This window comes from Pseudorasbora parva, chromosome 25, assembly GCF_024679245.1.
Source record: "Pseudorasbora parva isolate DD20220531a chromosome 25, ASM2467924v1, whole genome shotgun sequence".
Classification (NCBI taxonomy): domain Eukaryota; kingdom Metazoa; phylum Chordata; class Actinopteri; order Cypriniformes; family Gobionidae; genus Pseudorasbora; species Pseudorasbora parva.
The window spans coordinates 28,430,489-28,551,470 of NC_090196.1; the positions used below are offsets into that span (position 1 = coordinate 28,430,489).

Sequence of the window (120,982 nt, forward strand, 5' to 3'; positions counted from 1 at the left end):
CGGCTTTAAATCTACCAACGGTTCCTCTTTTCTCCTTTCTTTCCACTTCAACTCAAACGAGCTTGATGTGAGCGAGGGGGGGAAAACTCCAAAAATCACCTCCTTTCCCTTCTGTCACCCTCACAGAGCACCTCTCACCTTTACTTTCGGATTGTGGCTTTAACTCACGGCTTCACTGGGCACAAACGACACGAGATTCTCTTCTGCAACTTTAACGCACAGCAGGGACAAAATCACCGACAGGGAAAACTTGATTTTTTTATTTTTTTTCTGGCACAAAGAAGCGTTAAAGTTACACAATGAGTCTGAAGTCAGATTCAGAGACGAACACCAGTGTTTCATTAGAAGAGGAGGTAAGAGAAATAAACTCTTTTAGTAAACATAAACTTCATTTGGTGAAGTTTAAGCGTCTGCCGGCGGATGACATGTTTGTAAAAGTAGTTTTACCCGTGTTTTAAGGCGTTTGTTGCGGTTTGAGGAGACTCGTTTGCTGAGGAAAAGCTCGAGAGAGGGAGAGTTTGAGAGGAATGTGGAGCCTGTTGATGATTAATCTTAAAGTTGGCGTTGAAATATGAGACTCACCTGATGAGACACACTCTCTAGTGTGACTGGATAAAGTTAATGCCAGACTTTACAAGCATACACACTCCAGTGGGTGTTATTGAAGTTTCTGTCCTTTATTTTTCTCCCATGGTTTCATGAGTATCGCAAACCGTGACGTAGCTAACGTTACTAGACGTGGGTCTGCGTGATACAATTTTTCTTTTTAAAATGCTCTTGCTTTTAATGTAATTAAGTTTTGTTGTTGTGAAAATATATAAACTTATTGATTTACGAAGATAAAATAAATATTTTATTAAACATTCTCTAAACCGTCACTAATGGCCTTTTTGTGGCGTTTTTTTCAGTTGGAGGCTTTTTTTATATATACTTCCATTTGAAGTCTTAAGCTGGGTGTTAGATATTGAGATGTATAGGCTACATCATCTGAAAGCTGTATAGGCTTTCTGTTGATGTATGGCTTATGTTGGGACTATTTGACTATAACAATTCGGAAATCTGGAATCTGAGTGTGCACAAAAAAGTGTAGGGTGAAGTCAAAGTGATTGGTACAGTTTTTGGCATTGAGATGACTTGGGGAAAGTGTCCCTATCATCCTGAAATCACCCTATATTACTAATACACTTATATATTTGCGGTAGGAAATTTACAAAAGATCTTTATGGAACATGATCTTTATTTAATGTCCTAATGATTGTTGGCATAAAAGAAAAAGATAATTTTGACCAATACAATGTTTGCTATTGCCACAAATATACCTGTGTGACTTATGACATGGTTTTGTTGTCCAGCGTCACATTATTATATTATAGCATGATGCTTTTAATTTGGCCTTTAAACTACTCCAAGTAGTTCTATACATACTTTAAATAGTGAAATCTGCATAAATAAATAAATTATTACTTTCTGTATTTGTTTCCAGTCCATTTCTACTTAATTTATGCCTTTTATTTTTGCGTTGCGGCTTGTCTTTAATTTTGCTTTTATATTTTAAATGATTGCCCCACTTGCAGTAAATTGAGAGATGAACAACTCTCTATAGAAGCCTTATGTACATGGCAGGCATATTTTTAGTGACATTTTAAGCTATTTTCTACACTCTTGAGTATTTGGATCTGGTCTAGATGTCACCCCTGACCTCTTGTAGAGGCATTTCCTGAGGTTTGGTGTATTTCATTACACAAGACATTACAATGCTGTTTGCGAACACTCCCTCTCAAAACGTATTAGACTTCAGTACTTTTTATAGTGAGGAGTGTTGTGTAAATGGTCCTGTAGTTTAAGCTGGACCCTGGTTCAGGGTTTGGGGTGGGAGCTGTGTCCTGTCATTGTTACTGGGTCAGTGCGTTTGTGGCGTGTTCAGATTGTTCATTGTGTTCAAGTCTGAACCTGCAATAATTAGGACCGGGGTTTCCTCCTTCTGTGCTTCGACCCAGCCGCTCACATCCCCCATATATCCCCTTTGTTTCTCTCCTGCAAATCCCATTTTTTTGACCGCCAACAAAAACAAAAAAAGGTTTATTTGATTTATTAAGTGGCCTATTGTCCATTATTTGTGTTTATGGAGTGTTTATTCTTTTTTGATTAAATTCCTGTTTATTTACCCTCTCAGCTGTTGGCAGCGCTCGAGCGCTGATGCTCATGTTTCAGGAACATTGAGGATAATCAAAGTTTATGCTGAGGGGTTTTGAACTGACATCAGTCCTGACTCTGAGACCGCTCTCGCCTGCAGCCGTTCCGCCGCTCGCTCCTCTGAGCCGGTTCGGAAATGTCTTTCCAGTGGTTTCCATGTATTGGTGGAAATGTGTAGAGGAATCTGAACGATGGACATTAGTCCAATTATACATTCGGATGCTTTGCTGTTCTAGCACTTAAACGATCGGACACTGTTTTTAGGTTTTATTGGTTGTGCCATGTATTAGGCTACGTACCATGGTGATCAATCGGTACCATATTTGTGTACTGTGGCATTTATATGGTCCTTCAAATAATACCATGTTTCTGTCATACTAAATGTCCATCACATCATGGTATTGTCATGGTGCTTGTTGTCATGGGCTTTTTTTTAATGTATAGTATAAAGGATGAATTGCCTAACCATGTCTTGGTCATATAAATTTAACTTTTTAATATAAATATTTTGCCTAATGGTCGTTCAGATTAGACATTTACTTTTTTTAGTTGTTTTTTTTAATAATAATAATAATACAAAAACTAATTTAATTCTGTGAATTCAGTCATTTGTCTGTTCATTATTATTATTATTATTATTATTATTATTATTATTATTATTATTATTGTGTTTTTTAATAATAATAATACAAAAACTAATTCAATTCTGTGAATTCAGTCATTTGTCTGTTCATTATTATTATTATTATTATTGTGTTTTAATAATATAGAGAAATGCTGACAATTCACAGAATTTCTAAAGGAGATAAAATAATTTATTATTAATGCACTGAGAATAGAAGACATTACATTATTTATTATTAATTGCATTATTTTAATACTATAGGAAAATACTGGCCATAATTTATTAATTAATTTTTTGTATTGTTTATTATTATTATCTATTATCATTATTAGCTGCTCTTTCAACATAGGACAAATTACTGACAGTGAGAATATGACTTGCAAAAACAAGGATTATTGTTAGTATTTCTATTGTTGTTAAATATACAATGTTATGTAATAATAAATGTAATGTATGTTATATAATATAACATTATTTATATAGAGAGATGGATAAATATAATATATGATGGGAATTATAAATCGCAGAACTGACGTGGGGCAATTGTTTTAACGCCACAATGAAGAAAATCTTGATCAACTTTTTTTGGTTTTAACATTAAAACAATCTCTTAGTAAAATGTGACATGGCCATGTTTTTGTGAGACAGTGTCTTTCAGATTTTGGCTGTTCAGCTCTGAAGCGTTTGGAGAATGTGATGGGTCAGCCTGAACCAAAGTTCTCCCTCTCCTCTTTTTTTCCGTAAAAGGTCATAGCACACGGTGTCCTTCATCCAAATTTTCTGTCCTGCCCTCGAGATCTGTATAGAGTTGCTACATCTGTTTTTAAATGCTTGCTGCTTTTGAGTAACTCTAGAATCTGTGATACTTGGTTTTCATTTGTTGGATAAAATGTGTTCTAGGTATTGAGGTCTCGTTTTTTATTTTTTTGGATTGCCCTTTGCTCTCTCTCTCTGTTCACTGTAATATCATTTGATCCATCCTGTTAATTTGCTGAGTTAAATTCGATTTTCTACCTTCCACTCGCATTGGAGCAATAATGCTGTCCAGAAAGTCTCTGCATCCATGCTTAGGGTCTCACACACACTTGATCACCACGCACACACTTCTGCTCACTAAACTAACACAATCTCATGATTTTGAACACATTCAGTCTCCGATAGCAAATTCTGCAGACAAACGGGGAGACTCTGACACAATAGGAAGGGAGAGAGACAATCAAAGGTAGTTCTAAACAATTCCTACTTTTATTCCTTTTCAGGTGCACATTTCTAAGGCCATACGTTGCACTCATAGCTCAGGTCACGGCATTCTTGGTATCTGTCGGTCATTTGTGTGCTGATGTCATTTAGGCATTTCCCTCTTCTAGGTACGAACACTCTTTGTCAGCGGGCTTCCTGTCGACATCAAACCACGTGAGCTTTACCTGCTGTTCAGACCCTTCAAGGTAAGAGACGTCAGCCTGAGGAGCTGGAAAGCTGGACTTTTTATTAGTCCTTTCTGGCTTTATTTCTTTTAAGAAAATCTAAGTTTTCAGATTAATTCTGAATTTGTCATTTTTATCAAACAGGGATATGAAGGATCTCTCATAAAACTGACCTCAAAACAGGTAAAGTTGAAACTTTTATTTCTCTCTGAGGCGTAAATTTAATAATTATTATTAAAATGCAAAAATGCTCTAATGCAAAATTTATTCTCAATTTAAAAATCATATAGATGGATAATTAACAATGTCATATTCCTCTCCCAATAAATCTGACCTGGAAATGTAAACACCAAAATCACAAATTTAAACAGATATTTACATTATAAATGATAAAGGTTACACTTTAGAATAATGGTCATTAGTTAACATTAATGTATTCACTATGAACTAACCATGAGCATTTCATTTGTTATTGTATTTGTTCATCATTGTTAACGTTAGTTAATAATTCATGCTAATTCAGTGCATTAACTAATGTTAACAAGATTTTAATAATGCGTTAGTAAATGTTGAAATCAACATTAACAAAGATTAATAAATGCTTTATAAGAGCAGTTCATTATTAATCCTAACTAATAACCATTATTCTAAAGTGTAACCAAAAATAAATACATAATTTATGGTACATTTCGCTTCTTCAAAGTGTTTTCTGAATGAAATGATTGGTTTCACGTTACTGTATTGGTGTAATGTATTTGCTAGTTGCAAATCTCAATCATTAAATGCATTATCAGCAAAAAGTTGCCAGTTATGTCACACAAAAACTGCTGCTTAACACAAGTGCTACAGTTTAAGCACCTCAATTATTTAAGTGTTTGTCATATGTACAGTTATTTATTTTAAGAGACTTCAAAGCGTTGTATTTTTTGCCGATATGTAAAATTCTGAGCACTGTCAGTAAGAACAATATTTTATCTTTAAACAGCTCTTTGCTAGTTCAGAGTATATAATGCTCCTGTCCATTTGGATGTAAACATGCTCTTTAAATGTATAGGCTGTGGCATTCACCATTTCAATTACAAAAACACTGTTGACTATAACCGTAACATAGTTGACAGGTAACCATTTTGACTGATAATTTCAATGGGAGGCTTTGTCTGGCCAACCAAATGTTATTTCTTGTTCAGGTTGACCTCCCATCTTCTTTGAAATAACATAAAATTGCAAACCATTACAATGTGCCCAACATAATTATACTCCTTGATTGTAGGTCAGTGAAAAGAAAATATAGAACAATTAAAACTATATTTACCATAATGTGTTCAAAATGGCAGAAGTGTGGCAATGTGATGCTCGGCACGGTTTGGGATAAACCTTTTTTTTTTTTTATCGGGGTGTTTTGTTGGTAACACAGTCAACATTAATAAAGTGAAATATTTTCTCAACTTTCTAAACAACCTATTATGGGATTTCGATTGTAGAAATTTTAATAGACAATCTTGACTATTTTATACATTATTTTAAACTCAAGACCAACTCTGACACTCAAACTGTAAGGGACAGACAATTTCAAACAAAATGAGAAATTATAGTATACATTTTCTTAATGGGTTGTATTTCTGAAGCAAATAGTTGTAAAAAATATATAATATAATCTATCTCTCAATCAATGGAAAGTACCATCTGTAATTTGAATTTTAAGTGATATAATTGCAGAGAATGCTTAATTCCCTTGTAAATTATTGGTCCTAAAATTGTTTAATGTGTATTTTAAAATGTAAATATATATAATTGTATAATTCAAATATAATAAATGGAAAAATACTGGTTATAAACCATTTGTCCTTTTTGATTTGTGGTGCATACAATAAAATATGATTGTACATTTTCAAATAATTTAATGAGATTTGTTCTTGTTTGATTGGTGAGTCTAATTTTGTCTCTTAGCTCTGTCTGTGTGTCTGTCCATCTGATGTTTCTTTCCTTTCTCTAGCCTGTGGGGTTTGTCACGTTTGACAGCCGGTCTGGGGCTGAAGCGGCCAAGAATGCGTTGAATGTAAGTAGTCGTTGGTCCGTCAGTAAGCTGAAGTGATGGCAACTTTTAATTATTTATTAGACACTGCTTTATGTCCTCCAAACTTGGCTTTTAAAAGTCTGACTCAGATGCTGCATTCCTCTTTACGGGGGGGATGAAAGGCTCTGGGAATCAGTGCACTCTTGCCGTGGAGGGACACCTGATGTTCTGTTATCTCGGGATGTCCAAACTCGGCCCAGTTTAGCTTCAACTTAAGTTTCCTAGTATGCGTTGTCAGACCTTAATTAGCTGGTTCAAGTGTTTTAATTCAGGTTGGCGCTGAACTCCCCAGGACAGTGGCCCTCCAGGAGCAGGATTGGACTCCCCTGTGTTACTGATTTGTGCGGGAACTAATTATATCTGTTCTCAGGGCATCCGCTTTGACCCAGAGAGTCCTCAAACGCTGCGTCTGGAGTTTGCAAAAGCCAACACAAAGATGGCGAAGAGTAAACTGATGGCCACGCCAAACCCGTCCAACCTGCACCCGGCTCTAGGTGCGCACTTCATCGCCCGAGACCCATGTGAGTGAACCACAGCGCTTATTCCCTGCTGTTGATTCATTAGCAAATGTCTGAATCGGAAATCTCTGCTCTGGTTTCCGTATGTGACTGTTGAATGTGATTTTTCTGTAGATGACCTGACGGGGGCAGCACTGATCCCTGCGTCTCCTGAAGCGTGGGCTCCGTATCCTCTCTATACCACTGAACTGACCCCAGGCCTGCCTCACGCTGCCTTCACCTACCCCGCCGCTGCTGCCGCCGCTGCTGCCCTGCATGCCCAGGTGAGCGACCAACCGGTGTGTTTCCCCTTTTCTTTGACCATCACTGCTTTCGTGTGTTTTTCTGTCCAATGTGACATTGCCAACACTTGTTGAAAAATGACTTCCATTAGCTTGCTGCAAATCATCTGCTTTGTACTTCGAAAACGCAAACCGGGATTCAGGTCTGCAGTGACAGTGCTTTTTTTTTTGTAGGCAAGTTTTTATATATAATTTCATACACCATGGTAATTCAAAGTGCTTTACACACATTTACACACAATCTAGAGTGGAAGAAAATTGAGTACATTTTAGCAATTTTACTTTATACGTCGGAGCAGGTCACCTTGTGCTGGAGGGACATTTTAGGAAGGTTTTAGCCCATTTTTTTTTTTAATTGTCAATTGGAAAATTCCCATCAACACTTTGTTGTCCTTCAGAGCGGATATAAACGGCTGCTCCTCGCGCTGGAGGGATTGCTAGTTAAAAATATTTGTCAGGTAATTGTTTAAACGTTACCCTTGCGCACAAATCTTCCTGGACTGACTCTAGTGCTAACTCTAAAAAAGTGAATACTTTGTAATTCTGTTTATAAAGTTAGTGACTACACCAGTATTCGGAAATAAACACAAACTCTGAACAACTTCTGCAGATCAATTCTCTTCGTGTAAAGGATTGTTGGAAGGGGCCATGTTTTAAGGGTGTACAAATGCATATTTTGTATAGTCTATGAATCGAGGGCTGTATCCGAAATCACACACTTCCCTACTATATAGTAGGCGATAAACAGTATGTGACGAGTGTCTGAATTCACAGCACTCATTAGAGTAGACAAGTAATCGATTGAATGATTTCTGAAGTGTACGATGTACACTTTGCTATCCCATGAGGCCACAGAAGAGGATTTGTGGATTTAAGTGGCGCGATGTAACTGACGCCGGTGGGTCACATATGGGCAACATGGCGAATGTAGAACGTCCAGATCACATTCATACTATATAGAAAGTACTTTTTAGTTTGTTTTTAGCTGGTGTGAGGTAATTTAGTCTAAATGAGTACTTGAGTACTCCAAGTCTATGAATCAATTGGATCACAATTGGATGACGCTAAATACAGGTTTACTGGGTTTAAATTGTTGAGTTTGTCCACTTTTGACCACTTCCAGAGGTAGACAAAATCATTAGACCGGATTGCTTTCATAGTGCAGACGCTCATGTGGTCGAATGCGTTCAAACGGGTGAAAAAAGACCCTCAGCTCTCCTCCTACTGACCTAATGCGGAAACATTATGGGAAGCGCTCTAGCCAGATGGGTTTCAACCTTTGTGCTTGGTATGTTTTGTCTTAACCAAACTTGGGTCTCCAGACGACAATGTTCTCTCTCCATTCCTGGTTTCTCACTCACAGCGTTCGGCTGGTCTTGTCTGTCAGAGCCGAAATTAAAGTTGATACACTCCATGTTTTTCGATCGTCTCTGGTTAATTTGCGTCTATTAGGCCGCATTTACACATGGTTCAAGTGACCCAATTCCGATTTTTTTTTTCTTTTTTTTCTTTTTTTTTTTTCTCTCTCGTCACAGATTGGATGTCATGTGAACGTGTAAGCAGGGAAAAAAATATTTCAGATATCCTCCGATCGGATTCAGCCCTCACTCATATATGGTAATAAATCCGATGTGATTGATACGTGCGTTTGTGTCTGCCATGTAAGCGGTCCAATCATATATTCCCAGTTAATGATTTGCAAGTTATTGAAAAAGGGACTGAGGCGACTGACGTCAACTCGGGTGGACACGAACTGCGAAGGGCTCTCCTCTTTTTTTCTTTTTCTCTTTTCTTCGCAGTACAAGAGATGTTTTTCTGACCTTTTAAAGATGTGTGCAAAAGTACGGAAAGTGAAACGCTAATTAATCATTTTGTCTGCGTCCATTGCGTATCGTGCCGATTTACTTCCTTTTCTGGTTAAGAACATCTTGGGCTCTTTTGCCAGTGTACAGTCTAACTACAAATATTGGATATGGGGCGCTTTTGAAAGATGATTTAAACGGGCCGTTAAAAAAAATAGGATAGTCACCAAATCGGGATTGTGCATCAAGACCTGCAGTGTAATGCACACTTAGATGGAAAGACCTGAAGAAACCCATACGTTTACCCGCACACTGACCCTCCCCTTGACGAAATCGGGACAAGTGGCTGAAAGTGGACGAGACTGATTAAAACACCAGTTGTAAATGGTGCATATTCACACGCGATTATTCCAGTATGACCTCTAATAAGTTGTAGTAGTAGAGGTTGTCCATGATCTTAACCCCGTGTAAATCGACACTGTCTAAAATTTGTAAAGTGTAAATTCCCCTGCAAAATTACCTACCAAATTTCGCAGAATATTACAAACACACAACCTGCAAATGTTCATGTAATTACCGAGGTCCTGCAATATTAGTCCCGTAGGAATCGGCATCTGTGATTTGGCCGGTTGTGTATAAATTTTGCATGGTTGCAAGAAAAAGCAAAGTATGCAAGACACTGCAAGTCTTATCTACTCATCATCGCTATCATATCCTCATTTAAATTTGTGACTCTGTTTGCCTTAGATTTGTAATCAAATTTTGCCAATGTCCTTTATTCCATTGAATCAGGAAAAATCGCTGATGCTAAAAATGAAGGAATGAGCATTGGAAAATTTTGGGTAGTAGCATGTACTTAAGAAACCGTTAGCTGCCTGTTCACTGCAGTGTAGTTCAGTCTGCTAACCTTTCCCAAAATGCCCCAGACTCGCGCTCCAGTGGAAACTGACCCTGGGTCACATGACTCAGCCAAACCAGGGCTGGTGTCAGAGGTCCACTCTGAACATGACAAGTCTGATTACCCAGAATCCCTCAGAACAGCATTCCTTGGCCTGCTAGTGTTGCTAAGAGATGACATCAGAGAAAAGCTGTTTTTAATTGCATCTCAGGTTGGATTATGACTTGGTTGTTGAGTGAATCTGTGCCCAGAGAGGTGCCGATTAAAGTTTAGCCAAAAAACATTGTGCGAGAACGCTTTTATGATCCATTAAAAGGAGCACATGTGAACAATTCTCCCACAAATGCTTTGCCTTTAAGTGCTCTTGTAGTTCATGCGTTTTTACACTGGTAATAAATGAATATTACAGTGTTTTGCTCCTCGGGCACTGTCACGGTTTATTGTAAATCTTGCTTTGTTGGCTTGTTTTAATGTGGCCTTGTTTTTGAAGACTGAGCTTGACAGATCAAGTTTATTGATTAGATGGCTAGACTTTGGTTGTCATGGCAACAACCCAATGAGCGCTAAAGGTCGTGGATGAAGGTTTTACTTGAAGTCTTTTAAGCCTTACTGTATGTTAACAAGTTCTGCACAGTGTAAATTGAGCTTGTTAGCAAGTTTAATTGTCTAATTTTTAGTGTTTAGGTTCCGATCCCAACCAAATGTTTTACACTGCACCAACAGCCTTAGCCAAACACCACTGTATGCTGTCAGGATCTCAACGGGGTTGTAAAAGGCTTCATCCTTTGAGTGAGAAGGGGAGCGAATGTGCTAATGGATCCACGCTGTAACACATTCTCTGCCCTGTGTCGCTCTGAGGGCCTTTAGAGAGTCAAATCTGTTTTCCTAAGAAAAAGAAACGAAAGACATTTTTTGGGGTTATTTCTGTTATTTTGATATTTTTATACCAATGACCAAATAAATAAATATAAATATATACATTTATTTGGGGCAAGTTATATGGTTTCTAAAGTGCTGCATTATAAATATAAAATTGCTGTGCAAAACGTTACATTAACAAGTGAGAACCTGCAACTGTTCATGTAATGATAGAAATGATAATAGAAATTATTATACAATATATTTTTTAAATGCAAATAAACTAAATTGTTAAATATTTAAGTAATTTAAATACTTTATATAAATGTTAACTTGTGCAAAACATTAGCAAACAATAAAAGCTGCAAATGTTCATGTAATGGAAATGATCAATTAAATATAGTAAATACAAATAAAATTTGTTAAATAGTTAGTTTTATATAAATATAAAATGTATATAAATATAAAATTGTGCAACTAAATGATAAATATTTGTTTTATATGAATGTAAAATTGTGCAAATAATTACATGTACGTTTGCAGGTGTTTTTATTAATGGTTTAATAATGAAAAATATAAAATCTTTTAGTTTTATTTAACTATAAATTTGTGCTAAACGGTTGCATTAATAAATGGAAAGGGACCACTATTGTAGAATGACTTGATTTCCTGCGTTCTTTAGCTCAGGGAAAATTGAAATGGAATTTCTCTGGCACGTTTGCGTGTAGCCAGGATGACGCAACTAGAAGTCTGCAGTTAAACTGCTGGAAGAAAAGCGCACTTGGCTTTCTCTTCCTCAACCCGGCTCCAGACCTTTCCAACACACACCTGCGGGAGGGAGATTACAGCTCTAACTGTGCTGCTGGTCAAACCGCCTGACGCCTAGTGAAGAATGTGGGAAGTGGAGAAGTCAACGAAGGGCTGAAACGGACGTGCCAGGCTGATTGTCGTCGTATTCCTGCCCTTGGCTGGGGAAGTGGCTGTTTTGGCGTGGTTTGGGAAGGCAGGACGGGAAAGGAGTTAATGTAATCTTGCTGAAAGATGTTTATAGATGCTCTGATAAGAGTTTCCTGCTTGGTTCGTGTTCATTACCAAAGCTAAAATAGCTTGACTGGAGCATGTTGTTGTAGAAATTGCACTTTCTGGGGTTTTTCCGTTAGCTTAATTTTGGGAAATTAATAATGCACCAACTGTAGCATCCCATTCATTGACAGCCATGCATAGGTGTTGTCTAGGCAACCGGCTGGTTCTGGAATTGGTCATACAAGTTTTTTGGCGTATATAATACAATATGCTTTAAATGGTTGTTCTTGTATGCAAATATGCACTACTTTAGTGACAAGGCATGGTGCCATTGATATGTCTCACAAAAGCCATCGCCGCAGCAATCGCTCTCCCCCTCCACAACGCTTAAAGTTTATTACCCACCCAACTCAGGAACTTAACTCTGAATAAAAAATGATCCCGGAGCTTCCCCGTGGTAAATGCAACCTGAGGATGTTCATGTCCAGTTTTCAAGTAGGAAGCTGGTATACTTCCGATAGCACGTGACGACGGCAGTTCTACTGATACTGAGCTGCATCTTTTAGTAGGGTTTTTTTGTGTGTATTAAATGGTGCATAAATCTATTGACATAATTTTTTTTTTTTCATCATTTACTTTAAATGTATAGTTTGGTTTGTTTTCAAAGAACGTATTTGTGTAATTGTACAATTTAAACATTACCATTCTTAAATGGCTTAAATGTATAAAACTGAACAAATTACTACACTTACAAGTTTAAACTTGTATGTTATCCTATATTGTCATTTTATCATTAATGTTAATATTGATATTAAAATTTAAACTTGTTTATAAAATGTTCAACTTATTTACTATTTAAACTTCATTTAAATGATTTTAAATTAGAAACATTATATTGGATAATTTAAGTGTTTTTAAATTTACATTATATTAGTACACTTATGTACCACTATATACACATGCATAAATATGGAAAAATATCAAATACAAAAACAGATGTTAAACTTTAAATGGTGGTTTTTAAATATTATAATACATATTTTACTTTATATTGCGCTTTTCTGGGTACTCAAATCGCTTCACACGGAAGGGGGGAATCTCCTCAACCACCACCAATGTGCATCATCACCTGGATGATGCGACGGCAGCCATATTGCGCCAGAAGGCCCGCCACACTCCAGATTATGGTGGAGAGGAGACTGTGATGAAGCCAATCAGTATATGGGGATTATTAGGAGGCCCAGGAGCAAATTTACCCAAGACGCTGTGATTACGCCCCTACTTTTTTCAAAGAACATCCTGGGGTTCAGTCAGGACCTCAGTTTTACGTCTCATCTGAAGGATGGTGCTCTGACAGTATAGTGTCCCCATTACTATGGGGTGTTAGGACCCACACAGACAGGATGAGCGCCCCCTGCTGGCCTCACTAACACCTACCAGCAGCAACCTGGTTTTCCCAGTTGGTCTCCCATCCAGGTACTGACCAGGCTCAGCCCTGCTTAGCTTCAATGGGAAACCAGTCTTGGGCTACAGGGTGATATGGCTGCTGAAAATTATGTAGCTTTATTACGGCACTTGTACATTATTATTAAACTTATATTTATACTTTATTCTTGAAACCATTTCAATATGATAATTTAAGCTCATTTGAATGTGTAGTTTACATTTTTTATATTACTGCATTTATATACACATGCGCAAAGTGCAACTATACAAATGACTACACTTGTGTGTTCTGTAAACTCTTCTGAAAACAAACATTTTTATTAACTTATCAAATAAGTGTCTGTTTATGCACAATTATATACACATAGTTTAAAATCAATGATCTTATTCTGTAACGGACCACAAATTGAGACTTCTTTCCTGTAATAGAAAATGTATTGTTGTGGTCCAGAAGAAACATTTGTAATATCAAAGATCTCATTGTTGTTTTTCTTGTTCCTCTTGCCTGTAGATGCGCTGGTACCCGTCTCCCTCTGAAAGTTCTCAACCGGGGTGGAAGTCTCGCCAGTTCTGTTAAATAATCCGTGAGTATCCTTCACGTCACCACCACGCTTGTCTGTATGACCGTAGATGACTGATGCTCTGTCCTTGTCTCCACAGGTGCCGTCCCGTACCAGACGTGTAGTTATTCCTTCTCCCTCCTGTTTGAATGAAGGACATCTGGGCTCAGTGTTTAATTTAATCAGGTTTATTTAATGGACAATCTAAGCATGAAGGATTATTTTCCTGGAGGAAATCTTCTCTAAAGCACTCTGAGGACTCTGACGAACCTCACGGTACTTGACAAGCCAATCACACGCAGACGTTCAACATTTCTAGCTGCTCCTGTAGATGTTTTTTGGGGGGGGGGGCGTGGGGGGTGGTATCGTCATCCTGGGGGTGGGGTGGGGGGTGGTATCGTCATCCTGCATGCGATTTAAACATGCGTTTTAGAATGCAAACCTTTTCGTCTGTTCCTTTGCGCTCCCAGCTTAACCCTATGTTTTCAGCCTCTTGCTCTTGCATTGTGAAAAGGTGAAAACCTGAGTTAGAATTATTTTTTTATTTTAAGCAATCCAGTCTTGTGTACTTTTGTTTCCTAATTTGAAATAACTGATGACGCATGCACTGGATGTTTGTTTGTGACGCTGACGGGAACCGAGCGGATCCGTTCCGAGTTCTCTTCTCCATCTTCCTCTGCCCTAAATTCACCAAACCTCTGCTATCTGTGTCTGCTTGGAGAATATTTGAACAAAAAAAGAGATGTACAAGTATTTTTGTACACTTGTGTAATGAATATTTATGCATTATTTTTGTTTTGTGCAATTAAAGAAGTATATATGTATGAGCAGTTTAGTGTTCCCGTTATCTTTGGTGTTTTCATTGGTTGTTAATTCAGTCTATAACCTGTTTGAAGTAAGTGCAATTGATTTCTTTTTTGCTCTGTGTTACATACTGAAGTTTCCTGTGGCAGTACTGCGAGTGTAAACGGGCTGCCAACATGAGATTGCTGTATTATAATATATAAAAAAAATGCTGATTTTGTTTTATTTCAGAATGTGAAACTGGAGAATAAAAGGAAATCTAAGGATCTTGTTTCGAGTCTCCATTTAATAGCTTCTCCTTGTACGGGGTTTCTGTAAGCTCGTGCTATCTGCAGCAGTAATATGGTTATTTTAGAGTGCATATCTGGTCCATGTTTCTCCTTTTAAAGGCATCGGACCCTAACAGGCTGAAGAACAGCTTCATCTAATCACGACACAACTGCGGCTCTGGCTTGTGGAAAGCTTCTGTTTATTTGAACGGGGCTTGTGTTTTCAAACCACGTCTGGACGGCTAATCAAAGACTATCAGTGGGTGATTAAATTTATTTGAGAGGTGCTTTCATGATGCGTCAATCTACTTTACAAAAAATAGTGCCTTAGCTCACAAGTGAGCAAGGGAAAACCGGTAGATGAGGAAGCAAGACCCCTTAAAGGTGCACTATGTAGTATTTTTGCATTAAAATATCCAAGAACCACCAGGCCAGTGTTATATTGAGTTCTTGCATCCCAACTGTTTCCAACTATTTGTAAATTGTGAGAAAATTGTCCCAAGATTCTGAGCTCAAACTTGGTGTCATCAAACTCAAGGGAGTAATCTAGCGCTCGGAAAGCGTTCCACCCATAGGGGCGGCCATTGCTAACCAAGCCGCTGTTAGCATCCCATTGACTCCCATTCATTTTTGCATCACTTTGACAGTGAATAACTTTACATCTGAGGCGTTTAAAGACTCCATTTGTCCATTGTTTATTTCTAAAGAAACACGACAATGCATAAAAGGCTCCATTACCTTGTATCTTACACTATCGCCCCGTAGAAGCTGTTTTTGTAAAAATAGCCTAACGATTGCGTCATAACGCGATTCTGTCGCACAGTTGAGAAATTACCGTATAGACTGGAGGAGACGCTCGCAGGCAATCCTTTACAGTCTGAGACAGTCGGGGGGACGTGGAGACATAATGTCTTATAAAGTCAAGGGAGAAGAATGGGGAGAAGCCCATAGTGAGCCAAAAGCAATGGAAGAAAATATTTAAACAACGGGATTCAGATTTCATTTTCCACAACTACTAGAAGACCTACAGCTGTCAGACAGGTTGCTTGCGTCACATCTACGTGGTCAGTCTGAGCCTGCGCAGTTCGCTCAGCCATCAGGAAGTGAGTGCTCCTTTACTGACATCACTTAACACCGTAGAAGTCAATGGGATAGCTCTGTCCATTTCTTTTACTGTCTATGATCAAACTATGCCTTTTTGAATAGCGCCCTCCAGCGGACAGAAAAGTCACATAGTGTAGCTTTAAAGGGTTGATAAGTTTCTGCCAGACTCATGTTAATATTGTGTATTTATAAAGTAGTTGATCCTTCATATCTCTAAAAAGAGTCTTTAGTTTGATTATATTAATAGATAATAGAGATGCTATACCGATTCTTTGACAACAGCCGAGCTTGTGGAGGTGTACAGTGGGCGGAGCTAAGTCATGCGCACACAAACACTATATCATGGCTACTTTCAATTCACTGTGTGTTGTTTACATTATATGCAGATGGCCAACAAAGCAGACATTTGATGCTGTTTCGACTAATGACGGAAAAAAACACATTTGCAGAACTCTGTTGCTGTGCTGGAAAAACAAATTGCATCCACTGTTTCCCTAATGCTGGGTTTTTTGTGAAGCTGAACAAGGTTATCATTCCCTCACACAGAAAGGCACTTCTTTAGTGACTTTGATTTCATCATCTAAACACTGAATGACAGTGCTGCCGACGGCTCCTGTAACCCGAGCGTGACCACCTCGTTGCTGGACGCGCTCTTGCTCTGGTCGATGTACACAGAAGTGCCCATACAAGGAAATTCAGCCCTTGATGTCTTACAGGCCCTCGAAAATAGTTATTGTGACGAAAATAGTTATTGTGTATACAAAAATCTAAATAACGACCATTGACGTGAACTCGACGCATGCGTGAGAATATGACGCAGCTCTACCGTTCAATACCTGACCCGGACGAGGAGGAGCGCCGCTATCACGTGAGTTCCAGGTGAATTCACGTCGGAGACCTACACGGAAGACAACTTGGTGAATAAAGTCATTGTTTAGAATTTTTTTGCATACAAAATCTATTCTCGTCGCATTGTAAAATTATTGTACAGCCACTGTAATAAGATGGACTTTGTAATGACGTCTTTAGTGCCTTTATTGGTCTTGTGAGTGGGTCAGTGGAAATATACTGAATGCCAATGGAGGCCTTTCTGAAGCCTTTCTCAGCCATCAGCTTTCAACAAAAATATCTTCATTTGTGTTCCGAAGATGAACGAAGGTGTTACGGGTGTCCAACGACATGAGGGTAAGTAATTAATGAAATCATTTTCATTTTTGGGTGAACTTACCCTTTAAGGAAAACCCTTATCTGGCACATAAATGTAGCCCCGCCCCCTCTCAGCACTGCACTCCTGTTCATTTTTCTGGTTTGTATTTCCACAGCATGAAGGTAAGATCTTACGGAGTTATGAATGGCTGCTTGTTTTAAAATCTTCCCAGTTTGAATGACATATTCAAACTTTACAATGCTCATGAAAACTTTCATTAACTCTACAATAAGTAAATCCACCTCAACAGCTAACTGCTGTTCAACAGTGATGCCATATAAATATTGTGAAATAGAATAGTGAAAAGAACAAAAAACTTTAAAAGGATAGTTCGCCCAAAAATGGGGGATGGGGAGTTTTTGGGCATCAAATCATCATATGAGAATGATTTCTGAAGGATCATGTGACACTGAAGACTAGTGGAATGATGCTGAAAATTCAGCTTTATTACAGAAATAAATTACGTATTAAAATCCAAGGAGAAAACTTATTAAATTGTAATTGTATTTTTTATTAAATAAATGCAGCCTTGGTGAGCAGAAGAGACTTCTTTCAAAAACATCTGTTTAGAAAAGAAGATTCCTAATTGTGACGCATATCAAGGGAAGGCTTCTTCGACAACAACAAATGTAGGACGGGACTTGATTTTGTCCATCTGGAATTGATTGGATGGTTGTGGTTTGCTATTGGTCAATCTTGTGTGAGTGACAGGTTGCCCCGCCCTCGTCCTAGTAACACATCAGGAAAGGGAGGAGAAATACCAACCACCCAGCGCAGTTTTCTTTGCTATAGTGGACATTTTGGCAACTGTGTTGTCATCAAACAAAATATTTCTATATTTCAGAAAGTATATTTGCAGTATGCAGTAGGCTACGCTGTTCTGACTTCTGGCTATAGCAGGGGTGGCGAACTCCGGTCTTGGAGAGCCTCAGTCCTGCGAAGTTCAGCTCCAACCCTGAAAAAACTCACCTGCCTGCAGCTTTCTATTAAACCTTCAGACCTTGATTAGCTTGCTCAGGTGTGTTTGATAAGGGTTGAAGCTAAACTCTGCAGGACTGAGGCTCTCCAGGACCGGAGTTCGCCACCCCTGGGCTATAGCTAAAGTGTAAATAATCCAGAACCTCTAGTACTGGTGTGTAGCAGCCGTTTCTGACATGAAAGATCATTTGCATGTTGACAGAGAAAGAAAAAAAAACAACCTTTGTCAGCCTCCCACTTCAGATGAATTTCCTGATTCTGAGAAAAGAGCTTAAGTGATCCCACTTCTGTATCTGACAGAAGAAATAGACTTTTAAATAGATAGATTATCTATCTATCTATCTATCTATCTATCTATCTATCTATCTATCTATCTATCTATCTATCTATCTATCTATCTATCTATCTATCTATCTATCTATCTATCTATCTATCTATCTATCTATCTATCTATCTATCTATCTATCTATCTATCTATCTGTCTGTCTGTCTGTCTGTCTGTCTGTCTGTCTGTCTGTCTGTTTACAGCCTCTTAATTCTCATTCTCAATTATATGAATGAACATAGAACATGATTGTGCTGATTCAGACAAGCTGATGTCAACTTTTGGAAACTTTTCAACCTTTGTTTTTTCTTCTTCTAACTTTTCAGCCCAAATCACCTACAGGACAGACTCTCACTTTAATATATATATATATATATATATATATATATATATATATATATATATATATATATATATATATATATATATATATATATATATATATATATATATATATATATATATATATATATATATATATATATATATATATATATATATTTGACGTTCTTTGTAGAATTGTGTAATTTTGCTATGTTCAGCCTTTGTCTCATCATTACATATTAATTGAAATTGTAGACAATTAAATATTGTGTAAAATTATATTTAATGCCATAAATAAGTGCAGTGTGACAGTCTAGGTCATGTGACCGTGTGACCAAACCTCTCCCAGCAGAGCAGCGCTAGTGATGGAGCGCTGCCGCCACCTGGTGGTTACAAAACAAACCTTACGATATAAAACAAAAAACACCCACACTACTAGGCTACTGCTAAGAAATACACTTTAGTATTTTATAATGTGTTGTAAAGTCAGTCAACAAGCCGCGTTACCAGCGATTTCCAGTTTTATTTTGTAGAAACCATGGAAACACCAAATACGCGTTAGTGTAGCATATTATGTATTTTAGACAGGTGAGCAACTGTTTTGGAGACATTCATTAACAGAAAAAGAATCACTGTCATAGCTTTAACACAATCTTCTCGTTTCTTGGTTTATTGCGAGTCCCATATTTCACCATGCCTAATATTGATCTAGCTCACTGCAGTGTGAACAAGTGTCTCACAGTAATCGCCGATCAAACGCACAGAGTAGCATTATAACAACTTTCAATGCTTTCAACACGCTCAAATGTGTCTAATATGATAAAACAGCGATGCTACGCCTTAAATGAATAAGCGACCACTAGCGAATTTTTTTTCCTATTGTGGCTTTCAATTAAATTAAATTCTGTCATGTGTTTTGAATACCCCATTCCGAAATTAAGGACGTAAAAATTAGATGAAATAAAGTATGCTATTTTATACCTTTAGTTCCTAGAGAAATACCTTAATCTTTCTCACTTAAAAAAATGAGATGCTAGATGATATAATTTTTCTGTCGTTTGTAAATAAAATTAAATGTTTTCATCGCAGCTTGGGACAGATGAACAAAGATGAATGTAGAGGTGCTCGCGCACGCATGCGCGCGCCCCCGGCCCTGTCCGCTTCAGCACCGCGTAACGAGTCACGTGACTCAGTCTCCGCTCTCCGCCGCTCCGCATCATCAGCAGCAGAGATGTCGGCGAGCTCCGCGTTCAGCGATGAGAAAGGAGGCTCCTCCAGCGAGCCCGAGTACGGCCACGACCCAGCCAGCGGAGGCATCTTCTCCTCCGACTACAAGAGGTAAGACACACCGGGTCTGTGCGCGCGGTGAACGCTCGCCCCCGGGAGCGGCCCACCGGAGCGTTTAACGTACAGAAAATCTCAGACAGGGCGAGGTGCGCATGCGCGGATGAACGAATGAATCCGGTGGAAAAACAGAGATGATAAACACGATAAAGTGTGCGATGAATTCGCGTAAATGGAATGTGTGTGTAGATGTGTGTGTGTGTGTGTGCGTGTGTGTGTGTGTGTGCTATTCGTGTGGTTTGTGTTTCAGCACCGGTGTGTGGACAGCGCTCAGGTCCTATATGATGACTTCTGTGCTGTTTTACACTTCAGTAGGACTTTTTGTTTTCGTCGTTTATCTGTTGAACTGATTGGTTTGTGTAGGTAATATTTGTATGGCCATGATTTGTCGTTGTTTGTCCAGGTTAAAGACAGCCCTGTCATCTCATTCGCTCGCTCTCCTTCACTCTTAACGTTGCTAGCATCATGTTCACTAGCACAGCTAGCCTACCTCTTCATCTTCATCTGTTTATATTGGTATTTCACACGCTAACCCTGGGTTAACATTTCCACTGAACGCTTTTTTTAGAGCCAAATGTTCTCCGGTCGTTTTACAGACCGTTGCATTGATTTATTTAATTTTTTTATGTAATAAGGCAAGGCAAGTTTATTTATATAGCGCATTTCATACACAGTGGCAATTCAAAGTATTTTACACAGAAATGGAATTAAAATATTTATAAGAGAAGAATACAAATAAACATATATAATATAACCTGAATCTTCTGAAGAAAATGGAGAGTTAGGTTTACGATTTTACTATTTATATTTTTCAGGTTACTCCATTTAGACAGTTTAATAGCCCAAAATAACCCGTTTAGACTGTTTAATAACCCAAATAGAACCTATACAGATTGTTCTCTAATGGTATTTTTAGGATTTGCTTTTGTAACCTCAAACAAACTTTCCTAGAACATTTTAGTTCGTGCACACTGTTATATTTTACCTGGGTTTCTCACTGTTTACCTTTAGCATCACAATTGAAAATTTGGGGTTAAAATTGGCCTTAACCCAGGATTAAACATTCAAGCTGGCATCTACATCATCCTCTTCCTCCATTCTACCGCTGTCTCTTGTAAAGATGTGAAGATAATGAAGTCTAGATCTTTAACAGAGATTGCTAATGTGGAGAATATCAAGGTCCTGGGGCCTGTGTATACTAGTATATGAAACATGATTTGCAAGATGTTAAGCCTATTTTAATACAATTCAAAAGACAACAATCAAAACGTGATTTTGTACGAATTGTAATCAGGCTCTGAACAGATTACCCATGAAATGTTCTTCCAGCCAATAGAATCGCTTTGGGGTCCTAAGGGGACACTATTTCACTGGGGGCTGCTTCATGGTTCAGGCCCCGGGTCTGTTTCCGCTGAGTTCATGTGACACACTCTTCCTGTAGCTGATGGGTTGGTTCTGTTTTATTGTATATCTGATGTGTTTTTGATGCTTGGATCCAGTGTTGTTATCATTAACTAAAACTAAAATGAAATCGATTAAAAATAATTTTCGGTTGTATAATTGCATTTCAATTATTATTTAAAAAATAATTGAAATAAAATGAAATAAAGCTCACGGTTAAAACTAAAATTTAAATATTTTTTTTAAACTAAACAAAATATATAATATAAAAACAGGAAAAATGACAAAAAGTACTTAAAAATATTACTAAAACTTATAGTAAAATGAAGATATATAAATAAAAGCTAATTCAATTTATATATATATATATATATATATATATATATATATATATATATATATATATATATATATATATATATATATATATATATATATATATATATAAAATACTGTAGTACAGTAAATAATGATTGTAATGCTTGGATGAATGTGGCCTTTCATTTAGATGTCATTGTGTCATTTCTCTCTCTCGGACAGTAGAGGGAGCCAGATGCACATCATTAGTTTTATGTCAGTCTGTTTGAATGTAGACAGAACTGACTTTACTACTGCATAAAAAAATAGTGTTTTAATTGATTCAGGTAAACACTACTGAAAAGTTTGATACGTTTTTGAAAGAAGAGTTATGCTCACAAATGCTGCATTTATGATCAAAATGGTCTAATAATGTAACTGATTAGTCAAAACAGCACTATTATGAGTAAGTGTTCTATCATAGCTATCAAAATCCAGTGTTCGGCACTTTGCGTACGTGAGTTTTTGTTGTAGATGTCTGTCTTTAAAAAAAAAAAAAAAAATTGTTGTGTATTGTGCTAATTAATTGAGATTTCTTACAGCTCTTACAGGTTTTTGGCCTTGTCTGTTCCGTTGCTTCTATTACTCTCCCCTTTTTTGTAAGTCGCTTTGGATAAAAGCATCTGCTAAATGATTAAATGTAAATGTAAATCTGAATATTTTTTAAAATGTAATTTATTCCTGTGATCAAAGCTGAATTTCCAGCATCATTATTGCAGTCTCCAGTGTCACTTGATCCTTCAGAAATCATAATAATATGAGGATTTATTATCAATGTTGTAAAAAGTTTAAAGGTGCACTATGTAGTATTTTTTCAGTAAAATATTCAAAAACCACTAGGCCAGTGTTATATATTTTGTTCAGCTGAGTTCTTACAATATCTCAAATGTTTCCAACTATTTGTAAATTGTGAGAAAATTTATATTTTAACCAAGAAGCCGGGACGTCTGAGCATAGCGTCTGAGTGAGTCGCCTGTCGATGACGCCATAACTGCGTTACCCTCAGTTTCCGGTTTTATTTGGCAGAAGCGCTTTACTCTCACTGAAGTGTGAACAAATGTCACAGCAGCCGCTGAGAGAACGCACAGAGTAACGTCATAACATCATTTTAAACACATTTAAATGTATCTAATATGATAAACAGAGATGCGTTACCACATACTCATGAACGGAAAAGCCGAAATGGAGCCGGCAACTGTGACCCTTCATAATAAAAGTCCCGCTGCTCCAGCGGAGGGAAAAGTTACATAGTGCAGTTTTAATATCTCTGTGGAAACTCTGAGACATTTTGGTTGTGTCCAAATCGACCCATATCCTTAAATATTGCATTATTTGAAATATGAAATATGATTTTTGAGGTTGTGAATTGCAACCGGTCACCGCTCACCCCTCCCTTTCGGGGCACATAGAGGAGCTACAGCTGCAAGTCTGAATTAGGCCTATGGTCTTTTTACAACTGGTCCCTTCATTCGTTTTCTCTGACCAGAAATCAATCTAATTGTGAAAAGACCAGGAATAAATGCCTTCCGAAATTCTTTCGAGACGGGTTTAAATCCGGTCACTCAAACAAACCAATTCAGAAGGTGGTCTGCGATGCATTTCAGGAGAAACTCCACAGGTGTGTATGCATCTGGTTGTTTAAACCACATATGTACATATTACTCCTGGCAAATTGTTAAAAAATAAACGTAAAGGCATGTTTTTTATTTTTTTATTTTTTTTATTAGTTTAGATTGTATAGCCTGTTTTGTTTGCGAGCACCATTGCGAGCAGCATCAGCCTGCCTCAGCTTGTCAAAAAGGCCTTTTTACAGTGGTAATGGTGGTGATATTAAACGTTTAAACTAACATTGTGATGCTTGAAGTGTTTTATATCTATGGATTAGGGAGGATAAAAAAATTTTTTTTAAAAACACGGGCTCCAGTTAGACTCGGGACAAGAATTTTGATAAGCTGTCGGACACTGGCCGGGCTAGGGCCTAGTTTAGAGACCCGTGCAGGGCTCTACTCTAGAGAAGTTTGTCCTTTTAGGTCTACTGTAGAAACATGGTGGCGCAAAATGGCGACTTCACTGCAAGGAGACCTGCAGTGTATGGAAATAGAAACAGCTCCTTCAAAGGTAATGGTTCATTATGTACGGTCTTTATACACCACTAAAAAACACAGTTATGTGTATATAATGCATTCTGTCAATATATATTTGTCAATACCAAAACTGGTACAACAGGCTGTTAATGGATGCGGTTATTAACGTTACTGTAGTATGAAGCAGAGCAGGACCAAGTGTTGTGGAGCCGAGCAAGGCCGCTGGCGATTGTTACGCAAACACAAGGCTCGCGAGCAACGGGACTTTTATTATGAAGGGACACCGTCGCTGGGCACTATTTTCGCTTTTCCAGTCATGAGTATGAGGTAACACAGCTCTGTTTATCATAGTAGATACATTTAAGTATGTTTAAAATGATGTTATGACATTATTCTGTGTGTTCGCACAGCAGATGCTGTAACACTTGTTCACACCAGGGGCGAGGCTACATAAGGGCCAGGGTGGCACTGGCCCACTCAGATTGACGGCTGGCCCACCCAATCAGAACAGACAAAAAAAAAATGGGATAGCAGAAATGAATATGCCTATGTGACAACACAAATCACTTAAACACGTACAAAAAGTTTCATTAAAAAATAGGGCTGTCATATATGTTAATAACCCGTTAATTCAAATTCATTTTAACAGCACTATATTTATTAACGCAGCGCGCATTTTCTGTTTGATCTGTGGCATAGCCCGTAGTTGGAGATGTGAGAGCAGTCAGACGCAATTGGGATGCAGCACCAAACATTAATAGGGAAAGAAAAGGGTTGACATTAACATTAATATTCTAAACCAAAAGTGCAGTTATTGCCTACATAAGCTACCACATAAGCTACCACATTTTCTGTTTAACTTTTATTAGACTTCAGAAAGAAAAGTGCGTTTTTTTCACTGAGCACATTCTCTGCAGTCTGAGCGCGATGCACTGCAGCTCACTCTCGCTCATGTCTGAGGTAAATCATTAACACCATCACCACTTACAGTACATGTGTTTTATTGAACTAAATACATTACAATCGGCTAAAACGAATGCACAGGTTACTTTCCTGAACAAGCGCGCTCCCGAGTGCATGTTCTTCACACTGTCCACTTGAATCGCGGCCCAGTTCGGCGCGCACATGCATGAATACGAATACCGGCAGTTCATATAGGGAATGCGGATCTCTTAAAGGGGCCACACTATATTCCTACTCGTGGAATATGGACCTCCTCCAGGTATGGTGTGGTTCTGGTGCGCTCACTGGTACACATTAACAATTTTTCATACGAACTGTGCCCTGCTCTGAATTAAACTGCCAGTGTAAAAACTCCCTTTATATTCTTAAAATGAGAGAAATCACTATACTTACTCTTAATTTTTTAGTTTAGGCTTAAGAGACATGAACAATTTCTTAGATAAACATCTATGACCTTTGATACGTCTAATCTTCATGCTGTATTGGTTATTATTGAATAAGTATGGTTTCACTAATAATAAATGTACATTTGCATAAAGCATGCATATTTGTCCATACTCATGTTGATTAGAGTATTAAAAACGTAATTTTAGATTTACAATTGCTAAAAATGTGCGATTAAATTGCGAGTTAACTCATGACAATCATGCGATTAATAGCGATTAAACATTTTAATCGATTGACAGCCCTATTAAAAAATAATTACTGTAGAGCGAAAACATTTTCATATAACTGACTTATTGCAACAGTCAATCAATAAGCTTAGTAGTAATGTTTAGCCAATCGCGTATTGTTGAGGGGATGGGAAGATGAGTTTACGTCTGCTAGTGAAATAAACTTTTAACACGGGCCACGGTGCATAACACGAGACGAAATTCTCACAGGTTAAGCTGCAAATACATGTTTGACAACAGTTATACTGAGTTGCATCAGTTGACAAGAACTGGTTATTTCATTTTAAAATTAACCCAATTACTGAACACTGATGTCTTGTTACAGTGGTCATATAGCAGCACAATATCTATATTTGTCTTCCTTGCAATAGGCTTTGTAGCTGGTTGTTATAAATTAATTTTGTATATATGAATTATATGAATTTGTTGGCAAAAAATAAATCATATATAGCTTATATTTACTGTCAAGTGATTTTTTCCCATATTGTTACATTTTTTTAATTTGAGAGTAGTCATTGAGGTCCACCCTATTCCACCAAGGTCCACTCAGTTAAAAATTTCTGGCCTCGCCACTGGTTCACACTGCTAAGAGTAAAGCGTTTCTGCAGAATAAAACCGGAAACTGAGTGTAAAGCCAACAGGCAACTCACTCAGATGCTATGCTCAGACGTCCCGGCTCCTTGGGTAAAATAGCAATTTTGTCGCAATTTACAAATAGTTGGAAACATTTGGGATATTGTAAGTACTCAACTGAACAAATATATATGACACTGGCTTAGTGGTTTTTGGTAGCCTGACTAGTCAGTCTGAAACTGCTCCATTGGGCTGTGATTATGGGGCGTGTTTCAACCGAACCAGGAAAGACCTCAACTGGATAGACCAACAACCAATCAGAGCAACGGAGCGACGCATTGTCAAATGTCAACAGAGCTCAACTGCACTGTGTTGCCAAGTCCGCGTTTTTTTTCCACGGGTTGTTTTCTATGTCCGCGGGTTTAAGCGACTATTATGTGATATATAGACCCATGAGTGCGAATTTTAGCAGGCAACCTTGCAAAATGGCAGGTTTTGTTGTGAAAACTTGGCAACCCTGTCTGCACGCACGCTGGAATAAACGATCTTTGCTGGTGTTGTAAAAAAATAAATGATACACAGAGTACTTACCCAACATGATCATCATTTCAGAGAGAAATTGTGAATGTGAATGCAGATACAAACAAGCTCTCCGTTTAGGATTCAAACAAATATAATTCAAGCGCCTTTGATGACGTGATGATTACGTTACTGTTGATAATCTGTCCGTCATCGTCTAAAGCCCGCCCTGATGATTTCATTGTTCAGAAAAGTTTCTGTTCGGGGATAATTACTCCTCTATGGAGCAAGGCCAGACCGAACTGCCCGACCTAAAAATGTTGTGGGCGGGGCTAAGTTCAGCCGGCATCCAGGCTAGGTTTTTGGGTTTTACTGCAAAAATTCTATTGTGAACCTTTAATTGTCATTACTGAATAAATCTTTAGAAAACAAAAATAACAAAAAACAAAAAAAAGTATTTTTGCTAAAACAAAAAACAAAATCTTATCAATCTATCTCCGAGGGTTCACAGAACAGCTTTGACCTTTCCAAAATGACGGGTTGCTTTCCGAATAGTGGCCGATAGAAACATCTAATAATTAGGTATATATGTATAGGCTATATATGTGCCCTCAACGGGTAGAGAATACCCATAATGCACTGAATTGTTTATGCATGTTTATGCATAAGCGCATGTTATTATAAAGAAAAATTGTTAAAAGGACTAATACATTTCTTCACTTCTGAAACAACTTTCCTGTTCTGATGATGTCATCAAGGACATACTATTAACCAGTAATATAATATAATTCTAAAAAAAATTTGAAACCCACTCCTAATAGTTAACAGTATGTACATGAAATACACAATCGTAATTGTGTCTAAATTGTATTGTTAACTCTGCATAATCATCACTTTCTGATTTCTGCTCTGCTATCTCAGAGCTCTGACACTGTTGCGCTAAAGGTTCGCCTGTGTGTGTGTGTGTGTGTGTGTGTGTGTGTGTGTGTGTGTGTGTGTGTGTGTGTGTGTGATGTCAGTTCGACTGGTTCCACGGTAAACATGAAGACGAGCGATCCTTGCATGCTGTTGCCTTGGCAACACGCCCCTATGATGTGCTACTGTACAGCTCCCCATCTCTGTTCCGTTAACAGCTGAATTAACAGAGAAGCAGAGACGCTAATCTATAGAGAATCGCGCTGAAATATTTATGAGATTGCTGGGGAACAGACAGACAGACTCGGTGTTTGAGTTTAGTGAGATTTGGGGTTTCTGATGCAGTGGAATGTCTCTTTTAGAGGTCAGTGGCTTTTAGCACTGCAGTGTGAATTCTGTGTCCGTCTGTGAATTTGGCTGTTCCCCTCTCCATGAAGGGCTCAGAAACGCCACGTTAGATGCTGAAAATAAGAATCTGACTAATGCAAATGAATGGAGAGAATGACCGTGAATCAATTTGAACATGATGTGTCAAGCAGAAGGAAAGTGATTCAACCTGAATCAGATTGATTCAAAGGAATCAAACTGTATTGGACAGAATGACAGTGAATCGATTTGATCTAACGATCAGACAGAATGAAAGTGATTTGAACTGAATCAGACTGATTCAAATTCATCAAATGTCATACAGAATGAAACTGAATCATTTAATCAAACTGAATTGGACAGAATCAAACTGAATGGAATTGAATCATACAGATTCAAATGTAATCAAACTATATTGGACCCAGTTTGACTTCAAATGGATTCAAATGAGTCTAACTGTACCGAACAGAATGAAACTGAATCAAACTAAAGGCGGGTACCCTATGCGATTTTCAAATGTAACTGTATGGGCCCCCAAAATGACAGTGAATCAAACTGAATCATGCTGATTCAAATTAATCAAATTGTATCAGACAGAATGAAATCAAAAGATTTTTAATCAAGCTGAATTGGACAGAATAAAACTAAATCCAACTGAATCAGATGAATTCAAATGAGTCAAACTGTCCTGAACAGAATGAAAGTAAATCAAAGTAAATCAAAGTAAATCAGAACGATTTACATTAACTTGCCTTGAATTGAATTACCTGTATGGGACAGGATATTAGTGAATCAAGCAAAATCATACCGATCAAACTGTATCAGACAGATTGAGACAGAATCATTTTAATTAAACTGAGCTGAACTGGACAGAATTAAACTGAATCGAACACAAGCAGAATTATTCAAATAAAACTGTATTAAAAGGAATTTCAGTGAATGGAACTGATTCTGATTCAAGTGAATCAAACTGCACCAGACAAACCTGAATGAACTGGACTGAACGAATCAACTTTAAATGAATCAAATTGTATCATACAGAATCAGAATGAAAGTGAATAAAATACGCAAATCAGTCTGATTTAGTTTAATGAACTCAGAATCGGTTTTTAAACCAATTTGAGCTAGACAGACGGTATTTTTGGTAGACAGTTCTAGCATATTGCTTACGAATTAGTAGTAAATACCACATGCAGCCTACTGAAAAGGTATATATTATGCAACTGTAAATAATAGTGTCCAGCATTGTTGTCACATGATCTCATCTTGTGCCTCTTTTACATTTAGCATCCTTCATTAATCATTGATATTTCAAATTTTAAAAGTAAACAAAAAATTACATTTAGCAAATGGATAGTTATCATAGTGTCACACTCACACACACACTCAAGACAATGTGTGAATGTCAGTGTTGTTGGTTTATTTGGCATTCAAAGCAAATAATAATACATTGGTTGTGTGTGTTTCAACATCCCAAGGAGGGGGTTTTCCTGAGAAAAGCCTTTCCTCAGAGCAGCATTTCTAGCTGAGTCATTTCACAGGGAGAGGCAGTCGGCCGTTGCAGAAAATACGATGGAAAAGAGGACGAGGGACAGAAAAATGTGCCAGAGAGCTGGGAAAGAGTGATGGTGTGAATGAAACGAGAGAGAGAGAGCAAGAGGGGAGGGGTTAGGTGTTGGTGGGCGCGGTTTAGCTCTGCTCAGCGATCAGAGCAGTGTGTGCAGCATCAGTCGCTCTAAGCAGGATGAGAACAGCTTTTGCTGTCGCCTCCCTTCTCGTCTCCTCGCCGCTCAGGGTTGTCTCACGCCACAGACGGAAAAGACGCAGAGCACTTTGAAGCCTCCATATCTGCACTGAGTTGATGGAAACAGCTGGCAGCTGAAGACCAGACCTGAGGATTCAGCACAACAGGCTGTTACGTGCTTGTACTTGGGAGTTTTTTTGGGGTCTAGTGTTGCTTTTTGAGACGGATTCTACAGGTGTTTTTACGTGTCTCGGAGGATCTTAACAGGTGCAAAAGTTTTCGGACTACCTTGACAATGACTACCATGCAGAAGTTGCTCCAGCTGCCGGTGAACGCCGTGAACATGGTGAAGAGTGTGCAAGGGGGCGGTCAAGGTGAGGAGGAAGCTCTCAGTCCGGTGCTGACGCCCGACAGTGGCCCGCAAAACTGGTACAACGCCGTCCAGCCCGAAGAACTCCGACACCTAAAATCCGGGGGGACGGGAGGGGGGGAGTGGTCTGAGGAGCGATCCACACCGGAGGAGGGGCTTACCAGCGTTCAAACACAACCCTTACGGTATGATAGCACACACGTGAAGTGATGAACAACTGTGTGAAGGATGCTTTTTCAAATCTTCATTTTAGCCACTTTGTCTCTAATGTTTTTGGATATTGGATGAGTTGGATGAGTTGATGTCGGTACAAGATATACATTTGGTTTAAAATTTACATGTAAAATAAGAAAATTAGTGTAGCTCATATAATTTGGTCTTGGAAGAATTTGATGACAATTTTAATTTAAACATTTTGTAAACTTTAATTGTAATTTGAAAATTATATATCTATGTAAATGTAAAATAAAAAAACATTTTTTTATCACTTATAATAAATAATGAACCATTAATTATACACTAAAAATGGTGTGTAATTTAATCTGATATTCTAGTAAATTTTAGGAATGACAAAAAAACAGCAAGTAACAAAATATTGAAGTAGAAAGACAGAAATTTTATTTTTCTTGTCAAAATTGCTCTAATAATCTTTGTTTTATTTATAGTTTTGAAAAATAATTTAAATTTACAATATAATAATAATAATTATATATATATATATATATATATATATATATATATATATATATATATAAATTAGTGTAAAATTAAAATGAATATAGCTTATATCATTTGGACTTCTGTGGTGGACAGTATGCATATAAGTAAATAATTAAAATGATAAATATAGATCATCATGTGTACTTCCTGAGCAGAGGGTTTAGCTGTAGTTGTTGTAAGAGTCTCTTAAGCAGCCGCTCGTACTGCTACACCCAAATGTGAGAAGACTCTTCATCTAGTCCAGAACTGTTAGCAGAGACTCCAAAACGAATCAGAGATTGTGTCCAGATATCTCTTCAACAGGCTGTAAAAGAGAGAGAAACCCTGTGGAGTGTTAAATTATGAACACCCTTTAATAATATGGAGCTCAAAGTGTCTCATGCATGAAGAAGGAGATGAGATATATATTGCAAATCAGATTCTCTGCAGAGATCTTATATTCCATTATATATGGTCATTACATGCTAAACATGGCTTTACATTTACATTAGTTAAATGTTCCTCTTGTTCAAAAGGCAGATGTGAATGTTGGGACAATGCATTTCTAGTGTGTTGAACATATTAACACATGTTCTTGTGTTGTAACTGTGACTGTAACGTGCTGTAGGGGAGGCTTGAGTTTCCTTCAAGTGTCTGTACATTAAACCAGATGTTTTATTATTCAAATAACTTTAAACATCAACAGCAACAATTTTTTTAATGATCCTAAATATTAACTTTAGCTTTAAGCATCAAGCTAACATATATAGAACAGAAGTAGACCAGTAAAAGCTGTGTGTGTAAACCTCACTCCTCTGACTTCAAGAGCCGCTAGCGACTGAAGCTAGCTGCGATTTTAGCATCCTTGTTAGCACGTCCGCCTCCTGTGCCACAGACCCTGGTTCGAATCCTGCTCCAAACAGGTCGAGGAGTACCGCAATCTTACATTTGGTGCCGTGACCCGGATGGAAGGGAGGTTTTGGGGGATAAATGTTAGCGGCTGCTGTCTTTATCATCTTGTTAGCGCGGGTCTCCCACGGCGAAGACCTCGGTTCAAATCCCGCTTGAAGCGAGTTGAGTGGGACTGGTTACATTTGGTGCCGTGTCTTGAATGGGAGTGAGGTGTAGGTTGGAGCCTCCGGTTCAAATCCCACTTGGAACAGGTTTAGCAGGACTGGTTACATTTGGTGCCGTGATCTGGATGGGAGTGAGGTTTAGGGGGGTGGGTGTTAACAACTGCTGTCTTTAGCGTTCTTGTTAGCTCACCCGCCTCTTACACCGGAGACCCCAGTTCAAATCCCGCTCGGAGACGGGTAGAGTAGGACCAGTTGCATTTGGTGCCGTGACCCGGATGGGAATGAGGCTTAGGGGTAAGTGTAACAGTATGCCAGTAAGAGCTGTGTGTGTAAACTTCACTCCCCTAATCTTAAGAGACAGTCGCTCGTCGACTGATGCTAGCAGCTGCGTTCTTTAGTGTCCTTGTTAGCGCCTGTTCCCACGTCGTAAACCCCGGTTCAAATCCCACTCGGAGTGGGTTGAGCATAACTTAATTTTAAGTTTGTTTGTTTACAACTTTTAATGTTAGTTATACAAGCTTTATGCATTTTCAAAAATTATATATATAGTAACATTGAAACATTCTGTAATGTAAATTATTTTTGTCTGTATACGTGTTTGTGTGCCTGCGTGTGTGTCTGTGAGTTTGTGTGTGTGTTTACAAAAAAAAGGTATTTCTTTTTAAAATGTGAGATTTGTTTTGGGCTTTTCCAGTAGTATAAATATATCCCCAATTGTTGTAAATATACCCAGTGTCAGCTCTATCGTCAGGACTAATTAATTTGCTAAAAGCTTCAGTATGTAAATCAAAGCATTCATGCTCAGGCACTGCAGGTCAGGAGGGAAAGTGATTACAGGTTTATATTCCCTGCATGTACCAGTTCATACTGTGACTATGAGACTTCCTGTAGCTCTTCTGTGATTTACAACACTGTTGATTCCCTACATTTATTATCCAAAATAAAAAACAGTGCATTCAGTTTGTGCAAAATGCTCTGCAATATGACATATGATAATCTGGTGTAATGAAGAGATGATGCATTTGATTGTAGCATGTCTGCTGAATCACCAAGCCCATGTTCATCCTCTTACGCCGCTCTGATCACGACACGCCGTATGTGTGTGTGCAGGATCCGAAGCTGACAGGGTGGATCTACACACACACACACTGATGCGTGGAAGGAAATACCACCCACACCTTCAAACACACACTGATACACACTAATATTTGACAGTGTCTATACGGCGTGAATCTCTGCAGACCCTTCCAGCTAATGAAAGCCACCGAGGGAATCTTTATTTAAGAAAGAGAGCGATGGATAGTTGTGTTGGGTGGGAGACTCTGGCATAAAATCTATTCACTGGAGTTTATTGCTCTCTTTGTTGCTGTGGAAACCAGAGAGCGGGACCTGAGTGTGTTGCGAGATATCATAGCCGTTTAATTCCGGCGACGGTGGCGTGACAGACATCGGGGGAATGTTTTTAATTAGTGAATTGTGTTATCTCGGCCAGCTCATAATGTTTTCATGCCACAGCTTTAGTGGGAACACACTCGCTCTGATTGGTTCTTTCTGAACCCGCTGCGACATGATTAGGCGTGTCATAATGCTTGACATGTTTTTATTTATCAGGGTATTGATCTATGTTTATGATCAGTGGAAATCCAGTGTTGCATCACAAGATACAATACAGTATAATGTACAATACATTTTCTACATGAATGTATGTTAAAAAGTAGTTTATTCCTGTGATCAAAGCTGAATTTATCATCATTACTCCAGTTTTCAGTCTCATATGATTGTCAAGGATCAGGAAGTGGAGGACCCAGATGCAGAGTGAACAAAAGGACAGTTTATTAAAAAGACAGATCAACAAGACACAAGAGGGTAGTGGATGAGTGACAGTCCAAACACCAGGGCAGGGGACAGACACCACGACGACAGGCAGGGGAGGATGACCACTGAGACCAGTCCAGGCAGCCAATGAACTTGACGACAGCTCGTGAGGCAACACCAGGCAGGGCGATGGTGGACCAATCCAGGCAGGAACCAGGGGCTTGAGGGTCTCACAGAATCAGCTCCCTTCTTGGCTGAGAGGCAGTGGAGACAGCGGCCAGGGAAAAACTTAGGACAGAAAACACAGGACACACACACACACACAAGACACTAGACAAGACAACAAGAAACAACAGACAAACTAAGAACTATGACTAAATTAAACAAAAACTAAAATAATAACTGGAGCTAGAAAACAAGGAAAAATAAAACAAAACCAATCTCTATAAAAAGACTGAACTGAGAAATAAAAGTGGAAAACAGGAAAAATAAAAATGTAAGCTATCGAAACCAAGAAAACTAAACAAGGCTTAAAGAGAAATGCCAAAATAAAACCTGGAGAAGAATGAGCAAAATAAAGACAGAAACTACACTAGACTAAAAAACTCAGGAACAAAGAAAAAACTGAAAATAAATGCAAAGCTAGAAAAACAGGAGACACAAACTAGAAAAGGCTAGACTAGGCTAGACAAGGAGCTAGAGACATGTACGCACAAGCAAACGCTCACAAACATACACAACGAACCAGCAAAGACATGAGGGAAGGTAGCACAATATAAAGGGACCAGAGCACATGAGGAACAGGTGAGCACAATTAGTGAAACGAGGACTAGACCAGACTAAACAAGGGGGCGTGGTGACAGCAAACAAGGAGGTAGGACAAGAGGAACACATGACAAACACAGAGAGAGACAGATCCATGCACTAAGACACAACACAAACATAGAAACATTAAACAAAGACAAAACAGACAGAGCTGCCAGGGCAGAACCCTGACAATGATCCTTCAGAAATCATTCTAACATGATGATTTGCTGCTCATGAAATATTTCTGTCATGCTATTTTTGAGGGGAAACTGATACATTTTTCAGGATTTTTCAAAAAAGTTCAAAAGAAAAACATTTATTTATAATAGAAATCTTTTGTAATGTTATGTTATAATTATGTTACAAATATCAAATTAATTTAATTTATTTCTTAAAAATAAATAATAAAATAAACATTTAAATTGTATTAATACAATAAAATAATACAATAAAATAAAATAAAATAGAAAAAAGTTAAACTATTAAAACCTACCAAAACCTAAAAGCAACATAATTTAAATGTGTAAGTAATGCAGGGCCCAGTTGGGCTAGTGGGTAAATTTTTTACTTGCCCCACCACAAAAAAAGTAGGCCTATTTTTTATTTATTTATTTTTTTGACCCATAATCTTAATAAATAAAGGTTGTAACACCAAAAACTACTAGCCTAACTCATATAAATTTCAAATATTGTAAACTGTCAGTATTAAAATAAGAACAACTAATCAAATTATGAGTAATAGCGCAATTACAATAGAACAATATTCAAATAAAATAAACACTGATTTTCATGTTTTTCTGATGTGTCATTTACAATCCTTATTAAAGTTACAAAAATTATTCAGTCAAGAGCACTTTTGTTGTTTGATTAACACTATAACAAAGACAGTAGTATGAATATTAGACTGCTGTCCCTTTAAGAGCTGCATGGATCCAAACTATTGTTACACATGTATTTTATTTCTCAGCTGTTTATGATCACTTCGTAAGATATAACAGACTATGTTTACTAGGATGTTTGACGAGACCGGCATTTATTGGCACAATTTTGTGTGAATATGTCGGTTCAAGTGAATTCAGTATTCACATGCTGTCTGAGAAGCGGCTTTCTGGGTGCGCGCTTCGGATGTGTACGTAATTCGGATGTGAGTTCTCTTTCGCCTCTTCTTGTGCTTGAATATTTAAATTGGCAAGGCTTAAAACATGTGCCAATGATAAACTTTCTTGATGCAGCACTGACCCGATGTAAAAGTTGCACTACTGTCCCGAGCGCCCTGGGCCCTTATTGTCGAGCCCTGTGGTGGCTTTATATTCAATGTAAAAAAAAAATATGTTAAATTTGACAGCTATATATTGCTGTGTTTATGAATATTATGAATATTTATTTATTTATTTGATTGGGACAGTGCATGTTAATGAACACAACATTGAATACATGCATGTAAACATGCCGGATTGTAGCCAAGGGCTAATTTCCATCCGTAGTCCCACGAGCTAAGGTCACATAGCTCACAAAATGTCCTATAAACTATATTTACATAAGAATCAAAGATTAATTCGTCATCAGAAATACATCCATATGCACGTGACGAAATGCAAAAGTTAAAATAAGACACAACATACTCACTAATGTGTGCAACTTTGGTTTGCCCTTAACCATTTTTTTAATTGGACTTTGAACAAACTACAAAATCTACAAAAATGTAGAGTTTATGATAATAAGTTCATTATCAAGAATAACAAGCAACAATTATTAATTTAATTTTAAACACATTCAGTTCTCTTTGAATCTGAGCATATTTGAGCCAAGGCTATACTAGATGTGTTCATTCATTTGGTTTGTGTGTGAATGTGTCTATATGTGTGAACAGATGTCCGACTGTTGATTTAAACCCAGCCAATGTGATTAATGGAGAGAGAGAGAGAGAGAGAGGGGGGGGGGGGGGGGAGAGAGAGAGAGAGAGAGAGAGAGAGAGAGAGATAGAGAGACGTTTAAAATTCTTTACTCAATCAACAATTACAATTTACACACTTAACAATACAAACAATTTTTCACCAATTTTAGGCATTCACCAAGCAAAATTTAACATCTCACCTTCGCAAACCACCAACAAACCCCTATTTACACACCATTTACACATAAATTCAGCCATATGAAAGAGAGAGAGAGAGAGAGAGATAGAGAGAGAGAGAGAGAGAGAGAGAGAGAGAGATAGAGAGAGAGAGAGAGAGAGAGAGAGAGAGAAGAGAGAGAGAGAGAGAGATAGAGAGAGAGAGAGAGAGAGAGAGAGAGAGAGAGAGAGAGAGAGAGAGAGAGAGAGAGAGAGAGAGAGAGAGAGAGAAAGAGAGAGAGAGAGAGAGAGAGAGAGACACGTTCATCCCAGATCTATGAACATTCAGATGTAAATTAATTTAAAAAGAGTGAAAGACAGCTGTCAGGTCAGCATCTCTTGCTATAGTAACATGTATCTTTGGACAGAGGGTTATGAGCTTATACTTGTTGCACACAGGATGTCAGACGGTCTCATCTGTGTTGTTGGATTGATGAGTTGACTGATCCAGGATCAGATGTGAGTCTTAGTGTCACTGCTAAACTTTGGCCGATCAGAATGAGTTTGGCTCATAATGTGACTGGGTGATCTTTCCTGACCCCTCTTGAGTCTTTACTCAGTGTGGTAGAAATAGAAGATCTCTTACATTTTGTTACACGCAGAGAGTGTTCAGTATTTATATATTTGCTCATTTGAGTGAATATTAATAGGTTCTCCCAGATGTCTGGAGGATCACTGGCTTTATTAATTATTGGGGCTCTGTGCTCATTTGGAGTCACAGACATTAGTTAATGAGAACATGAAGTCTGTTTATATTAACAAATACTTAAATCCAATTCCAATCTTTAAAGGTCCCTTGTTTAAAAAACCTTGTTTATGTTTCGATGTACTGAAGGCACAGCCTGGCAAAATGACACTTGACTGGAAGGAAAATGTTTGAGTTCATACTGAGATCTCTTTGTAGAGGATACTTTTTTTCTCAGGAGAGCAATTGAGAAAGATTAGCATATATATATATATATATATATATATATATATATATATATATATATATATATATATATATATATATAAGCAAAATAATATTTAATTTGTGGCTAAATATCGGCTATAGAAGTCAATTCATGCTGTTGAGGGTATTTTTGTGTGTGTTTGTCTATTCTGGTTCTCAAATTTGTGTGAATCCTTTGAAGGACGTCTTAATTTTATTTTCTCTGGTTCATTCTTCTGAACTCGTGAATGTCCGCAGGGCTCTTAATCTCTCTGAATGAGTTCCTCTTGTAATGGACACCTTTCAGAGATTTTTAAAAGATGGAGAACAAGAACAGTTTATAAAACTTCTGTCTTTTTTGTTTTCCATCTTCAGGCATGATGACCTGAAGGAGATGCTGGACAGTAATAAAGACTCCCTGAAGCTGGAGGCCATGAAACGCATCGTAGCGGTGAGTAAAAAAAGCATACTTACTTTTACTTGCGATCATTTTGCAGATGCTTTTAACCAAAGCAGTTTACAAGTGAGGAATATATCATGTGATTTATCATGAAGAAGCACAAGAAGTGCTCAAAATACAGGTTCAGACATTGCTTAGAGTAGCATAGGCTAGAATAAAGAGGGATTGAAGGATTTTTTTTTTTATGATGAGGTTAAGTGCTTAAAGAAGAGAGTTTTTAGATGTCTTTTGAATGTTGTCAGGGATTCTGCCTTGAACTTGAATGCGAGCCGTGAATGGTATAGTGCAGAGAGATGAAGAGAGCTGTGACGTGGGCCCTTTTGTTCTGAATCATTATTTTGTAGAGGTTTGATTGCACGTGATGGAAATCCAGCCAGAAGAGCATTGCAGTAGTCAAGCCTGGAAAGGACCAGGGCCTGGATGAGAAGTTGAGTTGCTTGTTCAGTTAGGAAAGGCCAGATCTTCCTGATGTTGTGTAGTGCAAACCTTCATGACCGAGCTGTCTTTGCCATGTGGTCTTCTTTACACCGTAATTACTCAGAACAATTTGTCCTATGAACTATTTTCCTTGGAACTTTTTTTCCCTAGACCTGTTGCTGTATGCGTTTCCATCATGGCCTAAAGTACAGAGAAGATTAGGCAAATTAGTCAGGTGACGTAGGACCGGTTTCCAGTTCCAAAATGTCGTCCTCAGCAAACAGTACAATAAAGCCTGAACCATCGGTCGTATTTTTTAAACTCAATTGTTGATTCAAATAGCAAAAAACTCTTACTGCACACACCACAACAGACTTGGTTGTTGAATTAAAATGCTGCGTGGAGTCAACCATTCAGCATGTTCAGCACCCAAGTTCCACCCCCCCAAAAGTTCCTGAACTTTAAAAAGTACTACCTCATGAGCAGAGATTTTATGAAGGGAACATTTTTAGCCGTACAAAACCATAATTTGTACCAGGCTGTAAACTTGTTTTTTTCTGCTGTAAAGTTGGGTATTTTAACATGGGGCTCAATGAGATTCTGCTCCCTTCTGGAGCCTGTCCCTAGTGGCCGGTCGAGGAATTGCAAATTAAGTCACTTCCGTATTCACTTCAACAGAAACTTGGGGAGGTTGCCACTTGAATACCACCCCAAAGTCCCTAGACTAGTTTCTGCAGTGAAGCTTTTGAAGGACAGCTGGTCTTCAAAGATTACTCCAAGATTTCTGGCTGACCTTGATGGTGTAATTGATTATGTATATAGCTGGATGGTGAAATCATGCTGTAGAATGAGATTGGCAGGGAAGACGAGAAGCTCAGGCTTCGCCAGGTTGAGCAGGCGGTGATGTTCTTTCATCCATGCTGAGATGTCCGCCAGGCAGCTTGAGATTTGTGCAGGTGCTGTGGGATCATGTGGATGAAATGAAAGGTAGAGATGTGTGTCCTCAGTATAGCAATGGTAGGAGAAACCATGTGCCTGTATGGGTCCCAGTGATGTAGTGTAAATGGAGAAGAGGAGAGGTCCAATGACCAAACCCTGGGGAACCCCAGTGAGCACTTATTGGGCTCTGGAAACCTTCTCCAGGGTTGAAAGATCTAGGTCTTCAGTGACTGACAGCAATGTCGTCTCAGTTGAATGGCCGTTCTCAAAACCAGATTGGTTAACGTCCAGCTGGTTATTCTGTGAGAAAAGATGATACCTGGTTGAAAACAACTCATCTTGTCTTGTTTTTCAGTATGCAAATACCTAAACATTCTCAATCAAGATACATTTATTTAAGAGAAAAAAAGATGACTTTTTAATTGAAATTAACTGAGTTTTGCTTAAAAAAACAAACAAATATTTGCCAGTAGGGTGAGAAAATAAACTTGTGTAAATAATCTGTCTGTCCGTCCGTCCGTCCATTGTTCTACGATGTTGTGTGATTCATATCTGGACTGAGAAATTTGTTTTTCATGGATAACTGCCAACAAAGCCCCAGCTGCCCTTCCGAGACATCAGGATTAGTTTTTTTTTATCTGTAATGTCAGGCCACCTTTATTTATATAGCACTTTTTACAAGATCAATTTTGTCAAAGCAGCTTCACAGTGCTAACCGGAAGATAATGCAACAGATTTTGATTCGGCTGTATAGCCGCTCTGGTGAAAACTTATTTCAATTATCATTTAGTGTCAATGCGGCAGATCAGTAATATAGTTGAAATGTAGGTGTCCCCAACTGAGCAAGCCAAGCCAAAGGCAACGGTGGCAAGGAACAAAAACTACTTCAGGCCCAGAATGGAGAAAAAAACCTTGTGAGAAACCAGGCTCAGTCGGGGTGCCAGTTCTCCTCTGTCCGACGAACAGACAGTGTATGATTATAATTCTGGCAACATTGCAGGTCTTAAGTCATATTAGGTACATAGATATTCTTGATGATATAACAGATGAAGAGAACCAGAAAATGATCATATACTCTACATGTAAAACCAGGTCCTGATAAAATACCTGATTGTTTAGCGTTTAAGAAAGAGATATTTGGATTCATGTCGATGATTATATGACTGTATGAGGCTGTAATCGAGGTCAGTAAATGCCACTGTGGCTGTGTGTTTCGTGAAGTCTTGACTTGCGCTCATTTGTAACTGTTGCGTCAGGTCTGGTTCTGAAATGCGTTTAATATTCATGAGCGGTTTTAGTGTCTCTGTATTGTGTAGGATTAGATCAGGACTGAAATATTTATCACTCAGAGCTCCGGAGCCACAAACCGCCACCTGATACTGTTTCCATTGACAGAGCACAGGTGTCAGCGGCAGCAGGTAGATGATGCTTTCAGGACCGCTCAAATAATTCAAATTGGACCCTATTTCGTTTTTACGTCTCTATTTCTATCTATCTATCTATCTATCTATCTATCTATCTATCTATCTATCTATCTATCTATCTATCTATCTATCTATCTATCTATCTATCTATCTATCTATCTATCTATCTATCTATCTATCTATCTATCTATCTATCTATCTATCTATCTATCTATCTATCTATCTATCTGTCTGTCTGTCTGTCTGTCTGTCTGTCAATGTGTGCATCCATCCATCCATCCATCCATCCATCCATCCATCCATCCATCCATCCATCCATCCATCCATCCATCCATCCATCCATCCATCCATCCATTGATTTATTTAAGAAACACACAAATTAAAGTAAGTTTAAATTGTGACTTAAAGGCACAGTTCACCCAAAAATGATAAATCTGTCATCATTTGTTATTTAGACAGAATTACATTTTTTAGTTGAAATGTCGCTTTCAGCGTCCAAAGGGTTTTTAGGTCACAGTATAATTGAATCCAACCATATCAATATCTAAATATTGCCCTGTTTGTGTGTGCTGTCCCATAGATGATCGCCCGGGGGAAGAACGCGTCGGATCTCTTCCCTGCAGTGGTGAAGAATGTGGCATGTAAGAACATCGAGGTGAGCGAGACAGGAAGCGGCTCAGAGCTTACAGGATGTCAGCTTTTCTGGGTGTTATTAAAATTTAATCTTGTGTTAATATGCCATGGCAACGTGGTTCTGCTCATGAGTCACTGTGAGCTCAAGTGCTGAGTCATAAAAACACATCACCACGTCAGTGCTCTGTTCACCTGTTCTGTGTATATGTGTGTTTTTTCTCTCAGGTGAAGAAGCTGGTGTATGTGTATCTCGTTCGCTATGCTGAAGAACAGCAGGATCTCGCTCTGTTGTCCATTTCCACCTTCCAGAGAGGACTGAAGGTCCTAAAACACACACAAACACATTATTCAGGGTATCAGACATACTGTTTCATCCTGACAAAACCCCATCATCTTCTGATCTCTTTCACAATATCAACAACATAAGTCTGCACTCCAGTTAAAAGTGCATACTGTTCCTTTTAGTATTTATTAAATCTGCTGACTAGTTAGTTAATGCTGCTGTTTATCACCACATTTTCAATTCAGTAATGTAAGAATATAAAAGAATACAAAAAGTATATATATATATATATATATATATATATATATATATATATATATATATATATATATATATATATATATGTACATACATGTATATATTTTAAATTTTTATTAGTACCGCATTAACCGCATCTAATATAAAAGTTTTTGTTTACATAATATATTTGTGTATATATGTGCGTGTGTGTGTGTGTGTGTGTGTGTGTGTGTGTGTGTGTATATTATACACAGATGTATATAATGTAAAAAAAGGCTTTTATGTTAAAAGCGATTAATCAGTTTGATTTTGATTCATCAATTTAATCAATTTACTCATTTTTATATATTAAAACCTTTATATTTATGTTTGTTAATACGTTTTTCAAGACAATTTCTTGCCAAATAAACCCTGAGATCAAGTTTGTACCAGTGTTATTTTAGTGTTATATATTTACTATTATAGTTTTCATTAATATTTAAAATGAGCTTTTATTTTTATATTTTCAGTTTTCATTTTAATTTTAGTTACATTTTTTGTCATTTGTTTAATTTTTATCAAACCTACTATTTCGATTGTATTTGTTTTGACTTCAGTATTAGTTTCTCTTTATGTCCAGTTAATTAAGTGCTTCATCTTCAATTGCCAAGGCAATATTTCAAATTTTCTAGAAATCTTTTATCTAGTGTTTATATTTTATTTTATTTCAGCTTTATTTAATTTGTCAAGCATGCTACATACTCATGTTTTGAGTATTTGATATTACATCATAAAGTTATATATATTTTCTACTCTATTTATATACATAATTTATACACAGTACACCCAGATCGATTATATGTACCTGTTCCGTAGTGCAAAGGTTTTGTGAACTAATAAACCCAAAAGTCAGTTACATATACCTATGGCATACTGTTTTCAGTGTACTGTGATTTAAGAGGTACTATTAACTTACAGCACATATTATATTCAGCAGTATGGAGAGAGAGTATGAAAATAGTGATGCAGCTAAATGCTCACTCAACACTCAACTAATTGCAAAAGTGTGTCATATGGGAACAAAAATGCCCTCTGGTGTTCAGATAAAGGAAATACCTGTCACACCCTTTAATTTTGGTGTGTGAAGTCACATTATTAAAGCATTAGTTCTTAATAAATAAAATATTTTTCATTGTAACCCCTGATTCAGGACCCCAATCAGCTGATCCGTGCGAGCGCTTTGCGTGTGCTGTCCAGCATCAGAGTGACCATCATCGTGCCCATCATGATGTTAGCCATCAAAGAGGCGGCGTCTGACATGTCTCCATATGTCCGCAAGACCGCAGCTCATGCCATACCCAAACTACACAGGTACGATAAAACAAGTGTCAGCAGAACTAGGGATTAACTAACTGCTCATTTAGCTCATACTGCTTTCCATTCAGTTCCACCACCATTTCAAAAGCTTGGGGTTTGTACATTTTTACATATTTTTGAAACAAGCCTCTTAAGCTCACAAAGGCTACATTTATTTGGTTAAAAATAGAGTAACAATTACTTTTACAGTTTAAAATAACTGTTTTCTATGTGAATATATTTTAAGATGTAATTTATTCCTGTGATCAAAGCTGAATTTTCAGTCTTCAGTGTCACGTGATCCTTCAAAAATCATTATCATATGTTGCAAAAAAGTTGTGCTGTGTAATATTTTTATCAAAATCATGATCATTTTTTTTCAGAATTGTTTATAAAAACTTTTACAAATTACTTTTAGTTCATTTTGATCAAATTAATTAATTTATTGCTGAATAAAAGTATTAATTTCTTTAAAAGAGAATCTTACTGACCCCATACTTTCAATAGTAGTGTATGTAAAAATGTCTCTTTTATAAAAGCATAAATGTTAAATAAAATAAAATATATAAGCCTTTTATATTATATAATATGTATAAATGTGTGTGTGTGTGTGTGTGTGTGTGTGTATATATATATATATATATATATATATATATATATATATATATATATATATATATATATATATATATATATATATACAATTAAAACAATGTATAATCAATTTCAAGAGTGTGATGAATCATAAATATCATATATCCCTCTAGCAAATCAATAATGATGATTGAGGCCAATAATGCTAAATGTACATTAAATATTTTTTTTATGTTAGAAAGCGTGGAATGATATGAGTGACATTAAAACTGTTTGACCACACAAATGTGATTAACCAGTCGTAGTCAAGAGCTATATATTTATATTGTATATTTCAAGAGCTGCAATAGTTTTCTGGGGTTTTAGCTAAATACATTAGCTTGTAGTTTGACTACTTTAAATGTTCAATATTCAATAAAAGTAAAACTAATTCATGCAGCTGATTTTCTCTCTCCTTCATTCAGTCTGGACCCAGAACAGAAAGATCAGCTGATTGAAGTCATCGAGAAGCTGCTGGCTGATAAAACCACAGTGAGTAATCATTTCAGGTCAGCTCTGACATATAATCATCGCTTCTAATGTGATTTTACACATGCTGTGTGTGTGTGTGTGTGTGTGTGTGTGTGTGTAGCTGGTAGCGGGAAGTGTGGTGATGGCGTTTGAGGAAGTGTGTCCGGACCGCATCGATCTGATCCATAAGAACTACCGTAAGCTGTGTAACCTGTTGATTGACGTGGAGGAGTGGGGTCAGGTGGTCATCATCAACATGCTCACGCGCTATGCCAGGACGCAGTTCCTCAACCCCAACATCAACGTGAGTATCACGTGTGTGTGTGTATCTAAGGGGGGCATCCACTTTTTCCCCAGGACAATTCCTTTCTTTTATTCTTTTTTTTAACAAACCACACATAATAACAGCATGATATAGTAGCTTATACAAAGGAAGAAAATCCTGAAACATACAGTACACACACATAATCACAAGAGAAAAAAGTACAGCAAAGATATATAGATATTGGTGGAGGGCTTGACATTAACACCTGCCAAATGCGTGTGTATTCACTCCTACGAGCCACTTTGGCGGGTTGACTTTTACTTTATTTTACATCTTTTAAAAATGCAAACTGTGGTGTTGTCAAAAAAATGTTTTCGATACAAATTGATACTGAAGGATCTGGAATGTTTCCAATACTCATTTTCCACCCAATAGACACACGACACAACCTTTCTTTCTCTCTCATCTCTCATCTCTCCACAGCGAGTGACGCACAAACGCGCCTCCCCTCACTCACTTGTTTCATTCGCTCTGGATTAATATTATTTTTGAATAGGGACAAATATATTTGAATATTGCTGTTACAGGGCTTGAATTTCAGTGTGGGATTGCATGTATTGTACATAATTTTACTCATTCCCACATATTTTGTGCTCACACCAAAAGTGCGGCACATAAAGCTGCCTCAGCACAAAATTGAGTTCTTTTCACTGCTTATCATGTTTAAACAGTCAAATGCACACTAAATAATGTCAAAATGCCGGTCTGGGCGAGTATCCCCGTAAACACTGTCAGTTCTTTTTTATGTGAACATAAACAGTTGAGAAAGAAAACGCACGTGTAACAGTGTAACGCCGCATTCACACGGGGCGTAGGCGTTAACGCTTGACGGAGGGCGTGGCTGAAGCTGGGTGCTGACGCGATCGTCATAGTGACAACAGCCAATCACATTAACTTGCCGCTTGGACCAAAACACAACACAAAAAAGCGCCTTTTTTGGTTGTATGTGCGAGTGCGATTGCCCGTGTAGTTGTTGTCAGCGCACTGCACAGGTGCACGAAGCTGTTAAGTACATTAAATCCCGACATGATGCGAGATGAAAAAGCGCCGACAGCGGGAAGAATATCACGTAGTGGTCCAGGAGCTGCGTCTGGATTTTTAACGGTCTATGGTCTGGATGGTTCACGGAGCAGTAATGAACGCAATTGGCTAGCGTCTGCTGTAGGATATTTGCATACGGCGATCTGATTGGATGACGCCTGCGCTGGCGCTTGAAAAGTTGAGAATTCTTCAACTTCTGCCGCTTGCAACGCGAGTGAAGCGCCGCGACGGAACCCACAATTCAGTTCGGCAACGGATGATGTCACCCATTCAAAGTAAATGGGAAGCGTTAACGCCTACGCCCCGTGTGAATGCGGCGTAATGGATCTGTGCGTCAGCTCTTAAAGTGACAGCAGCCTAATAAACCCGCTGCCAAATTATGAGATAATATTAAAATATCTAAATGGCAGTTTTCCCCATGGCATCGCTGTCAAGGTTGTGGCCGGTGAAAATTTTAAGAGTGGCTTGTAACTTTGAAAAACCACTAGCCACAGTGGCTGGTGAGCAGAAGTTAACATCAAGCCCTGGTAATGTGTATAGGTACAGTGATACATTTAAGCAATAGATTAATGTAGAGTAATATAATAGTAATTTTTATGTACATTTTAGTGGTGCATTTTTCTGGTAATGTTATGGAGAGAACAAAATTGGATATAGATATAAATGCATAAATATCAAGACAGTTTAAGATAATTAAAATCAATTGAATGTCTTATAATTACATATCTGTGTGTGTGTGTGTGTGTGTGTGTGTGTGTGTGTGTGTGTGTGTGTGTGTGTGTGTGTGTGTGTGTGTGTGTGTGTGTGTGTGTGTGTGTGTGTGTGTGTGTGTGTGTGTGTGTGTGTGTGTGTGTATACGCAGGAGTCTCTGTTAGAGGAGAGTGGTGAGAGGGCGTTCTATGCCTCTGATGATGATGAGGAAGATGAAGATAAGAAAGCCGAGGCGGCCGCTCTTCCGAAGAGGAAGCCGTACGTGATGGACCCCGATCACAGACTCTTATTGAGGAACACCAAACCTCTGCTGCAGAGCCGCAATGCTGCCGTGAGTCACACTCAATTCTCCATCCTTTTGCTAGACAACAAATGAATTACTGTTTAGCAACAGACTGACAAGTCAGACCCACATCAAGATGTTTGGTCTGGAAACTCACCATTGACAGCTCAATCGGAGGGGCGGGATAAACGGTTGTCTTTCAAACTCCCTCTGCACGCGATAGGATAGCGCTACACCAACCAGAGCAACGAAGGTGAAACAGCGCTCGCTGACAGATTAAACATTCGCCGTATCCGGTCGGCAAAACTCAGAACACATCTTCCCTTCTTAAGAATGACTTCAGTGCCGCTCTTTGTTCTTTTCTCAGAGAAAAGCTTAACTCCAAGTCTTCCAGAGTCGCGGTCAGAGCTGATTTGAAAGACCGCCGTCCTCCAGTTTCTGTGTTTACTAGAAGCACGCAAACGCAACTCTGCCGTCATTATGTTAAGGCCGGCCATCTGACTCTATACACGATATGATTTGCCAGACCAGAGATTGGTTTTTTACAGCTCAGAAGTGTATTGAGAGTTGCTAGACAACACTCGCAGCAGATTAGATTTGCTGCTGCTAGGTTGCATCTAGATTTCTAGGCTAACAGATGTATTTATTTAATACATTTTAAATGATTCTCTAGAATATTTAAATTATTATTTAGGCAAAAAAAAAAAAAAATGAACCCTCTGGTGCTGCAATCAAAAATAAAATGTTATTTTATCATTTGAATTTGTAGGTGATTTTATTGTACTAAATTATATTTATGGAATAATTATGATCCATTTATTTATTACATGTTAATCACTTTTTGAGCATAGACCTGAAAATGAAATCTCCCATTTAAACTTTAGTAAATGATTTGGAGTACAGATTATTGCTAAAGTGAAATCAGTTTAAAAAAAGTTATAGAAGTTAGTCTCCTTAATTTGAAAAAATCTCTCTCTCTCTCTCTCTCTCTCTCTCTCTCTCTCTCTCTCTCTCTCTCTCTCTCTCTCTCTCTCTCTCTCTCTCTCTCTCTCTCTCTCTCTCTCTCTCTCTCTCTCTCTCTCTCTCTCTCTCTCTCTCTCTCTCTCTCTCTCTCTCTCTCTCTCTCTCTCTCTCTCTGTAGGTGGTGATGGCAGTAGCTCAGTTGTACTTCCATTTAGCTCCTAAAGCAGAGGTGGGCGTTATTGCTAAGGCTTTGGTCAGGTTAATGCGCAGCCACAGGTGAGTAATCAATTGCTTACTGATGAAACATAAACACACTCACAAACACGTCCACGCTTCCTGTTTGATGATGAAAGTTATGGTGATCGGCGGCCGTCATTATACAGTGTTAATCAAATTGGCACTAGATGATGACAGTACAGTTTTTACACTGAATTTGGCATAAGCTGGAGATAGAGAGAGACGCTCAGGCAGTAAACACCATCCATTATTTACATGCATTGCTCCAATTAGCCTCTTTTTGAAAATATTAAATACACATGATGTTTTTTGAATGCTAAACCACTTCATGTTGTTGTGTCACTGATGTGTTTTCTTTTGTCTCTGCAGTGAAGTGCAGTACGTCGTGCTTCAAAACGTCGCCACGATGTCCATCAAGAGACGGGTGAGCGATTCACATGACAGTGTAAAGGATGTGTGTCACATTGACCTCCACTGTAGATAGAGTCACTGAAGGGGATTTTTACCGTTTATTTACATAACATGATGAGTATGTATTTTCTGAAAGTCATGACATGCCTTTGACATTGTGTCTTACAACTTTGTGCACAGTGAGATTAGACCGGTCAGCAAATAGTGTCAAATTTTAAGGGCCCTATCATACGAGCATTGCCAGGCGCAACGCAAACATTTTTTTGGACTAATTTCAGCCTGATGCAGTTTTCATTATAACGTCCAACGCCACATTGTTTAAATAACAAATGCACTCATGCCCATCTGTTCACCCATGGGCATGCTGGTCTGAAAACCAGGTGTGTTCAGTTCATTGTCGCTAACCTAAAGTCCATAGCGCAGTATTTTTTGTGTTATTTAAAGGATGTGTTAGTAATATGTGGATATATGTGCAACATGCATACACGCCATTAATTGCTCATGCAGGGATGCGCAGCAGCACACAAAAATTTTTAAGTATTAAAAATAAAAGATTTCCTCTCTGGAGGAGTGTTCAGTCTTTCCGCTCGCAAATGTAAATAGTGAATCCGCTCATGGTGCGAGGGCAACTGGCTTTTAAAGGGAATGGGAGATAAGACTGTTTTATTGCCCATTACACTCACAACCAGTGTTGGGTGTAACTAGTTACTAAGTAATTAGTTACTGTAATTTAATTACTTTTTCCTTGAAAAAGTAAAGTAAGGGATTACTCTTATTTTTTCTGTAATTTAATTACAGTTACTTCTGATGTAATTGAACTAAATACTAAATATAATTATACATAATTCAATAGTTGACTTAACATCAACATTTAAAGTCTAACTTTAAAATGCATGTTTGTATGTATCCTTCTCACATTTGTAATACTTTAATCAGTTAATAAGTTTTTGTAGTTTTATATTATGTATTTGAATGAATTCGGAGCCGTTTCATGTCTAACCTTGAATTGCTTAACTCGAGGGTTGATTTAGAAAGTAATTAAAAAGTAGTTAGTAATAAGTAATTAAATACTTTTTGGAGAGAGTAATTTGTACAGTAATCTAATTACACTATTAAAGATGTAATTAGTAACTAGTAATTAAGTACTTTTTTAGAGTAACTTACCCAATACTGTTCACAACACACCCATATTTTTATGTTCAGTGGTTTGTCCTGAAAAGATTTCAGTTTTAAAAGCTTATATTTTATTCTTCGGCATAAGAATATAGAAAAAAATCGATTAGTATTAAAATATGTTTTTATGCAGAGGATATGCAGGAATGCTGTGGCGTTTGAATATGCTGTGTTTTTATCTTTCAGGGAATGTTTGAGCCATATCTGAAGAGTTTTTATATCCGCTCCACAGACCCCACGCAGATCAAAATTCTCAAGGTGAAGAGACTCACACTCAACTGAATCACATCTGACTTTGAAGCACGTTTGTTTTAATGAGAAACTTTGAGAATGAGAATGCTGCTTCAGATATTTTGAGTGTTGTAAAGCTGGACTGATGATTTTCTCTTCTCCTATTCACACAGCTGGAGGTTTTGACTAATTTGGCTAATGAGACGAACATCTCCACTATCCTGAGGGAATTTCAGGTATCATTTTGCATATGTTGTACTTATACACACAAAACTATGCCAAAATGCATGTTTTGTAGAGTATTACAAGCACAGTCTTAAATTAGTTAAATTAAGTCTTAAATTAACTAATAAACCTGCTAAAAAGAGAAAAATCACTCTCTGCTCTTGACAGAATAACATTTGTAGCTTTAATATGGATTAATCTATATTTAATTTATAATTTATGCAGTGAAGACTGTAAAGTGTTTGAGAACTCAGTTTCTGTATATATCCCCGTTAGACCTACCTGAAAATCTCAAAGCAGTGTTTGCAAGGTTACACTGGTCAAAAACAATGAAAACAGGAACTTTTTGTGCAAGTAAAATCTGACCCGGTCTGACTGGGCCGATAGAAAACACTGAGCCCTGATATATTAAAGGGCATGTAAATGTGACATTTACTAGAATGGGTTTATGTGAAGATTGTTCACTTGTATATTTTTTTAAGCCTAATAAATGTTGCCGTTTCTTTCATTGTATTGTAATGCTGAATGCCTAAAATTAAGTGGGGAAAAATAATTTTCACCGAGACATTAGTATTAGTATCAGTGATACTGGCCTTCATTCATTACAACAAATAGTTAAAATATAGGCTACTGTCTTTATGTTGTTTCTACATTCATTTGGAGATTAATTATGAAATTATTACAATATAATAATATATTAAAAACTTTAATGATAGGTTGTATTATTCATTATATAAATTGTGATTATTTTTTTATTTTTTAATTGATTTACAGCATATAATTTATTACATATAATAAAATATAATATAAAAGTTTGGAATTTGTAATTTTTTTTTAAATGTTTAAAGGTGTTATGCTCACACTGCATTTATTTGATAAAACGCAGTAAAACATTAATTGTTTTTGATGAACATAAAGTTTAACATAAAGCTCAAAGATAAGCTTTTAGTTGAAATGGAAATTTTAGAACATTATGAATATCTTTTAATCAACTTAATGCACCCTTGCTGAAAATAAAAAAAGTATATATATATATATATATATATATATATATATATATATATATATATATTTAAAGTATAAAATATATATTTAAAATGATATATAAATTTAAAAAAGTAGTGTATGCTTTTCGATACTAATATTACATTTACTATATGAAATTCTAAATAAAAATATTAAACAATTAAGCAATATTGTTTGCTATATTATAGATACTTTTAAGAGACTACAAAACATTTTAAAATTATTTTGTCTCACCACATAATTACTTTAGTGAACTGCAAACTCAATTTGACCCTAAAATCTTCATGTTGAGTTTATGGCCATGTTATTTTGTCAATCACCCATATTAAGACTGCAGATAACAGTATATTTCTCTGGTAGTGTTGATTCTCTGTGATGTATTTCTCTTTTTGTATTTTAGACGTATATTAAAAGCATGGATAAGGATTTCGTGGCGGCCAGTATTCAGGCCATTGGTCGCTGTGCTACAAACATTGGTGAGGTCAGAGACACCTGTCTGAATGGCCTCGTACAGCTGCTGTCCAACAGAGACGGTGAGAGTGTGTGTTCATACACAATGCAAACAGCAAGACAGAATGCAACCAAACTGTGTTTAATGGCTGGGCTATCATTAATTAATCATAAAGTGAGCGCCATTCAAGCAGACACCCAAAGTTATTTGCTCTGATGTCAGAAGAAGTTCTTATCATGCAAAAGAAGACAAATATGAGCCTCTGACATACAAACACTCAATATGCTTTGGTCCATCACATGCTGTAAAAAACAGAGAGATGCAATGCAGTGGCTGAAGTGTCACAATAATCTTCTGTTTAGTTGTGCCTGTCATGTCTGTATTAGTCCTAATTAGTTGCTATAGGGTCTAATTAGTTAATTTGTCTAGCTGTGCATGTCCTCATTTGCTATGTGTATTTATTCTCTGTCTTCTGTTCAGTCCTTGTTGGTTATTGTTTGTGTGAACGTGGTTGTGAGCCTTCTGAGTTTGTTGTTTGATTTTAGTTTCAGCGTTTCCTTCGTCAAGTGCCTTTCTCAACCACCTAACCGTAACACAAAGATGTCCGTCTGATAAAGTTGAGTAATATTTAGTGCGTGTTTTGTATAACATTGGTGTTTTCAGAGCTGGTTGTGGCTGAATCAGTGGTGGTGATCAAAAAGCTTCTGCAGATGCAGCCTGAACAGCACAGCGACATCATCAAACACATGGCCAAACTCATCGACAACATCCAGGTATCATTCTGATCCCAATTACCCACTTTCACATTTCAGACTGTCTGCATAGCCCTCACAATGTGCCTGTGCGTCAGGTGCCAATGGCCCGAGCGAGCATCCTGTGGCTGATCGGCGAGTACTGCGAGCACGTGCCCAAAATCTCCCCCGACGTCCTGAGAAAGATGGCCAAAACCTTCAACAACGAGGAGGACATCGTCAAGCTGCAGATTATCAATTTGGCAGCCAAACTCTACCTTACGAACTCAAAACAGGTGAGAGGATAAACATATGTGGCTCACAAAGCAGTGTTATTATTTTATTCATATTTCTTATTATCCTGAATTTCGTTTTTTTATTATATATATATATATATATATATATATATATATATATATATATATATATATATATATATATATATATATATAATTAAAAAATAATATATTAAAATTCAGGATAATAAGAAATATGAATAAAATAATAACACTGCTATGTTATTGCTATGTTATACACACACACACACACACACACACACACACACACACACACACACACACACACACACACACACACACACACACACACACACACACACACACACACACACACACACACACACACACACACACACACACACACACACACACACACACACACACATTTATATATGTATATACATTTTATTTATATATTTTATATATTTATAATATTTAGTTTAAAATGTATTATTTTATTTTATTTTTAGTATTTCTTATTAATTAGTAATTAGTATTTAAACTTCCATTTAGTAATATTTGGATTTTTAAGATTTTATTAAAAACGTACTTAAAAAAAACAAAACGATTAATCGCATCCAAAATAAAGGTTTGTGTTTACATAATATATATATATATATATATATATATATATATATATATATATATATATATATATATATATATATATGTGTGTGTGTGTGTGTGTATGTGTGTGTGTACTGTGTATCATTATTAATCATATATAAATACACACATGCATGTATAAAAATATATACATTTATGTAAAAATATTTATGTTTATATTTCATATAAATATATACACAGTATATACAAGCAATTATATCTTAAATATATAAATGTCTGTGTGTATATTCAAATGTTCATAATAAATATACACAGTACACACACACATATTATGCAAACACAAACTTTTATTTTGCGATTAATAATGGTTAATCGTTTGACAGCGTATATATATTTAACTTATATATTATGTTTTTATATATTTATATATAGTTTAAAATGTATTTTTTTATTTTAGTTTAAGTATTTTTTTAAACTTCCATTTAATAATTTTAGTGCTTCAACTTAACCTTATTTCAGTTTCTAATCCAATCTAGTTTTTTATCCATTGTTTATATTTCACATTATTTAAACATTATTTAAATAAAAGAAATTAGCTAATTTAATAACCCTGACTATGTTCATGCAGTTTAACATGCTAGAATAAATATTGCAACACACATTAGCAACGAAACTCATACATGAAGATAAACTGGCAGTAACATTAATCAAACCCATTTAAATCTGAGGTTTTCACATTAAAGATACAGGAAAAGCCAGTTTAAGGCATTTTCCAAAATGATGTTTGAAGATAGTTTGAGCTTTATGGATAGTCTTGAAATTATGTTAAAAATACATTTTGGTGGTGCGCAGGATAATATTGGGCTAAGTGAAAACCTGGGGACATGACTACAATGTTTATTTTATCAAATATATTATGGAATTTAAAAATTCTCGATAATAACTAAACAATACACTATAATAACCCTGCATCAGAGCATCAGTTTGAATGAAAGCTGGAGAGACCCAACAGGAGTCATTGTTTAATCAAGCGAGACAATTTCTGTCTGCATGTCATATCAGTTAGACACACACATTCATTGCCTGTCAGGCATGAAACTCTTGAGACGAAAATAGATTTTCCTTTGTTTTTTCCCTTCTGTTTTCTGTCTTTCAGACTAAACTGTTGACGCAGTATGTACTGAACCTGGCAAAATATGATCAAAACTATGACATAAGAGACCGTGCCCGCTTTATCCGCCAACTAATTGTTCCTACCGATAAGAGCGGCGCTCTCAACAAATACGCCAAGAAGCTTTTCCTTGCGCTCAAGCCCGCCCCCGTCCTGGAGTCTCCATTTAAAGGTACCGCCGAATCCATATTTCATTGCTCAATACTCAGTATCAAGTTTTTCCCAGATGTTTCTCCTAAACTGACTCCTACATAAAGAGCAGTTCAGATCAACTTAATGATCTGATATTTGAGTTCATACAGGGAGTGCAGAATTATTAGGCAAGTTGTATTTTTGAGGATTAATTGTATTATTGAACAACAACCATGTTCTCAATGAACACAAAACTTATTGATTAATATCAAAGCTGAATATTTTTGGAAGTTTTAGTTTTTAGTTTTAGCTATTTTAGGGGGATATCTGTGTGTGCAGGTGACTATTACTGTGCATAATTATTAGGCAACTTAACAAAAAACTAATTTATACCCATTTCAATTATTTATTTTTACCAGTGAAACCAATATAACATCTCAACATTCACAAATATACATTTCTGACATTCAAAAACCAAACAAAAACAAATCAGTGACCAATATAGCCACCTTTCTTTGCAAGGACACTCAAAAGCCTGCCATCCATGGATTCTGTCAGTGTTTTGATCTGTTCACCATCAACATTGCGTGCAGGAGCAACCACAGCCTCCCAGACACTGTTCAGAGAGGTGTACTGTTTTCCCTCCTTGTATATCGCACATTTGATGATGGACCACAGGTTCTCAATGGGGTTCAGATCAGGTGAACAAGGAGGCCATATCATTAGATTTTCTTCTTTTATACCCTTTCTTGCCAGCCACGCTGTGGAGTACTTGGACGCGTGTGATGGAGCATTGTCCTGCATGAAAATCATGTTTTTCTTGAAGGATGCAGACTTCTTCCTGTACCACTGCTTGAAGAAGGTGTCTTCCAGAAACTGGCAGTAGGACTGGGAGTTGAGCTTGACTCCATCCTCAACCCGAAAAGGCCCCACAAGCTCATCTTTGATGATACCAGCCCAAACCAGTACTCCACCTCCACCTTGCTGGCGTCTGAGTCGGACTGGAGCTCTCTGCCCTTTACAATCCAGCCACGGGCCCATCCATCTGGCCCATCAAGACTCACTCTCATTTCATCAGTCCATAAAACCTTAGAAAAATCAGTCTTGAGATATTTATTGGCCCAGTCTTGACGTTTCAGCTTGTGTGTCTTGTTCAGTGGTGGTCGACTTTCTGCCTTTCTTACCTTGGCCATGTCTCTGAGTATTGCACACCTTGTGCTTTTGGGCACTCCAGTGATGTTGCAGCTCTGAAATATGGCCAAACTGGTGGCAAGTGGCATCTTGGCAGCTGCACGCTTGACTTTTCTCAGTTCACGGGCAGTTATTTTGCGCCTTGGTTTTTCCACACGCTTCTTGCGACCCTGTTGACTATTTTGAATGAAACGCTTGATTGTTCGATGATCACGCTTCAGAAGCTTGGCTATTTTAAGACTGCTGCATCCCTCTGCAATATATCTCACTATTTTTGACTTTTCTGAGCCTGTCAAGTCCTTCTTAGGACCCATTTTGCCAAAGGAAAGGAAGTTGCCTAATAATTATGCACACCTGATATAGGGTGTTGATGTCATTAGACCACACCCATTCTCATTACAGAGATGCACATCACCTAATATGCTTCATTGGTAGTAGGCTTTCCAGTCTATACAGCTTGGAGTAAGACAACATGCATAACGAGGATGATGTGGTCAAAATACTCATTTGCCTAATAATTCTGCACTCCCTGTATTAAGATTTGAGGGTAATCTCAGCGCAATGTGAGATGTTTTGAGTAAGGATGTGCGCAGCGACTAATTTCATAACCGTTTAAACAGACATTTTGTAACTGACTTATATATTCACTCTTGCATTCATGCAGGTCAAGATGTAACATTAACATTTAACTAAACTTGAAGTTAAACATTAAATATTCAAGAAAAATTGTAAAAGACTACTTTCGACTAGTCTCGCACATCCCTACTACAATTGAGACATTAACGAGATCTCATTTGTAAGTTTTCTTCATATCTTTGCAGACAGAGATCACTTCCAGCTGGGGTCACTGTCTCATCTGCTGAACGCTAAAGCCGGCGGATACCAGGAGCTGCCTGACTGGCCCGAATCGGCGCCTGACCCGTCCGTGCGCAACGTGGAGGTGAAGGATTCTGTGTGTGCAGGGAGAACAGTTCTGACAGAGGCAGGGCCAGAGGGCGCAGGGGTGCTTCTCCTACAGACCACCAGAGGGAGCTACAACATGCAAGACCTCACAAAGAAACGCCCCAAAGCACTGACCAAAAAAAACACATGCTACCCTCAATCACTTTTATATCGCTCACTCTCCCTGCTCATTAGCATAACTCCACCCCCATAACGCATTAATCACACACTCTGCATTTCAATTGGGAGCTACTCATACTGCAGCCCTATTGGTTGATGTGTTGATAGAATTTTTTGAAACAGTCAGGGCCCGGAAGCGAAAATCCCATTCATTTTTTCACCATAATGGAATTGATTTTTAATAATGGCAACATAAAAACCTTTAAACACAGACTTATGGACAGATTTACTAAACGAAGCAAATTAGCCTCAGAGCGCAATTCCATGAAAGCTCCGATGGGAATGGAAATGAATGAACGCAGACACAGCCGGATCATTTCCATAATGACCAACACAATCTACCCGTTAGTGTCTCATTTAAGACATGCTTTTTGGTGGCAGTAAATTATGGCATAAGCACAGTAAATTGATGAGTGCAAACCTTAGTAAATCACCTTGCATGATTTTTTAAATACTCTCCTCCCATGAATTTTGAGTGTGAAAGGGAAACTCCTCCAACTGCACATGCAATATAGCCTGACAAGCCAGACCCACATCAAGATGTTTGGTCTGGAAACTCACCATTGACAGCTCAATCCGAGGGGCGGATAAACGGTTGTCTTTCAAACTCCCTCTGCACGCGATAGGATAGCGCTACAACCAACCAGAGCAACGAAGGTGAAGCAGAGCTCGATGATAGATTAAACATTCGCCGTATCCGGTCGGCTAAACTCCGAACACATCTTCCCTTTTTATGAATGACTTCAGTGCCGTTCTTTGTTCTTTTCTCAGAGAAAAGCTTAACTCCAAGTCTTCCAGAGTCGCGGTCAGAGCTGATTCGAAAGACCGCCGCAGTTCGCCAGTTTCTGTGTTTACTAGAAGCACGCAAACGCAACTCTGCCATCTTCATTATGGCCCCGCCCACTGACTCTATACACGATGTGATTGGCCCGTCCAGAGTGAGAGGAATTCAGCTCAGAAGGGTATTAAGAGTTCCTAGACGACACTTGTGGGCAGATTAAATTTGCTGCCGCTAGGGTGCGTCTAGATTTCTAGGCGACATGCAAGAATGTGCTGCCGCAAAAATAACTGTTAGCAAATCTGGCCCTTAATGTGTAATGAGGTTATTATTATATTGATGGTACATTCTTTTGTTGAAACCATCAGCCCATCATTTTTCAATATTTCTTATTTAACAGTGGATTCCTGATGAGAAACTACATTACCCATGATTCTACAGAGAAATCACTTTTCTTGAACCTTTGCCTTTTTGTCCAATTTTCAAATACCTTTTTGCTTCAATTCAACGTTTATAATATTGTGATTCACCTCATAGCTTTAGTTCATGGTTTATAACTCTTAAATTAAGACTTTTTTAAAAATTTCAATGAGAAAAATGAATGAGACAAAAACTTCCGGAACCAAGGCCACTGAAAAAGTTGCTGTGCACTGTTGAACTTGATCACAGATGATCTTGATATAGTTTGATTTTGAGCAGAAACTTTGTCCGAATGCTTTTAAAAAGCTACCCAGACGGCAACATAGTGCCGGCCCAGATCCGTCTCACATCTGGTACACTTGGATTCCATGCATACCAGATGTGGGCAGGATCTGGGCCGACACTATGTTGCTGTCTGGGTAGAATTATGGTTCTAGAATTTTCCTTTCAATCACTGAGAGTTCCAAAACAGACACGCCCACACAAGCCACTCCTTCCTGATTAATATTTCATGATCAAATCTGCATATGCATGAGGTCTGCACCACACACTGATCAGGCAGGGTCTTAATTCCAGCATTAGGGTTTTTGTCAGCATAATCATGTTTGTTATTTCATAAAGCACTCATCATTCACAGCAGATTTGTCATCTAAGAGATGGGTGTGTTATTGGTTATACCCCCTCCGATGTCTGTCTGTCTGTCTCTTTATTTTCCCGCCCACCACATTATGCAGCAGGAGGAGGTCATAGACACCAGTGAGGGCCGAATTGGTCTCCTGGGAGACTGGAGAGAGGTGCCCACAAGAGTGCAGTGGCTTCTCTCTCTCTGTCCTCTTTGTAGTCGAGCCATCCAGCTCGACCTTACTTTACTAAAGTGTGTGTGTCTGAAATCTGCTGACCTCATTTCCTGCCTTGCTAAACCATCACATCACAAAACCCTCATATTAATGTTGCACTTCCATTACTGTGACACCAAATGCTCAGCAAAGCATTAAAACTTCATCCCAATACAGATTTGTTATCGACATATATTGAGTATATGATTAGAGACTTACTGAAAACTCTAAACGAAGGGGTGAATTCACTAAACAGACACTTTTGCGAGCGATATTCAATGCAAATAGCTGTGTATTATTTACACACGAGTCTACAAGTTTTAGAGATGTTTGAGAGCATTTTACATGAAGGAGAAAAGTAAAATAAATGTGACTGTTTTGCATTTTAAAGAGCCCTTCAGGTGTAGCGATATTGTACCGTCCCAACACAGTCTCATGGCAAATCATAAATATTTTCCATTTTGGCTAATTGGTGACTAATTTGTTTGAATCTCATTTGAATTTTTTTACGCTCCAGTGGCGGTTTAGGGGTATGGTTAAGGGGATAGTTCACCCAAAAATTTAAATATCCCATATGTAAATGTATCTGAAATTCTTCTTTCAGGTTATATTATAAAATGTCCTGGCTTATCCAAGCTTTATAATGGCAGTGAATGCCAGCCTCAAATTTTAAGTCAAAACAAGTGTATTTGTAAGTGTACACTTACATTAAGTGTATTCATCCATTATAAAAGTACTCCACATGGCCTCTGGGGTTAATAAAGGCCTTCTGAAGCGAATCGATGGGTTTGTGTAAGAAACATATCCATATTTAAAACTTTTAAAGTAAAATATCTAGCTTCTGGTGAGCCGCCTTCCGTATTCAACTTGCGCAGAAAGTGTAGAGAAAGTCTAAGATGTCATGGTCGCAGCAATTACTTTTTTTTTTTTTTGTAAAATAAATTCGGAAAGGCGGTCCGCCAGAAGCTAGATATTTTACTTTATAACATTTTAAATATGGATATTTACACAAACTTATCGATTTGCTTCAGAAGGCTTTTGTTAATAGCCATGTGGAGCACTTTTATAATGGATGGAAGCACTTTTTTGGGCTTCAGATTTTGTGCTGTATTAGCCTAGACATGTTTTAATATAACTCTGATTGTATTTGTCGGAAAGAACAATGTCATATAAACATTTTTGAGAGAACTAAACCTTTAAGGGAGGACCTTCATACTTACTTTTTACGATTCGTACGATTCACATTGTACGAATTCATATGAAATTGCCGCCTTGTAAAATAGTTATGTTTTCCTGTGAGATTGGGTTGACCGTCCCAGTTTAATATGTCAGACAGTGGTAATCTGCTGCCTTTGTTACCACCTATAGCACTTAGAAACGACTCAAAAATTGTTTCTTGTGCTGTGCAGATTGCTTTCGGCATTACATTTGTTCCATTTTCACCAAATTTGCATAATTTGCATAGTGAGTTGAATGCCAAAACAGTCCAGATTTATGTAAATAAGGAAATACATTTTTAGTGAACTCCCCCCTAAAGGCCCATTCTTACCAAGAACGATAACTAACGATAACAATATTAGTGTCCACGTTATTATATGCGAGCACTGCTTGCATCGTTTGCTTTTGCGCTCTTTAAACTCAGGTCGATTCTGATTGGCTGTCAATGTTTTCATCGTTCATCAGCTGAAAAAACGGGTTTTGAAAGTGACTCAAACTATATCGTTTTTCTATGTCGTTATTGTTTTACTTAAGGTTATAGTTATGGTCCTCGGTGTGAACGGGCCTTAACACTTTCAGTTGCTTTGACTGAAGCTGTTTGCGAAATATGGGCGTGAAACGCATCCAAATATACATGCTAATCTGTTGACAAGTGCAACCTGAATCCTTGTGTGTACTTTTTAAATCTTTTTCTTTCTTTTCTGTTCTGTTCTGTTCTTTTCTTTCCTCTTCTTCTGGCCATCTCACAGCATCATTCTTGCGTTTCTTTTTATTCTTTCCTGTTTGCCAGGTTATTAGGCTGCTCGAAAGAGTCACCACTTTAACCAGCGTGAGTCTGTCAGTCACCCTTAGCGTCAGACCCAAAGAGCTTTTGCCACCAGCCTAGCGTAGCGTCTGTAATGTGCTAGTTCAGCCTTTCCCTTTCCTCAGCCCTTGCTCTACGATTAAAGACCAGAATCCTCAAAAAACACCTCAGAAATGACCCACAGCACTGATGCTAATCGCTAATTATGTTATAAACATCCGTCCAAACATGCTAATTCTAAAACGAATTAGAATTAGTATTTTTGTTTACTAAAGTCAAATTAATATTGGGTGATTCAGTGCTAGTGGTCTTCGGGGGTCTTTTTTTGGATGTGATTTCTTTAATTATACATGTTAGCATACACAACAAGAATAAAAGTGGCCATGAATGCACAACCTTCCCTGCTGTAGACACTAAACACTGAGCGAAGAGAGATGCAGGTCTCAAGAAATGTAATTATATTAATGTACGAGTGCAAACAAAGATGTTTGCTGCTTCATGGCATTCATGGCCGTTATATGAACCTCTTCTCTGTCTCTCTCTCTCTGATTTGGTTCTCCAGATGTATTTGAGCTTATTTTGATGGTGTTTTGCAATGTCGTTTGCAGATTCCAGATTGGAGCAAATGCACAAGCCGGAAGGATCGTAAGGAGAAGAAAGTTGAGAAACCGTTCTACTCGGACTCTGATGGAGAATCTGGCCCGACCGAATCAGCAGATAGCGGTAACTGTGGCGAACACAACTTGTCTTGGGGAAATGTACTAGCTATATAAGATACATTGGAAGCCATCTTTGTATGCATCATTCCAGTTATTATCCTCAGCATTAAAACTACTTACATTTTTTTTTGTTAATTTAAATAAAGATAAAATTAAATCAAATATAAATATTACAAAAGAAAAGTGTTGCCTTTACTTGAAATAAGTTAAGTTGGAGCACTAAAATTATTAACAAAAACTAAAATTAAAATGAATATACACAGATCAGGTGTAACAATATGATCACCTTCCCTATTTTTTTTGGTACCTCTTTTGCTGCTAAAGCAGCCCTGACTCGTCGAGAAATGTAACCCGCTGAAGGTGTGCTGTGGTGTCTGGCACCAAGATGTTAGCAGCATATCGTTTAAGTCTTTTAAAGCGCAAGGCGGGGCCTCCAAGGATCAGACTTGTTTGTTAAGCACATCCCACAGATGCTCGATTGGATTGAGATCTGGGGAATTTGGAGGCCAAGTCAACACCTCAAACTCGTTGTTGTGCTCCTTAAACCATTCCTGAAGCATTTTTGCTTTGTGGCAGGAGCATTATCTGCTGAAAGAGCCACAGCCACCAGAAATACCGTTTCCATGAAAGGGTGAACATGGTCTGCAACAATTCTTAGGTAGGTGGTACGTGTCAGAGTAACATCCACATGGATGGCAAGGTTTCCCAGCAGAACATTGCCCAAAGCATCACACTGCCTCCGCCGGCTTGCCTTCTTCCCATAGTGCATCCTGGTGCCATGTGTTCCTCAGGTAAGCCACGCACACACACCCGGCCATCCACGTGATGTAAAAGAAAACGTGATTCATCAGACCAGGGCTTCTTCCATTGCTCTGTGGTCCAGTTCTGATGCTCACGTGCCATTTTTGGTGCTTTTGGCGGGGTCAGGGGTCAGCATGGGCACCCTGACTGGTCTGCGGCTCTGCAGCCCCATACACAACAAACTGCAATGCACTGTGACTCCTTTTTGACTCCTTTCTATCAGAACCAGCATTAACTTCTTGAGCAATTTGAGCTCCAGTAGCTCGTCTGTTTGATCGGACCACACAGGCCAGCCTTCGCTCCACACGTGCATCAATGAGCCTTGGCCGCCCATGACCCTGTGGCCGGTTCACCACTGTTTTTTCCTTGGAGCACTTTTGATAGAGACTGACCAATGCAGACCGGGAACACCCGACAAGAGCTGCAGTTTTGGAGATGCTCTGACCTAGTCGTCTAGCCATCAAATTTCAAACTCGCACAAATCCTCAAATACCGATTATTGGCAGAGACGTCAGTGCACCTCTATAAAATATAAAATATTTGAATTGGATTCTCTATCAGTTCTTTTCATTAGTAAAACTATTTTTTATTTATATAAATATATACACTATAGTGTTTCCAATTTTAATTGAACTCACTTCAACACTAAACTTGGTCAATGCAGATAATATGATTAATTATGCATGCTCTCTTGGCAGAGTCAGACTCAGGCAGCAGGTCAGAAAGCGCTAGCGCCAGTGATGAAAGCGCCTCCGGTTCAGAGAGTGAAGAGAGTGGACAAGAGAGTGAGTCTGAGGAGGAAGAGGAAGATGAGGAGGAGGAAAAGAAAAAAAAGAAAAAGCTGGACAAGACCAAGGCAAAGAAGCAAGTGGAGGAGAGTGCAGAGAGGTACGTCATCCACAGATCTACACTACCCAAATGTCAGTTATCTGAAGTTTTGATCGGTTTGTTTCTCCTGATGTTTCATGTTTTGCTCCATTATGCCCACAGTGAGCAGAGCAGCGGCGCAGAGGACAGGAAACAAAGCAGGAAGGCAGGGAAGAATCAGAAGAGCGCTTCAGAGTCAGAGAGCGAATCAGAGAGCAGCGAATCAGAGGAGGAGTCGGAGGAGGAGTCAGGGGAGGAGTCTGAATCTGACACCGACATCAGGAAGAAGAAGGTTAGACTAGAGACCTGTGTGGGACAGAGTTTTCAGAATTCTGTCCCGCTCCTGCACAAATATACCTTATTACCTTCCCCACCCACAAAATGAATGTTTTGTCCCACTCCCACCTGCAAAAGCCAGCATAAAAGTTGAAATAGTATAAATCTGCATTTTTACTTTTTTCTGTACGTCTATGAAATTCTTTCAAGTAATTTAACATAAAAGCAAGCACGTGTCTGGTTTGGCATGGCAGAAGTGCGAAGTGCGCCTCCTTAATAATTCCTAAAACGCTGACTCAGTTCAGCAGGATCCAGTGTTGCCAACTATTTTCCAAGGAAAGTAGCTAAAGCCTGCCCAAAAAGTCGCTAAATGTCGCTAGATGACGTCATGCGTCTATTAGCATACCCGTGCCGTCATCACGCCGTCCTTGCGTTCAGCCTGCCTAACGTGTTTTCTCTCCTAATCCGTGCTCATTTATTGTATTTTAAAATAATATAATACAGCCGACTGTCCAATAAATGTTTTTATTTCCTATACCTTTTTAGCATACAATAGGAGTATGATGATATAGTGAATTACAAAATGTTTATATGTATAAAATCTGAATTGAGAAACTGGATAAAATAAAGCTCTGTAATAGTGAGTAATATAAGCAATAAGCACAAGAATTTAACTCACCATAACTAATTTCCTTAAAGAAGACAAAAGAAGCAGATATCATTAATTAAGTGATAAGTGAGAAATCCGCGGCAATCCTGTGTGCTCATGTATAGCTCGCTCATTCACGTCTGTCAACTGCTGTCTGTGTTCGCTCACCGGCATGCGTGCAGCTCCCCTCAGCCATTCACTGAACAGGGCAGACGACGCAGAGAGAGGTGTGTGTGACGGCAGAGGGGAAAAAAAGACCTCGCGTTTGCAGGAAAGTACTAGCGTCATTTGTAAACTAAAGTAGCTGACGTTTGTCCAAAAAGTGACTAAATTTGTCGCTAGTCGCTTTTTTGAAAAAAAGTCGCTAGAGGGGTCTGAAAAGCCGCTAAATATAGTCGTTAAGTTGGCAACACTGGCGGGATCTCACAAAGCTCTGTTATGAAGCTGACTACACAGCGGATTCTATCTTAAATGCATCTGATTGGATATTGCATTCAAGAAATCAACACTTATGTCTCTGTGATTGGCTACATTGCACAATGCTGCAGAAACATGTTTAAAAAAAACACTCTGCCCATGCTTGCGCCTGTAAATCCTTTTTATTATACTTTGTTTTAGTGGGGGTTTTTTTTAGTTTTAGTCGTTAACTTGTTGCTTTTGTGCAATAGATGAATATCAATTTATTAATTTTTAGATGTTTTATTGTTAGATATTTCTATTTTGTGGGTGCCCCACGAATCGTTTTATTCTCACATATACGAGTTCTTTACCGCCCACGTCCGGACTCGGCCATCAAATCCTGTCCCGCACCGCACTCTATTGCGTTGGGTCCCACGAGTCCCGCGGTAGTCCCGCTGGAGTTCAGGTCTCTAGATTACACTACTTCAGAATGGGATAATAGCTTACTACTACTATTTCTTTTTTTAAAATCATATATTGTATAATACCTGCAATTTTTTACAGGTATTAGATTAATGTTTATTATCTGATTATAAGTATGCTACTGTTGTCTCATGAATTCAAATGAGATATTAATAAACAGTGCTATTTTATTTTATTTGCCTCTACTACTTGCACAGATGTATGTATTTTAGTTCATGCATGTATTTTTCTCATCTCGCTCAGACGCCCGTATCCAAACAACCTCCCAAACAATCCAAAAAAGAGAGCAAGAAAGAGACACAAGAAATGTCTTTGTTGGATCTGGATGACTGTGAGTAAGACACACAAGACCAAATACTTAAATGCTTGAATGTAAAACCATATCATCAAAACCATATCCTCTCTCTCTCTCTCTCTCTCTCTCTCTCTCTCTCTCTCTCTCTCTCTCTCTCTCTCTCTCTCTCTCTCTCTCTCTCTCTCTCTCTCTCTCTCTCTCTCTCTCTCTCTCTCTCTCTCTCTCTCTCTCTCTCTCTCACTCTCTCAGTTGAACCGTCCCCAGCATCAGTTCCAGTGACTCCGGTGAACTTCCTGTCCAGTAGTCTGGTTTCTGATCTAGAGGGTTTGTCACTGACTGACTCTATTCTGGCACCTTCAGTGAGTTCTGGGCCAAGTACAATCGTACTATGTATACAGAAGAAAAATAATAGTTTAGTAGTTTCGTATAGTAGTTAGTATAGTCGCAAACGTTTTGTTTGATTGCAATGAAATGTAATATTTACATTTTAAGACAATTTTTAAGTTTTTTGGTGTGGCCGGGGCCAGTTTGAGAACTTATAATAGGTTAAATATATATATACACTACTACCATTTAAATGTTTGGGGTTGGAAAGATTTTTTATTTTTTTTATCATAAAAATAAATTGAAATAGAAATCATAGCTGAATTTTCAGCGTCACTACTCCAATCTGATGATTTGATGAAACATGTCTGATTATTATCAATGTTGGAAACAATCTTTGATGAATAGAAAGTTCAAAATAACAGCGTTTATTTGAAATAGAATTAATTTCTAATGTACTACTTTTTTAATACCTTATTAAAACATGAATTTTCTCTAATTAACCCCAAACCTTTGAATGGTAGTGTACATACATTTTCGGTTGCACTTTATTTTGAGGTGTCCTTATTACTGTTTTATTATACATTTAAGTACTGAGTCATGTTACTGAGAGATGTTAATGAACTACATGTACTTACTATAGAGTTAGGTTTAGGGTTGGGGTTAGTTGCATGTAATATGTATAATTTATAGTTATTATTATAGTAACTACATGTAACATTGACACTGTAAAATAAAGTATCACCATCTTTTGTGTTTTCTTATAGACCATTGCACCTTCTGGTTCGATAAAGATGTATGAGCTCCTGCATCGCATAAAGGGCGAGGGTCTTGCGGTCGAGTACTGTTTCAGCCGGCAGCCCTTCAGTCCAGACCCCAACATGGTGGCTGTGCAGATCCAATTCACCAACAACACCAACTCAGAGACCAAAAACCTGCATATCGAGGAGCCCAAGCTGCAGTCCGGGATGAGGATCCGAGAGTTCTCTGAGATAGGTCTGCAGCCCAGCACACAATGAATGAGTTCTTCTACACCGCAGATTCACATTTATTTTTGTTCTATTTGTGTTGTTCTTTCAGAGTTGTTGCCAGCAGGTGATTCGGTTACTGTGGTGATGGGCATAGATTTCTGTGATTCTACGCAAGCGGCAAACTTCCAGCTGTGGTGAGTGTTTAATGATGCATTTCTGTTTCCTGGTGTCCACTTATGATAATGTTATTTAAAGGTGTCATGAACTGGCTTTTTTCTTTTTTTATACTTTTGTCTGATGTCAACAAATGACGTTAGTGTGGTTTTTACATTCAAAAACATCATAACTAATAAGTAATAGGCTATTTTCTACACTGGTTTTGAGGCTCTCTCCTGAACGCTGGGTTTTGATGGGCGTGACGCACTGGAGACTTGGAAGTAAACGCTCACGGCTAGGATTGGAGAATATTTGCATATTTAATGAGCTTCAGCTCCGCTGTCATATCTGGCCCCTGTCAGTTCAGGTCACACGAGGGAGAGATTATTCTGAAAGCGGCAACTGCAACTTGTCTTTGTCAAACAAACACAATGATTTATTTCTCATCCACCCGCCATTGTATTACATGGCCCGCACCTGCACGACCCAAACCGCACACGCACAGACACACACACACATGCGCGCCCAGATCAAGAAAGAATTTCTGCAGACGGGCGTACGTTTTAGTCTGGTACAGCCCCGGGACTAGGACTATTACATATAAAAAAGACGTGCACCATTCCTGTCGGATCCAATATAGAAGGCACAGCATTGTGTCTGCAAATCCAGCACCTGAGGCTTGTTTAAAAGCGATTCCGCCTGGCTAAATACCCCCCAAAGAAGTGCCGAGCTTTGAGCGCTGGCATTTGAGATTGGCCTGGTTGTTTGACTGGGAGGGCCTGTGGTGCCGGCGGGCGGGCCCTGTTGGTTTACGAACGAGGAGCAACCAGTCAGGAGGGATTGCACATTTTTTTATATGAGCAGTGTGCGCCCTTGTATGTGGGAGACCGCCTGAAAGAGAGAATGGGGAAAGAAAACATGAGACATTGATTGAGAGATTTGTGGGGCTTGCCCATTCTTTGCTGCGTAGAAACTTTTTGTTTTCTTGCTACGATGAACCTATCCATTTCCTTACTATGTGGAAACTTTCCACTCGTGAAAACTATCCATCTAGAGGGTCTGTGGGATACCCCTTCTCACATTGTAACTTTGCATATGACGTGGTTTCAAAAATCGTTGGTGTTTCTGACGTCACAAACTAGCTTGTAACCAATCACATCAACGTGTGGGCGGGGCTTTATCATATCATTATCTGTTCTCTGAATTAGGGGAGTCTCAAGAGAAGCATATTTTTCTGTTGATATGAAAAATCAGGCACTTTTAGCAATATAACAAGTGAATTATTATGAAAATCACAAAGTTATCATACACTATATGCTTTTTTCCACTGAAGTTCGAAGTTGTTCAGCATTTTTAAAGATACTGATTTTGAAAAGGCAGCTGACTGACTCTGAGGTGGCAAACGGGAACACGGTTTGTGTGACATTAGCAACACATTATTAGCTGTTTGATAATGTAGTCAAGCAAAAGGCTAATCATATTAATTACCGTGATGTGTCCGACACTGTAAAGAGCGATACCATTGTGCAGCGTTTACTACAGTAACTTGAGTAAAAGTTAGTGGAGTTGGGGATAATTAGCATATTCATGAATCTGCTCCATACTAAAAAGCAGAAGCAGGGGTGTAGTTACATTCAAGCTATTTTAAGGCATAACATTTTTGATATATATATTTTTATATTTTGGTTATCTAAGATGATCTTTAAGGGATACAATTATTGACTACACACTGTAAAAAAATATTTAGAAAAAAAGTTACCTGGTTGCCTTAATATTTTGAAATTAAAATTTTGAGTTAATACAATGAACATTTTTTGAGATTCGACAACCTTTATAAAAAATATTATTGAAAGATTTTGTAAGCATATTGGGTAATTGTGTGTGTTTTATTTCCGATGACGCAGTGAAACATGCAAAATGATTTATCAACTTTTTTATGTGATTCAGATACAATAATATTTTGAGTTTCTATTTATTAAACCATTTTTATTTTATTTCATAAACTCAATGTTTTTATTTCAATAAACTCAAAATTTTAAGGCAACTAGGTTACTTACTTTTTTAAGTTAAACCAACAAAAACCAACAAACACTATTTACAGTGCAGGGGGACTTTAACATATTTCTATAGCCTATGTAAATTACCTCCAATATGATTGGCTCACCTCCATTTATATGACTGTGATCAGTTCCTTGACTCCAGTTCCCAATTTCTTTGTTTACTGAAACATTAATGGTTCGATCTCTTTTTCAGTACTCACACCCGCAAATTCTTCGTTTCGATCCAGCCGCCTGTCGGAGAGCTGATGACACCGGCGTTTCTGACAGAAAACGACTTTAAGAAGGAGCAAGGTGAGCGAACTTCATGTTTTCTCATTTTTCGCACTCTTCCATTTTTACTCAAAACGTGTCATTTTTCTTTGACGATGTTGAAATGCCTCTGGAATTCATTTTCAAGGTTTGATATGAAAAGGAGAAAAGTTTTATGTATGTTGGATCTGTATGTCATTATTCATGAAATATGGCCCCATTTTTTCTGTTTCATGGCTTTTATCCAGGCAGAATCCTAATTTGCATACTTCAATTGTTCACAAAAAAAAATAAAAAAAATACACACTTTTGTAAGCAGAAATTTGCCTCTTGACACCACAGACCCCTTTCTAATGTACTGCATGTAAGTATTAGCTTCTAGTTAAGCTCATTAGCTTAAGTTCATTATTAATTCACCGTAGCACAAAGGGGTTGTGTAATATTAGCTTCAAAAGCATGCACAGATGCGCTGGAATTAGTATGTCATCCATGTGCTATTATAACATATTACCATATTAAACACACTTAACTAAAGTAAATCCAGCATACTTTAAAGCACGGATAGTGTGCGAATTGGAATTCAGCCAACGCTAGTTATTTAGCATGCCGCTAACAGCTCAGCATAAACTTGACTGTCAGTTTAGCATTCAGTGTATTTTTTTAAACATATTAGTTTAACGTACTCATGTCTTCCTCTTCCATGGGGTGGTTTTGACGCTGTTCATTAGAGAATCTTTTGAATGGTAAGTTTCTCTGATGTAGCCGATTAGCGTAGCACTCACAGTCACCCCCTCTTCCCCTTTAGTCCCTGAATTTATTTACACAAATGCACAAAACGTTCTGGCAATGTTCTCTCAAAGTTATGAACAAACATTCCCCCAGTAACATTAACAGAACGTTTGTCCGAAGACTTTGATAATCTTCTCAAAACTATATTGAAACAGTTTTTCTTGTTTTAATTTAATAGGACTGTTAGCAAAATGTTCTCAGAGCCATTTTTGTTAGCTGCACACCTCCTTCCTGTCTTCCTATACATGCTTTTGCTTCCAGCTGCCTCTCCCTCTTAACACAGTCTCCAGTTATCACCTTGGCGACTGTTACCATGACTATGCATTTTCTCACGGCATGTCAAGGTAAAAATATGATGCATCTCACTAGGAATGTGCCTCAGAAACACTAATCGACCCTGAACCATCACGACACTCTTGAGACCAGCACGCTTAACAAAGCTCACAAAGACTGTTGTGTACTGTCTTCATAGATAGGCATCTTTAATAAGCTTTTACGTGATTGAATCGAAACACTCATTGTGGGCAGCAGCTCTGTTAATGCACGACAGACCAATAGAGTCTGACTTTAGTTTTATTTTGCTAAGCTTACAACGTAATTAATTGAATTAGATGGAATTATTTCCTATTTCTTGGTATTTTTTGGTCATAATTTTGCTGCGTACTGTTCAGAGCCTTTACACGTGTGATTCCTAAAAATGTTGCTTAGGTAGTCAGCTCTTTAAGTTTTGCAATAGAGTTAGCATTTTCCTTAGCTTTTCAGCTAAACTGATGTTTTTTCCTGTGTCTTTTTGCAGGTAAACTGATGGGAATGAATGAAATTTCAGAGAAGTTGTCACTAGGAGAGAAATGTGTGAATGAGCACATAATCGTTGAGAGAGTCACGGCCACCGCCAACTTGAGCAGGGTGCCCTGCGGTTCTGATAAAGAGTGCAGGTAACACACACACACACACACACATTTGTTTTTGTGACATATGGGGACATTCCATAGGCGTAATGGTTTTTATACAAACAGTATTTGCTATCCCCTTACACTGCCCCTACCCCCTAAACCTACCCATCACCCCCCCCCCCCCCCCCCCCCCCACACACACACACACACAGCCCCTAAACCTACCCATCATAGGAAACATTCTGCATTTTTACTTTCTCAAAAACCCTCATCCTGTATGATTTATAAGCCTTTGAAAAGTGGGGACATGGCCAATGTCCTCATATTTCACCCTCTTCTTGTAATACCTGTGTCATATCCATGTCATTATACACATTTGTGTCCTCATATGTCACAAAAACATGCCCACACACACACACGAATGCAGTGGCCCTGTCCTAAATAAAGACTTTCGGAGCTCACCCTTTGGTAATGTAATGTTGCATAAAGGTTTTTTTCACTGTGCTATTGTCATTCTGAACCCCAGGTAAAGGAATGTTTCACCTGTGGTGTAAAGCAGTGGTTCCCAAACCTGCCGTGGAGGACCACCAGCCCCTCATCAGTTTCCCTCATCAGACACACCTGATCATCACTCATCAGCTCATTAGTAGAGATGGCAAGACCTGAAGTGGGTGTGTCTGATGAGGGAGACATACCCTGCGTCTCAATCAGCTCCCTAGTTCACTAGTCAGGGCACTGATCAGGACATAAATCAATGGGCTGACTCCCTGATCAGTGCCCTGACAACTGAACAAGGGAGCTGATTGAGACGCACCCATACTGCGTCCCAGTTCACCTACTTATACTATGTCCTAAAACTATGTACTCTTTTTGTGAAGAAAAAGTATATACTTTTGAGTGTGTAGCAGAAAAGTATGCAAGCTTCGGTACATACTACCTTGCCATCTTTAACAGACTGTTGCTTAGTTACGAGCATCCCATCACCGTTTATCTGCCCTGTCAATCATCATCAGATTTGTCTCAGTTCAAATCCTCCACATTCAGTTAAATCTCCTACCGTATTGGAGAGAAATGTAGCCGCTCGTTGATCTGCCAGTCGTGGGTCTTTAATGCAGACTCTCCTCGTGTGTTTGGAGTTTAAATATAATGATGCATTTAAGTTAATGGCCAAACGTGTCATTACAAAAGTTCACAATGCTGCTGCTGCAGGTGAAATATAATGTGGACAACAGTGGATAAATATATTTTTGTCAGGTTAAATATTGATAGTTGGTCACTCAAACCCCTTTATCTAAACCTCTCTACTTAACCGTCGGACTCGCACAACCGTCATGTTTGTAGTTTTTTAACACTTTTTATCCGCGTTTGTAGTTCTAATCAAATCCTCGTCCAACTCGCAATGGGTTGTGGGTAATATCAGCCGTTAGAGTGCCCATCGATCCATACTTCGAATTCGGACCGGAAATAGTAAACCATCCGGGAATCTTAGGAATACTCTTCTCAGCATACTACGATTTGGGACATACTAATTCTATTTTCGAATACTATTTAGTATGGATAATATGCGAATTGGGACGCAGGGATTCAAAATGTGCAGGGCTGGTGGTCCTCCAGGACAGGTTTGGGAACCACTTGTGTAAAGGATTTTGAGTAAATGTAATTAGCAAATATGAGGAATCTGTCTCAAATTCGTAATTGCAAGTATATTTTAGTAAGGTTTATTATTTGAGTATGTAAAACTCTTTCATTCTTCACTTTTCTTTATTTTGCTGTCTGCTTTTCTGGCCTATGATCTTTTGAAATCTCAGTACACCTCCTCCTCCTCCTCCTCCTTCCGCTCCTGTTTACAGATTCGCTGGTAAAACGGTCAGCAGCGGAAGTCTCGTGCTGGTCACCGTCGCTACGAAGGAAGGGGGCGGAGCTCAGCTGACGGTGAACTGTGAGAAGATGGTGATCGGCACGATGCTGGTTAAAGATATTCTGCAGGCCCTTTCGCAGTGATGGCGCCCCCTACAGTCAACACCCTCCTACTGCTGCTTACCGCATTGAGTCACATCGCTGTGTAGATATTTCCCCCCACGTGGACTGGCTTGTAGCATCAAAAATACACTGATGTCAGAACCGCGACAACAACCACAACATTCACAGCCCCGTAATCAGGATGTCCCTCTTATGTTCCTCTGTTGAATGTTGCATGACATCACAGCCGGTACACCATAAACCTGACAGTTTTAGTTTAGGATCTCTTTAGGATATACAGTACATGACTGTATTTGGACACCACCACTTAACAAGACTAAAAATCATCCGAGTTCAGTCGTTGCCTTTGTGATCTTCATAAAAGGAGCGGAAGCTCAGTGAGGTTTTTTTTTTTTTTAGCGTTTCGCTTTCACATTTTATGAATGTAACGTCTCGCATCTGATCCCAGACCACACCCCAATGACGACAGCAGAAACCACATCAAACTGGTAATGAAAACATGAGCTTTGTTAAACTCTTTGGAACTTGTTCATATTTGTATCAGTCGATTTCTGTTGGTTCAGCAAAATCAAAACCTCCAAAACGGATCAGAATGAATTCACTGCCTTCATCTCAGATTGTGTTGCAGTCTCATCTAATCTCTCTCGGAAGGAAATGTATGTCTTTTCTATTTATTTAGCAAATGTGTAAACTGACTTTGGGACTGGTGTAGCACTCAATGTTCATCAGCTTCTTGTTCTCGTGAAGCTCTCGGAGAAGTACAGTGACTCACAATCTCATAGATATTTAAATGCAATCTGGAGATGTTTATCCTGAAGACTCCATTAGTAGTTAGTTTTAGACCTATTTTTTAGCTATGATGATGATGATGATGATGTGCTTGTTGGCATAAACCAGATCTTCCTCCTCCCCTAGGTAAAAATGAAATCCAGCTTTACTGACTCATCTCTGTGTGACTGTGGGAAATCATGTGTTGTTTGAATATTATATCTCTATTTATTATAAAGAGTTTTAAATGTCAATAAAAGAGAACACAAACTCAAATGTCTTCTTTTTTATTTCATTTTTATGTGGATTATTTATAATATGGATTGATATTTATGCAGGCTAGTTGTCACGCATTTTATTCCAGTTGGTAAATTTATGAAACGCAATTTCTCTATACAGTTGAGGTCAGAATTATTAGCCCCCTTGATAAATATGAGCAAAGGCAGCCGTACAAATAAATCTGCATCGTTTATCCTTTTTATCTTTCAATCAATAAATTCACAAAAATCAAACCTTTCATTGAAGTAAATCAATTGAAAAGTGGTGGGAAATCCAATGTATATTGGCCACAATTATCAGCAACCCTAGAATTAGCTAGAAGCTAAAGCACTGAAAACCCCCATTTCCACCATCAGGGCAATAATTAAGAAGATCCAATCGGCTAAAGATGTGACGAATCTGCCTGAAAGAGGACGTGTGTGTGTGTGTTTGTTTTCCTATTGCAGGTGAGGAGGAGAGTTTGAGCAGACAAAAAATCTCCAAGGATCACAGATGGAGAACCGCAGAGATTAGTGAGATGAGTCTTGGGGTCAGAAAGACCAAAAATTCTATCAAGCAGCCTCTACATCACCACATGTTGTTTGGGAGGGTTTATTCTCCAAACTCCAGCAGATTGAGTGGTCAGACATGACTAGAGCTTCAAACAGGACCTTCTATGGTCAGATGAAACTATTAAAGAGCTTTTTGGGCCATGACCGTCCCAGTCCCCTGACCTGACCCTATAGAAAATAAGTGTCTGAACTGACGAGAAGAAGCACCAACGTGAATATGGGAATCTGAAGGATCTGGGAGGTTCTGTATGAAGAATCCAAACTCATCAGGCATTAAACGAGAAGACTCACAGCTGCTATCTTCGGAAAAGCAGGTTGAAAAAGTATTGAATAAAATTGTGCTAATAATTTTGTCCAGCATGTTTTGAAGAGGGAAAAAAATATTTCATAATTTGAGTTTTTTTCCCCCACTTTCAGTTATTTTACTTAAATGAAAGGTTAGATTTTTAAAAAATGAAAGATCAAAATGCAGATTTATTTTTACAGCCATCTTCGATCATATTCACCAATGTAGGCTAATAATTCGAACCTCAACTCTATGGTGAATAACACACTGGCACGGTTTCGATTAAGCAAGGAATAGGCCTTAGTTCAATAATTAGGATATTTAAGTAGCTTTTATAAGCATGCCCAAAGACAACATTACTCGTACATCTTGAGACAAAACAACGGCACTTAGGCTACATGTTTTAAGATATACCAGTACAAGTTTTCAGTTAAAATTACTAAAACATGCATTTTAGTCTGGAAATAAGTATAAGCCTTGTCTGTGAAACCGAGGGCATGCCTTTGACGAAGAACGTCAATCGAACATTTCCGCCATTATCGTCTAGCAAAATCGAGCAAAACAGTTCGTTGAGCACACGTTTAACACGTGACAACAACATGCCCCAATAGCGGTCACAATGTAGCAATGTAGCTCACCGGGCTCAATTTAAATAGTAAAATGATTTAAATGTCAAAACGATTTGGCAATTCCTGTTACAGAAATTGATTTTTTTTTATAATTAATATATTATATAAATATATTCGTATGTATAAAGAAGAAAAAAACTGGAAAAAAACAAACAAGAAAATTTTTAGTTACTGTATTATAACCCTCGTGAGACGTGACAACTTCCCGTGTGACAACTAGCCCCGGACCCACTGACCGTATATAGATCGCTCGGTCTGAGTGCGTGAACGTTCGCAATGTGCGCGTGATGTGCTAATGCTGAGCTCATGCACCTGATTAATGCAAAAAATGACTCTAACGTGTTCAGGGCTTGAATCCTAGTGTGTCGTGCAGAAGCGTCACTCATCTTGAACGACCTGACCTGTAAATTATAAGTCAAAACTATCGTGTTTTGTTGTTTTGTGCTGCATTTAGACGCTCTAATGGATTTCTGCAGGGTAAGAGACATAATGTCTGGATAAAACACTTTCAGTTTCAGTTTTTTTAACGGCGCGAATTGCGTATCATCATCTCCAAACATCTGCCGCTTAGCTCTGTATAATAGTGAAAAAACTAATTATACAAATTGAGGAAAACAACAAAAGACAATACACTGAGGAATATTACTTTTTTACAATTAAAAAATAATAAAGTTAAACAATACCTAATTGCTGTTTTCAGCAGTGAGCTCAGTAGCTTTTGAGACCTCATGTTAACAGTAAGTGGTTCTTCGTAGTTCATGTTTTTATTTTTATTATTTCAACAAGAACAGGTTAAGAGGAAGAGCTGTATAGACCTACTACATCCCAACAATATATTTAATTACTTTATTTAGTTACTAATGGACTTTAAGTTAATGTTCAGGCATTTTTGACAGTTCTGTCCCCCATTTCTGCATGTACACACAGAACAAACTGTCCTGTTTCTCTTAACAGAGAGTGAAAAACCGTCGTCATCCTTCTTATGGAGACCCTGGAGCTCACAGGGCCTTCGGGCTCTTCACAGGGGCCAACCAGCAGAACGCCTGGAAGCACATGACAGGTCAGAGTCACACACTCACACAGGCCATCCTAAAGTTAAAGTAACACTAAAATGGACAGTATGAGTCTTCTTTCTTAACACATGTCCCAGAGCATGTTATTCATTCATATTCTTGATTCAAAATGATAACACTTTACAAAAAGGTCCCTGTAAGGTCAACATAAGCTAACAATGAGCATGTTGATAAAGTTGGTCAACAAAAATACAACTGTTCATTGTTTGTTCATGTTAGCTCAGATACGTTTAACAATATAAAAGGCACAATATGTAACATTTTCGGGTTAAAATATTCAAAAACCACTAGAGCGGTGTTAAATATTTTTGGTTGACTTGTACTTAAATTATCCCAGATGTTTTCAAGAATTTTTAAATCCAGAGAAATAAGCCTTTTTTACCAGGACCGTGTCTGTGTGTCGCATATCAATGACATCACACCTGTGTTACCCTCAATTTCTGGTTTAATTTGTAGAAAACATGGAAACACCAAAGACAGTTTAATATATGATGTGCTTTATTAGACAAGGTAACAACAATTTGGAGACATTAATAGACAGAAAACGAATTATTGTACAGTAATACAGCAGTTTCTTCATCATACAGTATGTTTTAAAATGAATTGCATGCCATTTAACAACACAAGCCATCCAGCATTTATTAATACGATATTCTAATATTATATATCACTCGCTGCGGTGTGCGACAAGTGTCTCATAGCCGCCAAGCGAACCACAGAGTAATATTATTTTCAACATGCTCAAATTAATCTAACATGATAAAATACATATGCTTGATCGGAAGAAGTGCCGACTGTGGCATAATAAAAGCTCCACTGCTCTCGAGTCTTGTTTTGAATAGGCGACCTCTAGTGGTGAGAAACTACATAGTGTGCCTTTTATACAGGGGTTTTCAAACTTTATGATGCCAAGGACCCCCAAGTATGATGAACTTTTATGCGGGACCCCCTTCCTAAAATCCATCTATTTTTATTTAGGCATAAGAAAAAACATTTAAAACTGTTAAATTAAAACACATAAATTGTGTGACATTATAAATACAAAATATGGTTTCCAAACTTAATAAATTGGCTATAGCCTACTTTAATGTTGGATGTAAAAACATAAAGAACAATTATTTGTACAATAAACGTATGCAAGCAGCTTACGTACTGCGTTACAACCCCAGTGAGTGAGATAAAGGGGACTCCGAAGAAAGATACAAAGCAAACATTTATAATTCTGGAAAGTAGCCTATGTACATGGAAAGAGAGGAGAGAAACATTTAGAATAAAACTGAATGTTTGGTAGACTTTATCTATTTTTGCTTTGTCTTTTTATTCTCTGAAATTTTCTGAGGACCCCTTAGAACCTTCTGGAGGACCCCTGGGGGTCCCCGGACCCCAGTTTGAAAACCCCTGCCTTTAATAGACACAATATAATGTTGAAACTAACATTATCCTAGATGAATTAGGGATGGCTGACGCGAACCTGCCGTTTCGACACTGTGTCGAGATCCCGAAGCGCAGATGTTTCGAAACGCTGCTCCGAGCTGTGATTCGACACACCCATGTCACGTGACTACCGCTAAACGAAGCACTGAAGTGTTTCATCAGGTGCGCCTGTCGAAACTGTTTTGATTAAAAGGGGCGGGAACAAACCACACAGTCACACATCTAAATGAACCTCATTCCCCACAGTTTAAAAGTGAAGATAATCCATCTTCACCTCATGGGTTTTGTGAGAGAAGAGAGATTTTGTGATTTATAGTGCACTTTGGTTAGTTATATTTAAGCTAGATTTAAATGAGATATGTTGACTGATAGGTTTCGATAGGTTTTTATATATCTATAAGTCTGCTACGTTAGACTTATAGATATATAATATAGAATATATAGATTTAGAAGATATTCTTAAGTGATATATATAGATAGTCTGGATATGGAGGCTCCACATAAGAGATGTCACAGACACTACATCTGGTGTGGGAGCTTTTCCATTTGGAAACACCACATAAAGTGAGATGTGTGTAGTGTGTATTTTATTAGCCCAGAATGCATGATCCATTAACTTAATTTTCAGTAATTTTCCCTCATTTGTATGTACTTGCAAAAAAAAAAAAAAAAAAGTGTATGCCAGCAACAAGTGTCCCGTCTTGTGAGAGAATTTTTTTTCAAAGTTAATTTTTTAAATTTAAAAAAAAAAAAGTTATATATATATATATACACACACACAAGTTGACTAAATCCTTCACCAGCAGAGCAATTCATATTTTTGAATAAAAATGTATATATGTAACAAATGACATTCTATTTTTTTAATAATCTTATTTTTTCATGACAAAAAACAAAAACAAAAGACTAAAGTTATTAACAATGAGGAGGCTACAGGTTACAAAGCCAAGTAGTTGTCAGACAGATGTTAAAAACGTGTTTTTTGTTTTGTTAGTAGTAGATCACTTTCAAGGTTATTTCAGATAAATACACGCAAATGTCCACTAGATGGCGTCATAGAGACGAGTGTCGGGTGTTGTTTCGAAGCTTCGGCACATTTGCTTCAATTGTTTCAGTGTTTCACGAAGCCTCGGTCTGCCCATCACTAGGATGAATAGATGCTTTAGTAGCATTTTGTTTAGAAAATATAATGTTACTCACTCTTATTCTGAAAAGAGACTAATGTTGTAACGATGAGTGTGGAATGAGCAGACAAGGAAGTAGATCTACGTGCAGGAACATTTACTGAGGAAATGTAAGATAAACAAGGAGCTCATGGCACCACAACAATACATACGTACAACGACTGATAAACCACGGGTGAAACACAAGTACTATAAATACACAAGCTTAACAAGGAAACAAGGGGGCGTAACAGATAGAAAACACCTGAAGAACTAAATCAGCATGAAAAACTACAAAGGACTACAAAACTAAACACACAACAGGAAATAACATAAAAGTCCACAAAAACACACAGGGAATGTGACAAATGTTAATAGCCAAGTAGCTACAAAATGTAAGAACTGGAATCTAACGCACATTTCATTATCTTGATGGATAAATCATGACCCAAATTTTTTCGAACAATGTGAAAGTGACAGAATTTCAAGTTGACTTATTTAGCTTGTGAAAGAAAAATGAAGTTTTGAACGGAAATTAATGTTGTCTAAGAACCATATATTTAATTTATTATATTTTAATTTAAAAGTTAAAGCGATACTTCACCGCTTTTTCATATTAAACTATGTTATTCCCTTAACTAAAACGAGTTGATGCATCCCTCTCTCGTCTCAGTGCTCTTAATCTCTCTGACGCGCGGTGAAGATCTGATAGCATTTAGCCCACTAAGCCCAGTTCATTCACTATGGTACCAAACAGAGATCAAGTTAGAAGCGACCAAACACCTCCACGTTTTCCCTATTTAAATACAGTTACACCAATAGCTGAATGATCAAGTATGGTGACACAAAATAAAACATGACGCTTTTCTAAGCGGATTAAAAAGGAGAACTATAATGTATGGCGGAATAGCACTTCTGAGAGTACTTTGACTCGGCGCAGTAAAAAGTCCCGGCTGAAACATCCTCCCTCACATCTCCCCCTCACTCTCTCATTTCTGTCAATAGGGGTGAGGGATAGGGATTATATACTGTATAATCATTTATACAGTGTATAAATGATTTTGAACAAAGTATGCATTTATTTGATCAAAAATATCAAATATATCAAAAAAATTATTTTGAAATATATATATTTTTTAGTGTTTTTATGTTTTTTATTTCTATTTTTATTAAATGCTGTTCGTTTTAAACTTTTTATTCATCAAAGAATCCTAAAAAAATCACAGGTTACAAAAAAAACATCATTGATAATAAATCATGGTTTAAGAATCATGTGAATTCAGTGTGATCACACTGAAGACTGTGTCACATGAAATTGTTGCACAATGATCAATGATGCTGATAAATCAGCTTCAATCACAGGAATAAATAATCTTTTTTAAATATATTCAAATAGAAAACCATTATTTTAAAAAATCATAATATTAATGTTTTTCTGTATTTTTTGTCAAATAAATGCAGCCTTGGTGAGCAGAAGAGGCTTCTTTTAAAAACAATAAAGATATGTATGTAAGTAATAAGTAATGTTTCCAAACTTTTGACTGGTACTGTATATATATTCATGTGCAACGCAAATGATCGCTCCGTCACGGTTTGTCTGCTATATCATTTATTCAAGCTTATTTATTAAATCAGGCAAATGGTGAAACATTAAAATTAAGATTTATACAAAGCTTTCTACAAAACAAAACTTAATGAAGTGTCAAAATCATTTCTGAACTGATGTCTATGACATATATGTTTGCACTACGAGGACGTTTATTTGGTGAATTTGCCTCGAGTATAGTTGGTGCTGCAGATAGTAATGCCATATTTTTAACAGTATTGGCAACGATATGCTCCTGTTCATTCTTTCTTGTCGAAGTTACCCGCTAAATTGACAACACACTGACGTCAGACATACGTCCGCTAACAAACCAATCAATGTTAAGATGCAGCCCACATACATGATGACGCCAGTGCGTCATGTAAAGTTTTTTAGTGCGCTGACATAACTGCAATGTGAAAGCAAACCAAAACTAACCAAACAGATACAATGTATCAAAACACGAACTTGGATTCGGACCTTGGTGCAGACTTTCAGGTATGAAAACGCCCTTAATCAAACAAACCGCACTAACAGAGCAATCGCACCAGGGTTCGTTTAAGTGTGAACACACCCGAAGATGAATAAATGAGAACTTTGAACATTGAGAACATTATTAAAGACCAGATTACTATGAACAAATATTCTATTAATGTTACTGGAAGAACATTTGTTCAGAAGTTCTGAGAACATTCCCTGTTAGCTAGGAACGCCCCTATAGTCCGACACTAGGGTGTGTCTGGTACAGCCTGGATTCAGCAGTGTGTGTGTGAAGTCAAATGAGCTGAATCATAGTGATCGTTGAAGCCCTGCCCCCTTCTGTCTGTCTCTCTGCTGAGTCAGGCCATGAACGGGAGACGGGCCAGAGAGACAGACAGCACACGTGATTCACACACACACAGGGACGGGAGGTGGTGAGGCTGTTCTGGCAGACAGAGTGTGTGTGTGATGGAGTGAGCATGGCTTTAGCACTAGCAGCAGTGTGTGAGGTTTCAGTTGGGCAGTCACATGTTTAACAGGTCAGTGATGAACACACAGTGGTATGATGACCACCACTGGACCCGCGGCAGGTTGGTATAGAAAACAAGGTTCGGTTGTGTGTTTTTGTGCCTTTGTAACTCTCTCTCTCTCTCTCTCTCTCTCTCTCTCTCTCTCTCTCTCTCTCTCTCTCTCTCTCTCTCTCTCTCTCTCTCTCTCTCTCTCTCTCTCTCTCTCTCTCTCTCTCTCTCTCTCTCTCTCTCTCTCTCTCTCTCTCTCACACACACACACACATAGATGGTTCGGGCACAGGCTGCTCTCCGCTGGTTAGCAGAATGCTGTTTGCTCCAGAGCAGCAGGATCCCGTGGCTGGCGTGCCCAGTGTTGATGAGCTCAGTCTAGGCCTGTTGTCTCTGAGCCTCCCCTGCTGGAACCAGCAGCCCTGGAGCCGCCCTGAGCCCCAGCGCTCGACCCACCCCGGTGAGTAAACCTGTGTGGCCAATGTGAGGTTTACAGTTTTGTATTGACGCTCCTATCTGTCTGTTCAAGCTAGTTTCAGACACTTGTGAGTTTGTGAGTAAGCTGCAAAAAAATAAAATAATGCTATATATATGTATAATAAAAAAAGATAAGAATTGACCAGAAAATATATTTATATACAAGCATAAACATATATATATATATATCAAGACAAACGCGCTGATTTTTTTGTTGCAACTAATATATATATATATGAGTTGCAAAAAAATCAGTGCGTTTGTCTTGATTATATGAGAATATATTATACATAAACAAAATATATGATATAAATCCTAATATAGAATTTATTTTATGCAAATAAAACTAAAATTGTGATAAGAGAAGACTTATGTTTATAATAATATTGTATAATTCAAGTATAAACCTTATTTATACTATGTGTGTGCATGTGTGTGTATATATATATATATATATTTATATCTCAGTTGTTAAATTTAAATACATCAAAAATCAAGTAGTATATATATATATATATATATATATATATATATACTTTAATAATATATACACATAGTTAATTTAATTTAAATGTACTTTATACATTTTTTATTTAATTTATTGTGTACAATATATATATTTTTTCTTATTTTCAGCATAAATCTCTGTCATTGTTGTTAGAAGGGAGAAAAACAAATGTAATTGTTTAACACTTTTTAGGTATTTTTAGATGGATTTTCGATGCAGTGTGTGTTGATAGATTGTTCTGGAAGGTCTGAGCTGGAGTGGTGTCTCATATCTTGATTTCTCACTCATGACTAATCATTTTCACACCGTTCACAGAGGACAGAACGCTGGATTCATCAGCTTTGGGCTGCGTTTCATTTTGACTTTCTCTTTAGCTTCCCTAGCTCAGATTACAAGCGTAAATGAGTGTGTCCATCCGTGTTTTACATGAAAGGCATGATGTGCCTAAGGTTTGTTCTGACCCAAATCCCGTAATACACACACACACACACACACACACACACACACACACACACACACACACACACACACACACACACACACACACACACACACACACACACACACAGACACACACCAAGTTTGTTTCTGCTATCTCATCCAGCACTTCTCTCATTCATTCAGTCTTTTGTCTTAGTCTTTCAGAGATAATAAAAAAGCACCAGACATAAACCCACCCTGTCTGCCATTTTTTTTTGAAAAACAGGTAGTCCAACCCTAAACCCAACCCTAGTTGGCCAGTGCTCATATGCTATTATTTCAAGAGATTAAATTGACTTTAGATGAAGTGAAAGGCTCTTTTCAGCCTTTTTGTTTAGGGGAATTCATCATTCCCCCTAACAGTCTTCAGTTTTACATGATCCTTCAGAAATCATTCTAACATGATGATTTGTTGCTCAAGAAACATTTATTATTATTATCAATGTTGAAAACAGTTGTGTCGCTTCATATTTTTGTGGAAACCATGAGTTCAAAAAAGTAGCATTTATTTGAAATAGAACATTTTGTAATATTATAGATGTCTTTAGTGTCACTTTTGATCAATTTAATGCACATTTGCTGAATAAAAGTATGACATTTTTTCAAAATAAATTCTTACTGATCCCAAACACATGAACAGTAGTTTAAATAATTGTAGTATGATGATATGTAATATTTTGAAACATTTGGCATTTTGCTAAATTACATTTTTGTCCATTTAAACGCTGTCAGTCACATTTTTTATTCAAATAACAATTCTATTCACAGTTAAAGATTTCATAATGATTTCACATATTCTCTACTGCAGGGTTTGATGTCTTTGGTGGTTCACGAGGCGGTGATTCGGTTCAGAAGCAGGCTTTCCAGGCCCACGAGTCTGCAGGTGGAGCAGATCCACTGGAACGCTTCTCCAGTCTGATACCGGCGCTTGAGCCTCACTCTCTGCTGCACTCTGGATCCAGCAGTCCCGTCAACTCCGAGAACAGCGTATTCTCTTCTGGCTCCGACCACCTGGTGAGCAGCAACATTCCCATCTGATACGGAACCTAAAAGAGTGCGGTGGAACCTTTCAAACATTCCGTTTTCCTACAAAGACATTGTCAGTTTTTTCAAAAGTTAGTGCGGTTATTTATATGTCCGTCTCCATCAGGTCTCTCTCAGAGTGTCAACTCCGTCGCCCCTGGTGCTGCCTGAACTGCATGCTGAGGGTGTCAAACTGGACGCAGTTGCCCGTTTGGAGCAGAACCCCTTGAGCACCTTCACAAATGCTCTAGGTGCTCAGGCTGAAGCACCAGTGGTTGGGTGCTGGTCCACAGGTCCCATCTGGCCCGGCTGGGACACTTTGAGCTTGAACAAACCCTCGTTTTGCATTGAGAGAGAGGCAAAACTTCATAAACAAGCTGCAGGTACAGTTACATTACATTAGCCACCTATGCGAAACTATTAGATTAACTTAAAAGAGGTCCTATAATGCCCCATTTTACTATATGTAAAAAAAGTCTCTGAGGTCCTCAAAATACCCCACACATGACTTATTATGAAGCACAATAAATCATTACTATTTGAGGATGAGCAAAAAAGTAACGTTTTTGTGTGTGTCCCTTTAAATGCAAATGAGCTGGTGCTCCCACCCTGTTTCTAGAAGAGGGCGGAGGTTCAAGAGCTTGTGATCCACACGTTGAAAATGTCCGATACTATTCAGCCTTTTATGTTCAAACCGGCGTCGGACAATGATTGAGAGACTTAAGAAGAAGTGACAACATGTAGAATGAGACTAGAAGTTCAGAAGTTTCTGAATGGCTAGTTGATGAATTTATGAAGCTGATGTGGGAGTTAACTATCCTCAAGTCATTGATTGGCATATTCTGTCATGATCATCTATAAATCGCTCGTGTGGGAACTGTTGTAAGACACACAGAGCCAGAGAATATCTGCTGCATGACGACAGAACAGGTGTAGTTTAGTTTAATTACGGTTATAACTTAACAGATGTGACAGCTTGAACCTCCTGAATGTGCTCTTCTACAACAAATCTTCCTCTTCTCTGAAGCAGCCAAACATGGCCTCACCCCCTTTGTTGTGTGTTCTCGGGGGCGGGTTTATGTAAATTTTTGGGTAAGTGATGTCACGAACCGGGAGGAAGCATGTAGTCCCAACCAGCCGTTTGTTGTAGTCCTTAAAAAGCCATTTCTGTAAAAGAAAATATATCCCTTTGCTTTGAACTTTACAGATGTTGTTGCAACATCAAAAGCTTACTTAAGTAAAAAAAGTGAGATCATAATCCACCACCCCTTTAAATAATTATTTTTGCAACATTAACACTGTTATTTTCCTGTTTATTACTGTTAACCTGCTTTTAAACAATGAATATTATGAAAAGTATGTATAGTATAGTACATATTATAGTTATATATAGTTATATATTTCATATATATATGAAAGCACAATATAAACGTGACTTGTTTTTAAAAATAAAAAAGCTCAATGAACCACAAATGTTTTGTGAAATGCATTTTTAGAGGTCAAACTATTTTTAACTTGACATGCCATCTTAAAAATGTGGCGTGTGTCATTTAAAAAAAATGCCACATCAAATGAACCCATAACAAAGCCTACTGTCATATTTGATTAGCAAAGGCCTCAAAATGATCAAGACTGCTGAAAAACCTGTTGCACACAATCTATTACATGCCCTCTGTCATCTGATTGATAGTTTATAGTTTTTTAGCAAGTAAAAGGCCTTACACTTAAGTAACACTTAGTTTTACGGTTTCTAATACATGTTACATGTAGTTAACCACACCCTAACCCCATAGTGAGTACATGTAGTTATATTACGCAGTACTTAAATGTATAATTACACCTTAAAATAAAGTGTAACCAAAGACTTTTATTTTAATTGTAAGCATTGACCTTCAAGTCTTGGTTCACATCTTTTTGCTGTGAAATCTTTACTGATATTAAAAAAGCAATAACTTATATTGTTAGTAATATTTCAAGATGAACAATTTCTTTGTCTGAAGATTATGTTTACTAGATTATCCATACATAATCAGAAAAATGATGTTAAACTGTGAATATTAAATATGATATTCATTAATCTTTTGTGAAACGTTTATTTGTACTGCTTTTAATCATCATTATTGTACACAATCACTGTACATAAAAACTACAGAGATTTGCAACTAAACATTTAATTATCAACGTATCAAGACACATTATTGGGAGATAGATTTACAACAGATATTTATATGCTTTTTTATGCAAGTAGTCTGTTATACTGCTTTAAAGATCTGATTGCAAATTGCATATTTCTGCTCCTTTTGGGCATCTGAATAAAATTGAGGATTTTTTCCCCTCAAGTATAAGATCCATACTCTCACTACAGGGAGTGCAGAATTATTAGGCAAATGAGTATTTTGACCACATCATCCTCGTTATGCATGTTGTCTTACTCCAAGCTGTATAGGCTGGAAAGCCTACTACCAATTAAGCATATTAGGTGATGTGCATCTCTGTAATGAGAAGGGGTGTGGTCTAATGACATCAACACCCTATATCAGGTGTGCATAATTATTAGGCAACTTCCTTTCCTTTGGAAAAATAGGTCAAAAGAAGGACTTGACAGGCTCAGAAAAGTCAAAAATAGTGAGATATATTGCAGAGGGATGCAGCAGTCTTAAAATAGCCAAGCTTCTGAAGCGTGATCATCGAACAATCAAGCGTTTCAATCAAAATAGTCAACAGGGTCGCAAGAAGCGTGTGGAAAAACCAAGGCGCAAAATAACTGCCCGTGAACTGAGAAAAGTCAAGCGTGCAGCTGCCAAGATGCCACTTGCCACCAGTTTGGCCATATTTCAGAGCTGCAACATCACTGGAGTGCCCAAAAGCACAAGGTGTGCAATACTCAGAGACATGGCCAAGGTAAGAAAGGCAGAAAGTCGACCACCACTGAACAAGACACACAAGCTGAAACGTCAAGACTGGGCCAAGAAATATCTCAAGACTGATTTTTCTAAGTTTTTATGGACTGATGAAATGAGAGTGAGTCTTGATGGGCCAGATGGATGGGCCCGTGGCTGGATTGGTAAAGGGCAGAGAGCTCCAGTCCGACTCAGACGCCAGCAAGGTGGAGGTGGAGTACTGGTTTGGGCTGGTATCATCAAAGATGAGCTTGTGGGGCCTTTTCGGGTTGAGGATGGAGTCAAGCTCAACTCCCAGTCCTACTGCCAGTTTCTGGAAGACGCCTTCTTCAAGCAGTGGTACAGGAAGAAGTCTGCATCCTTCAAGAAAAACATGATTTTCATGCAGGACAATGCTCCATCACACGCGTCCAAGTACTCCACAGCGTGGCTGGCAAGAAAGGGTATAAAAGAAGAAAATCTAATGATATGGCCCCCTTGTTCACCTGATCTGAACCCCATTGAGAACCTGTGGTCCATCATCAAATGTGCGATTTACAAGGAGGGAAAACAGTACACCTCTCTGAACAGTGTCTGGGAGGCTGTGGTTACTGCTGCACGCAATGTTGATGGTGAACAGATCAAAACACTGACAGAATCCATGGATGGCAGGCTTTTGAGTGTCCTTGCAAAGAAAGGTGGCTATATTGGTCACTGATTTGTTTTTGTTTGGTTTTTGAATGTCAGAAATGTATATTTGTGAATGTTGAGATGTTATATTGGTTTCACTGGTAAAAATAAATAATTCAAATGGGTATAAATTAGTTTTTTGTTAAGTTGCCTAATAAATATGCACAGTAATAGTCATCTGCACACACAGATATCCCCCTAAAATAGCTAAAACTAAAACTAAAACTTCCAAAAATATTCAGCTTTGATATTAATGAGTTTTTTGTGTTCATTGAGAACATGGTTGTTGTTCAATAATAAAATGAATCCTCAAAAATACAACTTGCCTAATAATTCTGCACTCCCTGTATATTATACCATAAAAGCCTAATGTATCAAAGTTGGTACTCAAAACATATTCAACCTTTTTTTTCTTAATTAAAAGTATTGTATTTATTTTGTGTCAAGCTGCTTAAAATGTTTAAACATCAAAACGCATCTTAAAACTCATGCACATAGTTGCTGCACTTTGTCTAGCTGTTATTGATTTGGTAATGACTTTCTGACTGCGTCTCACAGCCGTGAATGAAGCCACTTACACCTGGGAAGGGCGACTTCCTCCACGCCACTACAAAACCCCCATTTACTCCTGTAAAGTGTTCCTGGGAGGTGTGCCGTGGGACATCACAGAAGGTGAGCTGACAAACACACATTTGAGATGGGGATTATTATTCAGTATTATGCGTCACATGAGGAAGGATGGAGAAGGATATATTTCCAGCCATTTTATTAAAGGGGTCATGACATTAATATGTTTATATATTTAATATTTTGATATGCTCCTTGAGGTTCACTAATGTTAAAATACTAAACTCTTTCAACCTTCATTCTGCCCCTCTGTCTGAAATGATACATTTTTAAGGTGTGGCTCCTTTAAGGCTTGCCAGTAAACGGCCACTGTTATGAGTGACTAAAATCATTGCTGTAATCTTAAAACAGACAACTAATCGTCTTAGCCCTAAAAAATTATATTAATCAGCATAACCACAATTATTTTTCAGACAATTAATCTTCAGAAAATCAATCATGACAGGTCTACCTTAATGTACTAAAACAGTGATATTATAAAATCAAATTAATTTCTGTATACTATATACAGATGAGCCCAGAATATTTAACTTAAAGCAACTTGCACAGTTGCACTGACATATCTTAAAATTTGTCTGCAGGTTTATAATAACTGTCCCTTGAACTAAAGCCCAATCCTGACTTAATCTAAACTGGGACTTTTTGTGTTTCTGAACACAAAAAAATTGTGAATGACAATTTTTTCTCTCTCTCTCTGTAGCAAGTCTGTTGAACACATTTAGTGTGTTTGGTCCATTGAAAGTCGAGTGGCCTGGTAAAGATGGTAAACACCCACGTTGTCCTCCGCAAGGTAACAATTCTACAATTCAACGACATCTATCTATCTATCTATCTATCCATCCATCCATCCATCCATCCATCCATCCATCCATCCATCCATCCATCAATTTTTAATAATTTAATTTATCGTAACATTCTAACTAACATTTTTCATTATTCATAATAATGTAATTTATGAATATATTGATACATTTAAACATTTATACTTTATTTATATATTTGTATTATTCTGGTTTTACCTGGTTATTTTGGTGTAATTTAAACTCCCACAAATCTTAAATACCTTTTATGAGCAAAAATGATTAAATTAATAGAAATCCCTTTTAGAGGTTCCAAATTCAATAAAAAATACATATTTATTGTGATCAACAATTGACTACACAAGCGATAAATATCAAATATTATACATAAAACACACACACACATCTTTTTATATGTAAGTGTTAGAAGTGCCTGCTTGTGTTTGTGTAGGTTATGTGTATCTGCTGTTTGACTGGGAGAAGTCAGTGAAGATGCTCCTGCAGGCCTGTACTCAACACTGCCTGCAGTCTGACGATTATCTCGAGTTCTTCTACAAACTGTCCAGCAGGCGGATCCACAGCAAAGACGTGAGAATAACAACATGCACTTAAACATGCAGAGCTTTTGCCCCCTGGCCTCTGACCCTGCTCGTTCACTTCCTTTACTGCAGGTGCAGGTCATCCCGTGGGTGATCTCGGACAGCAATTTCGTTCGGTGTCCCTCCCAGCGTCTCTGTCGCAATAGGACTGTGTTCGTGGGCGCGCTGCACGGGATGATAAATGCGGAAGGTCTGGCCCACATCATGGACGATCTCTTTGGTGGGGTCACGTACGCTGGCATCGATACAGACAAGCACAAGTATCCCATAGGTTTGTGCACGCTGCTTTCATTTATATTAATGGTGTGTTCACACTATGCCTGTTTAGTTTGCATAAAACAATCTCTGGTGCGATTGTTCTGTTAGTGTGGCTTGTTTGAACTCTGCCCATCATTACAGTTCATTACAGGAGTGTTGCATTTGTTTGTCTAGGTTCTGGCAGAGTGACATTCAGGAGCCAGAGGAGCTACTTGAAAGCGGTGACTGCGGCATTTGTGCAGATAAAAACCTGCAAGTTTACCAAGAAGGTACAGAAGAGCAGGACTCAAAAATATACACCCTCAAATATCAGCCCTGTGTATTTACCTCACTCGCTTTCTGTTCCCTCTGTAGGTCCAGATTGACCCGTATCTGGATGACTCCATGTGCCAAATATGTAACAGTCAGCCCGGGCCGTTCTTCTGTAGGGCCCAGGTATGAACGCTGCAAAGCATCATATCAAGAGTTACAGCTCAGGGCTGGGTTTCCCGTTACCTTCTTACCACTATGTCGTTCTTAAGTTATACCTTGAGCTGCACCTTAATGTTAACGAGGTTCCCAAAACTTTCTTAGTTAAGGCCCTTTCACACCTGATTCGTAACGAGAAAGTGAGTATTTTGCATGTGAGTAGTTAAACGATGAGTCAAAACGATTCGCATTAGCCGCGACACGAATTTGCGATGCCTGGGGCGTTTCAGAGCTCCAGCATTTAAAAACATTTGCGGCGAGAGCTGAGAAAACACAGACACCTCCTCATCCTTCCTCAAAACTTAGTTTTTCCGCCGCAGCACATTCCCGTTCTGTGTGGAAGCACTCATTACACAAACAGCTGATCAAAAAATAAAACCATCGCGTGAAAGGACCTTAAAGTATGCCTTCTGTAAGTCCTTCATTTGTAAGGTTGCTCTAGATCACTCTTAGCTATACTTTATCATTATTGACTGTCCATTCAGATGGAAGTGGTCAACACTGTTTCTTTACATCTCAGTCTATACCAATATAAATCAGTTAATTGAAGTGTTTACGTGAAAATAATAAAATTCTTTAGCTTTTTAATGATATTATCCAAAGGTACATCAGCTGGCAAACCATTAGGCAGTAAAGGCGTATGAGTCTATTTAATGGGAATGCTTGTGTTGGGGAGTTTGGTCAAACTATGGCAGCGATACAGTGAATAGTTGTGTTAAATCATAGACGGCGCCGTCCGCGGAGCCATTTGGTGTATGTGCACTATTTCATTTGTGAAAACTTTAGTGCTCTGGCTACCATGTCAGAAGCTCAAAATAAATTTCCTCTGCCATGGCAGCAAATTCATCAGCTTTTAGATCTTGATGGTCCGACTTTGTCAAGACAAACTCGACAGAGCTAACCCCTCTCAGCCCCGAGATTCAGCTGCTGGCGGCTCTTCTCTTTCTGTCTTTTTTTTCTGCTATAGTAGCTGTTGATTATATGTTTTGCGTGTTCTTCTTTTATTGAGTTGGTCATCCAGTAACAGAAATTGTGATTTACTCCAGTAATGTGATGCAGACAATCATCCTGCTTGTAGAGTAAAATAATACGATAGCAAGATATATTATGATAAAAAAAAATGGCATACTGCCAGTTTGTGTATTGATGCATGATACATTTGGGCATGAAAGGTTGTGGGATCGCACAATCATTTCAAAATTATATAAAATATCCACGGTTGGATTTAGTTTGCAATTTGGATTATATTTATAAGATCTCATGAGTCCTGATAAATGCAATTTCAACTGTTTCTGAAGTGCTTCTATAATAAAAGAACAACGCTTTCTCACACAACGCAGTTAAATAGAGTGCATAGAGTGAATAATCGATTTTTGAGCCATTGATAAACAAATTCAGCACCACCGCCACGAACAGCACCTGCTAACATCACACTAAAGTAGGTATACTTTAAGCAACCTCCTAAGATATAGTTCAGGGAACACGCCTAGAAATGGTATACCTTTAGTTAAGTTATGCTTTTAGAGTCTTCATAGCGCGCTAAGAGACAACCTTATTGGAAAATCCAGCCCTGTTCTGCCCTTTGAAGGGGCAGTAAGTTAGCCTAAAAATCTAGATGCACCCTAGTGGCAGCAAATCTAATTTGCAGCGAGTGTCGTCTAGCAACTCTCCATAGACTTGCGAGCTGGAAAAACCAAACTCTGGTCAGGCCAATCACATCGTGTATAGAGTCAGTGGGCGGGCTTAACATTATGACGGCAGAGTTGCAGAGGTTCAGCGAGCTACTTGTAAACAAAGGGCTTTGGCCCTGGGAACTCACCATTGGCAGAGCTCAATCCAAGGGGCGGGATAATCGGTTGTCTTTCAAACTCTCTCTGCACGCAATTGGATAGCGCTACAACCAACCAGAGCAACGTAAAGCGGAGCTAGTTGATCATTAAACTTTCAGCAAAACACAGAACACATCTTCCCTTCTTAAGAATGACTTCAGTGCCGTTCTTTGTTCTTTACTCAAAGAAAAGCTTAACTCCAAGTCTTCCTGAGTCGCGGCCAAAGCTGATTCGAAAGACCGCCGTTTGTTTACAAGTAGCTCGCAGTACCTCCGCATTTCTTGCCTCATTTTTTTGTTTAATTATCATTAATTGGTTGTAGCGCTATCCAATTGCATGCAGAGGGAATTTGAATTTGATTGGGGAGGAAAGAAAGGGAGCCAATCAGCAGTAGGGAGCGTGTCCACTGAAGATGGGGAAGGAGAGAGATATCTATCTATCTGAAACCCCACCCCCCAAAGCATCACACAAACCACACTTTTTTCATATTGCACTAATATGTATGTCTCTTTTTTTGTGTCAGGTTTGTTTTAAATACCACTGTCGGTCATGCTGGCATTGGCGTCACTCTCTGGACGTGCTGAGTAGCCACCAGCCACTCATGCGCAACCAGAAGGGCCTGAACCCCCTCTAAACCCAGCGCCAGCGGCGCGGGGAAGAGTCCGGACTGACTTCACTGTTTCTTGAAAGGATGTTGGTGTGAGTCTGGGGGGAAACAAGGGCGACTCACCTGAGGATGTTATTGCGTTGTATTGCACTGCTCTCGTTCATTAAGGCTCTATGCACACTAAAGGGTTCGTTGATCCTGAGCCATTTGCACAGTTAACAGACAGCCATCGCCATGGATATCGGATTTTAAGAGTTGTATTTTAAATTTAGCATGAGCAGAATATTAGTTTATCTAGTAGTTTTGACCCTCTGCCGGCAAATGCCAGTCGGTGCCTTCTGCTTCTTTTTTGTTACCAGCTTTTCCAGGTCATTGTTTTTTTTCAGGGCTCTTCTTTTTTTGGCTGGTTAGCTGGTGATTTTTAGAGATTTTTAAGTTGGGCTGTCTCAAGAGTCTTTTCCTTAAGGGCCTTTTTATTTTACTTTTTTTTAACACTATTAAATGGTTGATGAGCATCTTGGCTTGTAAAATGCTCCAGGAAGTGACATCACAGCTGGCTGATGCTGTTGCTTTGCAACCACCCCGCTGTCAATCATCCTTCAGATTGAATACAACTCTGTTAGCAACTCTGGATGTAACTCTGACCTCTGTGCTGTACATAGTTTTTATCAAATCTTAGCACTTTTTTAAACATAGCACTAGGAAAATGTTTGCCAGTGGTTTTAAATTTGTTTGTTAGAGCAGATGGAAGTGAAATCCTCTCATTGAGTTTTGTATTTTGCGTTTAACACTTCTAACCTTAGTTCAGTAAATCTGCACCGCTCTGGTTTCTCGCTGTGCCGAAGAGCATCATTTCTTCCTCGTTGCCTTTTGCAGCTGCTTTTTAGATTTTCAAAGTCTCTACCTCATTACTCTGCAAGTATTGCCATGGTTATTTAGAAATGTTCAGATTGGACAAAATAAAGTTGTTGAAGCATCGATCCATTGGCTGTTCTGTTTATTTCAGTGTGCAAACATGAAAGTATTTGAAAATATATATTTTTTAAATCAATCACTCATGTAAAGATACAAATGTAAAGTTAATTGAATATTCTAGTTTATTTAGAAACTATTCAAATCCATTAAAACTATAAAAACTGAAAATTAAAAACAAATAAATTATATTAATGATTATATTAAATTATAATTTATGATTATTTATACAAATACACCAGATTTCAGAAGTCAAATGGGTTGAATTATTGACAGATTTATTAAATATTCAAGATGTAATCAGTTTTTCAGCTGCCAATAAGAATTACTCCTACTTAAGATTTCAGCACAGGAAATATGGCAAAAAACCTTCAGGCCGATTTCTCGGAATGCAACATTAAGGCAAAACTGCAAATGGTCAATCTCTTTGGTTTGGTATTTTGGTCCCAGAATGCCCCGTTTGGCTTGGTCGTATCATGTGAGTTCAGTCTGTTTGGTCTGAGGCAGGCGTAGAGCCGCCAGTCCTCCTGCCAGCAGGAGCGCAGACACTATCAGCAGAGGTACGGCACAGTTCGAGTCCACCAGCTGCCCAAAAACTACATTTCCCATGATGGCTGCCACGCGGCCCACTCCGGTGAAAACCCCCAGAGCGGATGAGCTACAAAAGAGAAACTGCAATTAATATATTCATTCATTTCATTCTCTGAATTCTATTTAAGAAACCATATTAAACACTTTCCTATTTATTTTTCAAATAATGATGGTAAAATTTTTATTAAGGTCATTATTTAGTATTTTTATAACTATTTTCCAGTCTCCAGACCTTTTTTAATACTGCAACTCTACAGGCCATATTTGCCTCAGTGCAAACCCTCTTAAGACACTAAACTAAAGACAGACAGTGAAAAATTTGCACTGAACAGGGCTATTTTTGCGCCGGCAGACCTTACTGCATATGCATTTGTAGGAGTTTTCCTTTCAGACACATTATTTATGGGAGGAGAGTATTTAAATGAATCACAAGGTGATTTACTAAGGTTTACGCTCGTCAATGTTACGCTACTGGTGTTTGTGTAACTTTGTGTAACTGGTGTTAAATGTAATTTATTCCTGTGATCAAAGCTGCATTACTCCAGTCTTCTGCGTCACATGATCCTTCAAAAATCATAATAATATGAGGATTTGCTGCTGAAGAAAGACCATGTGACACTGAAGTAATTCAACTTTGCATCACAGGAATTTTTAAAGTTCTATTTTTCCACAATATTGTCCTGTATTTTTAATCAAGTAAATGGAACCTTTCTGACTTATTTTAAAAGGATTTTAAAAAGCTTCAAAACTTTTGGGATTATGATCAGCTGACCTTTTTGCATCAGTAGCAATATTACAAGATTACAAATGGATATTGGGGTTTACCGTAGTTGTGTGGGGTAAAGTTCTGTCCCCACCACGTCCAGGGCGTTCCAGGAGATGACAGAAACGCCGCTGAACACGCAGGACACGATCAGACTCTGAGTTTTGGTTTTCACCATGTAGATGACGAACACGCTCACGCTGGACGCCAGCAAACTTACAGCTACCGGATAGAAAAAATATAATTATAGTGCACTTTATTAGTTCTTTAATATTTTATAATTATTAATGTGATTATGAGCTGCCATAACAAGCTGCCAATCAGTCATTGAAAGACAAAAACTTGCTGTACTAACACAGCAGAATTTTCCCGCCAATTCTGTCCATGAGCAGGATAGTGAAGATGTTTCCCGGCAAGTTTGAAGCCGCAGTTATAAAACCCTCCATGTATACTGCAAAAGACACAAAGCTATTATAAAAATACTTTAGCATGACAACAAAAGAGAAAAATATTTTATTTCATTTGATATGGATTTAGTAACATTAACCTGCAGTTTTGACTGGATAGCAGCTTTCATTCTTTGAGCTTTTGACTCGAGACGTGTTGGTGCATGGAGACCCTCCATCCTCGGCTCTCTTAAAAAGCTCCGGAAACCACATCCATAACCCATAATACCTGCACAGGGAGGTTTACCTCGTTTAATCATATCATCAAACTTATTCATAACCTAAAATAAAGTAAAAATGATCACAATAATGATCCACTCAAAGAATGTATTTGCCTATTTCAATTCAAACAGACTTTTTATTGGCCCAGGCAGTAGCAAAATACAGTCTGTTCAATTCCAAAGGTCAGAGGGACTGTGAAATTGTCGTGTCAAATAAAATTATGACTTTTTTTGGCGTCAGAAACCATTACTAACATTATAAGTGGACTTTAGAGAAAATAATAAACCTTAAAATAAAACTTTTAATAGGTTTTAAAACTTATAAAGTTTAGTACCCAAATGAAATGCAGAAAAATATAATCAGCAGAACGACACTTCTGGAAGCCAGCGGTCCAGCAAACAGCTGTTTGATGGGGTCCAGAGCCTGTGGGAGAAGCGGAGATGCCATCAAGACCTCGGTAAGGCATTCATACTTCGATTACGTGTCACGTGATCTGAACCTGTTTGAGTTGATGGCCGAACCGCTGATATCTTGAGCCGTTACTGGGCCTGTTTTTCTCTTCATCATCTTTGGGTCTGATCACAAGACCTAGTGCCTGTTGACTCAAAGTCACATTCATCAACCGATAAACCAAATATTGTTTCTTTCATGAACAGAACAGAGGGTAAGGTTTGGCCTAGAACTAATCAGTGATGTGGTACGCACAGGAAATGGTTTTGTGGCATGTCGGTTGTTCAGGTTGAACATCTTCTGGAACACAGATAAAGCCTCCGCCTCGCGTCCGGCCTGTGGAAGAGACACACCTAGTGAAATAAAGTGTCACTAAACCTAGTCTCGCGTAACCACAGCTTCAGACTGACAGCATCGAGGACTGCCCAAGAAGACGCTTGACTGACATGTACACAACCAATCACAGTTTGTTTTGTTCTGCTTCATGTTTAGCGGCGTGAAAATGTAACGTTGATGTCCCTGCAATAACAGACAGGTGTGCATCTATAAATTCTTAATTCAAGAACGTTGTGCAAGTTTACTGCAACAATGGAGCCGCGAACCTCACACACTTTTGAAAATCCAGCGTTTAGGTCCTGGTAAGCGCTCATTGTCACAGATGTAAACACGACGGCGTTCTTCTTCCACGAGGGAGTTTTTTGCGTCACGGCATTTGTTTCTAGGCGGACCATTAAAGAACGCAACACATTCGTCTCGCAGACATCCTGTAGAATTTAACCAATCAGATGATGACTTCAAAACTCCTGAAGTGTTTCCAGATAAGTGTGCCATATGCATCAGATGTTCAGCCAGCAGTTGAAGAGAGGCTGAGACTACTCTAAACATTCGACAATCATTCATCCCGTAACGGAACCAATGTAACTTGTAACTCATGAACTTAGCTCAAATCAGTCAAAATTTGAGTCGGTACACACCTCCATGAGGAACTTCGGGCTCTCCGGCATGACGAGTCTGAAAATAAGTGCTGATGACAAACTGGGGATGGAGCAGAGGACCACAAAAAGACGCCAACTCTGAAAATCCAACCAACCCCAATGAGCATTCAAAGATGTTCTGGGAATCACCGCCCACGCCGCACCTGAACAGAAACACACAAAATACCTATACAAATCTATATGTATGTGTGAAAGTTCTGTGCACATAGCAATGGCATATGAGTGTGTGTGTGTGTATTAATTATGGACAAAAATATAAAAAAAAATATATATACATATTTTATGAAGTGCTGCCAAATTGATCTAACATAAAAGTGTGTGCATATATGTGTGTGTGTGTTTGTATATATATATATATATATATATATATATATATATATATATATATATATATTTATATATATATATTTATGTTTATTAATGTATCTTATATTTTTCATTTATAGGTTTTTAGGTATGCATTTATTTCCTTTATTTATTTTTTGGTTAACGTTATAGATGTTCTGATTGTGTTCTTTACTGTTAATGTTTCAATATTATAACTAAAAAAATTGAACTTTCCAGACAGTAATTATAAAGACGCCCCTCTCTCTCTCAGCTCGGAGGATGATGGTTTTACCTGCTGCTAAAATATTTCCCGCCATCCAGAAGGTGGCTAGAGCGCTGATCATAGCTCCCCTCCGCACACATGGCTGAAACTCAGAAAAATACGAGAAGATGACAGGAATGGATCCGCCGACCCTGAGAGTGAGACACAGATCCATTCATGTGATTATAGTAGAGATTCTGTCTGTGTAATATATATCTAACCCATCAAAATATATACGTAAAACTATTTTGGGATGTTGTTACCCGACTCCACTGAAGAACCGCAGGAGCAGAAAGAGCCAGAAACTCGGGGCCAAACTGGCCACTGCGCCAAACGTGCCATTCACTGCCAGAGAGACGACCAGAACGCTCCGCCTTCCTCTGCGATCGGCCAGATAACCCCACACATAACCGCCCACCATCATCCCTGTCAAAGGAAATGCTAGTTATCTTACTGAGCAGCATGACAAATGGTCAGATGACACATTCATGTCAGCAGTTTCAATCACTGGCTCAGTTATGCATTTCTTGTTAAAATGCTCACAAAACAGTTAGCGTGACTCTGCAGTTTTCAGGCACCTGATAAGGCAAATAAAATGCAAAGTTCACCCAAACAGAGAACAAACTGTGACTTAACAGTTTATTTGATAAAAATGAGAAGTTAATGTTTCAGTTCCCTTGTTTGGCCTGCTGTTTAAGAAACCATTTTCTCTTCTTGAAATGCAACATGATTCTTTTTTACAGTTATTTGGTTAGAAAACAAAGAGAAAAGATAGATAATAACCAAGGAATATGCTGGCGGTGAGGAGCCCCATGTCGCCGGAGCTGAGCTGGAGGTCGCAGCGTGCCGTGGGCAGGAGGAACGACACACACAGAATCTCCACCGCATCGCTGGCGTTCGCCCAGCCGCAGACGACCAACAGCAGCCAATGGAAGAGCCCGAACCCTGCCGGCAGACAGAAACATGAGGACCGCAGACCGCTGCATAGGGACAAACATGGAACTAAATGTAGAACAAATTATATAAAAATAAAAATGATTTAACCTGCTTTCTCTACAGCCTCCTCATAAGAAAGTTTCTTTCTACTGGACACCTGGTCATCTGATGGACACATCATATATCAGTCAACATTTATTGACATCAAGAGGTGCATCAATATTTGGTCCAGCACTCTGTAAAGTCTCATGTGTTTGGGTCACATCCCAAAGACTAAATAATCAGAAAAGAAAATTAATTTAAAGGGTTGGTTCACCCAAAAATGTAAATTCTGTCATTAATTACTCACCCTCGTGTCGGTCCGAACCTGTAAGGCTTTACTTCATCTTTGGAACACAAATATAGTTAAGACCAGTGGAGTCACATGGATATGTTTTTCCTAACTTTCTGGACCTTCAAGGTGTTAAATAAATTGCTATGGAGGGATCAGAACATCAGAAATATCTCCATTTGTGTTCTAAAGATGAACTAAAATCTTACGGGTTTGGACTGACATGAGGGTGAGGAATTAATGACAGATTTACATTTTTGGGTGAACAGGTCTGGACTCAGAGGTGCCAATTCATGTGTGAAAATGATTCTTCATGCTCCCTCCCAACCATTCTCTCACAGTTTGAGCCTGACGCGTTTTGACATTGTCATCCTGGAATATGGGCATGATGTGTCTTCCTAAATGGTTGTTTAAGTAATGAAAAGCTACACACTCCATCAACGAGAGTTGGAAGAACTGTTGCCAAACATATAACATGCTAAAAAAAAAAAACATAAAAATAACTGCAACAATCTGCCTATTTAAATTCAAAAAGAGACTTGTATTTGGCAGAGCAGTGCGTAATACACAGTATATGTAATATGTAGCTTATTTGTATAACTCTTACACAAAGCAGCTTTACTTTAGAAAATCAAGACATTAATGTTTAAAATATCTTAATATCGTAAAACCCCTCGTGCTGGATCCAGATTTAGCAGTTAATAGTTTATATGACTGGTGAAAAGGTATATAAGTCAACATTATACTCATCTACAACACCAGGATATCAACCACTAGAGATCTAGTAATTCTAAACACACAATTTACATGAAAGCATCTTACCGTCTTCGTCTATATGAGTGGATGATAGCAGGGGTTCTGTGTCTTCATGAGCCCGTCGAGGCATAATGATAATTCAGTTTAAAGTATTTATGAGTGTAAACTACATGATCGTTGGGCAAACGACTCCATTCGCTGCTGTACTTCTGTAAACAAACCCTTTGGTGGGCGTGGCTTGCGCCAACGTCACAGCAAGGCTCGACCCTCCTAATTTTATTTTTATTGTATCACATTTTCCCTTGAAAATTCATGTGGCTCTGTAACATCGGCACACTAACGTTATGTATTTGTATACATTTTAAATCGGTGTATAAAAATAATAATCACTTTGGGAGTGGTCTCGTGAGCGTGACGTAGCCCGCAACTATTGGCCACCGGGCGTCGCTGTTTGTCACTCTCTCTCTCCGTATCGGTTCAGTGTCGCTCTCTCATTTTCACTCCAGCGTCCTCCGCTTGTAATAAAGTTTTTCCGTGTGTGGAGCTGAAGATGGCGGCCAGCTCGGAGCGCAGTCCTCCTCCTTTCCCGGACTCAGAGGAGCCCGAGCTGCTGGAGGACAGTGACGAGGGAGCGGATGCGTTCACGGGCACGGTGAGTAACACAATTAAACGCATTTATGAAGCTAATAAGTTGTGTACTTCATACACACAGACAGACAGAAAGAGAAGAAGACTGATCACGTTCACCTCTCTGACACCCTCACATCTGCATGTTCGTCTTCTTCTTCTCCTTCAGATCTTCAGGTCTGCTGGTTTACACGGCGTTTTCTGTTATCATATTTGCTTCATGATTTAATAAAGAAATCGTTTTCATCGCCACTTCAGATTTGATCCTTCCGCGTGGTTAAATAGATCTAAGTTTAGGCCTGTATGTGACAGACTGAAGTTTTTGGAGGACTCTTGTAACGTTATTTAAATAAATGTCACAAGGAATGTGACCCAGTTTTCCAAACAGACAGAAGTCACACTGTTAGAGAGAAGTGTGTATGTGTGTAAAATCTGTTATGTTGTGTCTAATTACGGAAGTGAGAAATTAAAATTTCTTTATGCAGGACCACCCAACAGCTAATGGTTGAGATATGGCAAATCTGTTTCTAATAACTGAGCTGGTGTCCAGCAGTACAATATTTACTTAGCATCTTAATTTCAGTCTTTTCAGGTCAAAGTACTGAAGCTCTGGTCATGTGAGTCTTTAATGTGAGTGAGTGACTAAATGCCTTCTATCCTTTTTTGCTTTGGGAAAGGAATTTCGCTGGACAAAAGTTTTGGAAAAGTTTGTAGGTTTTGAACCCTGCATGGGTTGATTCATAAACTGTAAGCAAGACATTTAACCGTGGTTTAAAGGAGTAGTTCACTTTAAAATTAAAATGACCCCATGATTTACTCCTACTCTATGTGTATATGTTATGTAGGCTACTCTTGTTCTTTCTGATGAACATATTCAGAGTTATATTAAGAAAATGGCAGTGCCCACGAGTTTGAAGCTCAAAAAAGAAGCTCTTCCATCCATTATAAGTGCTCCACGTGGCTCAGGGGGTTAATAAATGCCTTATGAAGGGAATCGATGGGGTTTTGTAAGAAAAATATCCATATTTTAAACTTTATTTAAAATGTATCTTCCACCAGACGGCCTTTCGTATTCAACTTATGCAGAAAGTGTATCAAGTTCAAAGCGCTTTCGTTCTAATGATATGTCGTGGCAGTTATGCTTTTTTCGTAAGTTGAACAGTGAACACAGAAAGCGGACTGGAGGAAGCCTGATGTTTTACTTTATAACGTTTTAAATATGGATATTTTTCTTACACGAATGCATCGATTCGCTTTAGAAGGCCATTATTAACTCCTGGAGCCGTGTGGAGCATGTTTATGAGGGATGCATGCACTTGTTTGGGCTTCAGACTTGTGGGCCTCGTCACTGCCTTTATAACCCCTGGCCTGGAAGCATCAGGATATTTATTAATATAACCATGGGTGTCAGAACCATTTTTGAAAACAAATGCCTTTCCGATCTGATATGTGATGGAAAAGGGAAGTAGAACGAGTTTGACAAAAGGTGGATTTGAACGTCGGGTTAATTTGCATCAACTCCCTGCCGGTCTTACCTAGGGCTGTATGGTTTGGGGAAAATATCTAGTTGCAATTATTCTGGTTAAAATTGCGATTGCAATATTAAAATGCAATTTTATTTTTTACAAATGATAATTGTGTGTGATATAACGTTTTGTTTATATATTAATATGACTAATAATTATTGTTATGATTATTATTGCAAAAAAATTAACAAAATAATAAATATTACTATTACAATACAATTTTCATTATTACATATTAAAAATAGATTATGTATGAATAAATATAAAAATATAATAATAATATTATTATTGTTATTTTACAGAGAACTTATTTTACACACAAAAAAACCTACTGGGCTACTGTTCCACCCATAGGGGCGGCCATTGCTTACCAAACCATCCCTGCTGTTAGCATCCCATTGACTCCCATTCATTTGTGAGTCACTTTGACGCTGAATAACTTTACATCTGAGGCGTTTAAAGACTCCACTTGTCCATTGTTTATTTCTAAAGAAACACGACAATGCATAAAAGGCTCCATTACCTTGTATCTTACACTATCGCCCCGTAGAAGCTGTTTTTGTAAAAATAGGCTAACGATTGCGTCATAACCAACGCGACTCTGTCGCACAGTTGAGAAATTACCGTATAGACCTGAGGAGACGCTCAGAAGCAATCTTTACTGTCTATCAGACAGTCGGGGGGACGTGGAGACATAAAGTCTGATAAAGTCAAGGGAGAAGAAGGGGGAGAAGCCGATAGTGAGCCAAAAGCAACGGGACAAAACATTGAAACAACGTTATTCAGATTTCACTTTCCATAACTACTAGAAGACCTACAGCTGTCAGACAGGAGGCTCACGTCACATCTACGTCGTCAAGCTCAGTCTGAGCCTGCGCAGTTCACTCAGCCATCAGGAAGTGAGTGCTTGTAATTGACCTCATTTTCCGCCGTTGAAGTCAATGGGATCGCTCTGTCCATTTCTTTTACTGTCTATGATAGGAACTCCCCCCTGTAAATGCTGACACTGCATCCTCAATAAACCCGTCTCCGGCATGATGACTCCAATCTTTCTAATAATCTTACGAATATCTATTTACCTAATATGACTTAAGACCTGCAGAATTATAATCATACACAGTCTGTTCATCGGACATAGGAGAACTGGCACCCCGACTGAGCCAGGTTTCTCTTTTTTTTCCTCCATTCCTGAAGGAGTTTTGGTTCCTTGCCACCGTTGCCTTTGGCTTGGCTTTCTCAGTTGGGGACACCTAAATTTCAACTTTATTACTGATCTGCCCGCATTGACATTATATGATAATTGAAATTAGCTGCAATTGCTCCTGCTTACGCTCTCCATCTCTGCAAGATTCGGTGATTCAGATTTCACTTTGCACAACTGCTAGAAGACTTACAACTGTCAGACAGGTTGCTCACGTCACATCTACGTTGTCACGGTCAGTCTCAGCCTTTAGGAAGCCAGTGCTTCTAATTGACTTCACCTTTCTCCATTGAAGTCTATGGGGTCGCTGTGTCCATTTCTTTTACTGTCTATGGGAATTCCCTAATGTGAAGCTAGCGCTGCTGAATAAAAAGAAGATAGAAGTGCTTTGGCTAATTAAACATGAAAACAATAAATGCGACCGCATCAAGATGAGGTATATTTGAGTTCTTCAAGCCATCTCAGGTATTTTTATAATAATAAAGTATCCAGTGCTGCTGTTTGACTTAGACTTTGTCACTGTATGAAATACTATAAAATAATGCATCGTCTGCCTCATTGTGATGAGAAGCCACATCGGCTCAAAAACACTCGACTGACGATATGAAGGTATAAGAACGTGTTATTAAACGTTGTCTATTGTTGAACAGGTTTATAAACGCTTTCCATTACTATAGTTTGTGAATATGTTCGACGCGCGATGTTTTTTCAAACGCACGTTATAGCGACTTAAACTCGCAGGCTTTCAGACGGAGCTGCGGTTACTCCTGATCACAGAGCCACTCTTCACTAACACACTGGGCATTTATTTATTTCATAAAAAATCGCAGCCTTTATGCTTTCATAATCGCGCACAACCCCAATTGCGGTTCGATTTCAATTAATCGTCCAGCCCTATTCTTACTCCTACACTACTTCCGCTATAATTAAATTGATGTCTTCTGTAATTTTGTGGCCGAACCAGATGTAAAAAAGGCAGGTTATTTGCACTTAAAGGGTAAGTTCACCCAAAAATGAAAATTTTGCATTAATTCCTCGCCCTCATGTGGTTTGACACCAGTAAGACCTCCGTTCATCTTCAGACACAAATGAAGATATTTGTGTTGAAATCCGATGGCTCAGAAAGGCCTTCATTGACACCAATGTCATTTCCTCTCTCAAGACCCATAAAGGCACTAAAGACGGCGTTACAAAGCCCATCTCACTACAGTGATCTACAGTCATTTAATGAAGACACGAGAATAGTTTTTGTGCACAAAAACACCCTAAATAACGACATATAGTGATAGCCTGCTTCAAAACACGTCTTCCTGAAACCTCGGAGCTTAATGAATCAGCGTATCGAGTCATGATTCGGATTGCGTGTCAAACTGCTGATCCGATCTGAACCGCTGATTCGATACTCTAGTTCATAATGCTCCGATTTTTGAAATTCATTATTGTTACAATAAAAATTATTTGGGTGGAAAATGTGCTTTAATTTTCAAAATAGGCTTTCTGTTTTATTTTGAACCACCAGTTGTATAAACGCAAAAATACTTATTAATAATATAACCTAATAATAAATATATTGCCATTTATGTATGTAATTATTTTTATGATAAGAACTTGGGTGAAAATGTGCTAAGCCTCAAATTGAATTCAATTTAAATCACCAGTTACAGAAACGCACAAATACATAAAATGACAAATATTAGTGTTGAAAATATTATATAACTACTGTTACAAGAATTTGGGTTGAAAATATGCTTAATATCTTATTTCTTTATTTAGGGTTGAGCTTTAACCGGGGATATAAAAATAAATAAGTAAAGGATAAGGATTCAATTATTATTATTTGTATTTTTTTGCAAATAAAGGGACGATATGAACATTGTGTGGATTTTCCTTTTTTGTTTTCATGACATTCATTTCGATCCCATGCCTTAGAGGTAATTTGGATGTGTATAATTTTTCTTTTGAGTAATGTGATATTCAGCACAAATGTTTAATATATTTGGGGGGAAAAAGTCCATGCCAGATGGAAAGTATTGGCGTGCATGGGCTGTTAAACACTGTAGTAAAACAGTTTGAACTCACAATATTTATATTTAAATGTACAACATTAGCTGTATAATGTTGGAACAAATCGTTTCTGTTTCGTTCCTAGTCGATCTCTGAGATGGATTCTCTATCACCGGACACGACCGGCCCTCCTAAAGACATCTTCAACGAGCCACCAGAAGATATCTTCAGCGATCCTCTTAGCGAAATTAACTCTGAACCCCAGAAGACCTTAAAGATACCATCTCCCGGTAGCGATGAGGCCGTCGACCTGTTTAGCGACCCGCTGGACGATGAAGCCGATGTTATTAGTTCACCTGAAGTCCAAAATCCCGTGCCAGATCTCTTGAACGAGCCCGTAGAAGCGCCAAAGTTTGATGTCATCATTGAAGCATCTAGAGACGTCAGCAGCATGCCTGTGGACAAAAACGCCACCGCAGCCCGACAGCAGGGTATTTTCGAAGACCCTCCGAAGGGCAGCGACAAAGGCTCTACCGCCAAAAAAGCAGGGAGTGCGGAGCTGTTCGGTGATGATGATGATGATGATGAAGAGGAGGAGGAAGATCTGTTTAAAGAGCCATTAAAAGGCATGAAGAAGAAGCCTCAGCCCTCAGCTGCGAGTGTGCCACCGCTCAATGTTTTCACAGAGGTGAAATCAGAAGTGAAGGTCAAGCCACAGGTTAAAGACGACCCCATGGATCTGTTCGCAGAGGAAGCCGTGACGGCTCCTGTCACCAAACCGTCCGCAGGCAGCAGCTCCAGGACCAATGGGGTTCACTCTGAGGAGCAGGATATATTCTCAGGTATGACATATTTCACATGTGACACTTCTGACTGCCTACCCAGACAATGTTTTTGGGACATCGTAAGTATGTTGGCTGATTTGTGTTAAAATGTCCAGTAAAGCCGGGTGCGCACGGTGCGATTTTGGCTGTCTGAGACAAAATTTGCAAATCCTAAAAGATTTTGGCAGTGTCAGAAGATTTGGTGCACGGTCCTGAAGTGTGACTTCTCATATGACGACCGTCAAATTATCTTCGTTTTTCAAAACTATGACCAGGGTCTTTGGTGTTTTATATTTTATCTATATCTAGTAAGTGGACTCATAGATGTCATGATGGAGCATCATAGGTACATTTGAATTGATGTATGAACAATAACTAGCCATTATTTTTAATCAATGGAGACGTAGCCATGTTATCCAAGCATTAAAGGTGCTGTATGTAAGCTTTTGGCTGTACTAAAGCATCAAAATTCCATCTTTTTTTGTCTGATATTTAGGGTCACGTACTCGTTTCTCTGAAAAACAATGCTACGGCCAGTTATTTTGCTTTGAAATGGGCGTATTGGTCTGTGCGATACCGCACTTTGACAATTTTTTGCCAACCCACCCCTGGGTTTCCAGTTGCCGGAAAAAGTGTTTTGTCGAGATTGCAGATTCTACCCGACCTAAACGGCCTCAGCACCCATCTAATAATATCTATGAAGGGGAGCATATTAAAACGCAATATCAACTCATCATAAATCAATAAATAAACTCATCAACTTAGTGTATGCGTCTCTTCACCTTCCATGTCATTGTCACTTGCGCTTATTCCTGTTGTGTGTCCTCAAACTGGCAATCCCGTGTGAGTGTCAAGTCTGAGGAGATTTTATTAATTGTTTTTTTTATTAATTTATTACACAAATTAGTTGTTCTAATCTTCAAAACTTAGTGAGCTGTCAATCTAGACAACATTTTTGAGCATCATAGTTGCTTGTTCAGATGGTAAATTTGAGTCTCAACCTTGTGAGCATTTTGGGGGATGTTTAAGCAATTTTGCGTTTCTAAAACAACATGAGAAAATGACATGTTTGAATGTTTAGGTTGTTTTTTTGAAACCTTGTAACTGGCTTACCTAGACTAGTTTTGGTGACATTGGTGCATTTAAAAGTTTTAATTTGTGTTTTGAAAAGGTATGAGCCGGCTACCCCTAGCATTTTTGGCTATCATAGGCATCAAGCGAGTGAACTGCCTTCCTAGACTTGATCATTGTAGATGCTCTCTTAAAATGATAAAACAAAAACTTAGTTAACTTCATCTAAAATTAAAAATAATAATAGTAAGTAATACTGAAGTAACACTGATTAGAACGCATCTAAAGTGCTGTAGGGTTTTTAAGGCTTAGTGTTTTTTGCGCAATTAAACATTTTCCTGCTTTTGGCTTTTTTAAAAGTTGCTCACATGTACAAGCGGGAATGCATGCACATCACTTCTGTGAGTGATGGATGATGAATTCGCTTTCTCAGCAGTGACTCAGGAAGGGGAAAAGGAATTCCTCCGTTACCTTTGACCTCTCACCCTGCTTTATGTTGCTGATGGAATGTGTTTTGCGTGTGTGTGTGTGTGTGTTTTTGCAGTTTTTTGTGTGTGTTGCACCATCTTTTTAGTTTTATTGAATTCGTAAAATGCACTTTCTCTCACTGTTTTTACCTAGAAGCCACTGTGGAGTTATCTCTGGACAGTCCTCGTAATGACCGCAAGAAGAAAGATGCCGTGAAGCCGTCGGTATCGGCTCCTGCCGCCCCTGTAGCCAGCAGCTCCAGCAAACCTCCGTCCAAAACCCTGGAGGAGGTAAAACATTTATAAAGAGGGTTGGAAATTGAATAGACAGACGGCTTTTCATGATGTTTGGCTGTCAGATTCACAATGAATCAGTCAAAAAGACTCAAGAATCTTAATCTCATGCATTATTTATTTGAATTGATATAAAAATATTCTCTCATACACCAAATTATTCAAAGGTAGTACTAATAGAATTAAGTTGTATCAGGATCAAAATTGGATTTGTTGCATTTCTTGTGATTCCATCTCTAGAGATCAACAGGTTTTCTTCTTCTTTTCTCTTTTTTTGTTTCCTTTTTTTCACGTAAAGCTGGAGGAAGAAGAAAGTGAGGACAAGTTTGATCTAAACATTTCCGTTACAAATCCAGAGAAAGTCGGTAAGCCCATCATCCTCCACTCTGTCAGCTTTCTGATGTCTCGTTTTTAGGATTTTGTGGATTAATGCTGTTTTCATAAAATGTTAGTTTGAAATGGCGCTTAAACCCAGTATTGAGCTGATTTTGCAGGAAAGCATTTTTATTTTACGGTTTGATAATCTTGTAAGGTGAAATTGTTCTAATTAAGGAACTGAGTCACAGATATGTCCATCTGGAGCATTGACATATCATCACAACTTCCTCTTTTTGCCCTGTAACAGCTATTTTTCATTTCCCGTTCTTCATCTTTTTTCAAAGGTTTCGTTGCTGTAATGTCCAAAATCGCCTCTAGGAGATATGATATATATGTACTATTTCTGTAACAACAACAATAGTTGTAATAGTTTGCTCACAATTACCTGAGTGTGTGAGCCTGTTTATGTGTTTATGAGGACACAAATTTGTATAACTACATGAGTATTACACTGGTATTACACTATAAATGTGGTTTATGAGGACATATCAAATGTCCTCATAATTCAAATGGCCTTAAAAACATTCTAAATGATGTTTTTTTGAGAAAGTAAAAATGCAGAATGTTTCCTGCGATGGGTAGGTTTAGGGGCAGGGGCAGTGTAAGGGGATAGAAAATACGGTTTGTACGGTATAAAAACCATTACGCCTATGGAGAGTCCCTGTAAACCACATAGACCAACGTGTGTGTGTGTGTGTGTGTGTGTGTGTGTGTATATATCACATACACGCCAGTTGACAAAAGTTAGGTTTTTTTTTTTAAGTGACCCTGCTAGTTTTAGATGCGAGAAAAATATATATTTATCAAATATTTTTAAATAAGAGGGAGAGAAAAAAAAACACTAAAATTGTTTAAGGTATTTATCTAATAAAATGATTTGGCAAAAAAAGAAAATACAGCTAAAAGTTCATTACAATTTCAAAAGATTTGTACAAAAACAAAAAACTGACAGGAAAAAGCATACATTGAATACTACAAGATAATCTGTTATTAATATTTAGTTGGTTCTCTTTTTTCATGTGTTCATAATTTTTTTCATGACCAAAAATTATGTCTGCATAATTTGTCATGCTTCATTGTTATCATAAATGATCATTTGTGTGTGTGTGCGTCCATGTGTGTGTTTCTGTTGTCTGTGTGTAGATAGATAGATAGATAGATTTGCAAGAGGATAGCAAAGAGGATAGACAATCATAGCAGAAGTAATTTTAAACATTGTTGGTTTACTCTAGTTTGCTGGTTTTAGCTGGTCAACTGGCCTGGACAAACAGGTATTTAACTGGCAATCCTTCTAAAACCAGCGAACCAGAGTATTCTGGGAGACCAGTTTAGGCTAGTCAAGGTTTGTTTTTGTTTTGTTTTTTCAGCACGGAGAGAAATGTTGAGAATAAACCTGTGACCTTTGTGTAACCAGTCCTTTTCTTTACTCTATATGTTATGTCAGGGTTTTATTTTTGGGGATGTGAGGTGATTTCATTATCTCTGCTTCTTACAGGTGATGGTATGAATGCTTATATGGCCTACAAAGTTTCAACACAGGTGATGTTTATTTTATTTATTTTTTCAGTCTCTTTACTTGTGCAGTTTGCACTACCACACAATACGTCACGGTCTAAATCTCGCTTTCTTCTCATCCTCTCAGACGTCGTTAACCATGTTCCGTAGCAAGACCTTTACTGTGCGCAGACGCTTCAGCGATTTCCTGGGATTGTACGAAAAGCTCTCAGAGAAACACTCACAGAATGGATACATCGTACCTCCACCACCAGAGAAGAGCATTCTGGGTAGAAACTTGCTTCTGCTAATGCATCTGATCTGATTGTGAATAAGTGTCTGATTATCAATAAATGTGTGTGGATTTTCCAGGTATGACAAAAGTCAAAGTCGGGAAGGAGGATCCATCGTCAGCAGAGTTTGTGGAGCGGAGGAGAGCTGCTCTAGAGAGGTTTGTTCTTTGCTAGTTGCGATGTAAACCACTCTTAGTAAAGCGATGAATCACTCTTCTTGTCCCGGCCAGCCACATGTCATCAGTGTCATGTCAGAACGTTTTGTTCTTTTTGTTACATTGCACTAAGTAGCCCCTTCCCCAGTAAAAACTCATTGGTTTAAAATTCCTCTCCATATATCTATATAAAAAACATCAAACTATGATTGGCTGTGGTGTTGCTGCCATACAGTATTTTAATTCTATTGAGGACAGAAACATTACTTGGATTTATCAATAAAATATTAATTACTACTATCATTATATGTATTTTAATTTTAATGAGAACAGAAAAATTACTTAAACGGAATATAATAATGTTAGTAGTAATTTATTTATATGCATGCATGTGTGTGTATGTATACGTATATGTATATGTATATATATATGAATAATAATATTAATATATATTTTAAATGAGGACTTGGATGAAAATGTACTTATTTCATGTCATTATATGCATTTTAATTTTTACTGAGAACAGAAAAAATATTTAAATTGTATAATATATTAATATTAACGACTACTAACATGCATTTTAATTTTATTAAGGACAGAAAAGTTACCTAACTGGATAATATAATAATTTTAGTAATAATTAATATTAATATATATTTAAGAACTGAGGACAAAAATGATTGGATGTGATATTTGTTGTAATTATTTTATATATATAATATATGTATGTATGCATGTATGTTTGTTTATGAGGATAGAAACTCTTAGATTGGGTAATATAATATTGATTACTTCTATCATTTGATGTATTTTGATTTTAATGAAGACAGAAGTATTATTTTGATTGGATAACATTTTCATATAGTACTTTATTAAATAATAAATACAATTAAATAATGCATTATTAAATTTGACAGTGCAATGTAATTTATAGTTAGTAGTAAATATATATATATATATATATATATATATATATATATATATATATATATATATATATATATATTAATGAGGGCAGAAAAATGACTTGATTGGATAAAAAAGTATAATGTAATATATTGCTTATATAAAGTATTAGAAAGTATTAGAAATGTAATTTAAGTTATACTTATTATACTACATCCCAATGTATTATATTATCGAATCTAATGTTATTGATTATAATTTAGATTGGATAATATTAGTAATTAATATTAGTATATAATTAATTTTATTTTGAGGTTTTGTGTTTGAGGATTGTTTGTGTGTTGTTTTAGGTACCTTCAAAGGGTTGTATGTCACCCGTCTCTCCTGCAGGACCCTGATGTCAGAGAGTTTTTAGAGAAAGAAGAGGTGAGAGCACTTCAACACATGCGACCGAAAAGTAAAAAACACAACATTAAATGAAACTACGTGCAGATGTTCATCTATTCATTCCTCACATGTAGAAACACTGTTGTGATGATAACTCAATGCTCTGTGTGTGTGTTAGTTGCCCAGAGCAGTCGGCACACAAGCTCTGAGTGGAGCCGGCTTCCTCAAAATGCTCAACAAAGCCACAGATGCTGTGAGTAAGATGACCATAAAGATGAACGAACAGGACGTGGTGAGTGGGAAAACATGCTGGTCTGACCCACACTGAGCTCCTCTATAAACAGAACTAGGCTTAAAACCAACCTAGAAAGGAGACTAAATATAAAACTGTTTGTGTTCTTGTTGGTTTCAGTGGTTTGATGAGAAGATCCAGGATGTAGAAAACGAAGAACAGCAGTTGCGGAAACTTCACATCATGGTGGAATCTCTTGTCAATCACAGGAAAGGTCAGAAGGGCAAAGAGCCTCACATTTTAAAGGGGTGCTGAATTGAGAAATCAACTTTCCCTTCAGCTTTTGATATATGAAATATGGTGGCCCAGTAGCGCAGCCATACTAAATTAAACCTCAACAAAAAGAAATTGCCACAACACAACAGAAACACGCCACAACACAACAGAAACAAGCCACAACACAACAGAAACAAGCCACAACACAACAAAAACAAGCCACAACAGAATCAAGCCACAGCACAACAGAAACAAGCCACAGCACAACAGAATCAAGCCACAGCACAACAGAATCAAGCCACAGCACAACAGAATCAAGCCACAGCACAACAGAATCAAGCCACAGCACAACAGAATCAAGCCACAGCACAACAGAATCAAGCCACAGCACAACAGAATCACCACAACACAACGGAAATGCTCCCGACCACAAGGGGGCTCTCTAAGTGCAATAAATGTAGTTTTCCTTGCCATTGTTCTATAAATTGGCCAGTCTTACAAAGATATAAACACTATGATCAGTTTTTAGTGTGTAACCCTTGTATATCGACATGAAATATCAATTCAAAATCACCTACATGCATTACAGCTGCATATTTATACTTGTGCTTTAACTCTCTATCACATCATTTGATGCCCAAGGGAACGTCTGCCAATTCCACCAATTGGTTGAAATGTATAATTTTATTAATTCAATTATTATTATTATTTTTTTAATGTTCAAATTCCAATGTTGTGCATTATTGAGTCAGTTTTTTTACAATACTACCAAGCTGTGGAATTTTAACATGTCTGTTTTTAAATGTTAAACGTAATTTAAATTCATACAAATTGTATGTTTCAACTGCATGGTGCAATTGGCAGAAGTTCCCTTGGGCATCAAGCCCATTTCCGTTGTGTTGTGGCGATTTTGTTGTGTTGTTGTATAATTTAGTACGACTGCACTACTGGGCCACTGTAATAAAAGTTCATAGTAATATAAGAATATTCTGTAAGTTTCAGAGCTGAAAACTTCCTTATTAGTAAAAGAAAAGCTTTTATAGACATCAAGCCTAGAAAACGAGGCTCTCAAATCAATGGCGTAGTAGAACAGGGAAACGGCACCTCTACAGATAAATGTGTACGCCTGGTTCTGTAGCCCCGCCCACCGACTTGTGGAGCTAAACTGATTGCATTACCGAGCAATAAACAAGCTGAAGATAGCTTCAGACTCGGACATGTATCCACCGATCGGGCGGACCAAGGAATAAAAAAATTATTCAATTGCGGGTGGATAAGAGAAATAATTTTGTTTGTTTGATAAATATGTTTTGAAAGCCCTGTGAGAGAATCATTCTGGCTGCTGCTTTCAAAACAATCCCTTCCTCATGGGAACTAAAGGGGCAAATCTTCTCCAATCCTAGCCGCGAGCGTTTACTTTCAAGTCTCCAGTGCAGCACGCCCATCAAAACCCAGAGTTCAGGAGAGAGCCTCAAAAACCAGTGTAAAAAATAGCCTATTACTTATTAGTTGTGATGTTTTTGAATGTAAAAACCACACGAATGTCATTAGTTGACCTCAGACAACAGTACAAAAAAATCAAAAAAGCCAGTTCATGACACCTTTAAAATAAATGTGGATATTTAAAATGTTATGCAACCCATTTTATTTCTGTAATGTGACATTGTTGATTAAATGAATTGATGGCTGTAAAGAAACTGCTTGTTAGTTTCTAGAAACTAGAAACTGCTTGCAACTGAGGGTGGAATGTGTGTTTCAGAGTTGTCTGGGAACACGGCCGTGTTTGCGAAGAGCGTGGCGATGTTGGGCAGCTCGGAGGATAACACGGCTCTGTCGCGAGCTCTGTCTCAGCTGGCCGAGGTGGAAGATCGAATCGAGCAGCTCCATCAGGACCAGGCCGCCAACGACTTCTTCACCTTCTCGGAGCTGCTGGCCGATTATATACGACTGCTGGGAGCCGTCAGGGTACAGAAACACACATCCAGTCACACTTATCTTTTTGAACATTTAAGGTATTATATCATGTAAATCTGACACGGATTAATTCCTTATAATTAATCTTATCTGTTAGTTGCTGTCTATCAAGGAGAAAATTATACCTTTCATTTGTAAACCTATTTAATTCACTGGATTGTCCAAAAATAGGCATTACCACATGGCTGCTATTTTGCATTTTGTTTTTACTATTTTCCCAATATATAATAGTTTTTGTCAATAGCAGTAGTAATAATAAATGCATTTTAATTTAATTTAATTTTATTAATATTATATATATATATATATATATATATATATATATATATATATATATATATATATATATATATATATATATATATATATACACACATACATATACATTATAATTTTTTTGCATTGTTATAAATCTGATCTGTAAAAATCTTATTCATTATTATATTAATAATAATTATAATGAATAATAATTAAATGTTACTTATATTTAATTATTGCTATAATTGTTATTTGTTAGTATAATTTATTCAAATATTTACAGGTGTCTATTAGGGTCATTATTGTATCAGAATTCATTATTGTTATTATTATTATGGATATATAATTTTTATAATATATAATCATTTTTATTTTTACAATTATTATTTAAAAATAATAGTAATAAAAACATTAATAGCAGTAATGTAGATAAAATACCAGTCAAAAGTTTGTAATAATTTAAGCTTTTTGCGTTGTTTTTAAAGAAGTCTCTTCTGCTCACCAAAGCTGTATTTATTTGAACAACAATACATTAAAAACAGTAATATTGTGAAATAATATTACAATTTAAAATAAGTGTTTTCTATGTGAATATATTTTAAAATGTAATTTATTTTTGTGATCAAAGTTGAATTTCATCATTCATCATCGATCATCATTACTCCAGTCCTCAGTGTCACATGATCCTTCAGAAATCATTCTCATGATGATGATTTAATGCTTAAGAAACATTTGATTTATACATTTGATATAATTATAAAAAAAACATTGATAATCAAACACATGCAGACTTGATGAGTGAGACTTAAAAAAAAAATCAGATTTATTCCATACCTTTAGTTTACACAAAATATGTATCATTATGCTAAAAATAAGCAATAACATCTATAATAAGAGTATTACTAATAATACTTATCATTTATTTGTGTTATACATTGTCAGGGGTGTTTTGATCAGCGAATGAAAGCGTGGCAGCGCTGGCAGGACGCTGAGAACATGCTGCAGAAAAAAAGAGAAGCTGAGGCCAAACTCCTGTGGGCCAACAAACCCGACAAACTCCAGCAAGCCAAGGACGAGATCACTGAGGTGACTGCGCAAAAACATGCTTCTGTTTGTGTACAGACGAACGCTCACATCTGTAACCTTCTGCCTTTACCATCTCGTCCTGCAGTGGGAGGCAAAGGTCACGCAGTTCGAGAGAGACTTTGAGAGAATTTCAGCCACTGTACAGAAAGACGTCATCCGTTTTGATGTGAGACTTGATTTCCCTGTTGGCATCAGATATCTTGGCATTAAAGTGCCTCTATTATGCTTTTTTGTAGTCTTTCATCTAGTGTGTGTAATATAGCTGTTTGTGAATATAAGGTCTGCAAAGTTTCTAAGATCAAAGTGCAAGACAAATTGAGTTAGAATAAAAGGGTTCGATTCTGAACTGACATTGTCAGTCAAGCAAATCCACTTTTCATGCACTCGTGCTCAAATTTATATGACAAAACCACCACAATTTTTCCTGTTCATATCACTGTGTATTAATCCCAAGCTAAAGATCAGATGTGATGGTGTTTAGTTTCTAACACAAGCTGTAAGCAATGGACCAATCACAACAGACTGGGCTATCTGACCAATCAGAGCAGGGGCCCATTGCACAAAACTAGGATAAGGAATTAAGGCAGGATATCTTGGTGATCCTGGCTCAATTTATCAGATTTTGTACAGTTATCTTTTGTTATTGTTCTTGGTGTGAGGGTACGTTTACACGACAGCGGTGTACTAAATATTGCATACAGATGTCAAGATCATCAAGATATCCCGGCTTAATCCCTTATTCTAGTTTTGTGCAATAGGCCATGATTGAGCCATCTGACCAATCAGAGCAGAGTAGACCAATCACAACAGACTGGGCCATCTGACCAATCAGAGCAGAGTAGACCAATCACAACAGACTGGGCCATCTGACCAATCAGAGCAGAGTAGACCAATCACATCAGACTGGTCCATCTGATCAATCAGAGCAGAGTAGACCAATCACATCAGACTGGTCCATCTGATCAATCAGAGCAGAGTAGACCAATCACAACAGACTGAGCCATCTGACCAATCAGAGCAGAAAAAATTAGGAATCTTTAAAATAGCATAACAGAAGCACTTTATTTACAGTTTTTCTGACTTTAAATGAATTTTTTTTATATTTAATGTCTCTGACTGACAGTTCATTTAAATGTCTTTGCTAACAGAAAGAGAAGGCTCGGGATTTTAAGAGGCAAATCGTCAAATATCTGGAGTCACTGCTGCACTCACAACAACAGGTACAAGAACCTTTTCATTTTTTTCCCGAAAAAAAATCTGACGGAACACTTTTTATAAATGTCATATTTCGCTCTCTCTCTCTCCTCTAGCTGATAAAATACTGGGAGGCGTTTTTGCCGGAGGCGAAAGCGATCGCATGAGGCGCACAAACACACACTCACCCGTGACTGAGGCCTTTCTACACTCTTTACCTCTTGCCTATAAACCAAGAGAAATCGTGCTGCGAAGGGAAATCATCTATCCGGCCGCTCGTTACTCTGATCCAATCAGAACCTTGTATATTTTCTGTGTAATCTTCACCTTTATTTTCTTACTGTTGTTTTGGGGATGTGAACGCATGCGGTGGTGGCTGGGTGTCTTCCTCGTCTGTATGCAAACAAACTCTAGTTTATTATCTGCTCATCACCACTAGAGGGCGCTCTCCGCTCACACACACTCGTGACCTGTCAAGAAGAGATTGTTTTTTATTAAGGAGGGATGTTAGAGACAAATGGTGTATACCAATTACCAAATACTTAGTATACACCTTAAAACACCGTAATGACATTTGTGTTTAGCAAGTAAAAGAGGTTGTGATGCAGTTTATTGTGGACTATTGAAATCAGTGACTCTACGTGTCACTTACTCTCGATCAGTGATTGATTTCTCTTTTGCTGACTCGTTTTAAGTCTTCAATAGGATCTTGTTCGATTGACGTAAAGCATTTAAAAGCCGCTCCTAAAGCGTTTTATATCCGTACTGGAGCTCTATCACCGGGTCGAACAGGAGAGCCCAAAGCACTTCAGTCTTAACTGGTTTTCTTCATTCAGTTTTTCCTCGTACTTTACTTCTTTTTCCTCTTGATTTACTTCATTTTTACATTTTTAGACATTTAAGCCAACATGTTATCATTTTGTGTCAAACCATATTTGACTCTGGCATGTTATAATAATTCATAGACTTTTGCTACGCTACTATTAATGATTTGATTTTGTTTTTTTATACAGATTTTGCTGCTGTCAGAGTTTGTAGATTCATTGTCATTTATAACATTAGACTTTTATTTTTATTAGTTTGCTTCATAAATAATGTTTTGGGCCTTCTGTGATGACATTTTGAAAACACATACAGGTTGGACTTCACCATTAGGTGCCATAAAAATCAGATGTTTGTTTATAAGAGGGGGAAAAGGGGCAGGTATTTTTTTCACTATGGACACTTCTATTGAGAAAACAATAAAGAATTAATTACAAATATAAAGCTTTTGATTTTATAGTCATTTGGTGTGTGTGTGTGTGTGTGTGTGTATATGTATGTAAAAATGAAAATGCATCTTTAATATGATTTAAGTACTATATATATATATATATATATATATATATATATATATATATATATAATCAATCTACTTTTAGTATTTAAATCCTTTTAAATTATTTTAGTAGGCTATGCTTAAGTATTATTTCTGTTTTATTTATATTTTTTCAATTCACTTTTCATTTTAGTTGTAGTTTTGTGCCTTTTTTATTTTACAAATTTAAATTTTCTTTTAAATCTTATTTTTGCTTCAATTTAAAGAAAAGTATAATTTATTTCTGCTGTATTTATAAATATTTTTTATCTAAATTATTATTTTAATAGGTTGTTAGCCTATATTATTTTATTTATTAATATTTGAATACATTTTAACTTCAGTTTTGGTTTAAGGGTTTAGTAAATGTATGTGCTTTAAAAACTAAATATTATAGTATGTTCTGCTTTGTAATTTTTTTATTTATCTTAATGAAAAGTATTTTTAATAATTTTAATTAATAATAAAAACGCTGATCAGCTGGTTGTTAGCCTATATTATTGTATTAATTAATATTTAAATTGTATTTTTCAGTTTTATTTTATTTTTTCAGTTGTCATTTTTTATTTCTGTTTAGTCATTTTAGTACTCCAAACAAAGATCCCCATCCACGCATCGGACTGGTGAAGGAAGTGATCCTCACTGGCCTTCCTTCTTTTAGTATTTGTTCTGTTTTGAGCAGCAGCTTTCATTTAATACTCTTATCGTAAATGCTTTTTCCTCATGAGCTTTGATGAGACATTTGCATGTGACCTCACTGAAGGTTTACTGCGGTAAAATTATTGCAGCTGCAGCGGAATTACCTTTCACCAAAATCCTTTAAAGAGTAAATTCATTAATCATTAAACTTTTCAACCTGTTTATTTTCCAGCAATTTGTTGGTCAAAAATGGTCCAGGGTTCATGTCCAGCTGTCAGGTTTGGAATTAAACTGAGCACGAGTTATAACCTCCTGTTGGGATGTAGTGAGAAAGCTGGGAGAGTAACACTTGAGCATTAGGAATGTGTGTTATCTTCAGACTGGAGTGTGTGTTTAGTCAGCAGTTAATGCATGAATGGTTGTGTGTCATGGGAAATCATGTGATTCTCATTTACTCTCCAGTCAGACAGAAGAAATGAGGTGCACCTCTGTCCATTTGACCTTACAAAAATAAACTCGCTGAAATGATGCTCGTTCAGTATCATCCAGACATCATTTAACGCACAGATAAAGGTAGGCACGTTTGCATTTGGATTGGCCTTATTTACATACGTCTATACTATAGAGTTTATTACGAATGAGAAATGTTTATAAATGAGAAATCTCTTGACAGACTCGTGATCTGAGGACACACAGCTAACTGACACACAATAGGCTCTTTATATTCAACCCTCAAAAAAGTTCCAAAAAGATCCACAAACAACTTATTTTTTTCTCTCTGGATCTCAAAAAACACAGGTCTGATGAATTTAGAAATGTATAATCTCCAAAGAAACATTTTTCAAAGGCAGAGTATAGGCTTTTTATAAAGTATAGCAAACTAATAACAAGTGGTCATAATAAAATAGGCCTACTATATCTAGTCAAAGTCTCAGGTCAGGACCAAAAATTGTTCGTCCAGCATTTGGTCTGAAATCTGAATGATGTCCTACCTGTGTCAACATAAACCGGTGAAGTGAATAACACTGATGATCTCTTCATCACGGCTCCTGTCAGTGGGTGGGATATATTAGGTAGCAAGTGAACATTTTGTCCTCAAAGTTGATGTGTTAGAACAGTGGTTCCCAACCACATTCCTGGAGCCCCCCTAACCCTGCACATTTTGCATGTCTCCTCAATCAAACACACCTGATTCAGGTCATCAGCTCATTAGTAGTGACTCAAAGACCTGAAATGGGTGTGTCAGTCAAAGGAGATATGCAAAATGTGTAGTGTTAGGGGGGCTCCAGGAATGTGGTTGGGAACCACTGTGTTAGAAGAAGGAAAAATGGGCAAGCGTAAGCATTTGAGCGAGTTTGACAAGAGCCAAATTGTGATGGCTAGACGACTGGGTCAGAGCATCTCCAAAACGCCAGCTCTTGTGGAGTGTTCCCGGTCTGCAGTGGAATTAGCTTACATAGCCGTAATGGAAACCTGCCACATTTTACCCAGAGCTGTTCACGACATCAGACTGGGATTTATGCATGGATTTATGAGATGTGAGGGAGGATTTTTCAGCCGGGACTTTTTACTGCGCAGACTCAGAAACGCTATTCCGCCATACATTATAGTTCTCCTTTTTAATCCGATTAGAAAAGCGCCACGTTTTATTTTATGTCGCCATACTTGATCGTTCAGCTATTAGTGTAACTGTATTTAGGGGAAACGTGGAGGTGTTTGGTCGCTTCTAACTTGATCTCTGTTTAGTACCATAGTGAATGAACTGGGCATAGTGGGCTAAGCTAAATGCTATCAGATCGTCACCGCGCGTCAGAGAGATTAAGAGCCCTCAGAGGAGAGAGGGATGCATCAACTAGTCTTAGTTAAGGGAATAACAGTTTAATATGAAAAAGCGGTGAAGTGTCCCTTTAAGGGAGCATAGTGAGCATCAATGCATTTTTGCATTGTGGGACTTTTTAGGGAGCAAAGGTTTCAGTGCACAGGAAAGATTCTGTGATTGAGGCGGCCCTTAATATGGTGCCCTGATGAGTGCCTTAGACAGTCAAAGAAATGGACAGAGCATTCCCATTGACTTCAACGACGGAAAATACGGTAATTACTAGCGCTCACTTCCTGATGGCTGAGAGAACTGCGCAGGCTCAGACTGAGCTTGACGACGTAGATGTGACGTGAGCCTCCTGTCTGACAGCTGTAGGTCTTCTAGTAGTTGTGGAAAGTGAAATCTGAATCACGTTGTTTTAATGTTTTGTCCCGTTGCTTTTGGCTCACTATCGGCTTCTCCCCATTCTTCTCCCTTGACTTTATTGGACTTTATGTCTCCACGTCCCCCAGACTGTCTGATAGATTGAGTAAAGGAGTAAAGGATTGTTTCTAAACGTCTCCTCCTGTCTATACGGTAATTTCTCAACTGTGCGACAGAGTCGCGTTGGTTATGACGCAATCATTAGCCTATTTTTACAAAAACAGCGTGTTTTAGATAGTGTAAGATACAAGGTAATGGAGCCTTTTTTGCATTGTCGTGTTTCTTTAGAAATAAACAATGGACAAATGGAGTCTTTAAACGCCTCAGATGTAAAGTTATTCAGCGTCAAAGTGACTCAAAAATGAATGGGAGTCCATGGGATGCTAACAGCAGGTGATGGCTTGGTTAGCAATGGCCGCCCCTATGGGTGGAACGCTTTCCAAGTGCTAGATTACCCTCTTGATGAGTGCCCTGACTTCTG

The 120,982-nt window shown here is 37.9% G+C and overlaps 5 protein-coding genes across 8 annotated transcripts; 4 read left to right on the top strand and 1 right to left on the bottom strand.

The window, feature by feature from the left end:
• The first annotated feature begins 73 nt into the window (after nucleotides 1-73).
• rbpms2a (RNA binding protein, mRNA processing factor 2a) lies at nucleotides 74-14,047 on the top strand. 2 transcript variants are annotated; one of them, XM_067436865.1, is made up of 8 exons: nucleotides 74-353; nucleotides 4,186-4,263; nucleotides 4,387-4,425; nucleotides 6,236-6,298; nucleotides 6,687-6,837; nucleotides 6,949-7,112; nucleotides 13,654-13,726; nucleotides 13,803-14,047. In XM_067436865.1, the coding sequence occupies exons 1-7, from the start codon at nucleotides 300-302 to the stop codon at nucleotides 13,717-13,719; spliced, it is 615 nt and encodes a 204-aa protein (XP_067292966.1). In that variant the 5' UTR covers nucleotides 74-299; the 3' UTR covers nucleotides 13,720-13,726; nucleotides 13,803-14,047. The 2 variants fall into 2 exon arrangements, with proteins under 2 accessions (XP_067292966.1, XP_067292967.1); XM_067436866.1 differs by having other exon boundaries at nucleotides 6,949-7,097.
• Nucleotides 14,048-19,901: 5,854 nt separating this feature from the next.
• On the top strand, nucleotides 19,902-73,598 carry LOC137064536 (AP-3 complex subunit beta-2). Of its 3 annotated transcripts, XM_067435935.1 has the most exons (28): nucleotides 29,612-30,208; nucleotides 37,837-37,912; nucleotides 41,282-41,356; nucleotides 41,560-41,655; nucleotides 43,047-43,207; nucleotides 44,251-44,317; nucleotides 44,418-44,600; nucleotides 46,525-46,704; nucleotides 47,798-47,895; nucleotides 48,226-48,280; nucleotides 49,627-49,698; nucleotides 49,845-49,907; nucleotides 51,323-51,455; nucleotides 52,037-52,146; nucleotides 52,224-52,400; nucleotides 54,127-54,313; nucleotides 56,286-56,416; nucleotides 60,629-60,667; nucleotides 61,252-61,366; nucleotides 62,862-63,051; nucleotides 63,154-63,322; nucleotides 65,081-65,168; nucleotides 65,382-65,491; nucleotides 66,224-66,452; nucleotides 66,537-66,621; nucleotides 68,837-68,934; nucleotides 70,478-70,616; nucleotides 72,425-73,598. In XM_067435935.1, the coding sequence occupies exons 1-28, from the start codon at nucleotides 29,949-29,951 to the stop codon at nucleotides 72,573-72,575; spliced, it is 3,537 nt and encodes a 1,178-aa protein (XP_067292036.1). In that variant the 5' UTR covers nucleotides 29,612-29,948; the 3' UTR covers nucleotides 72,576-73,598. The 3 variants fall into 3 exon arrangements, with proteins under 3 accessions (XP_067292035.1, XP_067292036.1, XP_067292034.1); XM_067435934.1 differs by lacking the exons at nucleotides 29,612-30,208; nucleotides 60,629-60,667 and adding an exon at nucleotides 19,902-20,051 and having other exon boundaries at nucleotides 56,286-56,404; XM_067435933.1 differs by lacking the exon at nucleotides 60,629-60,667 and having other exon boundaries at nucleotides 29,626-30,208; nucleotides 56,286-56,404.
• A 1,712-nt stretch (nucleotides 73,599-75,310) lies between these two features.
• cpeb1a (cytoplasmic polyadenylation element binding protein 1a) lies at nucleotides 75,311-93,545 on the top strand. Its single transcript, XM_067436695.1, has 12 exons — nucleotides 75,311-75,544; nucleotides 76,022-76,127; nucleotides 81,598-81,780; nucleotides 83,594-83,799; nucleotides 83,936-84,191; nucleotides 87,936-88,049; nucleotides 88,705-88,794; nucleotides 89,256-89,392; nucleotides 89,476-89,674; nucleotides 89,836-89,930; nucleotides 90,016-90,096; nucleotides 92,482-93,545. Exons 1-12 carry the CDS (start codon nucleotides 75,530-75,532, stop codon nucleotides 92,590-92,592), a joined length of 1,593 nt encoding a protein of 530 aa, XP_067292796.1. The 5' UTR covers nucleotides 75,311-75,529; the 3' UTR covers nucleotides 92,593-93,545.
• A 253-nt stretch (nucleotides 93,546-93,798) lies between these two features.
• Nucleotides 93,799-99,827, bottom strand: sv2 (synaptic vesicle glycoprotein 2). Its single transcript, XM_067436696.1, has 13 exons — nucleotides 99,683-99,827; nucleotides 98,638-98,694; nucleotides 98,377-98,538; nucleotides 97,857-98,019; nucleotides 97,624-97,745; nucleotides 96,984-97,147; nucleotides 96,265-96,345; nucleotides 96,059-96,154; nucleotides 95,894-95,982; nucleotides 95,439-95,566; nucleotides 95,247-95,342; nucleotides 94,954-95,113; nucleotides 93,799-94,195 (listed from the first exon to the last, which is right to left on the bottom strand). The coding sequence occupies exons 1-13, from the start codon at nucleotides 99,744-99,746 to the stop codon at nucleotides 94,012-94,014; spliced, it is 1,566 nt and encodes a 521-aa protein (XP_067292797.1). The 5' UTR covers nucleotides 99,747-99,827; the 3' UTR covers nucleotides 93,799-94,011.
• Nucleotides 99,828-100,108: 281 nt separating this feature from the next.
• snx1a (sorting nexin 1a) lies at nucleotides 100,109-117,529 on the top strand. The gene is made up of 15 exons (XM_067436117.1): nucleotides 100,109-100,268; nucleotides 105,120-105,816; nucleotides 107,491-107,627; nucleotides 107,929-107,995; nucleotides 109,504-109,547; nucleotides 109,651-109,792; nucleotides 109,875-109,953; nucleotides 111,207-111,282; nucleotides 111,422-111,535; nucleotides 111,656-111,749; nucleotides 113,511-113,716; nucleotides 114,926-115,069; nucleotides 115,155-115,235; nucleotides 116,218-116,289; nucleotides 116,380-117,529. Exons 1-15 carry the CDS (start codon nucleotides 100,167-100,169, stop codon nucleotides 116,428-116,430), a joined length of 2,106 nt encoding a protein of 701 aa, XP_067292218.1. The 5' UTR covers nucleotides 100,109-100,166; the 3' UTR covers nucleotides 116,431-117,529.
• The last annotated feature ends 3,453 nt before the right edge of the window (nucleotides 117,530-120,982 follow it).

Excerpts from the sequence above, each read along its gene's own strand:
- rbpms2a (XM_067436865.1), top strand. The coding sequence starts at position 300 with ATGAGTCTGAAGTCAGATTCAGAGACGAACACCAGTGTTTCATTAGAA. Across the intron at positions 4,264-4,386 it reads TGCTGTTCAGACCCTTCAAG|GGATATGAAGGATCTCTCAT; the intron begins GTAAGAGACGTC and ends TTTATCAAACAG. Across the intron at positions 6,838-6,948 it reads CTTCATCGCCCGAGACCCAT|ATGACCTGACGGGGGCAGCA; the intron begins GTGAGTGAACCA and ends ATTTTTCTGTAG.
- LOC137064536 (XM_067435935.1), top strand. The coding sequence starts at position 29,949 with ATGACTACCATGCAGAAGTTGCTCCAGCTGCCGGTGAACGCCGTGAAC. Across the intron at positions 46,705-47,797 it reads TGCAGAGCCGCAATGCTGCC|GTGGTGATGGCAGTAGCTCA; the intron begins GTGAGTCACACT and ends CTCTCTCTGTAG. Across the intron at positions 49,908-51,322 it reads CTATCCTGAGGGAATTTCAG|ACGTATATTAAAAGCATGGA; the intron begins GTATCATTTTGC and ends TTTGTATTTTAG.
- cpeb1a (XM_067436695.1), top strand. Across the intron at positions 83,800-83,935 it reads CTTCTGGCTCCGACCACCTG|GTCTCTCTCAGAGTGTCAAC; the intron begins GTGAGCAGCAAC and ends CGTCTCCATCAG. Across the intron at positions 89,393-89,475 it reads GGCGGATCCACAGCAAAGAC|GTGCAGGTCATCCCGTGGGT; the intron begins GTGAGAATAACA and ends CCTTTACTGCAG.
- sv2 (XM_067436696.1), bottom strand. The coding sequence starts at position 99,746 with ATGCCTCGACGGGCTCATGAAGACACAGAACCCCTGCTATCATCCACT. Across the intron at positions 95,567-95,893 it reads TTTTTCTGCATTTCATTTGG|GTATTATGGGTTATGGATGT; the intron begins GTACTAAACTTT and ends CTCCCTGTGCAG. Across the intron at positions 95,114-95,246 it reads TGGCGGGAAAATTCTGCTGT|CTGTAAGTTTGCTGGCGTCC; the intron begins GTTAGTACAGCA and ends TCTATCCGGTAG.
- snx1a (XM_067436117.1), top strand. The coding sequence starts at position 100,167 with ATGGCGGCCAGCTCGGAGCGCAGTCCTCCTCCTTTCCCGGACTCAGAG. Across the intron at positions 107,996-109,503 it reads TACAAATCCAGAGAAAGTCG|GTGATGGTATGAATGCTTAT; the intron begins GTAAGCCCATCA and ends TGCTTCTTACAG. Across the intron at positions 109,548-109,650 it reads CCTACAAAGTTTCAACACAG|ACGTCGTTAACCATGTTCCG; the intron begins GTGATGTTTATT and ends TCATCCTCTCAG.